General features: G+C 42.7%; 11 protein-coding genes across 32 annotated transcripts; 6 read left to right on the top strand and 5 right to left on the bottom strand.

Annotated features, from left to right (window-relative positions):
* Positions 1-9,856: 9,856 nt before the first annotated feature.
* hspa9 (heat shock protein 9) lies at positions 9,857-24,965 on the bottom strand. The gene is made up of 16 exons (XM_023277857.3): positions 24,663-24,965; positions 23,521-23,579; positions 22,390-22,477; positions 20,817-20,998; positions 20,611-20,735; positions 20,304-20,377; positions 17,319-17,425; positions 17,077-17,239; positions 16,906-16,998; positions 15,866-16,075; positions 15,107-15,334; positions 14,274-14,496; positions 13,154-13,248; positions 12,317-12,409; positions 11,255-11,395; positions 9,857-10,855 (listed from the first exon to the last, which is right to left on the bottom strand). The coding sequence occupies exons 1-16, from the start codon at positions 24,741-24,743 to the stop codon at positions 10,778-10,780; spliced, it is 2,040 nt and encodes a 679-aa protein (XP_023133625.1). The 5' UTR covers positions 24,744-24,965; the 3' UTR covers positions 9,857-10,777.
* A 4,271-nt stretch (positions 24,966-29,236) lies between these two features.
* Positions 29,237-34,812, top strand: rab33ba (RAB33B, member RAS oncogene family a). The gene is made up of 2 exons (XM_023277864.3): positions 29,237-29,679; positions 31,286-34,812. The coding sequence occupies exons 1-2, from the start codon at positions 29,440-29,442 to the stop codon at positions 31,778-31,780; spliced, it is 735 nt and encodes a 244-aa protein (XP_023133632.1). The 5' UTR covers positions 29,237-29,439; the 3' UTR covers positions 31,781-34,812.
* On the bottom strand, positions 34,344-40,889 carry zgc:113425 (uncharacterized protein LOC541425 homolog). Of its 3 annotated transcripts, XR_002746561.3 has the most exons (7): positions 40,725-40,889; positions 40,421-40,480; positions 38,981-39,112; positions 36,775-36,921; positions 36,149-36,206; positions 35,011-35,221; positions 34,344-34,715 (listed from the first exon to the last, which is right to left on the bottom strand). XR_002746561.3 is itself a non-coding variant. In XM_023277866.3 (6 exons), exons 1-6 carry the CDS (start codon positions 40,887-40,889, stop codon positions 35,112-35,114), a joined length of 669 nt encoding a protein of 222 aa, XP_023133634.1. In that variant the 3' UTR covers positions 34,814-35,111. The 3 variants fall into 3 exon arrangements, 2 of the variants coding, with proteins under 2 accessions (XP_023133634.1, XP_023133633.1); XM_023277866.3 differs by lacking the exon at positions 34,344-34,715 and having other exon boundaries at positions 34,814-35,218; XM_023277865.3 differs by lacking the exon at positions 34,344-34,715 and having other exon boundaries at positions 34,814-35,221.
* A 268-nt stretch (positions 40,890-41,157) lies between these two features.
* LOC118470828 (uncharacterized) lies at positions 41,158-46,920 on the top strand. The gene is made up of 2 exons (XM_055016722.1): positions 41,158-45,990; positions 46,068-46,920. Exon 1 carries the CDS (start codon positions 41,450-41,452, stop codon positions 42,413-42,415), a length of 966 nt encoding a protein of 321 aa, XP_054872697.1. The 5' UTR covers positions 41,158-41,449; the 3' UTR covers positions 42,416-45,990; positions 46,068-46,920.
* LOC111573616 (probable pancreatic secretory proteinase inhibitor) lies at positions 43,245-48,530 on the bottom strand. Its single transcript, XM_023277859.3, has 4 exons — positions 48,364-48,530; positions 45,462-45,493; positions 43,925-44,037; positions 43,245-43,555 (listed from the first exon to the last, which is right to left on the bottom strand). The coding sequence occupies exons 1-4, from the start codon at positions 48,413-48,415 to the stop codon at positions 43,507-43,509; spliced, it is 246 nt and encodes an 81-aa protein (XP_023133627.1). The 5' UTR covers positions 48,416-48,530; the 3' UTR covers positions 43,245-43,506.
* Positions 48,531-50,871: 2,341 nt separating this feature from the next.
* On the top strand, positions 50,872-62,998 carry polr2b (RNA polymerase II subunit B). Its single transcript, XM_023277858.2, has 25 exons — positions 50,872-50,997; positions 51,647-51,719; positions 52,307-52,457; positions 52,553-52,665; positions 52,743-52,962; positions 53,686-53,844; positions 53,983-54,147; positions 54,263-54,459; positions 54,551-54,670; positions 55,152-55,338; positions 55,921-56,064; positions 56,174-56,313; positions 56,413-56,524; positions 57,151-57,305; positions 57,497-57,695; positions 57,810-57,978; positions 58,103-58,199; positions 58,280-58,374; positions 58,482-58,732; positions 58,818-58,907; positions 59,835-59,942; positions 60,114-60,227; positions 61,998-62,158; positions 62,252-62,447; positions 62,785-62,998. Exons 1-25 carry the CDS (start codon positions 50,979-50,981, stop codon positions 62,872-62,874), a joined length of 3,525 nt encoding a protein of 1,174 aa, XP_023133626.1. The 5' UTR covers positions 50,872-50,978; the 3' UTR covers positions 62,875-62,998.
* A 274-nt stretch (positions 62,999-63,272) lies between these two features.
* On the bottom strand, positions 63,273-67,159 carry igfbp7 (insulin-like growth factor binding protein 7). Of its 2 annotated transcripts, none has more exons than XM_023277861.3 (5): positions 66,616-67,159; positions 66,218-66,327; positions 64,090-64,197; positions 63,874-64,000; positions 63,273-63,787 (listed from the first exon to the last, which is right to left on the bottom strand). In XM_023277861.3, exons 1-5 carry the CDS (start codon positions 67,142-67,144, stop codon positions 63,765-63,767), a joined length of 897 nt encoding a protein of 298 aa, XP_023133629.2. In that variant the 5' UTR covers positions 67,145-67,159; the 3' UTR covers positions 63,273-63,764. The 2 variants fall into 2 exon arrangements, with proteins under 2 accessions (XP_023133629.2, XP_054872698.1); XM_055016723.1 differs by having other exon boundaries at positions 63,874-64,021.
* Positions 67,160-69,232: 2,073 nt separating this feature from the next.
* Positions 69,233-76,972, bottom strand: LOC111573624 (cytochrome c oxidase assembly protein COX18, mitochondrial). 17 transcript variants are annotated; one of them, XM_055016710.1, is made up of 8 exons: positions 76,816-76,972; positions 73,763-74,234; positions 73,565-73,665; positions 73,217-73,371; positions 73,027-73,142; positions 72,842-72,949; positions 70,910-71,016; positions 69,233-69,753 (listed from the first exon to the last, which is right to left on the bottom strand). In XM_055016710.1, the coding sequence occupies exons 2-8, from the start codon at positions 74,207-74,209 to the stop codon at positions 69,693-69,695; spliced, it is 1,095 nt and encodes a 364-aa protein (XP_054872685.1). In that variant the 5' UTR covers positions 74,210-74,234; positions 76,816-76,972; the 3' UTR covers positions 69,233-69,692. The 17 variants fall into 17 exon arrangements, with proteins under 17 accessions (XP_054872685.1, XP_054872688.1, XP_054872689.1 ...); XM_055016713.1 differs by having other exon boundaries at positions 69,233-69,732; positions 76,816-76,971; XM_023277878.3 differs by having other exon boundaries at positions 69,592-69,732; positions 70,910-71,089; positions 76,816-76,971.
* Positions 76,973-77,009: 37 nt separating this feature from the next.
* selenot2 (selenoprotein T, 2) lies at positions 77,010-80,552 on the top strand. 2 transcript variants are annotated; one of them, XM_023277880.3, is made up of 6 exons: positions 77,011-77,246; positions 78,288-78,398; positions 78,758-78,884; positions 78,970-79,057; positions 79,330-79,459; positions 80,047-80,552. In XM_023277880.3, the coding sequence occupies exons 1-5, from the start codon at positions 77,032-77,034 to the stop codon at positions 79,449-79,451; spliced, it is 663 nt and encodes a 220-aa protein (XP_023133648.1). In that variant the 5' UTR covers positions 77,011-77,031; the 3' UTR covers positions 79,452-79,459; positions 80,047-80,552. The 2 variants fall into 2 exon arrangements, with proteins under 2 accessions (XP_035807598.1, XP_023133648.1); XM_035951705.2 differs by lacking the exon at positions 78,970-79,057 and having other exon boundaries at positions 77,010-77,246.
* A 14,399-nt stretch (positions 80,553-94,951) lies between these two features.
* Positions 94,952-103,117, top strand: rnf4 (ring finger protein 4). The gene is made up of 8 exons (XM_023294782.3): positions 94,952-95,104; positions 97,173-97,197; positions 97,660-97,849; positions 98,872-98,954; positions 99,065-99,077; positions 99,204-99,318; positions 99,614-99,665; positions 102,606-103,117. Exons 2-8 carry the CDS (start codon positions 97,186-97,188, stop codon positions 102,753-102,755), a joined length of 615 nt encoding a protein of 204 aa, XP_023150550.1. The 5' UTR covers positions 94,952-95,104; positions 97,173-97,185; the 3' UTR covers positions 102,756-103,117.
* A 1,801-nt stretch (positions 103,118-104,918) lies between these two features.
* Positions 104,919-110,220, top strand: sqstm1 (sequestosome 1). Of its 2 annotated transcripts, none has more exons than XM_023294783.3 (8): positions 104,919-105,247; positions 105,469-105,564; positions 106,221-106,504; positions 106,988-107,150; positions 107,232-107,300; positions 107,385-107,557; positions 108,955-109,123; positions 109,716-110,220. In XM_023294783.3, the coding sequence occupies exons 1-8, from the start codon at positions 105,079-105,081 to the stop codon at positions 109,874-109,876; spliced, it is 1,284 nt and encodes a 427-aa protein (XP_023150551.1). In that variant the 5' UTR covers positions 104,919-105,078; the 3' UTR covers positions 109,877-110,220. The 2 variants fall into 2 exon arrangements, with proteins under 2 accessions (XP_023150551.1, XP_023150552.1); XM_023294784.3 differs by having other exon boundaries at positions 104,920-105,247; positions 106,221-106,492.
* Positions 110,221-121,720: the final 11,500 nt, after the last annotated feature.

The following is a 121,720-nucleotide window of genomic DNA, read 5'->3' on the forward strand; positions in this document are numbered from 1 at the left end:
ATTCAGAATTCCACCATCAATAACTCATTATAAACGATGCCTCTTTTCCATCGCTGTAAGGTAGACAATGTGCTCCAAGCCTAGTTTTATCAACAGTAGCTGTCTTTCAAGCTGCACAAATAACATTGGTGTCAACAGGAGCCAGTTGAAGGCTGCAGTGATTCTGGTGACACTACAGTGTATCAGAGAGAAGCTATTGAATATTTGTGTCTCTCTTTGCTGTTGCAGCAGTTTTGCAATTTGCAGACGGTCCCTGTTCAGTCCATAGACATCGGCATCGGCATATGGGTTCTGTAAAGCGTCTCGAGACAATCTGACTGTAATTGGCGCTATATAAATAAAACTGAATTGAATTGAATTGAAATTGAATTGAAACCAACCTTTTAGGTCAACATTCAAAGATTTAAGGTGGAATATTCCTTTAAACCAACCTAAATTTCATGTTTTGATCATTATCAAGTGAGAAACCTCAATCCAGACTCCTTATAATGACGTTTGACATTTATGCTGCTGTTATTTGTTTAGTCCAGACTAAATGACAGAAATCCACAACTGTAATTTTATTTCAGGACTCGGTTATTAAATGTCAAAACAATCCATGTGACTCTAAAAACTCAACAGCTTTACAAACTCTAAGATTAAACTCTCCACAAGGATCCAAAATAAGTTGGACTTCTACATGAGAGCTTTAATTATTCTTCATCTACTTCCTGAAAAGTTTGGTCAATAAAAAAGACAAAAACTAATATTTTCAGTTGAACTAAAGACAGACTTTGTGCTTTTTCTGCTCACATGTTGTGTTGTTTTAAACTTCCTCTTTCAAATAAATATCCTCCTAACCCCCTGGAAACCAGCGTTTGTCCTGTTTTTGTGTTGCTCCTCTGCGACCCTAGACAGCCGGGTCCTAATGTTTTTAGAGCAACACACCATACTATGATGTTTTTACAATGATGGTTCTACTATGGAACCAGTTTGACATGTTCAGGTGTTCTTTGTGTGAAAACTCAGAGATTTCAGGGATCAGAAGGTGGTTTTCAACTTTCTTTGTTAACTTTCTGCTTCAACTTTAAACTAAATTTCCTTCACTAAGCCAGCCCTCTGGACTTCCAGGAAGCTGTGTTCCTATTGGCTGTCCAGGTAGCTGCTTGGTGTTATCAGGAACACCTGAGCAGCTTGGTGTTATCAGGAACACCTGAGCTGCTCAGTGTCTTCCTGCTTTGTTTAGCTGCAGACAAACATTTCCTCTGTTTCTCTTCACCACTGAACCGGGTTTGGTTCCGTTGCTTTAGTTTGTTCTTTAGGCGTTGGCTTGCAGCTTCCAGCAGTAAAATCGTCTTTAATGTGTTTCTTGGTGTGTTTTAGAGCTTTGTACTGGATAGTTGTCTTGGTAAATGTGGTTCTTTAGCCACAGTTAGCACATGGTGTTAATGTGTGCAGTGATTAGTGGATTTGATGCAGCTGAGTTGTGTCTTTATCTTGGCTGTAGTGAGTCTTCAGAGGTTTTTGGTCAGACACATTCTGTATTCTTGTTGGTGAACCAGTGTTGGTTGTCCAGAAGGTAAGAGTTCCTGTCCTGATTCTCTGTTCTCAGAGGTTCTCTGGTAGGCTGCAGGAGACTTTAGTGTTTGGGTTGTGCTAGTTTGGTTTTTGTATGGATTCATTTGGACGACTATCTTGAGGCCCCTCCATGTGGTTTAGTGAGGTTTTCTGGAACAGTTCTACAAAGCAACCTGCAGCAGAAGAGACTTTGAGAGTTTTTAGGAAGTTCTGGAGACCAGACTTTAGAGCAGCAGAAACATTTGTCAGCAGTTTGAGCAGGAGAAGGTGAGCTTCAGAGTAGAAATGAGATGGAAACCTTCTTGACCCGTGTGGTGAGGTCCTGTACCAAGAGTTTGAGCAGGTTGTGAAGAGTCTGTAGTTCTTTGGTCTGAAAGCACAAGAGTCGACTCATTAAAGGAGAAAACAGGAGATATTGTTGCTTCTTCTGTCACTCTGCAGTTTCTAGTTTCCATAGACTGAATATCAAGTTTCTATTTTAAATGATTTCCCATGTGAGCCCAAGAAGACTTCAATAAACTCCCTCCATCCCCTGGACACAACAGATTTTATTACCATGTTAAATCTTTTTTTTTAATGTTTTCGGGTTTTAATCATAGTTTTAGCAGTGTTTTTTCTCTTTGCTTGTTTAGTTTTGTCATCTGTGTGAAAGTTGCTAAACAAATAAAGTTGAATTGAAAAAGTGAATAATTGACTAACTCATGATTGTGACAACAGAATTATTTTCATTGTGATTTAAGGGTTTGTTTCTTTTTTAAGATTGGGGTTAAAATCTTGACAGAAAAAAAATTAAAGAAATAAACTACATTAACAAAAAGCAATTAAATCAAAGGAAAACATTTAATACAATAAAACTTTTAAAAAGAAAATTAAATATTAAATACAATTAGATAATTAAACCAAAGATACAAAACATGTAATTATGAAATTAAACAAAATTTTTTAAACAATATTAAACATTAAAGATGAAATATTTCAGATCATTAAACATGTAAAAAATACAATTAAAGAAGAAGAATATTAAACATTTTAAAAAATACAAAACATTTAATTAGATTATTAAACCTTTAAAAAGACAAAACATCTAATTAAAAAATTAAATGTTTAATTAGAAAATTAAATCTTAAAGACAATAAAACTTTAAATAGGAATTAAACAGGAAATACAATGAAGCATTTAAAAAGAAAATTAAACATTAAAAGGTGGTAAAACATTTAAAAAGAAAAACCTTAAAGATTTAATTGAAAAATGAACCACTGGGAATGAAAAGGAAATTTTTCAAACAAGCCGACTAACATTAAAAAGACAAAACATTTGGAAATCAAATCAGACATGAGAAAAGAATAAAAGGTGAGAAAAGAGCAAAAGTAAACATTTAAGAAGAATCAAACTAAAGACAAAACATTTGAAAAGACACCAGTTAGACTTTAGAAGATCAAATTAAACAGAAGAGACAATAAAACGATCAAAAAGAGCAAAAACAGATAAAGGTCTGAAAGCATTTTCTAGTCTGAAATGAAAACATCAAGGTGTTTCTTCAAACTTTTCCTCTCTCTATGTTCTTGGGTTGATTGTGGACAGATTTACTAAGAACTCATTTCAGAAAACTGCTTTCCAGATAAAGTCTACTAGTAGTTGAAGGCATTGATCAAACTAATGTTACCTTCTGATCTCCACAAACTTTACTGTTCAGTGAAGAGAATCAAAGTTTGTTGAGGATTTCTAAAAAACCCACAGGTGAAGGTCTGAGAAGAACTCAGATGGATGGTCTAAATGTGAAATCAAGACACGTGGTCACAAGTTTTAAGGCTTCTGTTGACCAGAAAGTTCAAACTAACAGAGAAGTACTGAGAAACTTTTAAAACTTCAGTCCTCAGACTGTCTAAAGGTTCAAACTAACAGAGAAGTACTGAGAAACTTTTAAAACTTCAGTCCTCAGACTGTCTAAAGGTTCAAACTAACAGAGAAGTACTGAGAAACTTTTAAAACTTCAGCCCTCAGACTGTCTGAAGGTTCAAACTAACAGAGAAGTACTGAGAAACTTTTAAAACTTCAGTCCTCAGACTGTCTGAAGGTTCAAACTAACAGAGAACTACTCAAGAACTTTTAGAATTTCAGTCCTCAGACTGTCTGAAGGTTCAAACTAACAGAGAACTACTGTGGGACTTAGAAAATTTCAGCCCTCAGACTATGTGAAAGCTCAGGTCCTGAGGACTCGGGAGGTGTGGAGGCTTTGGAAAGTCTTGGAACTGAGGGTTCCACCCTCCAGAACAAAGGCTGAAGCCCAACCTCCTGAGAAAAACGGTCGAATTGAGACTTGAGTTAAAAAAAAAACTTGAAAACGACAAAAAATAGATGATAAATGCACAAAGAAAAGAAGAATTAGTATCTGAGCAAATAGCTCAGGGGATAAGAAGATGGACTACCAAGTGGAAGGTCACAGGTTCAAGACCCGCCACTGGCACTTTTCTTTCTTTGTCTTTGTCAGGATTTTAATAATAGTTTAAGAAGGGTCTGGTTTTGAACCAGCAACCTGCAGCTCCACAGGCAAATCCTTAACTCACTGAGCTACAGATCAGATACAAAGAAATAAATTCGTCGTCCCTTTGGCATCGTAGTTCCTGAAGTGACCACATGGGTGGAGCCAAGGCGGAGTCTGGGTGGAGTCAGGGCGGAGAGTAGGCGGGGAGGTGGGTGGCGGCCTCCCCCCTCTACTCCCCCACCTCCCCCCACCACCCACCACACCTTCCCCCGCCCGACGAGTTCTTCGCGTCTCCACGAGTTCTTCGAGTCTCCACAGGTCTTCCCCAGTTTCTGGAGTTTCCAGGTCGGAGGCAGAACAAGTTGTCATGAAGAGGTGTTGAAGTCGGCCAGGATGGACTGACTTTTTACAGCGACAAGAAGGAAGACCACTAGAAGAGCAGGTCTTTAACCACCATCCATAAAATCCATGGAGTCGCTCAAGAGAAATGAAAGAAGGTCAACTTTTATCAACCTCCATCCAGATGTTCAACTTGATATTTTTACTTGGACATTTTTAGCACCACAAACCTTTAGTATCACGCTTTATTATCATTTATTAGGACTTTAATGGAATCCACCAGCAGATTTAGTTTTTGTTGACAAACTTTATTCTTGTCATCGTGGGACTGCAGTATTTAAAACTCTTCATTCTATTTGACCTCATGTTTATTAGTTTTAGTGGAGAAAGTTCTTTTAATTGTCCATTAGTCTCTTAAAAACCAAATAATAAATTGGATTAGTCAAGAGCTTTAAATTTCTTACTTTGTCATATTTTAAATATGACAAAAAAATATAAAAAATATAGCATCTTGAGACAATTTCACCTGTAACTGGCATTATATAAATAAAATAGAATTAAAATTGTATCATCTTGTAATGTTGGAGTAATTCAGCCATATATGTTGGAAAACACATTTTCTTTGTCCATTAATCTGTTGATTGTTTTCTCCACTAATTCATTTCTTGTTGTGGTTTATAAAATGTCAAACCCAAATATATTCAGTTTACTGTCATGAAAACCAAAAAGATTTACATTCGTGATGCAGGAATCAGACAGTTTTTCACTTTTTATCTTAGTTTAGTCAGAAAGATAGTTGATAATGTGTGAATTGTTGCAGCTTGTGAGCCATAAAAGGTTTTAATCTTTGGGGCCGAGTGTCAGAAAACATTTAGAAACCAACATCAACAAAACACTCAACAAAGATTTGAACATCATTAAAGGGAAATCCAACTTTTGCATGACAATGTCTAATTAAAGGACATTTATTTCCAATGTAAATGTGTGATATTCATCCTCTGGAACTTTCTCTTCACATCGTCTTCCACCTGGACTGGTTTGGTCGGGAGCATGTGCAACAAACATTTGAAAAACTGCACTTTAACATCAATGAATGACACTGAAGTTTAATCTCTACATAAATGAGACTGAGTCTGGATGTGCTGCTCTGTCATTAACTGCTAAGTTTAGGGAAAGTTCAAACAAAAGAGGACAGTTCAGATAAGACTTGAGAATGAGCTTATTCTGAACAAACATCTCAGACTTTCTGAGCTTCAGCACCTCTAGCAAGATATTTTAACAACAAGCAACTCAAGAGATCCAGAAGTTGGAGAGAGTTAGCTTTAGCTGAGCCAAAGAACATGTGGGACGCTAACCTAGCAAACATTTCAGAGTTTTCTCTGTGAATTCTGAGAAATAATTTCCTATTTAATGACAGAGCTACACATCTTAACTCAGTGTCATTAAAACAGACTCTAATTCAGTGTCATCCATCCATATTAAAGTGCAGTTACCCAAAATGTTTGTTGCATGAGCTCCAACAAAACCTGTCCAGGTACAAGGCCACTTTGACAAACAGGAAGTGGAAGATTCCAAGCAGATTTATAGAAGGGGGAACTGGACTGTACTAAGTGTGGTGCAGTATAGAGGGATGTTTTGTGGGTTTTTAAGGCTGGTAATGATTATTAGTGAGACATTTGGAGTAGATATTCATTTGCAGTAAATGAAAGTATTTAAAATCTTGAAGTTAAACTTAGAAGAACACAAACTCTAACAGAAAACTTTGTTGATACGTTTTTGTTTTGTTTACAGATGTTAAGTTAAAGGAGTTTTATTTGTGACGTATAACCAATCAAATCACTCCAGAAGACAGAGCGACCACTGGTAGATAAAGGTTCAGAGCCAAAGTAGCACCATTTTTAAATGTATTTATTACCGTAAATCAGTAAAAAATAAAATACTGCTAATTAGTAAATCAGTCAGCCCACAATTACTACAATTCTACAGTGGATGTGTCTTTTCTACAGTATATGATGTATACACTATGTTTATTTCTTCCTCTGTTGTTTTCTGGATTGTACTCAGCTGCATGCCTTCGTCCACCAGGCCTCCGTTGACTCGTCCCGCCTGCCGTCTCTGGAGCTGAAGCTGGATTGGAACAGACCAAAGTACAGTCCAATCACGATGCCAGCTGCCTCTCAAAAGGCTCCTTCATCTGGCAGGTGGCAGCACTTCTTCTGAGGGGAAGCTGAGCTGGTCAGGCAGAACTTTGGAGATGTGTTCCAGTGGTTGGTGGATGTGTGGGGAGATAGAGAGGGACCTTTGAATTATTCACAAAGGAAAACAGGGAACCCATTGGTAGTTTTAGTTTAGGCTGCTACTGTGGTGTGTTTTGGGGTTTTAAGAGGTGAACAGGAAGAGGTTTTTTCATATTATCTTTTACTTTGTTCCTGGTTGGAATGCCCATCAATGTCAACATGAAGTTCACTTTTAGTTCTGTTGATTTATTTTTATTTTACTAACACCCATTTGCTTTTAACCCCTCTCATGTTGTGTTGTTGTAAACTTAGTCTTTCAAATAAATACTCGTCTAACCCTCTGGAAACCAGCGTTTGGACTGTTTTTGTGTTGCTCTTCACTTACTTCAGACAGCCGGGACATAACAACGTTTTGTGGACTAAAGGCTTTTCTATGACGTTTTTAGAGCGACATGCTATACTATGACGTTTTTAGACCAAAGGCGACACTGTGACATTTTTTGAGTGACATGCTATACTATGACGTTTGTTGGACGACATGCTATACTATAATGTTTTAAGAGCAACATGCTAAACTATGACAATTTTAGAGCGACATGCAATACTATGACGTTTGTTGGGCCAAAGGCTATACTATGACGTTTGTTGGATGACATGCTATACTATGTTTTTAGAGCGACATGCTATACTATGACGTTTTTAGAGCAACATGCTATGATGTTTTTAGAGCGACATGCTATACTATGACGTTTTAAGAGCAACATGCTATAATATAGGCTTTTTTAATTGACATATTACTATGATGTGGGTTTTTTTGTTTGTTTTTTAGCAACATATAATTTGAACAGTTTTAAAAATTACCATACTTTTACTTGTGCAATGAAAAATTATTCTTTTTAGGCAAAGGCCATGTTTGATTACATATAGGCTATTAAATAAATGTTTATTAAAAACTAAAAAGTATTAAAAAATAATAACCAACTTAGGCATTTACTGAGTCACTAAAATAGTGTAGAGTCTACGGCCACATCAGCATTATTATAAGCATTCTCTGGTAAATTCACAGCCATATACTGTAGGAAATCTAGCTGATCTCATCATGATGTTCCTTACCATATGGACTTCAGGAGATGATTAGATGATGATAAACTATGACCTGCTGGTTGGGTTCTCTCTGTTCTCATATTTCCTCCATGTTTGTCTCCTGATGCTGCCTTACTTCAGCCAGTCCATGAGCAACATAAACACAGTCTGCCTTGTATCCACCGCCAGGGGTTCCACTCTTCCCACTCCAGTCTGTACATTTGCAAACGTTTTTGCTTCTTTAGACGTGGTGGAGTTTCAGGTGTAGACATTTTTAAACGTGCGGGTGCAGCAGCGTCTGTAACCTGGCAACCAGAGACAGGACCGGACAGGACGGGACACACAGAGACGTCTGAAGTCTGTCCACTGGACCTGGCATCGGGTCCTCGCTACAAAGGTCCTACGAAGATGAAATTGGCTGCCCTTAATATTTCCTGTGTTTTATTTTATTCATTATGCAGTTTTGATGAGTGTGTGACAGACGTGTACGGGGCATTTATGAAAATACGGAACAACTTGCGTCCCGTATTGATTCAATACGGGACGCAACAATTAATTGTCAAATTTTTCAATTCAATTTTATTTATATAGCGCCAATTACAGTCAAATTGTCTCGAGACGAATAAAGGACGTTTCCGTATTTTAAGGGACGGGTGGCAACCCTAGAGAGAACCCAACCAGTAGGTAACAGTTTATCCTCCCCCAGTCATCTCCTGAAGTCCATATGGTGAGAGACATCAGTATCTGGTTGTTAATTTACCAGAGGATGCTTATAATCATGCTGATGTGGTCCTAGACTACAGTATTTTAGTGACTCAATAAATGCTTAAGTTGTTTTTTTTAAAAATGCTTTTCAGTTTTTAATAAACATTTAATAGCCTATATGTAATCAATAAATGGCCTTTGCCTATCTTAAGAAAAATTCACTCAGAACTCTGATATGATAACAGCACTAAATAAATCAATAAATACATGCATACACACAAAAATAAGTTAATACGTTAACTGTGTTAAGATTTAGATTTTTAAAAAGTTGTTTGTTTTTGCAGAATCCAGTATTACTCACTGGTTGGTCATTACATTTTATTAGTTTGATTTCACTGTTTAAAATGATGCCACCTCTTTTCAGACAGAACCTGTGATAATAAAACAACACAAAATTTTTAGTTCCGTGTTAATAAAGCACTTAAAGCTTTAATTATGGCTAAATGCTTTTTTCAAAATTAAATATATCATTCCTTAGGTGGTAGTGGCCCCAAGTTCAGTAAAGTTGGAAAGATATTCACAGATTGGGACTTCCAGCATCAATAACTCATTAGATATAGGTTGTCAAAACATAAACGGTGCCTCTTTCCCATTGTTGCAAGGCAGACAATGTGCTACAAGCCCAGTTTTATCAAAAGTAGCTGTCTTTCAAGCTACAGGAATAACATTGGTGTCTATGGAGTGAACAGGGTCCGTCTGCAAATTGCAAAACCGCTGCAACAGTAAAGAGAGACAAATATTCAATAACTTCACTCTTATACATTGTAGTGTCACTAAAATCACTGCAGCCTTCAACTGGCTCCTGTTGACAAAGTGTTTTAACAGAAATGTAAATGCTGTAATTTGATTCTTTTAATGAACCATGTAACTTGAATGGATGTGATGCTGGTGTGACCACAGTGCACACGTCTGATGTTGCTCACAGTGGTCCAAGGGATGCTCAGGGAGTTTGTGTGTTTGCTCACACTCAGGAAAAATTACAGGGAACATTGATTAGGAGTCATTTCATTTTAAACCAGATACGACAAATCTATTTTCTAAATACTGTCAAAATGTCAAAAACTTGGATCTTAACATCAAAATATCAAAAAATTGGATATTAACTCATCAAAATATCAAGTTCAAAAATTTTTCAGCAAAATTTCAAAAACTTGGATACTAACACATCAAAATGTCAAAAATTTGAAAAGTTTTGCATCAAAATGTCAAAAATGTGAATTTTTTTGCATCAAAATCTCAAAAATTGGAAAATTTTTGCATCGAAATGGCAAAAGCTTTAATATTAATGCATCAAAAGGTCAAGAAGGTACAACTTTTTGACCCGAGATCCATCCTTGTCTCCTCCAGCCAGCAATCAAAGTTAAAACTGAAAAATGAACCAAAGCACACAGCCTGAAATTTCAGCTTTTTATTAGAAAAGACAGCAACAGTTATTGTGAATCTGTTTTCAGTAATAGAACCACCTGCTCTTTCCTCTGCACTCCGGATCACTATCTGGCAGGTGCGCCTCCACAATCACATCACACAGAGCAGTTTATGGCAGCAACATGAGCTCCTTCAGCAGGGAATGACTGGAAGTCCTGCAGCGGTTCTTTGGATCCTGATCTTCCTCCCCAGAGGGAACTAAGGCCACATCCTCCGTTGTGCAACTTTCAGCATCCAGAATGAGCCGAGTTCCAACTCAGCTCAACTACAAAGAGGATGCAAAGAACTGGAGACAGGCTTTCCACAGTCTAACAGGAAGAAACCTTAACTAAAAGCTTGATTCCATGCTCACACATACATATTATTAGATTTATTCTGTCCTCCACTTCTGGAGCTTTGCGTCTGAAAACAGGACCGAATACGATCACTGCTCCCTCCTGATCGCTGCAGCCGGATTTTCACAGATTCCAAGAATACAAACGATGAAATGAAACATTCAGAACTGTAGAACATATTCATATGTAGTCAGACTGCTCTCTGATCACAGCAACACCAGCTGCAGACGCCTTCACAAGAGGAAATGTGAGCAAAAAAACTAAACCTGCATGATGTCCTGGACAAAAAAAAAAACAGTTGAACCACTTCAAAAAGTAGATGAACAGCTTGGTAAAAATAATCATACATAACATGGTGTCTAGACATTAAATTACACACAGGTGGGGCATCTGATTGGGCATTTATCTTTTCTACAGAGGATTTTACTGCCAAAACACAGTAGAATAATAGATTACGGTAAGAATGACTCCAGACGCCACCCTCCCCGCCCAGTCTGCCAGCCCACAGTCCTCCGTTGTCATGGTAACCTCCTGACAACAAAGTGCAGAAACATCTACTGCTGGCCTTCCTTCTTCTCCCCCTCTGATGAGCTGCTGCTGCTGCTGCCGCCGCTGTCCCGCTCTGCTGCCATCTGCAGGAAGAAACACACCAGAGATCAGAAACTGAATGTCTTCACCCTCGGATTAAACTCCAACTTCTAGAGGGGGTCAGAAACAAGAAAAAGCCCTCAAACCATCAGCTGATTTATCATATAAGTTCAACTCAAAGCAGACTACTTTCTACCTCCTGGTGTTTTCCTGTGTTCTGATAGAAACCTGAATGTCTTTAAATCCTAAATATCAGCTTTAATCTTCAATACAAACTGTAAAGCTTTACAATGACTTTGTTGATTTTTATTGTGTTTATTTTTACCAGCAGCTCTTGGATGTTTTACTGTTGGTGGTTTTGCCCCTCGTCACTGTGGGCTGGACATTGGTAGGGCCAACATCCGGCCAACATCCAGCAGGAGACAGAGGAGCTCAGGTCTTACCTTCTTATAGGCCATTTCAAACAGTTTGAGAGACGCCTGCTGCAGGTTGGTGGCTGCCTGTTTGATGTTCTCTCCTGTCTCAGAGTCCTTGTTGGCCAGAAGGTCCCTGACCTTGGAGATCTCCTCCTTCAGCTTGGTGCACTGTGATTGGATGAATCAAAGAGGAAACAGTCAGGTATATTTTACAGCCCGTTATAAAGGAAGTAACTCCAGAACTGTAGGACTCTGTAGCCCCTCATCTGTCCTGACTACCTCCATCCTAGAACAGAACACCTCACTGATCCAAGGGAAGTTCTGTTCCAGCAGCGAGCAGAATGAGTCTAGACCACCACCAAAATACTAAGAAAACTAAAGGGAAAATGCAGTCAATGCAACAGATGCACCAATACCTGCAGAGAACCTTACAGTAACATGAGGAGATTAAATGTGGAGTCCATATCCAGAGTTACCCTGGCTAAACCTAGCATCCAGTCTGACAGTTTTTCACACAACCCACCAATAAAGGAGGAACTTCTTTTAATTATTTCTGACTTAATAAATGTTTTATGAAAACTGCACCTGTGTATTTACAGTTCCCTGTTGTCTTTTAGAACACTCATATCCATAATATCTAATAAGGCTTTAAGATCTGGACCTCAGTGGACAATAAAAGTGATAAAACATGAAAGATTCAGAAAACAGAGGAGAACAGATGGAACTGAAGACAAACTGATATCAGAGGATCTCACATAAACAGAAAGCGTCTTAATTTAATCATCCTGTTTCTGTTTTACACATTCAGTTAGTCTAATGACAGAAGAATGGCTGAATGAATGTCCTCTGCTCTCTCATGCTATAAAACCTTACATCTAACGTACATCAGTTCTAAATATCAGCCTTCTACAAAACCAATAATCAGAACCATTGATTCCTGGTACTAATCACTTTAGAGCCTTAAAAACTGGAGAATTTAAAGCAGGTGACACCAACCCACGTCTGGATGTAGATGTTTAATTTTGGTTGTTTTCAGTAAATTCATTCATTCACGGCTCTAAACCTTCACTGACTAGATCAGAACTTTACCTCATCGGCAGGAAGCTGATCCTTGAACTCCTCCATCTTGGACTCTGTGTCGTGGACGATGCCCTCGGCCATGTTGACGGCCTCCACACGGTCCTGCAGCCACAAAACAGGGGTCACTAGGGGTCCCTAGGGGACATTAGGGGTCCCTAGGGGACACTAGGGGTCACTAGGGGTCTCTAGGGGTCCCTAGGGGACACTAGGGGTCCCTAGGGGACACTAGGGGACACTAGGGGTCAATAGGGGACACTAGGGGACACTAGGGGTCAATAGGGGACACTAGGGGTCCCTAGGGGTCACTAGGGGTCCCTAGGGGACACTAGGGGTCCCTAGGGGACACTAGGGGTCACCAGGGATCACCAGGGGTCCCTAAGGGACACTAGGGATCACTAGGGGACACTAGGGGTCCCTAGGGGACACTAGGGGACACTAGGGGACACTAGGGGTCACTAGGGGACACTAGGGGTCACTAGGGGACACTAGGGGTCACCAGGGATCACCAGGGGTCCCTAGGGGACACTAGGGGACACTAGGGGTCACTAGGGGACACTAGGGAACACTAGGGGTCAATAGGGGTCAATTGGGGTCCCTAGGGGTCACTAGGGGTCCCTAGGGGGCACTAGGGGTCCCTAGGTGACACTAGGGGACACTAGGGGTCACTAGGGGACACTAGGGGCCAATAGGGGTCACTAGGGGACACTAGGGGTCACCAGGGATCACCAGGGGTCCCTAGGGGACACTAGGGGTCACTAGGGGACACTAGGGGTCAATAGGGGTCACTAGGGGACACAGGACTACTAAAGCAGAGCATTCACTGTTGACTTCACCATCCATCCTCACCTTCCTCCTCCTGTCCTCCTCGGCGTACCTCTCAGCGTTCTTGATCATGTTCTCGATGTCGTCTTTGCTGAGGCCTCCGGACGACTGGATCACAACTGGAGGAGGCAGAGAGACGCTCAGACACTCCACAGCAGCAGACTGGCATTAATATCAGCTCATTAAAGGAGGAGAACGGCCATCTGAGATGCCTCAAACTGCAGCTCTACACCTTTAACCAAAGCCAATATTCTGTCTATTCACTCATTTTGTTGCCAAGCTTTGGGCTTTTTTTAAAACCAGAAACCACTGAGCAGTTTAGTCCTCAGACATAAATACAGAAACTATTCTGCACTAAATCCGTCACTTTATCTCATGGTCATGTTTACATTTCACTCAGTTCTACTTTTCTTAGTTCTTAGTTGTTGCTCGGCTCTAGTTTTGCTTCCTTTGTTCTTTTAAAGATAAGATAAAGATAAAGATAAAGTTCTTTATTTCTCCCCACTCCAGGGGAAATTTACATTGTTACAGCAGCTTTATTTACAATATATACAAGGGTGGCAAAATTTTTTAACAGAAAAAATAAAAATATAAAATATATATATATATATATATATATTATATCTTATTTTCTAAGTGTTTATTTAATGTTTACTGTTGCATGAAGAGAGAGTAACGTAATTTCGATTCTTGGTATGTCATGTACATATTGAAGAATTGACAATAAAGCTGACTTTGAAATATCAGCATCTAGAATTTATTCCTTCAAAATCAAACATGAAGACCAAAGCAAATCATCTGACAAATCCTGAATACGGGCAGAAAAACCTCCCATCATGTGACTGAACATGCACAGAAAGATTTAATTAAAACCAGGAACCAGCAGAAAGATTTAATTAAAACCAGGAACCAGCAGTAAGACTTAATTAAAACCAGGAACCAGCAGAAAGATTTAATTAAAACCAGGAACCAGCAGAAAGATTTAATTAAAACCAGGAACCTGCGAACTTCAGACCAACTAACTGAACTCTCTTCTAGATTCTGCAGCAGTGATTTAGAGGTCAGATGATGGCAGATGTTTTACTGTAGTTTATCTGTGGCTTGCTCTGTAAAGGCTGTTATAAATAAAGTTTTAGAGACTCACTCTGCTGCTCCCGGCCGGTGCCCTTGTCCTTGGCGGACACATGGACAATGCCGTTGGCGTCGATGTCGAAGGTGACCTCGATCTGAGGGACTCCGCGGGGGGCGGGGGGGATTCCCACCAGGGTGAACTGACCCAGAACCTTGTTGTCGGCTGCCATCTCTCTCTCACCCTGACACACCTTGATCTCCACCTGAGTCTGTCCGTCAGCCGCCGTGGAAAACACCTGGAGGACAAACAGGTGGGTTTATTAAAGCTTCGTAGATCTACCAGTTAGATCAGGGCGTTAGCAGGTACGCTGAGTCTAACGTCAGAGTTTCACCTGACAGGTCTCCATGGTAACGGATGCTGTGGAGCTAACCTGGTCACAAGCAGGTTATGTTCAAAGTTTTTCAATTAAATCAGCTGTAATATTCCATCAGTAACACAAAGTTCACTTTGATTTGGCCACAAACTGAAGTGACAGACCTGAACACACTTCAACACAATAATATTAGTTTGAATACATGAAGCTTAAAGTTTAACAGCTCAGTTAGTCAGAAACAAGCAGCTCTTATGATCAGTAAAATAAATCAACACACCATCAACAGTTTTCTACCAGAACCTGCTGTACCATCTGCAGTACCAACGCTTTTTGCTTCCACAAATCATATTTTACTTGCAGCTCTGTGCAGAAAAAGATCAGATAATTTAAACACTCAAACAACGTGAAGAAAACCTGAGTTACAGAAAAAGTTGAAGCCGCTGTCATGTCATCTCTGACTGGACTTCTAGGTTGTGTAAAGCCAGAAACAAACTGAAGCTGCTTCCTGGTGCAGGTTTACTGCAGTCGGTACCTGGCCCTTCTTGGTGGGAATCGTGGTGTTTCTGTTGATGAGTTTGGTGAAGACGCCTCCCAGAGTCTCGATGCCCAGCGACAGCGGAGTCACGTCCAGCAGCAGCACGTCGGTCACATCTCCGGCCAGAACGCCGCCCTGGATAGCTGCTCCGATGGCCACCGCCTCGTCAGGGTTCACCGACTTACTGGGAGCACGACCAAACAGGTCCTGGACCGTCTGCTGGACCTGGAGACACACCAACAGGGTTCAAGTCTCCTGTAGGACTGACAGAAACACTCTGGCCTGTTTCTATTCTCTACACCAATCAGTCATCACCAGTAAAACAGAGAACAGCATTAGAAACCATCTTCCACTGAATAAAAAGCTGCCGGACTGCAGGATCAAACCCTCAGCTAAACTTTACATTCTGTGGCAGGTCACTGCTCAAAGGAAACCCATAACAGACAGCAGGAGGAAGGACGACTCCACCTGAAGTGATGGGTGGTTTTTAACCACATTTAACATCCAGTGAGTCGGTCCAGAGAGCCACAAACCAGAGCAGGAATCACTGATGAAGCTCTGCTGAAGATCATGGTCATGGTTAGCGCCTTGCATGGCAGCTTCCGCCACCAGTGTGAGAATGTGTGTGTGAATGGGTGAATGTGACGTATAATGTAAAGCACTTTGGGTATCGGTTCAGGTATAGTGAAGCACTATATAAATACAGACCATTTACTATTTAGACCTTTCCCTCCTCCAGGTGTGAATCCAGCGTACCTTGGGCATTCGGCTCATGCCTCCCACCAGCAGCACCTCTCCGATGTCCCCCTTGGACACCTCGGCATCCTGCATGGCCTTCTGACAGGGGGCCACGGTGCGGCGGATCAGGTCGGCCACGATGCTTTCAAACTGGGCCCGAGTCAGCTTCATGTTGAGATGTTTGGGGCCGGAGGCGTCCATGGTCAGGTAGGGCAGGTTGATGTCAGTCTGGGAGACAAAACACACCATGAGCAGTGTTTGAGGTGTGTGACCTGTACCTGGTCTGTCCTGCTGTCAGAGCCAGGACAAACCACACTCAGTCACTAATGTAAGGATACACAACTCAGGGCTGCTTCTACAGCATGATAAGACTGAGAATACACAACCTGACAGAGCTGCAGACACGTCAAACCAACACAACCTGACTGAAGAAAGGTTTCCAGACACTTTAGACTCCAGTAAAGCTGCTCTTCTCTCTGACTCGTCAGTTAGTTTCAGTTGTACACTGGAAAAAAAAATCCCCCCTCAAAACAAGAAAAAAATAATAATTTCAAGGAACTTTTACCTTGAAATTAGTGAAAAAAACTGCCAATAGAACAAGTGAAAAATGTCTTGGTAAGATTTCTTGAAATAAGATATGATATTTAGAATACTGAGATCTTAAAATTAGCTGGGAAAACTTATTTAAAGCTACATTTTACCAGGATTGTCAAGCTTAGGTGTCTTAAAATAAGCCAGACATGCTCAAAAATAGCAGTTTTTCACTCAAAAATAGATTTTTCATTTCAGGTAACCTCCTAATTTGAGATGTATTAAACTTATTTTGAGTTTTCGTGCAAAATACGACTCAAAACAAGATAATTTCAAGATTGTTTGACTTAAGATATTTAAGATGCATCATCTTAAAACAAGTCCCCCCATCTGCTGAAATGACACTTGTTAAGTGAATTTATCTTAAATCAAGTGGGATGAGACATTATGACTAAAAATAAGACAAACAGACTTGGTAAGATTTTGAGTTTTGCAGTGTAAAGCTGCATTTAGCTCCTCCTGGGTACCTGCAGTGAGGAGGACAGCTCACACTTGGCCTTCTCAGCAGCCTCCCGGACTCTCTGCAGAGCCATATTGTCCTTGGTCAGATCCACGCCAGACTGAAAGACAGACAAGCTCACATGAAACCCTGGAAGAAGAAAAGACTGGAGCAGAAATGAGTGGAAACGCTCATTCACCTCTCTCTTGAACTCCTTCACAATGTGTCTGAGGAGATGCTGGTCGAAGTCCTCTCCTCCCAGGAAAGTGTCCCCGTTGGTGGACTTCACCTCAAACACTCCCTTCTGGATCTCCAGGACTGAGATGTCGAACGTTCCTCCACCCAGATCGTAGACGGCAATGCTGGAAACAAACAGGTCAGATCATTAAGGCTCCACCAGAGGAAACATGGAGCAGTTCTAGGGTTCGATCTTCTGCTCACATCTTGTCCTGGGTTTTGTCCAGACCGTAAGCCAGAGCGGCGGCTGTCGGCTCGTTGATCACACGCAGAACGTTCAGTCCAGAGATCTGACCGGCATCTTTGGTTGCCTGGAAACCAAAGAACACAGATACATCATTGATCAGAGAGAGTTCAGTCCACTGTGAAACCAGCGATACTGAAGGAACATTAGATCATTTTATCATGAGGGTCACACAGAGGCAGGTCTTAGTGAGCGTTTGAAAGGACATTTAAGCTGCTAGTGTGAGAAGATAAGTAGCTGGATGTTTCTTTCTGGCTGATTTAACACAAACCATCACTGTAATGAAGATAAAACAGGACCAGAAATGTGCTGACAGTTGCTGAAGTCTCATTTCCACAAAACACAATTTATATTTAAGATTCCTTCCAAAAGCTCATTAGACAAAAACTACAGTTTTAGAAAGCTGCTGGTGTCAGAAGGTTGATTTTTCACACCGATACCGAACCTTTTCCATTAACTTCATGATGAGTGAACACCTGTAACCATGGTAACAATCATGCACGGAGGTAAAGTATTAAAATACCAAAAAACTACACTAAAAGGAACGTTTCTGGGGACTGAACCCGATAAAAAACAACCGACTTAGATGTGATAAAGTTAAATTACATTTTTGTTCCAAGACTAAAATAAATCTGAATAAACTTCACATGTCAAAATCAACATAGATGCCGTTCCAGAGCTCTGTGTAGCATTAGCTGTAGGCTAAGAGGCACAGCTAACCTCTGATAGCCGTAGCCTAGTGCTGGTCCAGGTGCACGGAAATTATTTAAGGCTTTTCTGTGTCACTAAACATGAAAACATTTATGTTTAATATTGTACATGGTTCCTTTTTAAATAAGCAGATAATAACAATAAACATGAAAACTGTGGAGTGTATTAAACCTCCAGAGCTGCTCTGCTAATAATCTCATCTGTCCCTCTGTGGAAACAGTTTCAGTCATTGGCTGTTGACCTGACATGGAACCAATCAGATGGAGGCATGGGCGGGACATTGCTGAGACCTAAGTGTGACTAAGGGTGCTTTCACACCTGTTAGTCCGCTAAAGTGGTTCGTTTGGACCCAAAAGTTGTTACAATGTTGCTATTTTCAACTGGTTCGGTTCGCATTCACACCAGTGTCTTCGCAGGTGAACCTACTCCAATTAATATCTCCCCCCAGTCGTTTGGCGGCGCTGTTTACAAAACAAGGCGTTTACGATGACGTAGGTGTACGCTGATTGGCGTAAAATTCCCTGTGCAGGTTGCTACGGAAGCTCCCGTAGACCAAAAAGTCTGCTGCGCCATCAAGTGGTCCGAATGGAGACAGGTTTGTGTTCTCACCAGGAGCGAACCGAACTGGAGTTCACATAGAAGCGGACCAAGACCACCTCCCGAAGGTGGTCTCGGTGCAGTTCATTAGTCCGAACCAAAAAAATCTGGTATGCTTTCACATCAGCCCAAACGAACCGTACTTGCAGGTGTTGCGGACTGCAGTCCGCTTTAAGCGGACTAAAAGACGTAGGTGTGAAAGCACCCTAAAGCAGTGGTTCTCATATTTTTTTCTGTCACCCCTGCTTCAGAGGACAGAAAACTTCCATGGCCCCACTAAACATGAATATGCACGGCTGTGTTATTTTATCTGATTACATTTCTTCACAGTAAAGGTCAGGGGAGTCAAAGTCATTCTAGTCCAGGTTCCACATTCAGTCCAGTCTATTCTCCAGTGGACCGGACCAGTAAAACCAGCAAAACCACAGCATAATAACCTATAAATAACCACATGGGCCGGCATGGCTCAGTGGGTAGAGTGGCCGTCTTGTAACCGGAGGGTTACCGGTTTGATCCTGGCCTGGAGAGCTCATGTCCAGGTCTCCCTGAGCAAGACACTAAACCCCTAACTGCTCCTGATGGGTCGTGGTTAGTGTCTTGCATGGCAGCTTCTACCATCAGTGTGTGAATGTGATGTATAATGTAAAGCGCTTTGGGTATTGTTGCAGGTATAGTAAAGCGCTATATAAATACAGACCATTTACCACAACTCCAACTTTTTCCACAAAACAAAGACATTCAGTCTCAGCTCTCTGGAGCTGAACAGTCTAGTATTTAAATTAACTTTATGATCAAAACAACTTGTCAAGGTCTAGAAATGATTAAGAAATTACAGTTTCACTAATTTACAGTTAATGTCTTCGCTGTAATTTTTACCCTTTGTAAAGTCGTCCCTGGGCTGAAATGGACCATCTGGCAGCCAGTTTTGGCCCGTGGTAAACATAATGGGAGTAGAGGAGCCCAGGTGGTGACGTCATCCAGTACACCAGGGTTCCAGGTATAACGATGTTTTCTCTCGTTATCAGGAGTCTTTTCTCGCCAACTACAGACTTCCACAGCAGCCAGTGCAGTTTGTGCGCCGCTAAGAAAATGCGGACATGACAACAATAGTTCAGCTAATTAGTTCCACGTAGACGGACCTTTCCCTCCCAGTAGCTCGCGTCCCCCTCGTCATGCCTCTGCGTCCCCCTGGGGAGCGCACCCCACACTTTGAGAAACACTGGACTACAGGGAGCGCATCAGAGCTAAAGCTGCACACTGAACATATCTGGTCAAAAACATGAATATCAGCTTCATTATTCTGGTTGACTCTTGAGCAGAACACTTCACCTCCATTCTCATCTGCTAGTGCTGGTGAGGATACCAGACAGGTGAGGATACCAGACAGGTGAGGATACCAGACAGGTGAGGATACCAGACAGGTGAGGATACCAGACAGGTGAGGATACCAGACAGGTGAGGATACCAGACAGGTGAGGATACCAGACAGGTGAGGATACCAGACAGGTGAGGATACCTGACAGGTGAGGATACCTGACAGGTGAGGATACCAGACAGGTGAGGATACCAGACAGGTGAGGATACCTGACAGGTGAGGATACCAGACAGGTGAGGATACCAGACAGGTGAGGACCTACCTGTCTCTGGGAGTCGTTGAAGTATGCTGGGACAGTGATCACAGCATTCTTCACTTTGGTTCCCAGATAGTTCTCTGCAACACAAACATCAAGTATCAGCCAGACTGACCTCTGATGAGGAAGATATTTAATAGATGTTTAATAGATATTTAACAGATAATCATGAATGTGGAAGATATTTAATAGATAGTTAATAGATGTTTAATAGATATTTAACAGATAATTATGAATGTGGAAGATATTTAATAGATATTTAATGAATGTGGATGATATTTAATAGATTATTTATTTTATGATGCTGTGATACCTGCGGTCTCCTTCATCTTCATCAGGACGAAGGCTCCAGCCTGGCTGGGGGAGTACATTTTCCCATGAGCCTCCACCCAGGCGTCCCCGTTGGATGCGCGTACGATCTTATAGGGGACATTCTTCCTGTTGGCAGACATGGAGCGCAAAAATTACTGATGAAACTACACCATGACGCCAGCTGTTCTCAGCTACAGATGAACTCACAGGTCTTTCTGGACCTCTGGGTCGTCGTAGCGACGTCCAATCAGCCTCTTGGTGGCGTACAGCGTGTTCTGAGGGTTGGTGACGGCCTGCCGTTTAGCCGGCATGCCCACCAGACGTTCTCCCTCTGCTGTGAAGGCGATGACTGAAGGAGTTGTTCTGGCTCCCTCTGCGTTCTCCAGCACCTGGAAGGAACGACGAAGCCTTTGGTTACCTTCAGACCGCTGCTATCTACCCGAACAGATGCTTCAGAGCCTGTTTCCTGTCAGACCTCTGCCCTTCATCTATCTATGAGGAGTTCTGTGGCTGAAGCAAGAACAGGCTCTTTAATCAATTTATATTTACAACAAGTTCCATAAAACTACACCAGTAAACTAAAAACACTGCGATAATGAAGATCACGTCTGCACACGTTTGGGCTAATGTTCTCTAAACACCACTGAGTAAATATGGAGAGTTCAGCAGATTACAGCACTGAATAATGAGAGAGCAAAGCAAACACACCGACAGAAACCAGCTCATCTTCTACCGACTCTTTACTGCCCAAGTCAGACTGAAAGCAAACTCTGCAGCTCATAGTAATCAGAACTAGGAACCATTTTAGAGGTCTGAGAAGTTCACCGTCATGTTTTAACACCACCACAGAGGAATAAATACACCTCCGTTAGCTCCACATGTAGCGTCTAATCGGGTCAGAACCACAGATCTGCTGCTAACTCTACTGTAGGTCGATTAAAAGCTCAGTTTTAGCTCAAACTGAGAGGTTTTCATGAATCCATTACTGAGGTTATATCGTGAACATCTGTTGAACAAAACTGTCTATCAGGACCTGATGTTTTCCTCAAAGGTTAGAACATTAAAAACATTTAAATATGAAGCAGTCCCACTCCTGTCCTCCTACAATGGGCTGCTGCTGACACTAAGATTTCTAAGTGAATCTGCATCTAGTAGGTAAGACTGGCCAAGGAAAATCATAGAAGATAAATGGACAGAACCATCAGCTGACAGACTAACTATGTAATACAGGCTCTCAGTAAATGCTTCAGGCTACAACAGTCAGCACCTGGAGGAACTAAAAGGAAACCAACAGTCTGCTGGTTTTACTAACTGGACATAAGTCAGTTTCATTCCTTTATTTATAAATGAGGCAAAACTTCACCAAGGCTTTGTCAAATATGAAAACTATGTTAAACCCGATTGTTAACAGGTTTTCTGTTCCTTGTAATAACTCCTGACCTACTTTAGCTTTATTTAGTTTATGAGCAACAACTCCAACCTCCTGAACCTCAGTGTTTCATTATGAAGCAGCAACAGCAGAAACTAGAGGATAAACTAAAGGATTTTAAATGAAAAACTCTAAGTAACTGAGTGTGTTTATCAGATGTTCATCTTCCAGCTGGAATTACAATCATTTAACTTTAATTAACTGAACTAAAGGTCCACGCTGACCAGCTGAGCTCTCAGTGCTACTTCTATTATTATATTATATTGTATTATATATTAGAGCCTGTACTACTGATGGAGGCTCTATTATTATATTATATATTAGAGGCTGTGCTACTGATGGAGGCCTCACCTTGGCCTGTTTCCCCTCCATCACTGCCACACAGGAGTTGGTGGTTCCCAGGTCAATGCCGATGACGGCTCCCTTGATGGCTTCAGACCTGCAACACATCATTCCTGTTAACAAGTTGGTTGTTTTTATGCTCCTATCAGTAACAGTACTGCTGTGGAAGAAGTCTTCAGCACTCACATATTTATCTGCTGACAAAGAAACTATTTATTCATTTATTTATTTCACCTTTATTTTACCAGGTAAGTTAGTTGAGAACTAGTTCTCATTTTCAATAACGACCTATTCTCCAGGTCAGGATGTGGATTTAAACTACATTTATCTACTATCGTATCACTACATTTCTACTAGAAGACTAGCCATTCTCCAACTCATGATTGTTTCATTGTGAACTACGTTGATGATTAGTTTATCGATTAATTGATTTGTTGTTTGGTTTATAAACTGTCAATCAGAGTAAGATGACGTTCTAAATGGTTCTGTTTGTCAACACCACAGAAATATTCAGAGTAGTGTCAGTGGAGGAAAGTTATCAGGAAACATTCACATACAGAAGCTGGAATAAGGGCAATAAAGTTAGTTTTACTAAAAACATTCAACAAACCAGTTAACCCTCATCAGTACACCTGGGGAACATGCAGGTATATAAGTTGTCATATTTTTTATTTATTAGTTGGATTTTTCAGTCCCTTTAGGTAGTCGTCTCCCACAGAGTTTCCATCACATAAACCAAAGCTGATCTGATTTCAACCAGGTTTATGGTGTTTATACAATAAAATCATTTGGGGCCCATGGGGCCCCCAGCAGGACTGTGCATCTTTTATTTATGTGTGTTTGTGTTGCTCTTGTGATCACTGCTGCAGTTGCGTTGTGTTTCATTCAGGAGTTCTTACACTAATATTGTCAGTAATAAATGTCAGTAATCATCAGTAGTAATTTCATTGTTTCTTTCATATTTGTATCTATAGACGACACACGTTTTAGGAAAATCTACACTGAGAGGATATGGACAGGTACAGAAATATGAAACTGATGAATTACTGCTGGAAGTGTACGGATTAATAGGTTGATCCACGTGAAGGTTAATCATTCATCCAAACAGTCTGTGATTAACTCATCCCTGCTGATACTCACGCATAGTCCCTTCTGGACAGAGCTCTGAGAGCCTCTGGTTGGAAACCACTCCAGCAAGCCTGAGAACACACCACAGAACAATTAGAACAATATACTGACACAGATATTAATAAAAACAAACACAATAAGAACAATATACTGACACAGATATTAATAAAAACAAACACAATTAGAACAATATACTGACACAAATACTCATGGAAAAACACACAATTAGAACAACATACTGACACAAATATTAATTTAAAAAAACAATTAGAACGATATACTGACAAAAATTTTATTAAAAAAACACAATTATAACAATATACTGACACAATATTAATTTAAAAAAAACCCACACAACTATAACAACGCACTGACACAGACATTAATAAAAACAAACACAATTACAACAATATACTGACACAAATGTTAACTAAGAAACCACATAATTAATAATCTGACTCTGAAGGAGATTAAAACCTGTAAGAACTAAATCGCAGAACCTTGAATAAGAACCTAAACTCTGGAGGATGCGAAAGAACAACTGACAGATAGTTTGAGAGTGATAGTAAATCCTCATTTTTTTAACTCTGAGAAGCAGACTAAGTGTGTGATAATTAATCCTGAGGTTCAGACTAAATGTAAACTAAAGCTTAGAGCCATGTGAAAGGAGCTGCAGCAGCTGGAGGTGAGGACGTCCCACTGAAGGTCACAGATCCAGAACCAGAACCCCACTACCTCCACACACAGAGTTCATATCAGACTAAACTCTGTTTTCTGGTTTATAGAACAGAGTTCAGATCAAACTAAACAGTGTTTTCTTCCACACTCAGCTAAATACCCGTCAGAGCGAGATCTCCGAGACGTCACATGGAAGCTAGCACATGTTAGCTTCACACCTGTAACTACGTCAGCGGAGCAAACTCCACACCTGGACGTCATGACGCCGATCACAGCATTGTTATTAACAGAATACCATAAACCGCTTCGTCATAGTCAGCTCTGGTGACGCAGGACATTTAAAAGACACGATTAGCCGAGCTGGCCTCAAGCTGCTGCTGTTAGCATGCTAGGCTAGCCGGTTAGCCGTCAAAACTCATAATAACGGTCAACACCGGAAGTGGTTATAGCAGCTAATAAGAGCTTTTAAAACTCACCTTCTTAACCAGAGAAGACACATTTCTTGCGCAGTTCCTTGTCGGAAGAGTCCTTGAAACGCTTCTGGCGACGCTCAACATTTCTGACAGTTCGGCTAACAACTAACAGGCTAACAGCTAACTTTAAATTAAAACGACGATTTAACGTCGGAGCACAAACACGGAACCGTATAAGAGAGAAAAACGGCTGAAAGACTTTAAATCTTCGAGAGTCTGCAGATCTCCGCACGGTGTGTCCAGGGCAGAAACACGGAGAGGTGGGCCCCAGCAGGTCTCCTGGTCTCCGGACGGTGAAGAGTGGAGCAGCTTCTGGAATTATCCAACACATGCTGCTCCAGCACCCGCCCCAGGATCCGGAATGGGCTGCCCATTTACTGCCTGACTGTTAATTACCGCTTTAAACCATCCACAGAGTTGTTCCCGAATTAAATATACACACAATATTGAAAATATGTTTTAAAATAATAATAAATGTGCTTAATATACAGAATAGAAAAGTTCCAGGTGGTTTTTTTTGCGCGTGGGTGATTCGGGCGGTGACAGGGCAGACACACGCAGTGGGCATGTGAAGGTCATGATGTAAGAGGGGAACGCGGAGGTTTCACGTGTTACATCAGGATGTTTGAAGAACATACCTGCTGTTACTGCTGTGAATGAATGAACTTTAGAAAGAGCTGCAGAATCATTTAAATTCAAGTCCTGGGAATCCAGAAACACACCGAGGAGCAGCTTCACCTCCACCTGAGCTGCTTTCTGTTTCACTGGAATACCTTATAATGGGAATAATGTCCTCATCAGTGTTCTGATGCTGCACTAATGCAGACATGACCAAGTTCACATATAATAACAGATGGTACAGAGGTTCACAACACGTTTTCTGTGTGTTTTCCCCGACATTTTCATTATTTTAAAAAGTATTTGTTCCAGATTTGTGTGAAATCTGGGCTACAGACATCCGCACTATGGTTCTAACAAACACTTATTCTCTTTATTAATGTATTATTTGGCAACACTGAGTTAAGACCCGACGGACTTCCTGTTATCTTTTCAGTCAGTTCAGTTTAATTAATAGCATCAATTCACAACATGATTCAAGTAATGTGAAGACTTGAAAATATTCAGATTAGAAAGAAACCCAACAGTTTAGGACAGGAGTGTCCAACATGAGGCCTGTGAGCCAAAACCAGCCCTCTACAATCCGTCGATCCATCCATCCATCCATCCATCCATCCATCCATCCATCCATCCATCATCACCCATCCATCCATCCATCATCACCCATCCATCATCATCCATCCATCATCACACATCCATCCATCCATCCATCCATCCATCCATCCATCCATCCATCCATACATTATCCATCCATCATCATCCATCCATCATCCATCCATCCACCCATCCATCCATCATCCATCCATCCATCCATCCATCCATCCATCCATCCATCCATCATCACCCATCATTCATCATCCATCCATCATCATCCATCCATCCATCCATTATCCATCCATCCATCATCATCCATCCATCCATCCATTATTCAACATCCATCCATCCATCATCCATCCATCATCCATCCATCCATCCATCATCACCCATCGATCCATCCATCATCACCCATCCATCATCATCCATCCATCCATCATCACCCATCCATCCATCCATCCATCCATCCATCCATCCATCCATTATCCATCCATCATCATCCATCCATCATCCATCCATCCATCCATCCATCCATCCATTATCCATCCATCATCATCCATCCATCATCCATCCATCCACCCATCCATCCATCATCCATCCATCCATCCATCCATCCATCCATCATCACCCATCATTCATCATCCATCCATCATCATCCATCCATCCATCCATCCATCCATCCATCCATCATCATCCATCCATTATCCATCCATCCATCATCATCCATCCATCCATCCATCCATTATCCAACATCCATCCATCCATCATCCATCCATCCATCCATCATCCATCCATCCATCCATCCATCCATCCATCCATCCATCCATCATCACCCATCCATCCATCCATCATCACCCATCCATCATCATCCATCCATCATCACACATCCATCCATCCATCCATCCATCCATCCATCCATCCATCCATCCATCCATACATTATCCATCCATCATCATCCATCCATCCATCCATCCATCCATCCATCCATCCATCCATCCATACATTATCCATCCATCATCATCCATCCATCATCCATCCATCCACCCATCCATCCATCATCCATCCATCCATCCATCCATCCATCCATCATCACCCATCATTCATCATCCATCCATCATCATCCATCCATCCATCCATTATCCATCCATCCATCATCATCCATCCATCCATCCATCATTCATCATCCATTCATCCATCCATCCATCCATCATCCATCCATCCATCCATCATTATCCATCCATCCATCATCATCATCCATCCATCCATCATCCATCCATCATCCATCCATCATCCATCCATCATCCATCCATCACTATCCATCCATCATCATCCATCCATCATCCATCCATCCATTATCCATCCATCCATAATCCATCCATCCTTTAACCCTCATTAGGTCATGAGGGACTGAGTCTATCACAGGTTCACCTGGACAGGTAGCAATCTATCTCAGGGCTACACATAGAGACAAACAATCACACTCACAGTGACACCTACGGACAATTTAGAATCACCAATGAACCTCAGCATGTTTCTGGACTGTGGGAGGAAGCTGGAGAACTTGAAGAACCTGGTGATGACACCACATTTGTTGCTTGTCTCTGAGTTATAAGAATCAGGATTAAAGGTGAGAGCTAGCTGACCTTCTTCATTCCAAACACAATCATGTCAGTCTTTTTTTAGTTGGAGAAGATTTTGCAGCTTCCAGTCACTGATTTGTTCAACAGTGACAGAGATTCAACGTGTCCACAACCACCTGGTAAACACGTTCTTCTGCATTTTATGTGAGGCTGGTTTATTATTTCCTATGAATCAGCCCAGTGGGATCCAGGGTGGAACTCTGTGGAACCCCACATGTCATCGAAACAAACAGCTTCCTGCCATGGTTTTATGGTTTTCTGATAGTCCTGACAGAACTGAGTGATCTACTGTGTCCATCAGAACCAAAACACACACGTTTCCTGGCTCAGTGTTCAAGCACATGTCATTTGTTCTCCATAGAAGTGTGTTAAAAGTCACTGAGTTGTTGGTGAACAACTTTTACAAAAAATGTACATAAAAGCAGAAGGTTTGATATGAAGTTGATCAGAGCTGTATGAAGAAGCAGTGGAATGCTAGCAGGGGGTGACCTGAGAACAGAGGATCTTTAAAACAGCAAATCTCAACCGGTTGCTAACTGAATGTAAATTGCTCAATTTTAATAACTGTAAAAGAAAATAAAAAATAAATTTCAACCTCATAATTTAAACTCGAATTGAAATTATATTCCAGTAAAGCTGAAACTGAGTGAAATATTTTAGAACTGAATTCAGTTGTCCTGAAACTGAAAATGTCTAAATTCAGTTTTTTCTGCAACCTTTAGATTAATGAACGGTCTTTCTTTAGGTTTTGTGGAAAGCCAGGTGAGTTTTTAACCTTAAAGAACACAAAATAATGTTTTCTGACCTAAGAGACCAAGAAAATACACACTAGAGAATGTTAAAGGTCTAAATTAGCTCCAGAAGAGTTGATGATTGATCTGCTCATTTACTAATCATTAACCAGTTTCAACTACAGTCAGGAATAAAGCTTTTTAGAAACTGAAGTCTGTGAGTCAGAGAACAAATTATAGCATTAGCATGATATTTTCCCACTAGGTGACAGCAGTGGGTCTTTATTGAGGCGCTTATGTGACATCTGCTTATATCAATACTGACAAAGTTAAAAATAATTAAAAACACTGAACAAAGTCACCGCCACAAATCCATCAAAATGACTGGAAAAACATCTCATCTTCCAGTTTTATTAGTTGTAGCTGAACGTTGGGGAAATCCAGATTTTACAGCTTTTTTTTCTACAATTGTTTCAGAGATTCTTTGAAAGAATTCCCAGCTGAAACACTAAAACTAAAATCATGTTCATCTAACGTCATTTTAGTGTTTTAAACCCAGCAGATTTTAAAATGATTCTGAAGAGTATCTGCTCCAAATAAAAGAGTCGTCATGATGAAACACAAACATTTATTCATCAGAACCTGCAGTATTGGTCACATTAGCTCTTTAAAAAAAATAAAAACTGTGTGTTTGTCTTTCACACTCCAACCAGAGGATAACTGATTGTACTGGAACTACAGAATTCTGATTTCCCGTTTTAAACCAGTACTCTAACATGACATTTACAAACCTTCTGAGAATGTTCTGCTAGTGTTTTCAGTGGTGTGTTTTCTGTAAATTGTAAATATCTTCAGAACAACATTATATTAAAGCTTTATATATTAATATTATTGGAACTTGAAGGTAATATTTGCTGGATCATAGAGGATTTTACAGAACTTACAGCGGGGCCCTGAACGTCTCACAGAGTGAAATCTCGCGAGAAGAGACCTGGTAGGACAACACTACGTGTGTTCCCAGCTGACGGGATGACTGGTCTGACAGAGCTACTGGTTTTATTGGGTTTAAATACTAAATAATATCCTCATCCTGGATGTGTTCGTTACCGGAGACTCTCCCGGTCCTCCTCCTCCAGCAGCAGCCCGGTGACTGACGCTCATCCCCCGCTACAGCCTCCTCCGGTCCGTCAGCTTGACATGGCGGAGAGCGGCTCGTCGGCTGGATTCTCCGGTTCCCAGACCGGCTCCCTGACCGGATCCGGCCTCCCGCCGCCCAGGACCCGCATCTTCAAGATCATCGTGATCGGAGACTCCGGCGTCGGGAAGACCTGCCTCACCTACCGCTTCTGCGCCGGCAAGTTTCCCGAGAAGACGGAGGCCACGATCGGAGTGGACTTCAGGGAGAGGCTGGTGGAGATAGACGGGGAGAAGATCAAGGTGAGACCCCGAGACCCGGTCCATCAGACCTGGTCCAATAGACCCGGTCCATCAGATCCGGTCTAGTTGAACCGGACAAACCGATTCGGTCCATCTGAACCGGTCCAATAGAACCGGTGTATCAGAACCGGTTCAATAGAACCGGTCCATCAGACCCTTGTCTAGTTGAACTGGACAAACCGATCCGGTCCATCACACCCGGTCCAGTAGAACCGGTCTAATCAAACCGGTGTATCAGACCCGGTCTAATAGAACCGGTCCAATAGAACCGGTCCATCAGACCCGGTCTAGTTGAACCGGACAAACAGATCTGGTCCATCAGAACCGGTCCATCAGACCCGGTCCAATAGAACCGGTCCATCATAGTCTGTAGAGGAGGATTCCAACATGGAGAAAAGCAGAAGCTGTTTATGAAAACATCAACATGAAGTAAAATCAACACAATTAAAGAGTTAACGAGAGGAAAACTCAGACAGGAAACAGTTAAAGTGCAGTTTGTTGTTTTATTTCAGCATTTATCTTTTATTTATCCTAAAACCTGACAGCAAACAGAAACTCTCCAGGCCTAAATAAAATAATTTAATCCTTTATTTCTCCCCACATCAGAGAAATCCACAGTTCCAGCAGCAAACATCTTTCAGAGCAGCACTAAGCATCTGTACAGTAATAATAATAATAATTGTAATGACAATAATATGTACAAGATATACAAGAATGAATAAATACAGTTTTACTACACTAGAAGTGACATCAGTGGAATGAATGGAAGTAAAAGTACAAAAAATGCCAGCAGAGCAAGAAAAAATCATTCAGTAGAGTATAACTGGCTTTAGTTGTTCATTGGCTCCTAAAAACAGGAGGATCATCCAATCACTGGTTAGTTTAATTACTGAGTGCTAGCTATGCACAGGTGTGTACTGGTGTGTACAGGTGTGTACAGGTGTATAAAAGTGTGTACAGGCGTGTGTTGTCTGTGTATTTAATAGAATAGAATAGAGTAGAACAGAATAACTTTGTTCCAAATAAAAACAGAAATTCAGATGTTTTCCACATTGTGCTCTTAACTATTGAACAGTAGAGGACCCAGAATGGAACCCTGAAGATCTCCTCGGGTTCCATTTATCATGACAGCAGCAGATCTGACTTTAAACTAAACTTAAATTAGATTTTTAATCGTTTATTTATCTCATACAGGCCACAGTCCTGTAAAGAGGTAAAACATAAAAGAAAATAAATGACAGAATGAGAAAAGAAACCCTTAAAGCAATGTTTATAAAACGTAGGATGAAGTTTAACTGATGAACTTCTAGCAGATCTGTTTATTTCAAACCTTATGATTCTAAACCTCTGAGGAAACCCCAGTAACACCTCCATTGCACACATTATTGGATTTTAATTTATTTTCTATCTTCCTTTTTAAATCGTGCTCTCTTCCATAAGTTTACCCCACAAACCAAACAAATGGCCTTTTAGAAATTATTTTCCTGTGTCAGTTTTGCTACTTCTGCTTCAGAAGAGACCTAAAAGATCATTTTACTGTTTGTTTAATGTTGACCTCAGCCTTCTGCTCCTTATCTAGCGTTAGTTTGATGTTTGTCCTCCTCAGATCCAGCTGTGGGACACTGCAGGCCAGGAGCGCTTCAGGAAGTCCATGGTGCAGCACTACTACCGGAACGTGCACGCCGTCGTCTTCGTGTACGACATCACCAATGCGGCCAGCTTCCGCAGCCTCCCCGCCTGGATCGAGGAGTGCCGGCAGCACGCCCTGGGCTCCGAGGTCCCCCGGATCCTGGTGGGGAACAAGTGCGACCTGCGGGACTCGGTTCAGGTGTGGACGGACGTGGCGCAGCAGTTCGCCGACGCCCACTCCATGCCGCTGTTCGAGACGTCCGCCAAGAACCCCAACGGCCCGGGAGACAGCAACCACGGAAACAGCGACCACGTGGAGGCCATCTTCATGACGGTGGCCCACAAGCTCAAGTCCCAGAAGCCCCTGGTGCTCAGCCAGCCGCCGGGGGCCTTAGGGGCCACCGTCAGCCTGAGCAGGGGCCGGGATGATGGGGCGGACGGGTCCCGGAGCTGGGCCTGCAGCAGCTGCTGAGAGAGGAAACGGTGAGACAGCCTGAAGGATTTTATGAGGCTGAGAAAAGAGAGAGCAGAAACATCTTCAATCAGAAGGTCTCAGAGGGGTTCTCCTTAACTGCTGGGGCTCAACTTTATGAACGACTTTCAGGGATTCTGGGTCGTATTTACCGCGTGATTCTCGTTTTTTTGTTGGATCCACTGATCCTGATAAAGTGGCCAAAAATCGTACTTGAAGGAGAGCCGAGGCGGAGCTGTGGACAGAACACCAGAGCAACACCATCCCAGCAGCTCGTTCGTGTGGAGACAGAGGAGGCTTCACTGATTGGTGGTTTCGACATATCTTGTCCACTCCCTTCTAGAAGTTTTGTTTGGGTTCTCGGTGACTGCAGGTTGGTTCCAGTCTAGCGGCCTCATTAAAGGATCTCTGTGGAGCGTTCTTCTCATTTATTGCTGTTTTTATGTTCAGTCTTTGAAGACGCCTCGCTTCCACACAGTTCTGCCTCAGGCCTGTCCAGCTGTAGAACAGACTGCCTCCTGGTGGTCATCGTGAGGAAGTTCATTACATTTACAGCTTCAGATAAGATAGATAAGATAGTCCTTTATTTCATCCACTTTATCCGGTAGTTTTATGGAATATGAAAACAGGACCAATGATACCTGGAGAGAAATACGTGAGGAGCTTATTCTGAAACATGTGGAGCCCGTTTAGTGAAATCATGTGATGGAGGACATATGAAGCTCTACAGGATGCGTGTTTTCTGTATGTTACACAGCTAGCATGTGCTAAACCAGCTGAGGGAGTCTCTTCTAACAGCTGACAGCCTGTTAGTCATCTTTCCAGCTTCCAGATGTGCAGTCTGGTCTAATCTAAAAGTAGAAATGATTCAACAGACTCAAGGTAAATTACGAACCAGAAGAAACAGAAGCAGGAGTTTCATCTGTTTGGAACTGAGGTGTAAAAATATTTCCTCCTCCAAAGAACATCTGCTAAGTTCATGTTTGGATCCACGTTTTCTATCTCGCGGTTGTCCCTGCCTCTGCTAACTCAGCGCTAAATGTCTGAGCTGACCGACTACGAACCACGAGTGTCGTTGTCTAGCAAAGCTTTCCATGGAGTTAAAACAAGTCTACTCCTAGAATGGTCTGCTGGTTGGAACAGCTCCACAGGGGTCTTTAGAGGGGCCCCTGGCTAAACTGGGGGCCTTTAGAGGGGCCCCTGGCTAAACTGGGGGCCTTTAGAGGGACGACTGGTTAGACTGGGGGTCTTTAGAGGGGCCCCTGGCTAAACTGGGGGCCTTTAGAGGGGCCCCTGGCTAAACTGGGGGTCTTTAGAGGGGCCCCTGGCTAAACTGGGGGCCTTTAGAGGGACCACTGGCTAAACTGGGGGCCTTTAGAGGGGCCCCTGTCTAAACTGGGGGCCTTTAGAGGGGCCCCTGGTTAAACTGGGGGCCTTTAGATGGGCCCCTGGCTAAACTGGGGGCCTTTAGAGGGGCCCCTGGTTAAACTGGGGGCCTTTAGAGGGACTACTGGTTAGACTGGGGGTCTTTAGAGGGGTTGCTGGTTTGACTGAAGGGAATCATTTCATTTTAAGGTTCTGTTTGAGACAGATTCAGAGCCACTTCACTAACTTCTTACAGTTGATTGGTGATTTTAAAAAGGGATTGTGTTTAAAATCTTCCATCTAGAGAAGCCCTGAGGTGATCACATCCACGTTTCCACGTCTAAAGCCTCAGACTGGAGGGATTATTCTGCTCCACTCAGTTTCAAACTGCTTTTTCCTCCTGTTCTCTATGAATCGTGTTGTCATGCTGATGGATTTAGATGACCTGAGGTTTCATAGCTGGGTGGTCAGCGGACCTTATTAACCAATCAGCAGACAATTGGGGCATTTTTCTGTCTGACTGAGGCAGGATGGTCTCAGAGTTTAGAGCTGATAGGAGCTAATTGGAGAAGAGAGTTTCACCAGATAGATGCGGTCTAAAGATCTGAATGCTGGTCTGCATTTAAACCAGGAGACTTAAATTCATCTTAGTCCAAGTTCCACATCCAGACCAGTATAACCACAGCAGAATAACCTATAACCTATAAATAACCACAACTCCTAATGGTTCCTTTGTTTTAGTGCAAAAATGTTCACATTTAAGGAATTATCTTTTCGCTAAACATCATGAACCAGAAATTTATGAAGAAAAATAAATTCAGTTTCATCAACATTCAGCCTCAGTTTATCATTTCCACATTACAACTTCCAGATCACAGAGTGTCGACAAAGGAACACAACATTTAGTCATCTGGAACTGAACCAGAGAGGATTTACTGGAGGATCAAAACCACAAAAGTCAGACAAAACAGACAAAAAACAACAAAAGCAAGACAAAAATATTACAAAAATGTGACACAAAATGACAAAAGCAAGAAACAAAACAAAGAAAGAGACAAAAAATTAGACAAAAAAAGTTACAAAGTGACAAAAGCATGAAACAAAATGACAAAAACATGAGACATGACAAGTCAGACAAAAAAGGACAAAAACAAGACATAATACTACAAAAATGAGACACAAAATGACAAAAGAACAATGAACAATCTCGTATTTTACTTTATGATCAAAACAACTTGTCATGGTCTAGAAATTATTTTAAATTTATAGTTTCTTCTCTGTAAATTTTACACTTTGTAAATAGGACCAGATTGGACCCTCTGGAGGCCCACGGGCCGTGGTTCTGCTGCTTTGGTCTTCTCAGAGGACAGATCAAACCTTCTCTCAGGACTGTTAGAGGCAATGCACTGAGACAAACCACCAGGTGATCTGTCAGCGACTACAGAGTTTTATTCTGGGTTTGGTTGCTGCTTCTTCTGTTTTCTCATCCATCTGTCTTCATGCAGCTGTCGTTTCTTTTGCCTTATTTTGTTCACAAAGCAGCTGTATCTGTCATCGCCCGCCAGAGTTCCTGATTCAGTGACAGATGAATGAAACAGGGTGGTAAGGAGGCGCTTGCAGTGGTTTAATTACGTGTAACATTGCAATAAACTACCCTGAACATTTCACTGAATAGTCCAGCTTTCTTTATTAAACACATAGAAAACATCTGCTTTCACATTAAACATTTCAGTCCTGACGTGGGAATAAGCATTCAGGTTAAAGTTTCAGTGAATCTGGTCACAGAAATGTTTGGTCACAGAGGAAATGAGCACACGGTCCAAAGTGCTTCCAATCAGTTTAAATAAGTCACATCTCTACCAGACCTCCAGACGTCCTGAGGCTCCTCCTGAGGCTCCTCCTCTGTCCATGAGATGTAAAGTAATGTCCATCATCTCTTCAGGGCTGAAGGACCAGAGGTTTGGTCTCAGGTCAGTCTGCTGTATGAAGCCAGGCTGGAAGGACCCTCCTCTTCCTCTGTGGTGTTTCTGCTGCTGGACGCAGCAGAAGAGTTGAAGAGTCTGTCGTCGCCTCCTGCTGGACACAGAGAAGATGTTTGGTGTCTTTTATCAGGAGCTCAGATGGATTCTCGACCTGATGTACGTTAAATAGTGTATATTCTCCATCAGTAAGGATGACTGTAACTGAATATAAACAGAGACAGGACTGGAGGAGCTGTTTACTGTCATATCCACTAATATCCATCAGTTTGTCTCCTGCAGGTACATCTGCTGTTATTTCCCACTGAGGTAAATATCCTAAATAAGGATAGCTCAAACATCGGGGCCGATATTTGGCATTTTTCTGATTATCTGTATTTTATTGGTCGATAATTGATAAATGAAACGTGTTACTTCAGGTCTGATTCCGTCTCTTCTCTCTGATCTCAGAAACATCTGAAAACCAGAAGCACCAACAAGTAAGTTAGCTTCTCTCACGGTGGCTAAAGCTATGCTAACAGCTAGCTGCTACGTTAGAAGTCACAGATTAACCTGGAAAACAATAATTAATAAAACGTTAACATCTGGACCTTAGTGGGCGATAACAGTGACAGAACAGTGAAAGATTAATAAAACAGAAGAACAGCAACAGACAGACTGATCAATCTGAGTCTATTCAGTGATAGTTGTCCTGAATAATGGAGAGGTCTGGTTGGATGACGGGTTCCTGCTGTCTCATGCTGTTAGAACATTACATTTAATTTAAATCAGTTCTAAATATCAATAATCTGCATCAGAATCAGCCCTAAAAAACAAAAACACAGCGGTCCACCCCTGATCTTACAGCATTTATCAGCCCCTGAACTGTAACATCCAGGCTGAACCCAACAAACTTCAAATCCAGGTTATTCTACTGTGTTTCAGAGGTTTTCTATTATGGGACGGACATGTCCTCTACCAGGTACTAAAGAGCTGCAGAACAGAGGAACAGACTCTTAGAGGAGCATTTAACCTGAGATCCTACCTCGCCAGGTGCACACCATCTCCGTGTCTCCAGGATCACACTGAGGAACCAGAGTCTCCTGCAACACGCACAGCATCACTTGTATGTTCTAAACATCACACATATGTTCTAAACAGCACACATATCATCACATGTATGTTCTAAACATCACATATATCACATGTGTGTTGACAACTGGAACAACTGGAACTGAAATGTTCTGTCCGTAACGTTAAAATAAACTGTGTCAGTGCAGCAGCTAAAAGTCCAGCCTGGCTGACAGCATGTCCAGCTCTGGGATTTAAACAGGAAACTAGAGCTATTCATTTAATAATTAGATTTATAGCAGCCTTTATGTTCCATCCTCTGGTTTATTTAACACTGTCCAGATGTTTCCTGATGTTTCTTTCTTAGTAGATGGATTTTTAACTTCATGTTGTGTTTTCAGTTCCATTCCTGGTCCTGATGTTTTAGGTTCTTTTATCCATTAATCTAGCTAGCTGTCGCATCAAACACACAGTTCTGATTTCAGACATTCATCATCTTTGTCAGTTCAAGAGGAAGGAAGGTTTCAGAGCTCGAGGATGAACCACCGTGAGGGAAACTAGTTTAGTTTGTTTAGTGATTCTAGACGTGGTGGTCCCTACCAGTCCAGTCCTGGCATCGTAGCAGCCACAGCGGGGCAGACTCCGGCAGCCCACCCAGCCAATCAGAGCAGACAGAACCAGGCTGATGGAGCAGCTCAGCAGGATGGTGGCATTAGCTCCCTTCACCATCCGATGGAGGACAAACGTCTGAGCAGGAAACAGAAGCTAACTGCAGCACACTGGGCACAACATGCATTAAATAAGACAGAAACTCTTCAGCTGACGAGTGGAAAACGTCACGACTCCATAAATACCATCATTAGGATTTAAATCCCAACGTCTGAACACTAATCACTGCTAATAATACAACATATATAATAATACTATAATATCTGCACATTTATGGAGGATGTTTACTGGTGTTCTGCATGAATAAGAGATCTGGTCAGAGAGCAGGAAAACATCTGGACATGAGCAGATTTTAACCCTCGTGTCGTCCTGCGGGTCAAATTGACCCATTTTAAAGTTGAAAATGTGGAAAAAAATATATTTTCACAGTAAAACTTCTGATGTCCACTTTTTCAATATTTTGGGGAATTTTTTGAACATTTTTTGGTGGGAAAAAAGAAATGTTAAAAATGTTTCTTAAGAACATTCACATAAAAATCAACCAAAATCCAGTTAATTTCGGTGGATTTTGGTTGATTTTTATGTGAATGTTCTTAAAGAAAATATAAGAAGTTTTATTGATATATATGGAATCACTTCAGATATTTTTAGGATTTTTTTGGAAGATTTTTACTCATTTTTTAAAAATATTTACAAGAATTTTCTTGCCAAATTTGGGGGATTTGTTTTTAATATTTTTTAAATAAAACTTTTAAGGAATTATTGGAATTTTCTTCCTGAAGGTTTTGCAAATTTTCGGAAATTTGGGGATTTTTTTGCTGAATTTTTGGATTTTTTTCAGACAAGGAAACAATATTTTTTGGTGCCTGTAAATGAGGACAACAGGAGGGTTAATACAGCTGCTAAATCTTTACTAAGTCATTCCCTGGCAGGTATCTGAGAGAGGATGAGAGTACGCCGACCAGAACTTTTCATACAGAAATCCAGGATGTATTACAGTTTTTCTCAGATCAGAACTGAAATTCTCTAAACTACTTGTTCAATCTTCACATCACTGTGTCACTTGTGCACATCAGAAAGCAGTTTCTCATTTCTCTGAACCAGCTGTAAATGCTTTGGTTCATCCATGCAAATGATTCTGTCCAGTTCTCTGCTGTTTCCTCCATTATCAGCTGCTTCTGTCCTGTTGATCTAAATGTATTCTAATGGGTCTCTGTTGAATATTCTCACCTCCAACAACATTTAGGCATCAGTTCATCACATCAGTCTTTAAAAAAGTTGTCAGAATATGTCAGGATGTTTCTATACATTTCCATTAGACTTTTTTCCTAAATCTGTCCTGAGTTGGTAAATTGCTCTCAGGTGAAGCTTGAATTTCTCTATGAAGGGAAATGTGTGAAGGGTTTGGGTTTTCTGAAATTACTCAAAGACACAAGAGAAGATATTCATGATGTGGATGAGAGTTTGTGTCCAACAGACAGGAACGTCAGGAGGTGTAGGAAGACTGCACTGGAATTCCTACAGCTGCATGGACAGTTTTCCCTCAGGAGATTGTCCTATGTTCACATTTCTACTTTAGTTTTTTGTTTTTTCTTTGTGCTATGCAGCACTGTTTTCCTTTCTGTATCACAATGAAGTGATCTGTCAACTAATCACACCACAAACAGTAAAAGTATAAATGTGAATCTTGTCCAGTCTCTTGGAATCAATCTCCCACATACACTAAGGAGGAACTTACAATTTACAATAACTGGCATCAGAACTTTAGCCATAGTTTAATCAGAACATCCCTCCAGAGAACACTGTTAGAATGACACCATGACTCAGCAATCTGACCGTCTGATCCACACAATGACACCAGGACTGGTCATTCTGATCCACTGACATGTTCACTGACACATATTTACTCTGAGAGATGAACTCAGGATATGGAGCAGAGACTGGCTTTTACATGTAATCCATGGTGTTTCACTATTTGTACAAAAATTGTTTTGAGAAATGCTCTTCCTGTTTTGCAATTGTCGAGGATGATTGGAGAAATGTACCAAAGCGACTGAGAAAAACTGTAATGAGGAGACAGTGTGAGGTGTCTGAGGAGAAAGCAGTTAATGAAAGATCCGGAGTGTTTGGCTGTTACCACTTCAGGACTGTCGTGGTGATGGAAGACCTCTTCATCCTCCTCCCCGTAGGTCAGAGTCAGACAGGAGTAGCCCGATAAGAAGAGAACCGCCACACAGGAGAGTCCTGCAGCCGCCACCATCACACTCACCTGGAGACAGAAACACAAGCTCAGAGATGAATGCTGGCTGAGAAACTGAAAGAGAGAGTTTGTTTGTGTCTGTGTGTGTGTGCATGTGTGTGTGTATATATATATATATATATATATATATATATATATATATATATATATATATATATATATATATATATATATATATATATATACACACACACATATATTTATATATATTTTTTTTTTAATTTAATCAATTTATTTCTTTTTTTTGCTCATTTTCTTTTCCTATATTTGGGTCTTGGAGGGTTAAGCTGCTTTTGATTAGATTTTGATTATTTTTCTTATAGTTCAGGAAAATCAGAAATCCAGTATGTCAAAATATTAGAACATTTCATTCCATTTTTGAGTAAATTCAATTCAGTTCAGTTCAGTTTTATTTAAATAGCACCAATTATGTATCCAGAAGCTTTCCAGAACCCATCTGAAGCCCAGAGCAGGAAAGAAAGCACTCCTCTGACTGTTTAACCAGAATAAATGTCTGTATGAAGAAAATGATGCAGCTAGAAGTGGAATAAAAACAGAAGAGTGGAGTCAGTCATGCATCTCTGTAGGAACGGAAAGCAAAGACCACATTTCTAAAAGGAAAACACTACAGAGTTCAGTCTGGAGACATTCTGGCGTTTATTTCCTTTCATTCACTGCAGGGTGGAGTTTACAACAGCAGATCTGTGTTTTAAAGTCTGGTCTGAGTTTCTAACAGCAGATGTGCTTTAAAGTGTGACCTGGACTCTAGTCTGGCTCAGACCTGCAGCAGTAATGATTAAACTATCAGCTGTACGTAATGTGTGACTGCTTTTAGACATCTGATCATTTATAAATGTGCAGCACAACCAGTGCAGAGTCCATTTATTGTTCATTACGTTTGATTTAATCATTTTAATCGTCCTGACGAGGAACTCGGCTCTAAATAAAGTTGTGTTTAATCAAATAACTACAAACTCCAGACCTCCTCCAGTGGAAATCTGTTTCTTTATTCTTCTCCGTGGTGTTTTTACATACTGGGATACATTAGCAGTAAAATAAGGGCTCTCAAAACACAGATTTAGATCTCCAGGGTTTTATATGGGACAAACCTGGAAACTCCGAAGGTGTGAACTTATTGTCTTCAGAATCAGGATTCCTCCAAACTGTGCAGTGTTTCATAGTTTACTGTCTTGAACAGGTGAGTTTAATCAACTAGAGACTCAGACTAAGGTAGTACCGGTAGCAGATAAAACCAAGTGTTTGACGGAAGTACAAACCCAGTGTCAGCGGAAGAGTGTTTAGAATAATCACACATACCAGGACGGAGTGTTTACGCTGGGAGGCGAACAGAGCCAGCACACCTGGACAGGCCATGACCTGAAACAAAGACAGCAGGTGAGGACAAAGGTCCACTTTACCTGAATGGAGATTAAAAAACAACAACACGTTAAATCAGCTCAGTTCACATCAGACTCCATTCAGAATCCATATAAATCTAGGATTCCACTCTAATGACGAGCTTTATGTTACAGCTAAGCAAACTACCTGCATAATAAAGGTTAAATCCGGACTGAATAAAGTTTGAATCCTGGCTGACTAAAGAGTTTCTGGAGGCTCTCACCAGTCCTCCCCACACCGGCGTCCTGGTGCTGCTCAGCGGGGTGTCTTTGCGGAAAACGGCGTCCATGAACCCGCAGACGACGCAGAGTCCCGCACAGGCCACCTGGAGGATCCCCAGGACCAGGACGCTCCTCTGGTTGAAGATAAAGTACCTGTATCGGTCCATTTTCAGGTGGAGGTAAGCGTGAAGTTAGCTTGAAGCTCGGATTCCGGATTTCTGTGTGTCAAACATGAGTTCTAAAAGTTCAAACAGCAGTTTTTACTCCGGAAAGCCTCAGTTCCAGCATTTCTAACCAGCGTCCTGCTTGTTCCGGGCTGTGGGCTGGTTTCGGTGCTGACAGGTAGCCGTTGATCATTAACCTGCCCAGCAACAGCAGCAGGTGTTCCCGGACACCTGGACTCTGTGACCTGCAGCTCTGACTGACAGGCTGCCGAAGCCCCGCCCCCTTCTCAGGTTTCAATCAACTGAGACCCAAAAAACTGCTTCATTTCTGATTTTTGAGTCAGAGTTGAATACTTCACCATATTTAAGGTGCTTTTAAAAAATATTTTAATGTACAGTAGTATCTCATAGGATAGTATGTAGAGTCATAGGGAACTGTGGAGTTTTTTGTTTGTTTTGTGTGTTTTATTTTCTTTTTTTTACCTTTATGATACTGTAAAAATATAGTAATTCATAGTATAGTGTCTGGCGTCATAGTACAGTATGGTATAATGTAGTATGTGATGTCACTGTCCAGAATGAGGTGTCATAGAATAGTTACCTCTACCCCTCTACCTCTACCTCTCTACCTCTACCTCTATCCCTCTACCCCCCTACCCCTCTCCGCTACCCCTCTATCCCTCTATCTCTACCCCTCTACCCCTGTACCCCTTTGTCCCTCTACCTCTACCCCTCTATCCCTCTACCCCTCTATCCCTCTACCTCTACCCCTCTACCTCTACCTCTCTACCTCTACCCCTCTACCTCCACCTCTACCCTTCTACCGCTACCTCTCTCTCTGTCCCTCTACCTCTATCCCTCTACCTTTCTACCTCTATCCCTCTACCTCTACCTCTACCCCTCTATCCCTCTACCCCTCTATCCCTCTACCTCTACCCCTCTACCTCTCTACCTCTACCCCTCTACCTCCACCTCTACCCTTCTACCTCTACCTCTCTACCTCTACCTCTGTCCCTCTACCTCTATCCCTCTACCTCTCTACCTCTACCCCTCTATCCATCTACCTCTACTCCTCTACCTCTACCTCTCTACCTCTACCCCTCTACCTCTATCCCTCTACCCCTCTACCTCTACACCTCTACCTCTATCCCTCTACTTCTACCTCTATCCATCTACCTCTACTCCTCTACCTCTACCGCTCTACCTCTACCCCTCTACCTCTGTCCCTCTACCCCTCTACCTCTATCCCTCTACCCCTCTACCTCTATCTCTCTACCTCTATCCCTCTACCTCTACCCCTCTATCCCTCTATCCCTCTACCCCTCTACCTCTACCCCCTACCTCTACTTCTATCCCTCTACCTCTATGCCTCTACCTCTACCCCTCTATGCCTCTACCTCTACCCCTCTACCCCTACCTCTCTACCTCTACCCCTCTACCCCTCTACCTCTGTCCCTCTATCTCTACCTCTCTACCTCTTCTGTCCCTCTCAACCCGTCCGGCCAGCAGTAGATGGGTCCCCCACATAAAGAGCTGGGTTCTGCTCAAGGTTTTTTTCCCTGTTAAAAGGGTGTTTTCCTTGCTCCTGTCGCCTTTTGGCTTGCCCTGGGGGTCAGGCATATGGTTTCTGTAAAGCGTCTTGAGACAATTTGACTGTAATTGGCACTATATAAATAAAATTGAATTGAATTGAATTGAATTGAATTGAATTGAATTGAATTGAATTGAATTGAATTGAATTGAATTGAATTGAATTGAATTGAATTGAATTGAATTGAGGGCTGCACAGTGGTGTAGTGGTTAGCACTTTCGCCTTGCAGCAAGAAGATCCCTGGTTCGCGTCCCGGCTTTCCCAGGATCTTTCTGCATGGAGTTTGCATGTTCTCCCTGTGCATGCGTGGGTTTTCTCCAGGTACTCCGGCTTCCTCCCACAGTCTAAAAATATGTTGAGGTTAATTGTTCAGTCTAAATTGCCCGTAGTTGTGAATGTGAGAGTGATTGTTTGTCTATATATGTAGCCCTGCGACAGACTGGCGACCTGTCTAGGGTGTCCCCTGCCTTCGCCTGAGTCAGCTGGGATAGGTTCCAGCCCCCCCCCCCGCGACCCTAGTGAGGATTAAGCGGTGTATAGATAATGGATGGATGAATTGAATTGAATTGAATTGAACAGAATTGAATTGAATAGAAGCGTGACTGAAATGTGCCTTCAGACAGCAGATGAACAGAACGGAGGGCTTTAAAAACATCAGACCAGCTCTGATCAGCTGCTTCCTGCTTTCAGCGAGGGTCTTCATGCCCTCAGATTCTCTCCTTAATCCAACCCGAACCACCTGAACGTGTTAATGACTGACACTAAGCCCAAGAGGAAATACAATCTTTATTCATGGTAGATTTGAATGAAAAATGGTCATGCGGACATATGAAAATATTTGACTCACCATCGATCAATAGATGTTTAAACTATGAGCACATACAGCTACAGTCATGTTTATTCATGTTAGCTAAATGCTAACAGCTAATTAGCTATAATTCAACTGTAGTCCAAGATGCTGGTGATGACATCACTGCTTAAGAAGAACTAGGATGATGTCATCAGTGAGTGAAGGGTGTGATGATGTCATTATGAGCAGGGTCCGTCATTCACAATCAAAATGTCAACGTTTTTCTCCCTAAAAAGAAAAATCAGTAATTAGCAGTCAGTTAAAGAAGGTTTTGAATCAAAGTAACTGCTTCTACCTGTGCACAGGTGTGAAGAGCAGATTCACAGTTTCCAAACAAACCATGTTTAAGCATGAATTAGTTCTCAATAAGAACAATCAAATGAAGACTCTTCAGAGGCATATTTTAACAAAAGCACCCCAAAGCTTCCCTGAATGACCTGTAGCCAGACGTGCTGCAGGTCAGTCTGATGGACCTGACCATCAGGAGTTTAATAGCAACCAGGATCATTTCAGTTTCATCCTTTGACATTTTACCAGGTGCAGCTAACAGAGTGAGTTGTTCTCTGGTGGTGTGAAGGGTTGGGTTCCTGCACTCACAGTCTGGCCACACACAGAGAACATTCGTTGGGGTAGGTGATGCCGTTGCTGCCGCAGACTGGAGAGTAGCTCAGAGGACAGGCCTGAGTCACGGTCATCCCCACACAGGAGGGCTGCACACAACACAAGACTAGTTAACAAACACAAGACAAGCTGCCATCAAAGCCAGCGTAAGCTCTGGTCAGGACTGGAGATACTGGGACCGAGGCCAGAGCCCACAATCTGAAGGTTTACAACTCAGTATTCAAACCAGATTATTCAGAATTATGGCTTTAAGGTTCCTAGGAGGAAATCTTTGAAACACATCACTAAAAAACAGTCAAACATTTGATTTTTTCATAGATTTATTACAGGTCTTCTGGAAATATGACAAAATCTGTTGGGTCAGATACATACATACTCTATCAGCTCTGGTGATGCAGAAAATTGTGTTACCACATTTATTTGTGGCCTCTTAGATTCTCATGGGTGATTACAATTAACTACAGCTGCTGACTCCTTAGACTCAGTCACAGGAGCTCAGCAAAGATCTGAAAAAGTAACTTTTTGACTTGAACAGCTCAAAAAATGTCACTTGGAGCCATTTCAAAGCAGCTGCACATCCCAAATCTGTGCAAACATCTGTTTGTCGGTACAAAGTTCACGGTCCAGTTGTGTTACTGCCACAGCCAGGAAGAAAACACAAACTATGACCTGCTGCTGACTGACAGCTGGTCAGGATGGTCCAGAATCAACCAGAAACCATTAGTGAGAAGCTACTGGAACTCAGCTGTCAGGGTTTACATCAACATGAGCTGAGAGGCTGCTGTGAAGACGAAAACCTTTCCTCTAAAAGCAGAACCTTAAAGCTCCTCTGGACTTTGCTGATCACATAGACAAAGAAAATGCTCTCTGTAGGAATGTTCTGTGGTCAGTTGGAACAAAAACTGAGCTATAGAGCCATAATGAACCAAAATATGTTTGGAGGAGAGAAGGTGAGGCCTTACCTTCCAACACCAAACCTTCTGTCAAGCATGGTGGTGGCAGTATTATGCTCTGGGTTTTGGTACCAGTTGAACTGGGCCTTTACTCAAGTAAATTAGATGATGAAGGAGGAGGATTACCTCCACATTCTTCAGGAAAACCTAAAATCTGCAGCCAGAAGGTTGGGTCCTGGATGCGGGTTTGATGTTCCAACAAGACAATGACTCCAAACATATCAAAGGTGGTTTAGAAATGGTTAAATTAGGCCGGAACTGAGGTTTAAGACTGGTCCTTAAAGTTCTGACTTAAACCCAATGAGGAATCTGTGGACTGTGATGAAGAAACCAGATTGTGTCCTTGTTTCCATAATCTCTACATCACATTTTCAGATTGGGGAAAACTTTAAAGAAACCTTAAGAGACATTAAAAAGTAATGTCATTGTTCAATACATTTACTTTTAATTTAACTGAGATTTAATTTTTAAAAAGATTCACCTGAGCTGCTTTAGGATCATGGAGTGTATTCAAATAACAGAGAAAAAACTATACTGACAATAAGAGGTTTGTCTCTTACCCTCCTGTAGAGCCTGGACTTATCCTCAGCATCTGAAACAGAAACAATCACATTAGTTCCCATGGAGATCCACTTTTATCTGGACTGGTTGAGCAGCTTCTCAGAAACTGTCGTCTAGACTGAATAAGATCTAAGAAACGACTGACTAACGAGTTATTTAATACATGAAGATGCACAAATACAACTAGAGAAATGACTGAGCAGATGTTTCTACACCTGATACTGTTTCTACACCTGATACTGTTTCTACACCTGATACTGTTTCTACACCTGATACTGTTTCTACACCTGATACTGTTTCTACACCTGTGTCAGGCCTACTGCTACAGGCTCCAGGTAGTGCTCTCCCCTTCCCCGATCCTTTCTATTTTGATCAGGTGTGCTGGGCACAGAAGCTGCGGCGGCAGGTGTGGGAGATCAGCAATCAGCAGAAGCACGAGCAGGTGGAGCTTGGCCACTCAGACTCCCCTCAGCTGCAATATAGACTGACTCCACTCACCACTTGTCGCTGGACTGTGAACATCTCTCAGTCAGTTCTGTGCACTGTTCTCTCCAGCCTCCTGACTCTTGTGAAACTCTTAGTAATTCTCGTTTGCTCTTCCCTAGTCTGGATTCCTGCCTGCTCGTGCACCACTTGTCCCTCGTCTTCATGGATCCTCTGGTTACTGACTGTTCTCCGCTACTCTGAATTCCACCAGCCGACCTCCACCTCACTCCCTCCAGCTCTTCTGAAATCTCTTACCTGATCTGCCACCCTAACCTCCTTCCCTCTGACACCAGCCCCAGCCTGTCACTGCAGTTTCCAGCCACCACGTTCATCTCCAGCTGCCCACCAGTCCTCTCTGCTGCCCCCAGCTCGTACCACCTCAGCGTGAAGGCTCCCCCCGGTTCTCCTGGTTCCATTCCCTCCTATCAGCGAAGTCCCACACCTGGTATTCCAGACTAGTATTGCGTTCTTTGATGTCTGTATTAATATTTGGTATCACTGTAGTCTCGAGTTACTATTTCCTGGAAGTCTTGTTTTCTTGTCCAGTGAGTGTAGTCACTCTTCAGTACTATTATCTTGTTTAATCTTAGTTCTGAGTATTTCCTAAGGTCTGTTTCTCCTAGTTGGTTCCTAGTGAGTGAAATTGCTCTTCCGCATTAGTTGCCCCTGTTGTTCAGAGTAATTCTTAGAATCTGAATTCTTGCCTTTGTGTTACCACGCTTCTGAATTTGTCCTGTTGTTCTCGCTCATTAGAGGTCTATATAGTTTGACTTTCCTACCTAGGTTGTACCTTCAGTGGGTTAGTTGTTCCTGCATTCAATTTTCCCCTCCAGTCCATTAAGGGCTCTCTGGAGTTATTTAAGTTTAGGAACCTGTTTTGTAAACCCCTTCTGGTTGTGGTTTTCTGGTTACATTGTAATCCTGAGTTCTTGTATTCTGTTCTGTAAAAATAAAAGTCTTTATTTTACTGTACTGGTCTCCATCTCTTTTCCTGCACTTGAGCCTCTTAAACCGTAATGACCTGGGGCCTCATTTATAAAACATTGCGTAGGATCCACACTAAAAGTTTGACTACGCCGAAAACCTGAAATAGGCGTACGCCAAAAAATATCCTGATTTATAAAACCGTGCGTACGCACAACTGCACGCAATTTCCCATTTATAAATCACACTCCAGCTGGAAGATTGTGCAGGTGGATCCACCTCACATCCCGCCCACGACACACCCACATTTTACCATGAATGGTCAATGCAAAGTAACTCATGATGTATTTGCATATAAATAAGCTGCTGATCCACGGCATTTTACGCTCAGTCATGGCAGAAAAAAGAAAAGGAAAATTTTCGGAGACCGAGATAGAGGTGCTTGTGGATGAGGTGGAGGCCAGGAAGAGTATTTTGTTTGGTGGTCATAGTAGTGGCATCACTAACAAAAGAAAAGGCACCGAGTGGCAGCAAGTTGTCACCTCTGTCAACAGTGTGAGTTCCACAGAGAGAACTGTGGCAGAGGTGAAAAAGAAGTGGTCTGATTTGAAGGTGGAGACCATGAAGAGAGTGACATGCCATCACCAAAGCGTGTCTGCTACAGGTGGGGATAGAGGCAAACCTGAGCCCACACCTCTGGACAGCAGGATAGCATCCATCCTCGGGACGGCCAGCGGTGTGGAATCGTGTCAGAGAAGGAAGGAGACACCGATTTGGCAGAGCCCACAGAGGAGACCGGTAAAATACAGTTTTATCCGTTTATTAAATGTATTAAATATTTAAATGGACTTGTAAAAAGGCAGTGGACTTATGCTTTTTGTCCTCAGTCACTCTAGAGTTGGAAACGCTGGCTGACGAGGAGGTTCCGACCACAGCGTGTCCTGTCAGCGTGGATGAAGCCAGTACATCCTGAGACCATGGCACACCCAGAAGTGGTCAGATCCTGACAGACAGAGTCCTACAATCACAAAGGGACACCATCGGTGCCATAAATGAAATATGGGATGAGCTCCAGCAAATACGCACCGTAATGAACAACATGTGTGAGGTCCTGTCTGACATTGCCGCCTCTATTAAAGATCTTGTTAAAAAAAAAAATGAAACGTACTTTCGGTCTTTTTGCAAACGCTGCATAACACCCCGGCTCTACAAGTGTAATATGTGATGACAATAAAGGTTCGGGATAAATCTGGCTTCAATTCACCACCTCACCGTCTGGCACTGCCGTTCCCTCTGTCTGCAAAATGTCCGTAAGCACGCATCAATTTTGGCGCAGCGGTGCGCAAATTCTCACGCCAAGTTTATTTTTATAAATCACAACCTTTGCGTTGGAAGTGGGGTACGTAACTTCTAGCCCTGTTTTGTGCGTACGCAAGCTTTATAAATGAGGCCCCTGATGCTGTTTCTACGCCTGAACTGGGTCAGTCTTACCTGCACAAACAATAATGGTCACACAGATGAGCAGAAGACGTTGAGCAAACATCTTGATCGTCTGATGAGAAGCGCTGGGATGGTGTGCTGATGTGTCTCTCTGCAGGTCCTCCCTGGTTCTGACTCGGCCGTTGGCATCCTGTTGTCATATAGACGACCAGCGCAACAATGTGACCTTGTGTTGTTGTCATGGCGGCTGCTGACTTTTGTTCACGCTTTAATCTCGGGATCAACATTCTGTCTGTGGCTAAATAGTGCTGACAGAGTGAAAATAGTCCGGGAGGGTGACACTGTGACTCCAGGACAAACACAAGAGCAGAACAACAAGCCGGAATAAACAGACCTGTCACAAGTCTGACAGCAACACATCAAACAAATCAACAGTTTACAGACAAAATCATGTGTATCTCTGCACAGAAAAACAGAACAACAGGAACCGGTTGGAAACTCCTGACCCTGGGTCACAATTATTAAGATGTGGTTGGATTAATAATGAACTGGAAATCACTTCTGTTTTAGGTTTCTAAGGATGTTTCACAACATCGGGACCACTGCAGGAGAACATTGGGACCATGTTCAATATTCAGATCACACTTAATGTTAGTTTCTTCTGGTGGTCCTACAGCTTCTCCTTCTCTTCTAGTTGTGAGTTCATGTTGTTGACTTCATCTTCCTGAAACCGCAGCTTCCTGCTGCAGTAATGTTGTTTACCTGTAGGTGTCACCATTTGATTTAAAGTCACATTTAATTGCTAATGTTCCTTTTGATTGAACACCCCTCGGTAAACTCAGGGTGACCAGGACAGCAGAGTTAGGTGGTAACCACTGGACAGTCAGCTTCCTGATCCCAGGCATCATCAGGACCACTGCAGGAGAACATCAGGACCACTGCTGGAGAGCATCAGAACAGTTTCAGGAGAACATCAGGACCACTGACGCTACACTGAGATGCATCAACACTAACCCTGGATAACTCTGAGGCCTGTAAGAACCTATGTGTGCACAGGACATACACTACTGGCTAAAAATTTTAGAAGGCCCCAATTTTTCCAGTTTATTACTGAAATTTAAGTTGTTCAGATCAAATGAAGAGCTTCAAATGGTCCAAAGGTAAGAGGTGACGCACCAGAGGTTAAAAACAGGTAAAGTTACCCAAAACTAAAAAATAATGAACATTTCAGAATTCTACTAAAAGGTCTTTATCAGGAACAGAAATGGGTTAACAACTGAAAGCTGTTCTGCACCAATGGAGGTTGATGAAGCCTTGAAAGTTGGAGCTACCAAATCCTAAAGGTGTCCCAACTTTTCTAGATTCCTTCCAACCCCCTCTGTCTGCAGAAAGCAGTGTTGGAGCCCTCCAGAGCATTATTAGAACAGGAAGTACTGCAGAAAGTAGTGTTGCTGTAACAATGGTGAAGAAAATGCAATTAACAATAGAAGAAAGACAGACCATCAGAACACTTGAACATGTAGGTCTTCATGCAGAGAGGAAGAAGGTCCAGGTGTCATACAGGACAGTGGTGCCCATTCTTCTAATAACTCCAGATCTGGTGCAGGCCAAAGGACTTAGACACTGTTGGACTTTTAGACCAGCACTGATTAACACTGTTCTAATTGAAATGAGGAAAGAATATCTAAGCTCAGGAAGCTTGTTCTGAGCTACTGATCTTAGCTGCCAGGTTACAAGTCCCGAACACCTGCTGATCATTTGTTGGGAAAGCACTGGGAATGTCAGGGAAGGAGAGGAAAAGTAAGGTGGGGAGCCAAGTACAGTCCATGAAGACAGACAGTGGGAATATAAAGGTCTGTGGATGGGCCTGGAAGGGTTCTGGTTACTTGTTCCACTAAAATGCAGAATTCAAACATATTTACACTGATGGATCCAAGAATCTACATAAAGGGAAAGCTGCAACAGGAATAAATGTCTGCGTTGGTAAATCATGCTCCTATGTTGGGTGGAACACTGTGATGCTCTCATGAAAAAGCTGATAAGACCTCAGGTGATAGAAACTCTCACACAGAGAGGAGCCAGAAATTCTTCACAGATCTGTCACTGAAATCAATGAATCAATCTATAACTGAGTGAGTTCTGAAATATGTATTTGCATACATTTTTATTAAAAGTAAAATGACTAATGTTTTTTATGTTCATTGTGATCATGTATTTACAAATTCCATAGTTATGTATTATGGAAACAATCAGTTATTAATAAAAAATGACTGGGTATCACTAAAATGTCAACTAAATAACTGTCTGAATTTAATAACAACCACCTTCTAATTAGCTAAATAATAATAAAATGAGCTGATTCAGAAATAGTTTTGATTGTGTTCTTTTTATTAAGTTGAGATAATCGTGACAGATATTTCTTTTTTGGCAATATATCAAGTTTTATATGGAAAATAACACATTAAATCACTGTTTAGATGTTCAGAACTGTGTCAGTTCTGCCTCTGGCCTCTGGGTGGCAGCAACGCACCGCTGCTGCGTCATCAGTCTGACTCTGATGCACATTTCTGAAGAAGAAGAAGACGCAGGAAGTGACATTCATTTTCCGCGGCGCGACGTCGCTGGAATTTATTTAGTCTAATATATATATATTGGGGAGATTAAACATGTACGACCAGGACGAAGGTGAGCTGCTGCGTCTCCTTTATATATTCTGTCAGTCTGTTAGTGAGTGGAGCACCGAGCTAACAGCGGTAGCCTGAAAACAGCGACTAGCCCTGAATTAGCTTCATCTGAAATACAAGCTCAAGTTAGCGTCATCTAAAATACAAGCTAACGTTAGCTTCATCTGAAATACAAGTTAACGTTAGCTTCATCTACCACTAAACCTGAAAGTAGCTTCAGCTCACAGACAAGCTAGAGGTGGATATATTTAAAAACATTACCTAAAACTAACTTAATCTGAAACACAACCTGCCGTTAGTTTCCTCTAACCCACATGCTAGTGGGGCTAATGTTAACAACAGCTAATGCTAACGTCGCGGAGCATGGTTCCAGCAACAGGCTAATCAGAGTATTACTCTGTATGTATTACTGTATTGTAGTAATATCAGCAACGTGTACTACAAACATAAGTGCTTTTATATTAGTAGGGAAACAGGCGGAAATTGTTGATTTTCCAGCTCAGAGTTCAAAACTAAAATACGGTGTAAACTAAGAATCTCAGCAGATATAGTTCAGATCTGTTGTGTAGGACTAGATGTTGACATTACAGCAGTAATGTTATCTAGCTATAACCTGTAGTGTATTGATCACTGCTGTCTCTGTCTGTCAGATAATCAGTATGATGAGGACGAGGATGAAATCACTCCAGATCTGTGGCAGGAAGCCTGCTGGATCGTCATCAGGTAAACTCAACTGGCTGTCACCTGAGTGAGGTCGATGTATTATATATTGATCTATTGGTCATCATCAATACCGAGACATCAGTGTGTCACTTTTTGAACTGTTTTAACAGAGTATCACACAAACTGATCGAACATCCTTCAGATCTTTTATGTTGGTGTCACAGCTTCATATAAAAGTAACCCAACCCTGAGACTGTTGAACCTCTCTCTCTCAGCTCTTATTTTGACGAGCCTCTCTCTCAGCCCTTATTTTGACGAGCCTTTCTCAGCTCTTATTTTGATGAGCCTCTCTCTCTCAGCTCTTATTTTGATGAGCCTCTCTCTCAGCTCTAATTTTGACGAGCCTCTCTCTCTCAGCTCTTATTTTGACGAGCCTCTTTCTCTCTCTCGGCTCTTATTTTGACGAGCCTCTCTCTCTCAGCTCTTATTTTGACGAGCCTCTCTCTCAGCTCTTATTTTGACGAACCTCTCTCTCTCAGCTCTTATTTTGACGAATCTCTCTCTCAGCTCTTATTTTGACGTGCCTCTCTCTCTCTCTCTCTCTCTCTCTCAGCTCTTATTTTGACGTGCCTCTCTCTCTCTCTCAGCTCTTATTTTGACGAGAAGGGTCTGGTGCGGCAGCAGCTGGATTCGTTCGATGAGTTCATCCAGATGTCGGTCCAGAGGATTGTGGAGGACGCTCCGCCCATCGACCTGCAGGCTGAAGCTCAGCACACATCTGGGGAGGTGGAGGAACCGGTGAGCTTCAGATCAGAGACCGGGACACAGTCTGGGTGTTTAGAGGGTCGATTCTGGTTTTCTGAGTCGACTGATTTCACTGTTTCCTGTTTCAGCCTCGATACCTGCTGAAGTTTGAGCAGATCTACCTCTCCAAGCCCACTCACTGGGAGAGAGACGGAGCTCCGTCTCCAATGATGCCCAATGAAGCTCGACTACGAAACCTCACGTAGGTCCCACCTGGTCCCATCTGCTCTCACCTGCTGTCACCCGGTCTCTCCTGATCTCACCTGTGTCCTCCTCCAGGTATTCGGCCCCCCTGTACGTTGACATCACTAAGACCATCATAAAGGAGGGGGAGGACCAGCTGCAGACTCAACACCAGAAGACCTTCATCGGTAAAATTCCCATCATGCTTCGCTCCACCTACTGCCTGCTGAGCGGCCTAACGGACAGAGACCTGTGTGAGCTGAACGAGTGTCCACTGGATCCTGGAGGTTATTTCATCATCAACGGCTCCGAGAAGGTACGCTGTGACATCATCATGCCCCATGCCATGTCATGACGCCCCGTGCGACATCGAGAAGGGTTTGTCTACAGAGGCTGCACTTTAAGGGCCACATTCACACAAAGTACTACTTCATGTACTACCTAAGATTTTAAAGGCTTAATTCACCCAAATAGCAAATATTCCAATATCATGACTGGGCTGCCGAGACTTATGATAGCACAATGAAATTTATTTGCCTTTACTCGTTGTGTTTTGAGCCATGCTTTTATTCTGAAGGAGGTGTGCACCGACACACGGAAGTGAAATATTCTGTGAGTGCCGGGAAATTGTTGGTTATCGTTAGATCTCAAATATCACAATCTGAAAGGTTGGAAGAGGCGAAACACACAGATAACTCTGGAGGCAGATATATATTTATATTTTATACAATAACATGAAATAAAAATAAAAGTTAAATACACAAACACACAAAGGTAAATTAGCTCTATGACTCTGACCTGCATAAATATAAATGTTTGTAAGTTAAATGAAACGTTAGAAAACAAACAGCTCTCTCTGTGCATCCTCCGACTCTGCAGACACAAACTACTGGTGACATCAGCCAGCATCTTCACACACTAATGTCTCCTCATGTCCAAGTTTTCCTCTAAGCTAAGCAAAGCTAAGGATGCGGCTTTATGTTCAGAGTGTTAGAGGCAGGATGAGCAGCTCCATCAGCCGGTGTGTTGGTGGTTTCAGGTGCTGATTGCTCAGGAGAAGATGGCCACCAACACCGTGTACGTCTTTGCCAAGAAGGACTCAAAGTACGCCTACACAGCCGAGTGCCGGTCCTGTCTGGAGAACTCATCTCGTCCCACCAGCACCATCTGGGTCAGCATGATGGCCAGAGGAGGACAGGTGAGTCCTGGTTTCACCTGAATACAGCACCGTACGCTCACATCCTCCCCGTCATGGTTCCACAGAGAGAAGTTGTGATTGAGCTCATTAACGTTCTGATCAGAGCGACAGATTGATTATCGATCGGTTGTCTCTCAGGGAGTGAAGAAGAGCGCCATCGGTCAAAGGATCGTCTCTACGCTGCCCTACATCAGACAGGAGGTTCCCATCATCATCGTGTTCCGAGCTCTGGGCTTCGTGTCCGACAGAGACATTCTGGAGCACATCATCTACGACTTTGACGACCCTGAGATGATGGAGATGGTCAGTGTGATCGGCAGTTATTGATCGGTTCATCGTGAGCAGGTCTGACACTGATGGAAGACCCACGGGCAGCCTTAGCGCCACCCACTGAGCTGTGATGTCACTGTGTTCCCAGGTGAAGCCGTCTCTGGATGAAGCGTTTGTGATCCAGGAGCAGAACGTGGCGCTGAACTTCATCGGTTCCAGAGGAGCCAAACCTGGAGTGACGAAGGAGCGACGAATCAAATACGCCAAAGAAGTTCTGCAGAAAGAGATGCTGCCCCATGTGGGAGTCAGCGACTTCTGTGAGACCAAGAAGGCTTACTTCTTAGGGTGAGACACACCTGAGACACACCTGACCAGGATGTGTCAGGTTTCATGGACTTGTGTGCTGTGAAACCACCGTGTGTTGCTGTGCTTTCAGGTACATGGTCCACAGGTTGCTGCTCGCTGCTCTGGGACGCCGAGAGCTGGACGACAGAGATCACTACGGCAACAAGAGGCTGGACCTCGCTGGGCCGCTATTGGCCTTCCTGTTCAGGGGGTGGGGCTTTTCAACTCATGTCACCTCTGACCTTTGACCTCAGCCACAGCTTCAGAATAGAGACACTCAGATATACACACTCAGATATACACACACATTCACACACACAAATATATAAACACACACGTAAACACATTTACCTTTCTATCCACACACACTGAATGGATTGTGCTGTTTAACCCTCCTGTTGTCTTCATTTACGGGCACCAAAAAATATTGTTTACTTGTCTGAAAAAATACCAAAATTCAGGAAGAAAATTCCAATAAATCCTTAAAAGTTTTATTTTAAAACATCCCCCAAATTTGGCAAGAAAATTCTTGTAAATATTTTCAAAAAATTGGTAAAAATCTTCCCAAAAAAATCCTAAAAATTTCTAAAATGATTACATATATATCAGTAAAACAAAAAAAGAAGTCTTGTCATGTTCAAATGTTCTCACTGGATCTAGATAATAAAGCTGCTTCTGTTCTGTGTGTTCAGCATGTTTAAGAACCTGCTGAAGGAGATCAGGATTTATGCTCAGAAGTTCATTGACAGAGGAAAAGACTTCAACCTGGAGCTCGCTATCAAAACTCGAATCATCTCAGACGGACTTAAATACTCACTGGCTACTGGAAACTGGGGCGACGTCAAGAAAGCTCACCAGGCCCGAGCCGGAGTGTCTCAGGTGAGAACGCCTGTAGGAGGTGGTCTGTTGAGGTATGACTGGATGGTAGCAGATCAGCTTCCCTCTATCTGAGTTATAAATGCAGAGAAGAGGAGGTAATAAAGTGGGTTTCTGCTGCTGTACTTTATCAGGCACTGTGATGCCCTTTATCCTGTTTTTACTTGACTTTATTCTGTCTTGCTGCTGACTAAGCGGCTGTTGGCACTGAGCTCTAACTGACTACAGGAATGACCAGGATTGCTGCTAATGTCCCTCTCTATCTTATGTTTCATGTGATATTTATTGTTTTCATTTAATTTTATTATTTTATGGTTTTTATTGTGTTTTTACTGTTGTATTTGGTGTTTACCTTTTAAAAACAAAACAAAAAACCTTTCTTTGAATTATTTTTTTGTGGTTTGCTTAATGTGAACGCTTGTGTAGCTGCTGCAGAACAAATCACCCTTCAAGGGACAAATACTAAAGCAGAGCTGAGAACGTGTCCAGACAGATCTCATCACACATGATCCCAGTGTGTTTCTGATACACTGATCTGGATTTCCTCAGATCATCTAAACTTCGTCCTGGTTTTAATGCCTGCAGGTGTTGAATCGTCTGACCTTTGCATCCACTCTGTCTCATCTTCGCCGAGTCAACTCTCCCATCGGCAGAGACGGAAAACTGGCCAAACCCCGACAGCTGCACAACACGCTGTGGGGAATGGTGTGTCCTGCTGAGACACCTGAGGTACCAAATACAGCATCTGAAATATGGATGGTTTAATCGATGGACTACACTGAGCCTGTTCGTTGACGCTGTCAGCCACGTTGAAGATGTTTGATTTCCACTGTTGCAGGGTCATGCTGTGGGTCTGGTGAAGAACCTGGCCCTCATGGCCTACATCTCTGTGGGTTCACAGCCGTCTCCCATCCTGGAGTTTCTGGAGGAGTGGAGTATGGAGAACCTGGAGGAGATTTCACCAGCTGCCATCGCTGAGTCAGTTTGATTCCATAGTTTGCAGGTGTGAGTCTGATCAGGTGTTCATACGTCAGAGGGCAAAAGTGCAATGTGTGTGTTGTGTTTTGAATGTTTCAGTGCCACTAAAATCTTTGTGAACGGCTGCTGGGTCGGAATCCACAAAGATCCAGAGCAGCTGATGAACACACTGAGGAAACTCCGCAGACAGATGGACATCATCGTGTCTGAGGTAACCGCCCCCCTCACCACCACCACACCTACACCAACAGGAAATCTTTAAAGACACAAGAAGCTCAGACAGGAAACAATGAGCTGACAGGAAGCAGCGTCACACCACTAGTTTCTATCTCTACATGCCTTTGGTGACAGGTTCCTGTCCTCCCTCTCCATGTCTCTGTGGAGATGTCCTGTCATGGTCTGTCTCCACAGCTGAGTCAGAGCTGTAGAATGGTCTGCTGCTCCTCGGTGTTCCTGCTCTAGGGACTAAGCAGTAGAGCTGGGTAAAACTAAGCCCATCAGCAGAGAAACAGGAGAACTGTTTAAGTGAAACATTTGTAGGCAGGAAGCACAAGAACCGTCAGTAATATTCATAATTCACTGAAAAAACTGTCTGACTTCCCTTCATCAGAACTTTGTGTTTTCAGCATGTAGCTCACTGCTTAGAGGCTGTTGATGGTTCAGGTAGAGAAGGAGATTTTAAAAAACTGTAACACAGACAGAAATGTCATGTTTGTACCTGAAGTCTACACCTGCTGATTCAGACCAGCTGGCAGGAAGAAACACAGACGGTCTCCAGCTGTCCCTGGAACAGAATCACACCTTCATTTAAATCTCTTCTTCTTCTGGTTCATTCAGGTGTCCATGATCAGAGACATTCGAGAACGTGAGATCAGAATTTACACTGACGCTGGACGAATCTGTCGACCGCTGCTGATCGTAGAGAAACAGAAACTGCTGCTGAAGAGACGCCACATCGACCAGCTGAAGGAGAGAGAGTACAACAACTACAGGTAGGAAGTCCGACAGGTACAGGTGAGGTAGTCCAGCAGGTACAGGTGAGGTAGTCCAGCAGGTACAGGTGAGGTAGTCCAGCAGGTACAGGTGAGACCGAGTCGTACAGTTCAGGGAAGGTTCAGGTGTTTTCAGTCCTGCTCCCTTCAGACTTTGCGGTTCTCCTGAAGTTGCTTCATGTGCTGGTCAGCTGGCAGGACCTGGTGGCCAGCGGCGTGGTGGAGTACATCGACACCTTGGAGGAGGAGACCGTCATGCTCGCCATGACCCCCGATGACCTCCAGGAAAAGGGCGTGGCTTACTGCTCCACCTACACCCACTGTGAGATCCATCCATCCATGATCCTAGGAGTCTGTGCTTCCATCATTCCTTTTCCTGACCACAACCAGGTACAGACGTTCCTCCTCCAGTCTCAGCAGCTCAGTGTTTGAATCCTTAGATAATGAAATGTAATGAAAGCATCCTCACCTGTGTCCTCACCTGTACGTGTTTTTATCGTTCAGTCTCCTAGGAACACCTATCAGTCGGCTATGGGCAAACAGGCCATGGGCGTCTACATCACCAACTTCCATGTACGGATGGACACGCTAGCTCATGTGTTGTACTACCCTCAGAAACCGCTGGTCACCACCCGATCCATGGAGTACCTGCGCTTCAGAGAGCTACCTGCAGGTAACACACACCTGTACAGTTGAACTCACCTGTCCAGGTGAAGTGAGAGGTGGTTGCCTCTTTGCCCTGCTCGCTGGCTGTCAGGTAGCACTCTGTGTTCTGAAGCTTTAGTCTTTTTCTGCAGGCATTAACTCCATCGTGGCGATTGCCTCGTACACGGGCTACAACCAGGAGGACTCTGTGATCATGAACAGGTCGGCTGTGGACCGAGGCTTCTTCAGGTGAGCTAATTACACCTGTAGCAGTGATTGGTTTACCTGCATGTGTGAATCTCTGTTTAAAGGTGTGTTTTTCCCTGCAGGTCTGTTTTCTATCGATCCTACAAAGAGCAGGAGTCTAAGAAAGGCTTTGATCAGGAGGAGATCTTTGAGAAGCCGACTCGTGAAACCTGTCAGGGTGAGAACTTCTACTTCAGAAATGCTTTGAACGAGGAAGTCTCAGCTGACTTCTCTCCAGGCAGGTGCAGCTACCACGTGTTTAAAGGACGTTCAAACTGTCTCCAGGTATGAGACACGCCATTTATGACAAGCTGGACGATGACGGGCTCATCGCGCCCGGCGTTCGTGTGTCTGGGGAGGACGTGATCATCGGGAAGACGGTCACGCTGCCGGAGAATGACGACGAGCTGGACAGCACCAACCGACGCTACACCAAGAGAGACTGCAGCACCTTCCTGAGAACCAGCGAGACCGGCATCGTGGACCAGGTCATGGTGACCCTCAACCAGGAGGGATACAAGTTCTGCAAGATCAGGGTGAGGAGACAACACCTGAGACACCAGACCAGGTGATCCCGGGGACATGGAGTCTGTTCTCATTCCTGCTTCTGTGTTTCTGCAGGTTCGATCAGTCCGGATTCCTCAGATCGGAGACAAGTTCGCCAGCAGACACGGACAGAAAGGAACCTGTGGGATCCAGTACCGGCAAGAGGTAGACAGGAAGTCAGCAGGTAGACAGGAAGTAAACGGGTAGACAGTAAGTCAGCAGGTATACAGAAGGTAAACAGGTAGGAAGTCAGCAGGTAGGCAGGAAGTAGACAAGAAGTCAGCAGATAGACAGGAAGTAGACAGGAAGTAAACAGGTAGACAGGAAGTCAGCAGATAGACAGGTGGGCAGGGAAACAGGAAGTCAACAGGTGGTCAGTGTAAATCTGTAGCCATGGCGACAGGTGAAGCTCTCTGCCTGCAGCTCAGACGCATCAGATGAACTCTGTTTGCTGTGAAATGTTCTGTAGTCCATCAACGTTCTGAAGGAACATTAGCATGATGACATGCTAACTGTTAACATGCTAACTGATAGCATGCTAACTGTTAACGTGCTAACTGTTAACGTGCTGACTGATAACATGCTGACTGATAACATGCTGAGTGATAACATGATGATTAACATGCTAACTGATAGCGTGCTAGCTGATAGCATGCTAACTGTTAACGTGCTAACTGATACATGCTGACTGTTAACATGCTAACTGTTAACATGCTGACTGATAGCATGCTGACTGATAACATGCTGAGTGATAACATGATGATTAACATGCTAACTGATAGCGTGCTAGCTGATAGCATGCTAACTGTTAACGTGCTAACTGATACATGCTGACTGTTAACATGCTGACTGATAGCATGCTGACTGATAACATGGTAACTGTTAACATGCTGAGTGATAACATGATGATTAACATGCTAACTGATAGCGTGCTAGCTGATAGCATGCTAACAGTTAACATGCTCACTGATTACATGCTGACTGATAACATACTAACTGATTGCATGCTAGCTGATTGTAAGGATGATCAGACTCTTTCAAACTGAAGTTTAACTGTGACGTGTTCGTGATTTGTGTGCTTTTATTTTGAAGGACATGCCTTTCACCTGTGAAGGAATCACACCTGACATCATCATCAACCCTCATGCCATCCCCTCCAGGATGACAGTCGGCCATCTGATCGAGTGTCTGCAGGGGAAGGTGAGCAACCACCAGCATCTTCTGGACATCATCTAGGAATGTCGCCTGTTCAGTCCTGATGGTGGACGATGGATCGTCTTCCTGTTGTCTGTCCTGCTGTCTGTCCTGCCGTTTGTCCTGCTGTCTTCCTGTCCACTCACTGGTTTTTACTCGTTCGTTTGTCTTCTTCAGGTTTCTGCAAACAAAGGTGAGATCGGCGACGCCACGCCGTTTAACGATGCCGTCAACGTGCAGAAAGTGTCCAACCTGCTGTCGGAGTACGGATATCACCTGAGAGGAAATGAGGTCAGAGTGAGGTCACACTGTCGCCTGATGATGTCATAGACATTCAACAGTTAGCCCAGATTTCAGACTCTTAGTTGTCTCCGCTTCTCTACCTGTTAATGTGTCCTGTTGCATTGTGGGAACGTTTCGGGGCGTCTTGGAGCAGAATTCTTAAAGTTTAGATGCTGAAATATCCGGACTAGGGTTGTCACGATTTCAATTTTTTGAGCCACGATTATTGTGGAAGGAAATATTGCGATTTTACGATTATTCACGATTATCGACATTATGAAAGAAAAAAACCCAGTGTTTGTATTTAAATAAACTCTTTAATAATACTTAAACTTTTAAACATTTACTGTTCTTATAAAATAAAATAAATTGTTCCAACATGTCTTTGTAGTAAATAAAAGTGCAAATTGCATTACAAAACAGTCACTAACTTGAGGAACTTAAAGGCTTCTTTAGCTGCCATCATTAAAACAAAATAAAATTATAAGATTGGCATTAAAAACTGTGCTGTTTTCTCTATAATATTAATAATAATTAGGGATGTGCCGATCAGGTTTTTTGCTGCTGATCACCGATACCGATCATCCTTGAATGCCAATTACCGATACTGATCACATGGATTGGATTTAAATGCTCTATTTATATATGAGTGCTGCTGCTTACATGATGTAGGAAAAAAATGAGCAAATACTGCCTTAATTTAGACAAAAATATGCTTACAAAAACTGGCAGGCACATTACAGCAACTATTCAGTCTTGTAAATGATGTCTAATTACTACTTATTTATGTTCAATATGTATTTATTGGTTCTAGTGAAGTGCCTCTTTGAGACTTTTATATATTATGGAATGTTGCAATTTAATGTATGGTTGATAACGTAGTGTTTACTTTGTAAATCAAACAAAACAAAAAGACATAAAAAGAATACATTTAAAGATTCTAAAAACACTTCATTTTAAGCTTTAAATAATCCTCCACAATTTTAGACAATATAACTACAGGAAAAAGGATAAATGGGAGTCTTATTTATTTTTACTAAAACGTTTATATAAACAATTCACCACTAATTTTACAACAATTAATCAAAACACCCGGATCATTTCCCAGGGAAAACTCTGGAGTCTGACAGGAGGTCCAGGCAGACAGACAGCCTCCCTGTCCTGGAGGTTACTGTCTCCTCCACTACCACTGTCAGCGGGCAGCGGGGCTTCCCGGACCACACTCCCTGCTGAGGGGACCGGGCCGACAGCATCTTCGGAGGAGGGCACGGGCTTCCGGAGCCAAAACAACCGGCGGGTCGGGAGCTCCGGTTCCCTCCTGCGCTCCCATTCCCCACCCGCCGCGGCCCGCCGCCTTCCCCTCGCCTGCGGACGCAGGAAAGCAGCTTGGCTGCGACGGGCGGGGAACGGGAGCGCAGGAGGGAACCGGAGCTCCCGACCCGCCGGTTGTTTTGGCTCCGGGAGGAAACTCGGGGCGCGGGGGGTCCTCGGGGCGGCCCGGCCGCCGGACCGCTGACTTCGGAACCGACAGTTACCGCGCGTGCGGCGGACAGTCCCATCTTGGCAACCTCATTGCGCACAGCGGCCACAATATTAGGGACACTTCGAGTAAAGAATCTGTCATAACTGATCATATAATTCTCTCTGTGTGTGTGTGCATGTGTGCGTGCGTGCGTGCGTGCGTGCGTGCGTGCGTGCGTGCGTGCGTCCGTCCGTCCGTCCATCAGGGTCCTGATGGTTCTGTTGTCACATGACTGCTGCTTATTGATCTGTGATCAGGTTCTGTATAACGGCTTCACTGGGAGGAAGCTCACGTCTCAGATCTTCGTTGGTCCCACCTACTACCAGCGTCTCAAGCACATGGTGGACGACAAGATCCACTCCAGGGCCCGGGGCCCCGTCCAGATCCTCAACAGGCAGCCCATGGAGGGGCGATCACGGTGACTCACCTTTTCCCCTGTCTGACTCACCTGTCCCCCTGTCTGACTCACCTGTCCCCCTGTCTGACTCACCTGTCCCCCGTGTGTCCTCAGTGATGGCGGTCTGCGTTTTGGGGAGATGGAGCGTGACTGTCAGATTGCTCACGGAGCGGCTCAGTTCCTCAGAGAGCGTCTGTTTGAGGCGTCTGACCCGTACCAGGTTCATGTATGTAACCTGTGTGGACTGATGGCCATCGCCAACACACGGACGCACACGTATGAGTGTCGAGGCTGCCGCAACAAGACGCAGGTAAACGTGAGCGCTAGCTAGTCACAACAAGACTGGTAAATATTAGTAAACAGTTTGTCTGTCTTGTTTTGTTTTTATGTTGTTGTTCATCTCTTTTTGTTATTTTTATTTGTTTATCTTTTTGTTTCTTTACCAGGTTTGTCCCTTTTTAACTTACTTATGTTTACTCTTTTTGTTTATCTCTTGCTGCCTCATTTATTGAACCTGTTTACCTTTTTTATATTGTGTTTATCTTGTTTTTTTGTTGTTATTTATCCCTTTTGTTTATCTTCTTTTAGTATTTTTTCTTTTTTGTTATCGTGTTTTTGATGTTTGTTTGTTGTTTATCCTCCCTCAGATCTCTCTGGTCCGCATGCCGTATGCCTGTAAGCTGCTTTTCCAGGAGCTGATGTCGATGAGCATCGCCCCTCGTATGATGACATCATAGAGCGGCTCCACCAATCGGGTGCCTTCCTGTGGATGTCAGCAGAAGTTTACTTTGATGTTTTTAGTTTCCAGTCATCTCGCAGTGTTTTTGTAAAACTAGAATAAATGTTTTGCTGATGGTATAAGTTTCTGACACCTCATTGGTTCACAAACATCACATGACAAGTGAATGTTTTTAATTAACTCTGTAACAAACAGAAAACACTTGGAAAAACTAATTACAACCAATCATGTGACTCGATGAAATGTAGAAACCCAGTCAGAGAAAATGTTCCAGAGTTATACGAGTAAACTCATAAAATATTACACCCTGTTAAAGTAAGAAACTCTGCTTCAGAATAAAAGACGAACAAGAAAACATCAATAAATTCAACAGAGAAATCACAGCTGGACACAAGCTTCCAGTGTTACAACAGTTTTATTCAGGTAAAAAATAATATTAGTTCATAAACTATAGATGCAAACCGATCAGTGAAGTTCGTTTTCATTTAGTTATGTTTTTAGGTCACAACTGAGACATTTTTAAAAAATGAAATGGATTAATTTGCAGAATAAACATCAATGAATAAACATTTACTGTTAGTCAGCGTTCAGATCTGAGACCTGAAGAGCATCCACCACCCTCACCGCTGTCACCATGACGACCAGCCTAACTGCTGTTCACCCACAGCTTAACGCCAGCAGAACACCCATAGTTTTTTATCTAATGCTCAGAAAAAAGATAATAAATGACAAAAAGGTAAAATATGAGAAGTTTAAAATGCAGAAAGAAATGCTGAAGCAAAAGCAGTTAAAATCCAGACATTTCACAAAATCTAACGTTCATCAAACTTTAGATTCTGACAAACTTCTCCGTCTGTGATGTCTGTCCTCTGATCCCTGATCAGCTGATCAAAGCTCATCATCCTTCGTCACTGAAAGGAAATGACATCATGAGGCAGTGTTTTTAAATAAAGTTTTGTCATCCAACAGTTCATAAAGTTTAATCTCCAGAGGTTACCTTTCTTGATGATGATGTCATCGATGGACTCCACCAGGTGAATGGCTCCGACGGCCGAAGCTTCACCTTTAGCGTTGGAGGCGTGACACTCATAGGATCCTTCCTCTTCTTTGGTCAGAGGGGAGATCTGAAATAAAACACATTCTGACTGGTCCAACAGTTGTGACATCACTTCCTATGTTCAGCAGTAAAGAACATTTTCCAGGTGAGACTCACCAGCACCCAGCCGGTCACCTCATGTTTCTCTGGTCCTCCTCTGGTCTGGATCGCCAGATTATCTCTGTCTCCTGGCAGCAGCTCCATCCTCCTCCTTCCTCCGAGGACCTGAAGGAAGACACCCAGGACCATCTTCATCATCATCATGACCAGCACCATCATCACCATCATCATTACCATCTTCATCATCATCTTCATCATCACCATCATCATTACTATCTTCATCATCATCATTACCATCATCGTCATCTTCATCATCACCATCATCATCACCATCATCTTCATCACCATCATCATCATTTTCATGATCAGCTCTGAAATTTATTCCATCATCATAGGCTGAATTCTTTGTTACTGGCTGCGTGATGTCTCCTCTGTAGCGCCACCTTCAGGTGAACCTCCAGATGATCCTCCAGATGATCCTCCAGGTGCCATCAGAGACTCAGCGACTTCGCAAGGACACATGAACTTGTAGAAACTAATCGTGCCGAATGCAGCAACATTTTTCTGCCTGTTTCTCCAACAGGCTGCAGCTTGTTGTTGTCTCTGGAAAAATCACTGTGGCCTTCAGCAAGCACAGTCTGAACCTGAAGAGAAAATCCTCCTGACAGACACACCTGAACACACCTGAGGCTACAGGTACCACACTGTATGAGCTCACTGCTCCTTTTGTGTTTCACTCTTTTAAGGCCCAGAAGCCAGAAAAATAAATCAGTCAGCAGCCGTCATTCACATCTGCCAAAACTATTTCCATGTGAAGAACAAATCAGAGTTCAGAGTAATAAACCCAGATTTAATGGATGAGTCGTTAGTCTACCAGCACACAGTGACTCAGCGCTCACACGGCTGTAGTAGATAAGATGTTTAGGGTGTGGGAGCTGCAGAGGTTGATCAAGATGATGGGATTTATTCACTTCTGTCTGCTAGTTATCAGGTTGGAAAGTTACAGCTTCAGGAGTCCAATGATTCGCGAACACACGAGGAACTGTAAATATCTGGAAACACTGATCTCTTCTCATCTGACGCTACGTTTGATCCGTACGCCTCAGAACCTTCCAGACATGGACCCACTGACCCTGTGACCGACCAGACGAACATTCACCCTTCAACATCTCTGGCGACATCCCTGAAGTTCTGCTGCAGAACTCTCCAATATCTTCATTTCCACTTTCACCACCATCATCCCAGTCACCAAGAACCCCAAACTCTGAGTGGACCGCAGACCTTCTCATTCACTGACCCAAGTCCATCAGGGCTGGAAACATCATCTATCAGAAAGTTGTAATCACATGTAGGATCCGCCAGCTGTTATTACACAGTGTAACATCCTACGGGAACCATCAGAGTTTAGTACAGGAACCATCAGAGTTTAGTACAGGAACCATCAGAGTTTAGTACAGAACCATCAGAGTTTAGTACAGGAACCATCAGAGTTTAGTACAGGAACCATCAGAGTTTAGTACAGGAACCATCAGAGTTTAGTACAGAACCATCAGAGTTTAGTACAGGAACCATCAGAGTTTAGTACAGAACCATCAGAGTTTAGTACAGGAACCATCAGAGTTTAGTACAGGAACCATCAGAGTTTAGTACAGGAACCATCAGAGTTTAGTACAGAACCATCAGAGTTTAGTACAGGAACCATCAGAGTTTAGTACAGAACCATCAGAGTTTAGTACAGGAACCATCAGAGTTTAGTACAGGAACCATCAGAGTTTAGTACAGGAACCATCAGAGTTTAGTACAGAACCATCAGAGTTTAGTACAGGAACCATCAGAGTTTAGTACAGAACCATCAGAGTTTAGTACAGGAACCATCAGAGTTTAGTACAGGAACCATCAGAGTTTAGTACAGGAACCATCAGAGTTTATTATGGAGCCATCAGAGTTTAGTACAGAACCATCAGAGTTTAGTACAGGAACCATCAGAGTTTAGTACAGAACCATCAGAGTTTAGTACAGGAACCATCAGAGTTTAGTACAGGAACCATCAGAGTTTATTATGGAACCATCAGAGTTTATTATGGAACCATCAGGGCTCATAGAATAGAAACGTTTCATCTCCACTTTTTAATCCCTCCCTGAGCTTTACCAAAAAAAATAAACGTTTTCAAACAGACGGACTCACTTTTTTCCAGGTGAGGACAGGTGTGGGTACTCCCACCGCCTCACAGCTCAGGTACACCTGAGAGCCGCTCACGTTGTACACCTCACCTGGAGGAGTGACGATGATAGGAGCTGCAGGCAAACAGAGAGACAGGTGAGACAGACAGACAGACAGACAGACAAGTGAGACAGACAGGTGAGACCAACAGACAGACAGACAGGGGAGAGTTAGAGGCTGCAGGTGGACTGGGTGGAACCAGGACTGGATCTTGTGCCCTCTTAGGAGTTTTGTCTGGGCTCAGTGAGTCCTGGTTCTGGAGGACCACCAGAGTCGACGGTCTGTCCATCAGCCAGGACTGATTCCTCTCTGGTTCTTCAACAGGTAAATGTGACCTTTAACCTCAGGTGTGTCAGTCTCACCTGTGGCGCAGCGGCCCTTGTTCTGGACGTTGATTGGTTCTTTTCCGTCTCTCTCGGCCTTCAGACTGGCGCTCTTCAGTGCGCAGCCGCTCTTGTAGGAGTTCCCGTCGGTCCCGCAGACCTCGTATCCACTCTTGCAGAGACAGATTCCCATCTTGTTCTTCTTGTCGTCTTTGCTTCGGACGCATTCTAGTCCGGAGCCGCAGCGGCGCGCTGCCGCGCGGCGGCCACCACACTGCTCTCCCTCCGCGGCGGCGCAGACGGAGCAGCAGCCGCAGGGGTCCGGTATGGAACCGGTGGCGCAGCCCTCCGCCGGGAGAGGAGCACACTGAGCCGGGTCACACGGTCCGCAGTCCGACCCGGCAGACAGCACCGGGAGGAGCAGCGGCAGCAGAGCCAGAAGGAAGCGGGAAGACTTCATGTTGGTCTGAAGGAAGTCTGGAACGGTCTGAGGTCTGAGGGACTGATGGGAGCAGTTTAAACCTGCTGACTCCGCCTCAGAGGAGATCTGATCCCAGAGCTGCTGCATGAATCACTGCAAATACTCCAAATCTAAAAACGTAAAGCTGCAGACACGGAGGAGAATCATTTCTGTTGGTTCTCAATTTGTTTAGGATTTAAGGTGTGAACTTTCTGAGCTCAGACTTTTAATCAAACTGCTGCAGCTTCCTTAATTAAACACCAACAAACTAAACATGATGGAAATGAACCAGCTGACTGCTGTTTTAGTGAGGAGGAGGATTTATTTCTGTTCAGCTGGTTAACATGAGCTCAGTTTTCTAACTTACTTTGTGTTTCTGTGGGGAAAGTCATCAACAGGAAGAATTCCAGTCTGAGGTCACGTGGATTTTTCCTGTTATTGTTGAAATTACGTTTAGCCCAGAGTGCCGGATGGAGGAACAGTGAATAAATGCTGCAGTCTGAAGAGAACGACTGAGTTTTAGCATTTAATGATCACTACTGGCCAAAAAGTTAACAAGAATTAAAAAGACGGAATTCAATTGAAGTAATTTCTTCAGAAAAAAAACATCTTGTTTATTTCTGAACTCACAAACAAATGAAATGTGTCTTATGTGAACATGACTTATGTCCAGCAGCGACACATGATGGATGTGAAACTCTGCTTCAGTGTTTCCATCGTCACAGATTCTCCTGCAGGAAATATTTAAATCAGTCCACACACACATGCTGCTGTTCTCCGCTCAGTGAGGTCTTCAGACGGGCCCCAGAAACCTGCCAAGGTAGGGTCAGGGTCTACCTGAGAGTCAGAAACCAAACCATCCTGGGCTGGCTGGTAGGGTTGCCACCCGTCCCTTAAAATACGGAAACGTCCTTTATTTGACAATTAATTGTTGCGTCCCGTATTGAATCAATACGGGACGCAAGTTGTTCCGTATTTTCATAAATGCCCCGTACACGTCTGTCACACACTCATCAAAACTGCATAATGAATAAAATAAAACACAGGAAATATTAAGGGCAGCCAATTTCATCTTCGTAGGACCTTTGTAGCGAGGACCCGATGCCAGGTCCAGTGGACAGACTTCAGACGTCTCTGTGTGTCCCGTCCTGTCCGGTCCTGTCTCTGGTTGCCAGGTTACAGACGCTGCTGCACCCACACGTTTAAAAATGTCTACACCTGAAACTCCACCACGTCTAAAGAAGCAAAAACGTTTGCAAATGTACAGACTGGAGTGGGAAGAGTGGAACCCCTGGCGGTGGATACAAGGCAGACTGTGTTTATGTTGCTCATGGACTGGCTGAAGTAAGGCAGCATCAGGAGACAAACATGGAGGAAATATGAGAACAGAGAGAACCCAACCAGCAGGTCACAGTTTATCATCATCTAATCATCTCCTGAAGTCCATATGGTAAGGAACATCATGATGAGATCAGCGAGATTTCCTACAGTATATGGCTGTGAATTTACCAGAGGATGCTTATAATAATGCTGATGTGGCCGTAGACTCTACACTATTTTAGTGACTCAGTAAATGCCTAAGTTGGTTATTATTTTTTAATACTTTTTAGTTTTTAATAAACATTTATTTAATAGCCTATATGTAATCAAACATGGCCTTTGCCTGAAAAGAATAATATTTCATTGCACAAGTAAAAGTATAGTAATTTTTAAAACTGTTCAAATTATTATATGTTGCTAAAAAACAACAAAAAAAGCACATCATAGTAATATGTCAATTTAAAAAGCCTATAGTATAGCATGTTGCTCTTAAAACGTCATAGTATAGCCTTTGGCCCAACAAACGTCATAGTATTGCATGTCGTTCTATAAATTGTCATAGTTTAGCATGTTGCTCTAAAAACGTCATAGTATAGCATGTCGTCCAACAAATGTCATGGTATAGCCTTTGGTCTAAAAACATCATAGTATAGCATGTCACTCAAAAACTGTCACAGTGTAGCCTTTGGTCTAAAAATGTCATACTATAGCATGTCGCTCAGAAAACATCATTGTATAGCATGTCATTCTAAAAATGTCTTAGTATAGCATGTCGCTCTAAAAACGTCATAGTTTAGCCTTTAGTCCACAAAACGTTGTTATGTCCCGGCTGTCTGAAGTAGGTGAGGAGCAACACAAAAACAGTCCAAACGCTGGTTTCCAGAGGGTTAGACGAGTATTTATTTGAAAGAGTAAGTTTACAACAACACAACATGTGAGGGGGTTAAAAGCAAATGGGTGTTAGTAAAATAAAAATAAATCAACAGAACTAAAAGTGAACTTCATGTTGACATTGATGGGCATTCCAACCAGGAACAAAGTAAAAGATAATATGAAAAAACCTCTTCCTGTTCACCTCTTAAAACCCCAAAACACACCACAGTAGCAGCCTAAACTAAAACTACCAATGGGTTCCCTGTTTTCCTTTGTGAATAATTCAAAGGTCCCTCTCTATCTCCCCACACATCCACCAACCACTGGAACACATCTCCAAAGTTCTGCTGGACCAGCTCAGCTTCCCCTCAGAAGAAGTGCTGCCACCTGCCAGATGAAGGAGCCTTTTGAGAGGCAGCTGGCATCGTGATTGGACTGTACTTTGGTCTGTTCCAATCCAGCTTCAGCTCCAGAGACGGCAGGCGGGACGAGTCAACGGAGGCCTGGTGGACGAAGGCATGAAGCTGAGTACAATCCAGAAAACAACAGAGGAAGAAACAAACATAGTGTATACATCATATACTGTAGAAAAGACACATCCACTGTAGAATTGTAGTAATTGTGGGCTGACTGATTTACTGATTAGCAGTATTTTATTTTTTACTGATTTACGGTAATAAATAAATTTAAAAATGGTGCTACTTTGGCTCTGAACCTTTATCTACCTGTGGTCGCTCTGTCTTCTGGAGTGATTTGATTGGTTATACGTCACAAATAAAACTCCTTTAACTTAACATCTGTAAACAAAACAAAAACGTATCAACAAAGTTTTCTGTTAAAGTTTGTGTTCTTCTAAGTTTAACTCCAAGATTTTAAATACTTTCATTTACTGCAAATGAATATCTACTCCAAATGTCTCACTAATAATCATTATCAGCCTTAAAAACCCACAAAACACCCCTCTAAACTGCACCACACTTAGTACAGTCCGGTTCCCCCTTCTATAAATCTGCTTGGAATCTTCCACTTCCTGTTTGTCAAAGTGGCCTTCTACCTGGACAGGTTTTGTTGGAGCTCATGCAGCAAACATTTTGGGTAACTGCACTTTAATATGGATGGATGACACTGAATTAGAGTCTGTTTTAATGAGACTGAGTTAAGATGTGTAGCTCTGTCATTAAATAGGAAATTATTTCTCAGAATTCACAGAGAAAAGTCTGAAATGTTTGCTAGGTTAGCGTCCCACATGTTCTTTGGCTCAGCTAAAGCTAACTCTCTCCAACTTCTGGATCTCTTGAGTTGCTTGCAAAACTGTTGCAACAGCAAAGAGAGACACAAATATTCAATAGCTTCTCTCTGATACACTGTAGTGTCACCAAAATCACTGCAGCCTTCAACTGGCTCCTGTTGACACCAATGTTATTTGTGCAGCTTGAAAGACAGCTACTGTTGATAAAACTAGGCTTGGAGCACATTGTCTACCTTACAACGATGGAAAAGAGGCATCGTTTATAATGAGTTATTGATGGTGGAAGTCTGAATCTGTGAATATCTTTCCGATTTTACTGAACTGTGGCCCCAAGAAGCCGTGGTGGGCGTCCTTTATTTTCATTTCTGAAAGGTGGCAACCCTACTGGCTGGACTCTGAGGAAGGAGATCAAGAAGTGCAGCTGATCAAACCTCCGGTCGTCTTTTGGTTCATGGGCGGTATCTGGAGATGAAAGTAGACAGCAGGTCTCTGTAAGGAGAGTCTGATCGCTGAGTCCGAAGTCGCAGGATTCTGTGGACTGCAGGAGAACGAAGGAGGAGGTTGTGACTGAATCCCACCAGACTGGAGGTGAACCAGTAGAGAGCCATGGACTGGAAGGAGTGGGAGAAGAAGACATGGAGAGAACCCTAACCCTCACTGATAGAATACACTGGAAATATGGATTATAGAGAAACAACCACATCCATCCATCCATCCATCCATCAATCATCCATACTTTAATCCTCATTAGGTCATGGGGAACTGGAGTCTATCCCATCTGACACCTGGACAGGTAACAGTGGCACACATAGAGACAAACATTCATACATGAACCGGGATCTATTAGCGGTGAGGCGACAGTGCTAACCACTGACCACTGTGCAGCCCCTGAGACTACAGATGCCCACCCAGGATAAATGTGAGGCGCTTCCAGGTGAGCACAGGTGAGTTCCATTAGACAGGTGAAAAATAGAGCTAAAGCCCTGTTTTTGTCTTGCTTTATGACTGTAATACAGACTGAAGTTTAGGGTTAAATCTAAGGGGAACCAGGTCTTTGTCAGGACCTCGGCTCTGGAACGACCTGCCTGAGGAGATAAGGCTCGCCCAATCAGAAACCTCTTCTAAATCACGTCTTAAAACCTACTTTAATAGACTGGCCTTCCAGGAAAGTTCTCTTTTATCACTCTCTGCCTTTCTATCCCTTTTAAAATGTTCACTGCTTGTAGTTTCTCTCTCTATCCTCCTGATCTTCATCTATTTCTATCTTTTATTTTCCCTTCAGCTTCTCTCTTAACCCCTGATGTGATGTCGTCCTTTAACCAGCGTTTAATCAGCGATCCATTCTGTTCAGTTTGTCATTTTTTTATGTTCTACCTGTCAAAGCACTTTGTGAATGTTCTTCTTAAGGATGCTGTACAGATAAAGTTATTATTATTATTATTATTATTATGATGCATTCAAAGTGAAGCCGACCAGTGTTCATGCATGTTCAGTTTCTACCACAGAGCTGACTGTCTGAACCTCACAGTGAACTACGATTTAACAATAATAAAAGGATCAGAAGATTCAGTAAACAGAGCTCAGCCTTGGCTGCTGGGTCTCTTTAGTTCCCTATCTCTGACAGGTGGAACTCTGCAGGACAGAATGAGGTACATGAGGTAGATTCAGGACTAGAAAGGATAAAGGATGAGTTTCACAAACACATCGGAGATCATTGAGATTCTCAGAGGAATAAATGGAGCTTTGGTTGATTCCTGAACAAACACAGAGCAATGAGGAACAGAGTTCAATCTAAACAGAGTTTCTGACACGGAATTCTGGTGTAAACCTGTTGAACCATCAAAACAAGCCGGGGGGAAGAGTTTGATGTTGACTCTCCTCTGTGAGATGATGGACAGATTCTGGAAAACCTTTTAATGTACCAATAACCAGAAAAGTGTTTCTATGTTTTAGAGAATCTTCAGAACTGAATGTGTCCACAGGTGAGAGCCCTGATCCAAAGCAGTCAGTCTGAATCTACATTTATTCTGTGTTTGACATTAGAACTGTCTACCAGACATAATCTGCTTTAACCAGTAATGAAGATGATCTTTAAACGCTGCTTGCACCAGAATCAACCTGAGGATGAAGGTGAGATGTGCAGACGGAGCTGATAGAATCTGGCTACGTCCTGATCTCAGAGAGCTACATCTTAATCTGATGATCCAGCTGGAATGTGAGGCGCGACTCGACACGCTGACAAACATTCATCCACTCGACAGATCTGAACATGAAACCTGCATTCCTGAACCTGGACTCCCTCTGCACCTTCCACCTGAACCAATCAGCTGCTCAGAACACCTGACCGACCGACTTCAACCCACCGACGGAACCGCAGCAGCGACGGGGATCATCAGCACCGAGAACCCTCTGATGGAGTTCAGGACCAGCCGCTGGAACCTGGACGTGGCGACTCTCTGCAGAGAAAACACCTGAAGGAGAGCATCACAGGAAGTTCAGACCGATGACATCACTGGTCAGGTGATCACACACCTGCAGACGGACTGACCTCCACAACCAGCAGGTTGGTGAGTCCCAGACAGACCGGGAGGATCCAGGTGGAGTCCGGTGCCGTGAGGTCCAGGAACCACAGAGCGCCTCCTGCTGCCAGCTCAGCTTGCCAGGCTGCACACAGTCCACAGGTCCTGGATCAGTTTACTGGACCCACCTGGGCTCCGGGCCACAGTCTGTGTTCTTACCTGACTGATCCAGGCTCAGGTTCCGGAGGGCCAGAGACAGACTGATCCAGAGCGGCAGCTGGACCCAGATCAGCAGGCTGGCCTTGAAGGGGTGACAGTTGTCCCTGATGTAGAGCTGAGAGACGATCCGACGCAGGTTCTTCTGGAACTGGAACCTGAACAGAGAACAGACCCTCAGGACAGAGTCTAGAACCTTCAGGTCTTTAGGTCTGACAGTCAGAACTCAGTCTTCATCATCGACTCTCTTCCTCTGACTGATGGAACCACAGCTCAGTTCTCTGCTGTTTGTTTGTGCTATTTGTTGTTGTTGTTTGTTTGTGCTGTTTGTTGTTGTTGTTTGTTTCTTACCGGCTCTGTTTCTCTGTCCAGCCTCTCTCTCTTGCTCGCACTGACACTTCGTACCGCAGCCTCTTGGCCAGCTCAGCAATCTCCACCTGCAGCGCCTCCACCTGCACACCACTGGGAGGTTACTATGGTTACCGGCATGGGGGCGGGGCTAGCGTGGTTGCTATGGTTTCAGACTCAGGCCCTCCCCCCGACACTGACCTTGGAGATGATGACCAGCTGGTACGCAGCGAGCGGCAGAGTGACCAGTGTCCGGACCGACAGTGTCGCCACGACGACGCTCAGCCACCACGGAAACCCACTGGCCTGCTGCACGCTCACCAGGAAGTGTTCACACAGGTGGACCGGAACCGAGTCTGACAGGCTGCTGTACCACCCGCCTGCACCTGCAACATCTGGAGCACCTGCAACATCTGCAACATCCTCACTACTACTGCTGCTGACACCTGACAGAGTCCTGACACCTGACAGAGTCCTGACACCTGACAGGTGTCTGCATCCTCCAGACCTGTGGAGGCCGTCTAAAGATGGCGCTGCAGAGCAGGTGTGCCCAGGTGCAGGTGGCCTCCTGTGGATCACACCTGAGCAGGCTGGTCGTACAGGAAGCTGCAGGACCCTGAACCTGGTGGAGCTCCACACACTCAGCATGGTGACCGTCCTCCTGTCCACCTTCCTGAAAATAAAACCAGACATTGCTGTGGTGGAATAAAGACGAGTCCAGAAACACTCAGATATGATGAAGTTTGATGTGGAGGAACAGAAGCAGCTGTAAAAGGATTTAAAAGGAGGTAAAAAATTAAAAAACGTGTTCTCTAGTTTACCAGCAGTGTTCTCTACTGTTTCTGTACTACTGTTAGCGTGTCTTCAGTCTGCTGGTTGTCTTCATGTATTTTGTGAGTCCACATTATTGTGTAAACCTGCACAGTTGCTGCTTGACTATCAGGCAAACAGCACAAACTGTGAATGTCTCATAACAATCACCTCATTTTAACAGATGACTGGACTCTGCTGTGGTTTCAGTAAAGAAGAAGAAAAAAAAGACCACCGTCACTGCTGTTACTTTATCTGTTTATGGGTGGTGGGCAGCGTTTCACAGTAAAGAATGCAGAACATCAATAACATGAAAGGAACACAGGCTCTTTCATTTAACAGCAGACTGTGATGTCACAGCCTTCTACTGATGGCAGCATTAGCTAAAGAAGATGTTCAGTCAGGCTGTGGAACCTCACTGTAAAAAGAGAAGAGCAGGAGAACAACCCAGATCCTTTATTTCAGTAAAAGTACTAAAACCACACTGCTAAAACGTCCCTGAAGCTAAAAGCAGTTGATCAGAGAAATGCGTCCTGTGGTCGTTACACTATAATACTGTATATTATATAATCAGACTATTATTACTCATGCATTAATGTTGAGGATTTTACTGTTCTAACAACTCAGATCACTGACCACATTCAGAATCAAAACCTGCTGTCGATGATAAGATGGACTCTAAAAAATAAACCTTTTGTGGGTTCTTTAAAGTGAACTGTAAATTAATGACATAGTACATTAAAGACATTCACAACAGCTAACTTCTATCAGAAGGTCTCTGTCTCAGTGAATAAAGGTCACCCGCTGCTCTGCAGAGGACAGGAAGGACCACCAACGGGTGGTGAAAGCAGCAGACGCTGACTGGGACCACACTACCTCCCCTCATAGGGGCTTTCGACCGGGGTGGAGCCCGTTCGGAGTCGGAGCCAGTGCCCGACTTGGCGCCGGTTTTTTGTCTTTCCACCACCGGAGCTGCGGCTCCGGGCTCCAAAAACTGGGGCTGTTTCGGGCACCAACTCGTTGCTGGGCCAGACTTGGCCAGAGTTGAGAGCCGAGCACGTCACGGGCAGGGGGCGGGGTGACATCTAAAAACATCTAAAAAGATAAACATAGATATGACCATCAACTTATTGCGCTTGTTTAACCGCTAAGTAATCAATGCAAGCGTAGTCGAAGCTAAGTAGCTAAGCTAACGCTAGCACGTTTACTGTTAAGTATCCAAACGTCTTTGATAATTACCTTTCTTCTCAAACGTGATCGCCGGGCATTGGAACAGCGACGCCGATGAGTAACCCCTAACAGAAGGTTTTGCTGTTCAGCGATGGCGAGACACACTAGCAAAGCCATGAACACCACTCCAATGAAGTCCTCCATTGTTGTTGTGTGGGTTTCCGTAGGGCGCGAACGCTGTTGAACGGCTACGTACGCAGTGACGTACACACATTTTGTGGTGGCGCAATGACGGAGCTCCAATTTTGCTCCTTCTGAATGGAAACACAAACCGGTTCTGGGGCGGCACGAGATTTGAACCAAAAAAAGCACTGGCTCTCAACTTTGAACCAACCTAGCACCTGGTGCTCTTTGGTCGAAAGCCCCTATTAGAGACGTTTACACCAGCAGACCTCAGAGGAAAGCCAGAAGAACCACCAGAGACCCCCCCACTTGCTCCTCCCCCTGAATGATGACATCACACCTGCTCCTCCCCCTGAATGACGACATCACACAGCTACAGGTGGAATGTTTATGTCAGTGAATTCATATTATGGCCAATAATCCTGTAGAGCAGGTTTCTAACCACAAACCGTTTCCACACTGGATATTTTGCTCTTATATTTCTATATTTTGGTTGCATATATTTTTAGGGTGTGTTAATATTGCCTTAATGGTTTATTTTTAATGCTGCTATACGGAAAGTACTAGACTGATTTACATTGTTTTCTGTAACACTGACAATAAAGACCTACTCTATTCTATTCTTATTATAGAAGAGGAGTTGTTCTTTTTTAATTCAGAGAAAAATAACCATGAATTCCTGTATGTGATCAGAGGATCCATTTAACAGAAGACTCAGAAAAACACTCCGGCTGTTAAACCCATCAGAGTCCTGGAATGACGGGCTGATGAGAGAATTTATACATTTTATTAAACATTAGCCCAACTTTACTGGTCGTGTTCACAAAAAGATGAATTAGAATTATTAATTATTAACTGAATGAAGAGTTTTCCAAACTGGAAACCAGTTAGTCTGTCAAATAATAACACCAAGGTACTGGGTTTTACTACATTCCAGAAAAACCAGTTCAGTAATATCTTTACATTTCCACCTGGAGCAGCTCCGTAGAAAGATTCGACATTTCATCTGTTTTCAACATGTTCAGAATGATTCACTTAGAGCTGATTCTGTTTTTAATTCTGTTCGTGTAGCTGAGGTTCCGTGAACCTACCTGTGTGACGTCAGCCAGATGAACCGTTACCGGGTTTAACAGCAGAATCAATCATTCAAGATGATTTTAAGTGAAGTTTCGTTAAATCTAATTTTAAATCTGATTCTATCACCTTCGACACACACGCACAGGACCGTCCCCCACATATGGCGTCCCTCCGTGTCCCGCACATGTGACGTCTCTCCGTGTCCCTCACATGTGACGTCAGAGGCAGACATGGCGGAGTACAGCCAGGCGGGCCTCCTGGCGGCTCTGCTCCTCTTCACCGCCCTCACGGTCCGAGACGTTTACCTCGGCAGATCCAGCCCACACCGAGGACAGCAGCCGGCCGACAGACCCGGACACTCCCCGGACAGCCTGCCGGACACAGAGCCCGGAAGAGCCGCCAAAGCGTCGCTGTACAGCGGCCCGGTGCTCCGGTTCCGGTACTGGTGAGTTAGCAGGAGGCTAACGGCTAATGCCTCAGAAAAACTAAAATCTAGTCCTTAGAATGAAACTAAAATCTAAAAACTAGTCCATAAAATAAAACTACAAACTATAAACTCGTCCATTAAATTCTCCGGCAGTCTGGGTTTTCAAACACAGTAACTGCAGCTCCGACCTGTATTTACTCCTGTTGAACTGACTAAACTGGTTTTAACTTGATGAAGAAGCTAACTGACTATATTTGTCCAACATGGAGTTTGTAGTTTTGGGAGATAAACAGATGTTAAAGTAAAAAACCTGAATGTGTGCTACTGTGTTGACCGGTTGTCTGATTGCCTTTAAAAGTCTAAATAAAGCAGATTTGTCTCTGTCTGTCTCCATGTGCTGCATTAATGTCCACGCCAACCCTTTAACAGAATAGAATATATACTTTATTGATCCTTCATAGGAAATTAGTCTACCAGCAGCATGTTGACATAGAGAGGAGGAGGAGTGAGGGGAGGTGGGACTGAGCTGGTAGGGGATGGAGGTAGAAGTTTGGGTTGGAGGAGATGGTGGACCTGATGGTGGACCTGATGGTGGACCTGACGGTGGACCGGGTCTGTCCAGTCTGAGCGTGTGCAATAGGAGGAATGTAAACAACAATGATCAGAGTGAACTCCCGTGGCAGATAGAAAGATCTCAGACTAACAGTTCATGTCCTGCTACAGATCTGTTCTCTGATGGTAACGTGTTCAGGGTTCCACCATCTGTCCTCCACCTGTCCTACTGCTACCTGTGGTCCTGGTCTGCTCCTCGAGTCATAATGATCATAAATATTACTGATTAATATTAATATAATCAAACAAAATATTCAGTAATAAACAGAATCCATCTCAGCTGTCCTCTGTCCCAGCAGCTGTCCAAGACATGTCCTCCAGGAGACGTCCTCCATTCACCGTTCGAGAAACTTCCTGTCCCAGTTTGGTCTCAGAAACAGGAAGCTAATGTTTAAATGCGGAGGACTTGTTGAGCTCACCTGACAGGTGTGTTCTCTTCATTTCCAGCATCTCCTGAGGTTACAGCAAAGTGTTCCAGGACTACTCTCAGGCCATCAGCCAGGTGTATCCGGACATCCGCATCACGGGGGAAAACTACCCCCCCATCCCCTTCAACAGGTGAGCTGTGACCTCATTCAACTGGCCCCGCCCAGTTGAGTGAGGTCACATGTTTGAACTGCATTTCCCATGATTCCTTGAAGGATGTAAACAGGAAGTGGCTGAGTGGCATGTTGTTTGTTTACATTTAATCAAAGTGCAGTGCTACAGGTAAGTGTTACCTGTCTGTCCTCTTACCTGTGGGAAGGTTTTCTTCTTGTATGTGTATCTGAACACGCTTCATGTGTGTTTCCAGTAGAAGCTCGGCTGATAGAACAGTTACTGACTGATGTCATTTTAGAACTGAGACCTGGTGAAAGCTGCTCACCTGTGGTTAACCCCGCCCCCTGTGGCTAACCCCGCCCCCTCCTGCTCCTCAGGGTTCTGGGGAACTTGATCTCCTACCTGAAGCTGCTCTCCATCCTGCTGATTGTCAGCGGCCAGAATCCCTTTGTCCTCCTCGGCCTCGACACTCCCCGAGCCTGGACCTGGAGTCAGGACAACAAGGTAAGGTTACCACAGCAACAAGCGCTGCACGCTGCGACCATGACAACAGACCGACGCAATCGCTGTCTGTCTCCCTGTTGGTCAGATCTTCTCCTGTCTGATGGCGTTCTTCCTGTGTAACATGATGGAGACTCACTTCCTGTCTACAGGAGCCTTCGAGGTCACTCTGAACGGTGAGTTCTGATTGGTCCACAGCATTATGACGTCACTGAGGATCTGAGCTCGGGAGGAAAGACGACGTGTTTGTAGTCTCTAGAAATAAGGTGTGAGTCGGGGACATTTGTGGTCTTTGTCCTTAGCTTAAAGAACATTTACAGAGTCACTTCCTGGTGTAACGCTGTTTTCCTTCCCCCAGACGTTCCTGTCACTTCCTGGTGTAATGCTGTTTTCCTTCCCCCAGATGTCCCTGTCACTTCCTGATGTAACGCTGTTTTCCTTCCCTCAGACGTCCCTGTGTGGTCGAAGCTGCAGTCCGGTTACATCCCCAACATCCAGGAGATGTTCCAGATCCTCGACAACCACCTGAAGATGAACCAGGTGGATCACATGACCTTCTCCTCCACTTAAAGCTGCAGGTAGGTGAGCAGCTGCTTGAATCTGCTGTGGTTGATCATGCAGCCGTTTGAGAGGAACTAAGTTATCAGAGGGAGTTCTGTTTCTCTCTGAGCTTGGGCTAATTTTTTTTACTGCACTTTAAAGTCCTGCAACTTTCTGTAAACAGCAACCATGACTGGAAGCACTCAGAATGACAGAAAAACAAACATTTCTTTTCATGTGTTTTACAAAAATGTAAAAAACAGGAATCAAAATGTCCAACATTTTCCATCATCCACTGGTGTTCCCAACACCAGAGAAAATGAGACTCCCCTTACCACAGATACTGAACTATCTCCATGTTTCCTCTACAAACATTTTCTCTCCACTCTGTCGGTCAGCTGTAGGAAGATGTCTCACCATGCTGGATGTATCTCTAACAGCTTGATCCTCTGGTCACTGTTTCAGAGCCATGCTGCTTTTATTTATTCATCCGTATGTTTGATTTCCTCTCAGTCCGTCTCCTCTCTGCTCTGTCGAAACACTACAGCTGAGGCAGTCATGGAGTTTTACTGGGACCTGCTGTCTGTCTCTCACCTGTCTGTCTCTCATCTGTCTGTCTCTCCAGGTGTGCTGCGTTCAGATGTCCCGGCTCAGTGGGAAGTTCAGCCGCTGGCGTTCATGAAGGTCCGGCCCTAAAGCGGACTCTGCGGGGCCCGACCGGACGTCCTCCGCCACAAACCGAACACTCCCTCTGCACCCGGTCACAACTCAGAACCACAACCCCCAGAATGCACCTGTGCAGTGGAGACGGCTGCTGCTAGTGGGTTAGCTTCATGCTAATTAGTCTCTGTGTGATGAATAATTAGAGCTGAAACTGTTAGTCTGTTGTCTTTATTTAATGTGAAACAAGAACATCTGCAAATCAGTTTGAACTGAAACTGAAACACTGTGTGGCTGTGGATGTTTTCTCTGATTCCGTTCAGTGATTGGTCAGGTGTGTAACTCACCTGTTTCATCAAACTGAGTCATAGTTTAGTGTTTTAGGTCCTGTATCTGTTTACGTGGCTGAACGCCTGGTTCAGATCAGTAATCACGCTGGGTTTCATGAAATAAAAGATGGTTGAAATCTGATGAAGGAACGTTCATTTATTTGTTTCCAGCAGCAGTTAGAGTTAATTCAGTTTAATGAGGAAGAAACACATTAAACTGAAAACACTACAGACACGGTAAACTGAAGAAAGACTGAATAAAGTCTTACTCATTGTTTTTATCAGTTTCTATTCACACATTTATCTACAGATCAGTCATTCCTATTAAAGTCACATCAGGGTTTTCCTGCTCTGGAAGTCACTAACGGTTAAACATTTGGTTAGAAGATGTTTATTCAGTCTGAGAGGATCCTGCTGGTTGTCTTCAACTCAGCCGATGAATCTCAGAAAGAGACGAAGCCAGACAGACAGCAGCAGCAGAATCCCTGAAAGACAGGACAGGTAACCTCACCTGAGCTTCAGGTTTCACACTGTTCTCACCCACTGACAGAACACCTGGTCAGAGGTCACTAGAGGTCACCAGAATTATTCTAAAGCACGGTTTGAGGGTGTGGAAGAACCTTCAGGTCTAACTCTGGGTTTTCTGGTCCACTTCTTACATCATGATGGCGACGGAGGCTGAACACCCGAGCCGCCGATCTTCCAGGTAACTGAGCGATGCATGTTAAACACTTACTGACCGATCAGCTTTCAGGGAACATTTGATTCCTGTAGTTCCAGCAGAGCTTGATGAGCATACTGAGCAGGACAGATACCTTCATGGTTCTGCTTTTATAAATCAATCTAAAAATAAAACAAACTGATGAACAGACTAAAGCCTTTACTGGTGGACTGTCTGAGACTTTAGTGGGTCTACTTCAGGGATGTTTTTAGATTTGCTCCTCTACCAAGCAGCTGAAAGAACAAACTGTCTAAACACTCTTAGAACATCACAGTGAACAAGAGAATCAATGAATCCTTCACTGCAAACAGCTTTATTTGTATCACCTGATTATTTATTCTGTGCATAACCTGGACAACACCTGTGTTGTTTTTTCAACCTTGTGATGAAAATGAACTGAATCTTGAATAAGAAACCTATGTTAAAGCAGCTTAAACACAAAGACACTGACACTAATAAGCACATTTATCTCACAGTCTGCAGGGTTCCTTCCTTTGACTGCAGCTATTTATATCTGAATCTGCTCAGATTGGTTTAGATTATAGTTTGCTTTGTGTAAAATACAGCGCCATTAAAAAAGTATTTGCTGATGGCTTCTGTATTTGCAAATTTCTCACATTAAAATGTTCCAGATCTTCAAACTAATGTTATTTATTGAATATTAGACTGAGATAACCCAAAAACAAAAAATGTAGTTTCTAAATGATGTTTTTTATGTATTAAAGATTCATTTAAAACCTGTATCACCTCCGTTGAATGGTTTTAATTTGGTCACATTAGATGGTTTTAGATCATGAACTGTCCTTTAAGGTCTTGCTACAGAGTCCAGACTTTGACTCAGCCATTCCACAACCTTCATTTTGTCTTTCTGAGCCACTCGGAGGTGGACTTTCTTCTGGTCTTTGGGTCTTTGTCTGCTGCAGAACCCATTAGTGTTGATCTTTAGGTCCTGAACTGATGGTGGATGTTCTCCAGGAGGGTTTCTGACAGAGCAGAATTCATGGCTCCATCAGTTCTGACGAGTCGTCCAGGTCCTCCAACCATCACACCACCACCATGTTCCACTGCTGGTATCATGTTCTTCTTGTGGAATGCAGTATTAGCTTTACACCAGATATAACGGACCCATGTCTTCCAGAAAGTTCCACCTTTGACTCATCAGTCCACAGGATGTTCTCCTAAAGTCTTGGAGGTCATCTAGGTATATATATTTTGTAAAGACCAGATGAACCTTTATGATCTTTTAGGTCAGTAGAGGTTTGATCTTTAACTCTCCATGGATCCATTTCCTCCAGAGTCTTCCTCATTGTGGAACCATGTAGACGGACCTTAACTGAGGACAGTGAGGTCTGCAGATCTTTAGATGTTCATCTGGGTTTTTCTGTGACCTCCTGGATTAGGTGTTGATGCTCTTGTTGAAATGTTGGTCATTGGTCCACTCCTGAAGGTTCTCCACTGTTCCATGTTTCTCCATTTGTGGATAATGTCTCTCACTGAAGTTCTTTGGAGTCCCAGAACCTTAGCAGTGTCTTTGGAACCCTCCAGACTGATGAATGTCAACAACTTCATCTGTTCTTGGATCTCTGTAGAACGTGGCAGCATGTTCTACTTTCTCAGACCCTTTAGCTGCTTCACAATGAAGACGGGTTCTATCTAGTGATGTTTAGATCCAACCAAGCCTGGTCATCATATGTGGGTGTGGACGGAGAAACTGACCCCAACTGTGAAATGAATCTGGTCATTTGGTAGATTGGTAGCTAACCATGATTTAAAACCTGAATTTTGTGTTTTCTTGCGTTATCTTTGTCTTATATTAAAATTAGGTTGCAAGAATGTTTTCATGGTACTATTAATTTGAACACACTTCACATAGCCTTTTACAAGATGATTTTATTTTATTTTTTATTTGCTCTCAGACCGTTTGTTACTGCAGCTGAAAGAACAACCCTGATACACGCCAGAAGAAAACACCATGAACACGTTAATTTAATATAACATGCAATTATAGTCACTTCTACTCATGCCCTCATAATCTGGTATCGATTCTGAAACAAGTTTTTTGCAGTTTTCCTCCTGCTTTAGCTGCTGCAGCTGTGATGCTTTTATTCTGTTTAATTCTTTGTATTTCTCTAATACTTCAGTCTGTAAAGCATCTGATGACCGTAGACTCCATGTCTGAATGTTCATCTGTTCGTCTCCAGACTGATTAACCCGAGCTGATTCACCAAATAATAATGAGGAAGAGTTTTAATGTGTGAACATCACCTGCTCAGATCAGTTACCATGGTGATGTAAGAAGTGAACCGCCGTCGCAGTCCAGAGTTAAACCTGGAGTCACTTCACACCTCAGATCAGGTCAGAGTTTACCTGGTCACAGTTTACCTGGTCACAGTTTACCTGGTCACAGCTTTTGCAGAGATGTTTTATGAAGCTGAATCTGAACTGAAGCTGCAGAATCAACAGGAGCTGCAATGACAGAACATCAGGTAACGGAAAGGTTCAGCTCACCTGGATACCTGGAGTCAATAAATGTTACACTCACCTGACTGCTTCCTGCATGTGGTGGAGTCCAACACCTTCTTCAGGATGGAGCTCAGATCAGCAGAACGTCGAGTCCTCGCCTCACCTGGTGCACTTGGACAGGTCAGGACAGGTGCAGCAGGTGAGGACAGAGTAAATGATGGGATATTTGAGTTCACACTTCCACCTGAGATCACTTGGAACCGCTGCAAGTGATTATTGGTGATGTTGCCATGGGAACAGAGCTGGTGGTCATCTACTTCCTGTTTTCTGTTCAGTTCCGTCTGAGAATGAAATTCATTAACTCCTCTGAAGCAGTCAGTAACTAACATCTGCACTGGATGATCAGTCAGGAACACCTGAACTTCAGATTAAAGGCTATGAAGCTGATTGGCTGCTTCTGGTCACATGTTTGAGTTGATGACGCGTCATCTCACCTGAGCATCACCTGAGATCCTCCACTGACTCAGACTGGGGTAAAGTCTGGAGGCTTGACCCAGCTGAGGAGCTCTGTCTGTCCTCTGGCCATCTGTCCTCTGAGTCCACTCCTGGTTGTGTCTCTGGTCTGTTTGAAGGTCTGGAGCAGAAAAGACTTCAGCTTCATATGGAGGAGCGCTGGGACACCTGCAGAGGACGGAGGTGAGTTATTATATCTTTCTGTCAGTCTAAGGACAGATTCAGATCACCGGGATGAGGACACTCACCGGGAACAGACACAGGGCGTCAGCAGACAGTACCTGTCCTGGTACCTATCCTGTACCTGACAGGTGAAGTCCAGACACTCCTCCCCCTCCTCCCCTTCCCTCACCTGTGGCGGTTGTCGTCCGTCTTTGCTTCTCTGCAGAGCAGCTTCCACCCAGACTCGGGACAGAGGAGAGGGAGGACAGGGGGACGAGGGGAAAACCAGGGAGGACCGCCAGCGTCTTCCTCCCAGCAGGGGGGAGCAGGGCAGTGAGCGTGGCAGCCTCCTCCTTCCCCCGGGGTGAGGAGACGAGGGGAGGGACAAATCGTCTCTGGTCTTTAGGAAAGGTGGGACAGGACGTCCACCGACGAGGCTGATGATGTCACAGCTGCCTGTGTCTGAGACTCTGCCCCCCACGGCATGGATGATGTCACAGGTGTCAAGTGTGACCAGGTGTGGATCAGGCCTTGGCGTGTGGACTGCCTCTGAGACATTCAGATGAATCAGGTGAGTCTGTATCACCTGTGCAGCCAGAGCAGGACCGACCTGTATGGTTCTGAGATGTTCCTCACCGTCGGGCTGATGTTCCTCATCCTGGAAGATGTCTCCCTGCAGAAGCTCCCTGACAACAAATAAACAATCAGCTGTTTGTGAACACAGGAACAGCAGATGGACAGGTTTACAGGTAGACAGGTGCACCAATATACAGGTGCTGCACCCATCAGGTTCATGAAGGAGCTGCAGCACCACCTCTGTTCTACACAAACTGTCCTGGTCCTGGATCAGCACTGACTGGACCCCCTGCAGGGTTTGGGTGTACCAGAGCATACCTGTCTGCCTCACCTGAGCATGCTCAGTCCGGTGGTTTGGATCAGGTCTGGATCTAACGTCTTCATCCTGGTCTGATGGATCAAAGCGTCCAGCTCTCTGTAGCAGAAACAGGACAGAGGGTCTGATGTCAGCTGGCCCTAAACAACAACAAATAAAGTTTCTGATAATGCTGACAGTTTCATGACATCACCACCTGGCATCCAATAGCAGAGTGCCCAGTGGCTGGGGGGCGGGTTCCATTGTCTCCATGACGACCATTAAATCAAACAAACAGACAAACATTAAATCATCACAGATCTGATCCAACGTCAGCTTTCCTAAATCCTGCCTCAACAAGACAGTACTGATAGTACTACTGATAGTACTACTGTTAGTACTACTGATAGTACTACTGATAGTACTACTGTTAGTACTACTGGTAGTACTACTGTTAGTACTACTGGTAATACTACTGATAGTACTGCTGTTAGTACTACTGATAGTACTACTGTTAGTACTACTGATAGTACTACTGATAGTACTACTGTTAGTACTACTGGTAGTACTACTGTTAGTACTACTGGTAGTACTGCTGATAGTACTGCTGTTAGTACTACTGATAGTACTACTGTTAGTACTACTGATAGTACTACTGTTAGTACTGCTGTTAGTACTACTGTGAGTACTACTGATAGTACTACTGATAGTACTACTGTTAGTACTACTGGTAGTACTACTGATAGTACTGCTGTTAGTACTACTGATAGTACTGCTGTTAGTACTACTGATAGTACTGCTGTTAATATGACTGATAGTACTACTGATAGTACTACTGTTAGTACTACTGATAGTACTGCTGTTAGTACTACTGATAGTACTACTGTTAGCACTACTGTTAGTACTACTGATAGTACTGCTGTTAGTACTACTGATAGTACTACTGATAGTACTGCTGTTAGTACTACTGATAGTACTACTGTTAGTACTACTGATAGTACTGCTGATAGCACTGCTGTTAGTACTACTGATAGTACTACTGATAGTACTACTGTTAGTACTACTGATAGTACTGCTGATAGTACTGCTGTTAATACTACTGTTAGTACTACTGATAGTACTGCTGTTAGTACTACTGATAGTACTGCTGTTAATACTACTGATAGTACTACTGTTAGTACTACTGATAGTACTACTGTTAGTACTACTGATAGTACTACTGTTAGTACTACTGTTAGTACTACTGATAGTACTACTGTTAGTACTACTGATAGTACTGATGTTAGTACTACTGATAGTACTGCTGTTAATACTACTGATAGTACTATTGTTAGTACTACTGAGAGTACTACTGCTAGTACTACTGATAGTACTACTGTTAGTACTACTGTTAGTACTATTGTTAGTACTACTGAGAGTACTACTGTTAGTTCTACTGTTAGTACTACTGATAGTACTACTGTTAGTACTACTGTTAGTACTACTGTTAGTACTACTGATAGTACTATTGTTAGCACTCCTGGCACAGTACTGTCAAACATCTGACATAAACAAACATTGAAAGTAAACAAACATTGGAGGTAAACAAACACCTGAGATGAACATGAACGTGTGAATTAAACAAAACTTGGTAGTAAACATGTGACATAAACAAACTCTCCCCAGCTGGTGGAGGCAGACGCCTGCCCTCCCTGAGCATGGTCCTGCTGGAGGTTTTTTGTGCTTCCTGGTTAATTTAAGTTTGTTTTTCCTTGTCAGCTGTGGCTCAAAGGAAGCTCTGGTTGCATGGGTTTCTCTGTCTAATCTGTGGTCTGCCGAAAGGCATGTTGTGATGAACTGAAACCCACTGGCAGATCCTAGACTGTTCTCTGGTGATGATCATGTGTTTCCGTGTTTCATTGTTCTGTTTTGTTGTTTTGTTGTGTCTCGTGTTTCTGGACACGTGGACTGTTCAGCTGTGAAGGACAAACTGTCTGAGGTTCTCTCTTCAGCTGGTGGTAAAACACCTGAGAACACAAACTGAGACGGAAACAGGAGCCTGGGACAAAGACCATCAGCTGTCACACTGTCTTTATCAGACTCCCAGTGTTCCCAGTTAACATAATACTGGAGCCCAGTTTAAGAACGTGCACGACTCTGACAAGAACAACAAAAGCCAAACTTAAAGACAAAGACGCGTTGGCCTATCCACGTGTTCCTGCTGCAGTGTTGTTTACTGTTGTGTTGTTGACGTTCCAGGTTGTTGTTTTGTGCAGACATGAACCAAATGACAGCAGCTTTCACCTCAAAAACACATTTTTACTCTGAATAACCGGAAACTGACAGAACTCAGGTTATTATTTTACACAACAGATGCATCCAGCAGGACTTAAAGTGGTCCCTTTGATCAGTGCTGCTGGTGTCTTTCTGAAGCTCTCATTTAGACTTCACTTGATTATTATTATAACTCCGCCAAGGAAAGGCGGAGTTATGTGACGATCGGCATACGTTAGTCTGTGAATCTGTCTGTCTGTGTGAAACATTACTGGAAAAACGGAGCAACAGATTTGGATGAAATTTTCAGAGAAGGTCAGAAATGACACAAGGACCAAGTGATTAGATTTTGGCAGTGATGCGGCTTATAGTCTGGATCTACAGCTTTGTTATAGATTTCCCATTGGGAGATATAGCAGCGGGCACGGGGTCGCTGTAACCACGATGTGAACACTGTGTCAGTTACCTGCTGTGATCACATGATTGCATCCTACTACAAACTGACTGTGATTTATCAGTTGGAAATCATCCAAGGAACAAACGATTAAACTGTGGGCTGTTTCTGAGTCCCATCAATTCCTGTCGTCCGCTACATATTTAGGTCATGTATGCAGCAAACCCCAGCCAGACACGTTAAGTTCAGCCGTCAGCCTTATTTTGAACACAAATCCACCTTCCTGTCCTTCACTCATTCCTTCACAGTAAGAGCTTGTCTCCATTCCAGCTGCTTCTAAGTTTAGACACATCCTTTGCTAGACAGCAACAGCTGGAACCGTTGTCTTTCATCTTTATTTGAATTTTCTGACTTTTCCACAGCGTCTTCGTCATGCCAAGAAAGCACTTCTTAGAGAATCACTTCCTGTGCTGCTGGAATGGTGACAAAATAAAAGCCTGCAACATTAAAAATACGTCTTCAAAATAAAAGCATGGAAAGAATGGTTATTTAACAGCAGCAAAACAAAGGTTTGCCAAAAGTTATGAACTGATCAACAGACCTTTATAAGAGTAATTTACACGCAATTTGGTATCCATACATAACATACGCATGCATAACACATGCTTGTGCTCAGAGCAAGGTCATTTTTTATTAAAGATTTCTGTAGTGACTTTACCTGTAGTCACTGAGGTGGCAGTTAGTGTCCTTTAGTCTGACACATGCGGCTTCAAATTAAAACAGTGTCTCTGCTCGTTTGTACTGGATGTTTCATTTATTGACGGCATTGCAGGTAAGTTATCATTCAGTAAATATTAAGTCTCCAATATACCAATATTATACAACCTGACAACATTCACCTGCTTGACACGGCGTTTGAGCACGGTCGAAAACTGTTCGGCTTCCTTCTCCAAACTGTACACCTGCATTCATTCATTCATTAGCCATTATATATGCAGTCCACTCCCGACAGTGGGCAACCCCGTGGCTCCTAAAGCCACACCCACACAGTCATACCAACATTCGTAATAATAACACAAAGAGATCATATTTTGGCTCCAACAATTTCATCCGTCGGAAGTGATACGTCAACTGAACAGCCTTGGAGGAGTACTGCGCTCTCTGAGTACTTTTCTTGTTTGACTCTTGCTGGTCCAGCAGCTGCAGGTCGGATCATTTTAACTCTTTATAAAGTTCAGCTGGAGGCAGATCAGTTGTGTGGAGCCCGTCTGGCCAGATTGCATCTTTTCTGGTGAGGAACCAGAGTTCTTCCTCAGACCTCAACCTCCTGATAACATCAGCGGGTGCTGGGAGACTGTACTGTTTACCTTTATCATGCTTGGAAATCATCTTCATATTTGTTCTTCTTGATTGCAGAGTATGAATTTAATGTTTTCCAGGAGGAAAACAGCATTGAACAATCTAAATATCCACATCAGGAAGAACTAGTACTTATGGATATTTTTGGTTTCATACATTTTACTCTGATATTTCTTAAATGTTTGCATCGCCCCCTTTGCTGCTGTAACGCTGCAAATCCCCACTATGGGATTAATAATTGTTGATACACTGACGGGACTAACCAGCACACATCTGGAAACACATTAACAAACACTGAAAATGTTAAAAAATAAAGCTTTTACCTTCTTTGGTTTGTTAAGCCATCTCCTGACTTTATTCATCACTGCTGCTGTTTCCAGTCTGTCTCCTCTCTGAGCTCCGAATCTTTAGCTGGAAGGGTGGACAGGGTGTGGACGGGCCTTCACAGTCCTGCTGTTTTCTTTGTGTTTGTAATTTCACACCTGTTCACAGAGTTACCCTTACAGCAAAAGGAATCACACGTGATCACATGATTTATCTGTCAGGGTACAGTTTCACGTTGATCCTGTCGAAGAACATATTCAATTCAATTCAATTTTATTTATATAGTGCCAATTACAGTCAAATTGTCTCGAGACGCTTTACAGAACCCATATGCCTGACCCCCAGAGCAAGCCAAAAGGCGACAGTGGCAAGGAAAACACCCTTTTAACAGGGAAAAAAAACCTTGAGCAGAACCCGGCTCTAATGTGGGGGGACCCATCTGCCTGCTGGCCGGGTGGGTTGAGAGGGACAGAAGAGGTAGAAAGGTAGAGATAGAGGGGTAGAGGTAGAGATAGAGGGATACAGATAGAGGGGTAGAGATAGAGAGGTGGGGAGGTGGGACACAAGGACCATAAAACACAGCCACACATCTGAAGCATCCAGCATCCAGCTCTGGGACCAGGGACACTCGGAGAAAGGACACAGAAAGAAACAGAGTGAATGTAATGCAATAATAGTATATATAGTAAATACATAGGTAGTTAGAGAAGGGCTCAGTGCATCAAGAGAGGTTCCCCAGCAGTCTAGGCCTATAGCAGCATAACTAGGGGCAAACTAAAGGGACGTCAAGAGGGGAAGTCAGTTGTGCAAATGAAAACACCAGCTCACCCCGTCAGGGTCCCCCAGTCAGCCCTAACTATAAGCTTTGTCGAAAAGGAAGGTTTTAAGCCTGGTCTTAAAAATAGAGAGGGTGTCCGCCTCCCGAACCCAAACTGGGAGCTGGTTCCACAGGAGAGGTGCCTGATAACTGAAGGCTCTGCCTCCCATTCTACTTTTAGAGATTCTAGGAACAACAAGTAAGCCTGCAGTCTGAGAGCGAAGAGTTCTGCTAGGATAATATGGTACTATCAGGTCTTTAAGATATGATGGAGATTGGTTGTTAAGAGCTTTATATGTCAGAAGAAGGATTTTGAATTCTATTCTAGATTTAACAGGAAGCCAATGAAGAGAAACCAATATAGGAGAAATATGATCTCTCTTGCTAACTCCCGTCAGTACTCTGGCTGCAGCGTTTTGGATCAGCTGTAGATATTTCAGAGAGCTATTGGGACAACCTGATAATAAGGAATTACAGTAGTCAAGCCTAGAAGTAACAAATGCATGGACTAGTTTTTCTGCATCACTCTGAGACAGGATGTTCCTGATTTTCACAATATTTCTCAGGTGGAAAAAGGAAGTCCTACAGATTTGTTTTATGTGCGAGTTAAAGGACATGTCCTGGTCAAAGATAACACCGAGGTTCCTCACAGTAGTACTGGAGGCCAATGTAATGCCATCCAGAGTAACTATATGCTTTGAAAGCAATTCTCTAAGATGTTTGGGGCCAAATACAATGACTTCAGTCTTGTCTGAATTTAGTAGTAAGAAATTATAGGTCATCCAGGTCTTTATGTCCTTAAGACAATCTTGCAGTCTAGCTAGCTGATTAGTTTCATTTGGCTTCATAGATAAATACAATTGAGTGTCGTCAGCATAACAATGGAAATTAATACAGTGCTTCCTAATAATGTTGCCTAAGGGAAGCATGTATAATGTGAACAGTATTGGTCCTAAGACAGAACCCTGAGGAACTCCATGATTAACCCTAGTATGCTCAGAAGAGTCATTGTTGACATGCACAAACTGGAACCTGTCTGATAAGTAGGATTTAAACCAGTCCAGTGCTGTCCCTTTAATGCCAATAGAATGTTCTAGTCGCTGTAATAAAAGTTTGTGGTCGATTGTATCGAATGCTGCACTAAGGTCCAATAAAATAAGTATAGAGACCAGTCCATTATCTGACGCTATGAGAAGGTCATTAGTAACTTTCACCAGAGCTGTTTCTGTGCTATGATGCACTCTGAAGCCTGACTGAAACTCTTCAAACAAGCCATTCCTTTGTAAATGTTCACATAATTGATTTGCAACTGTTCTTTCCAGAATTTTGGAGAGAAATGGGAGGTTGGAAATTGGTCTATAGTTGGTTAAAACATCTGGATCTAGAGTGGGCTTTTTAAGTAAAGGTTTGATTACAGCAACCTTAAAAGCCTGTGGTACATAACCTGTTACTAGAGAGAGATTAATCAGATCTAACATTGAGGAATTAATTAAAGGTAAAGCCTCCTTGAACAGTCTAGTTGGGATAGGATCTAAAAGACATGTTGATGGTTTGGATGTAGAAACTATTGAAATGAGTTCAGAGAGATGTATGGGGGTGAAAAATTCTAAATATCCATCTGGTCTTACAGCCAATTCTAAAGTATCTGTACTTGATGATACATCTGTGACATTTGCAGGAAGGGCCAGAGTAATTTTTTCTCTAATCGTAATAAGAAATCGTATAGAAGAATATATGTATATATATATACATACACAGTACTAGTTATCAGTTTGGACACACCTTCTCATCTATTAGAATTATTTTCTACACTGCAGATTAATACTAAAGACGTCAACACTATTAAAGAACACGTGGATTTATGTTAAACAAACCACAATATGTGTTATATTTCCGATTCTTTAAAGTAGCTTACTTTTGCTTTGATGACAGCTTTGCACACTGTTGGTTCTCTCTCAATCAGCTGCATGAGGTAGTCTCCTGGAATGGATTTGAATTAACAGCTGTGCCTTGTCAAGAGTCAGTTTGTGGAGTTACTTGACTTCCTAATGTGTTTCAGACCATCAGGTAAGGTTTGTACACAGTGGATAGGCCTGTTTGACTACTGCTGCAATCCATATTATGGCAAGAACCAATCAGCTAAGTGAAAATAAACAACAGTCCATCATTACATTAAGAATTGAAGTACTTTGGACTTAAATGTATACATTTAAGTCCAAAGTACTTCAAGACTGAACTTGGAGATATATCTCCAAGTTCAGTCTCTAAAACCATCCAGCACTACGACCAAACTGGCTCCATGAGGACCTCCCCAGGAAAGGACGACCAAGAGTCTCCTCTGCTGCTGAGGAGAAGTTCATCTGAGTCTCCACCCTCAGAAATGTCCAGTTAACAGCAGCTCAGATTAGAGCCCAGATAAATGCCTCAGAGTTCTAGTAGCAGACACATCTCTACATCAGCTGTTCAGAGGAGACTGACCAATCAGGCCTTTATGGTCCAATAGCTGCTCAGAAACCACTACTAAGGAAAAGCAACCAGCAGCAGAGATTAGTTTGGACCCAGAAACACCAGGAATGGACATTAGACCAGTGGAGATCTGGGCTCTGGTCTGATGAGTCCAAATGTGAGATCTTTGGTTCCACCCGCCGTGTCTTTGTTAGACCAGAAACGGTGATGGATGGTCTCTACATGCATGGTTCCCACCATGAAGCATGGAGGAGGAGGTGTGATGGTCACTGTTGGGGATTTATTCCAAACTGAAGGAACCCTGAACCAGCATGACTACCACAGCATCCTGCAGCGACATGACATGACATCCCATCCGATTTGGGTTACAAACAGCAACTCAGCCATGAAATGGTCGCCATGTAAGATCACAGAGCATCAGGGGATGCTGAGGCACACATTGTGCAGAAATCACCAACTTTCTGCAAAAGCAGTAGCTACAGACCTCCAGACTTCATGTGGCCTCATTCAGATTAGCTCAAGAACAGCGTAGAGATCTTCATGGATTGGGTTTCCATGGCCAAGCAGCTGCATCACCAAGGGCAATGCAAAGCGTTGGATGCAGTGGAGTAAAGCAGCCGCCACCGGACTCCAGAGCAGTGGAGACGTGTTCTCTGTAGTGACTGATCACACTGACCATCCGATGGATGGGTCACGGTTTGGTGGTTGCCAGGAGAACGGTACTGGCCTGACTGCATTGTTCCAAGTGTAAAGTTTGGTGGAGGGGGATTATGGGGTTGGTCTCAAGCAAGCATAAGTTATGGCAACTGGACTAACCTCATGTGAGTCGAAAACGTTTCACCTCTCATCCAAGAGGCTTCTTCAGTTCTGAAAGCCTGGTGGGGAGTACCAGATATTTATCCACCAGGAGGGTGGTGGCAAAAACAAGTGGACAAAGACCCGAAACCAATAGACTCGTTGGTGTTAATGTGAGTCGTTAGCCTTTGATGGGCGGTCGTTACCCCTCCCAGCCCTCTGGGAGGGTGGTTGGGGGTCACCTGACTGCAGGTGGGACAGCTGGCAGAGGAGGGGGCCTCAGACACCACTTGTCTCCCACTTCCGTTCTTAGAGCCCTCCCAAGGAGGTGCAGCCATCTGTCCCACCTGCAGTCAGGTGACCCCCAACCACCCTGGGACAGATGGCTGCACCTCCTTGGGAGGGCTCTAAGAACGGAAGTGGGAGACAAGTGGTGTCTGAGGCCCCCTCCTCTGCCAGCTGTCCCACCTGCAGTCAGGTGACCCCCAACCACCCTCCCAGAGGGCTGGGAGGGGTAACGACCGCCCATCAAAGGCTAACGACTCACATTAACACCAACGAGTCTATTGGTTTCGGGTCTTTGTCCACTTGTTTTTGCCACCACCCTCCTGGTGGATAAATATCTGGTACTCCTCACCAGGCTTTCAGAACTGAAGAAGCCTCTTGGATGAGAGGTGAAACGTTTTCAACTCACACGAGGTTAGTCCAGTTGCCATAACTTATGCTTGCTTGAGACTTATCATGACCTGGATGACTGAGAACATCCACAGATTTATTATGGGGTTGTTTTTCTGGGGTTGCTCCTGAGCTCCAGCGAAAGGAACCCTTCGTGCTCCAGCATACCAAGACATTTTTGACAAGTTCATGCTCCCAACTTTATGGGAACAGTTTGTAGATGGCCCCTTCCTGGTCCAACATGACTGACACCAGAGCACAAAGCAGGTCAATAAAGACATGACGAGTGAGGTTGGTGAGGAGGAACCTGACTGATCTGTACAGAGTCCGGACCTCAACCCCATAGAAGACCTCTGGGATGGATTAGAGCAGAGACTGAGAACCAGACCTTGTCATCCAACATCAGTGCCTGACCTCACAAATGTGCTTCTGGAAGAATGGTGAAAAATTCCCACAAACACTCCTAAACTTTACGGAAAACCTTCCCAGAAGAGCTGAGGCCGTTCCAAGTCCATATTAAACCCTACGGATTGAGAATGGGATGCCATTAAAGTTCATGTGCATGTAAAGGCAGACGTCATAATACCTCTGATAATATAGTATATAATAAACAGACACTGTGGTGCTCTTCGGGTGTTTTCACGGTCGTACTCTGGGGTACTTCACTGTAGTTCTCTTTGACGCAGCAGGGGGCGCCATGGATCCTGAACCTGTCAACAACCTTCAACACCAAAGAAGAAGAAAAAGGAGGAGGAAGCCCTTTTAGCATCATCGGTCCGGCGGGAACTGTCAGTCAGCTGTTAGATGTCGGAACGTTAAAATGTTAGAATACAACCGTTGATCTGCAGTCTGCTAACAGCGAACAACAGAACACACTGAAGGTGAGTGAGGAAGCTAACCGCTAACTACAGGGCACTGGTAGTGAATGAGGAAGCTAACAGCTAACTACAGGACACTGGTAGTGACTGAGGACGGTAACAGCTAACTACAGGACACTGGTAGTGAATGAGGAAGCTAACAGTTAAATACAGGACACTGGTAGTGACTGAGGACGGTAGCAGCGAACTACAGGACACTGGTAGTGAATGAGGAAGCTAACAGCTAACTACAGGACACTGGTAGTGAATGAGGATGCTAACAGCTAACTACAGGACACTGGTAGTGAATGAGGAAGCTAACAGCTAACTACAGGACACTGGTAGTGAATGAGGAAGCTAACAGCTAACTACAGGACACTGGTAGTGACTGAGGACGGTAGCAGCTAACTACAGGACACTGGTAGTGAATGAGGAAGCTAACAGCTAACTACAGGACACTGGTAGTGAATGAGGAAGCTAACAGCTAACTACAGGACACTGGTAGTGAATGAGGAAGCTAACAGCTAACTACAGGACACTGGTAGTGAATGAGGAAGCTAACAGCTAACTACAGGACACTGGTAGTGAATGAGGACGGTAACAGCTAACTACAGGACACTGGTAGTGATTGAGGAAGCTAACAGTTAAATACAGGACACTGGTAGTGACTGAGGACGGTAGCAGCTAACTACAGGACACTGGTAGTGAATGAGGAAGCTAACAGCTAACTACAGGACACTGGTAGTGAACGAGGAAGCTAACAGCTAACTACAGGACACTGGTAGTGAACGAGGAAGCTAACAGCTAACTACAGGACACTGGTAGTGACTGAGGATGGTAACAGCTAACTACAGGACACTGGTAGTGAATGAGGAAGCTAACAGCTAACTACAGGACACTGGTAGTGAATGAGGAAGCTAACAGCTAACTACAGGACACTGGTAGTGAATGAGGAAGCTAACAGCTAACTACAGGACACTGGTAGTGAATGAGGAAGCTAACAGCTAACTACAGGACACTGGTAGTGAATGAGGATGCTAACAGCTAACTACAGGACACTGGTAGTGAATGAGGAAGCTAACAGCTAACTACAGGACACTGGTAGTGAATGAGGAAGCTAACAGCTAACTACATAACACACTGGTAGTTAACGAGGAAGCTAACAGCTAACTACAGGACACTGGTAGTGAATGAGGAAGCTAACAGCTAACTACAGGACACTGGTAGTGAATGAGGAAGCTAACAGCTAACTACAGGGCACTGGTAGTGAATGAGGATGCTAACAGCTAACTACAGGACACTGGTAGTGAATGAGGAAGCTAACAGCTAACTACAGGACACTGGTAGTGAATGAGGACTACAGGACATGTCAGATAGACAGATAAGGGCTTAAAGTTGAGATTGTAGAGATAGTGTTATCTCAGAAACTGCTTCTATTTGAATCATTGAAACTTAATTTGCTCTCATGTACCTGTCAGCTGTAACACCTGTTTAACACCTGCTAAGCTACGTAGCCGCTAACTGGAGCTAGCTGTGGGTTGTGTAATGCTGACAGGTGTGTTTGTAGAGCAAAGTTTCACTTCATGTCAGTGGGCCTCCAGCAGAAGAATGAACTTCCTGCTCACGTCTCTGGCCTCCAACCCACTGAACTATCACTGTGAACCTACAGTCGTATTAACAGTCGGATCTGGGAAGTGGTTTGAAGACGTCTTCCACATTTCAGAACCAGTTTTGGTCCAGAAACACCACAGAGACTAAACACAGTTTAAAAAGCACAAAACACTTTAGTCCTTCACTTTGACCTACAGGTAGACACCTATCAGACAGACCTAACAGCAGCTGTGTTCTTTGTTCACCTCAGCCAGGTGAGCATTCAGAGTTAATCAGCAGCAGGTTAATCATTAGAGACTGACTGAAGCACGAGGAGCATTAAAGTGTCTAAATGCGTAAATGCTCCAGAAAACCGTTCTGATGGGGATACAAACAGCTGCTGTTCTGACCAGTTCAGCCTCATCAGTAACCCTGTGTACCTGGTGTACCTGTACTGCCTGGCATACCTGTCATTAACCTTGTGTCTCTGTTTTTTCCCCAGCCTCCTGGGGGACATGAGCAGCTCTGTAAGTTCCTCCTACTTTGACAGATTGTAGTATAATGTTTATTGAATTTCCCTTCTGGGATTAATAAAGTTATTGTATTGTAGTTTAATGTGCAGCAGCAGTCTGAACCTTTTTTTAAATTCTTTGTTTTACCAGGTAAGCTCAGTTGAGAATAATTTGTCATATACCTGCAATAACCTGTTCCTTTTTCAGTTTACCAGCCGGCCCCTGACCTCAGAGCCTCTGTCTGCTGGTTTAATGAGCTCTTGGTGATCACATCAGAGTCTTAAATGAGTGATTCATGACCAGGTGAACTATCCTGTTAGTGATTGGCTGACTGGATCTTTGAACATCAGATATTCTGACTTGTGGAGACTGAGAAGCTCAGTCCCAAACAGAAGCTTTGAGATCGTTACTGTTCAGGTCACCTGTTCAGACTGATGAAGCCCCGCCCACAGCAGTGATGTATGTGTGTGTGTTCAGGCTCAGAGGAAGAGGAGGACCTCAGGAAGTCCTCTGGTTTCTAGACCCAGTACCAAGAGCAGCAGAGCAGCTAACAGCAGGAGGACGGATAGCGCTAGCCGAGCAGTTGGCCAGACGGCTAGCAGGGTGTCTGATGGTGACCCCCCCGCAGCGACAGAGACCATTAATGTGATGGATGGCACTGAGGACGGTCAGTACTGGTCTATATTCTGTCTGATAATGATTAGTGTTGTCACCGTGACAATGATTAATAATTAATATCACATTACAGATACATTAGCAGTATCGCAGCAGCAGAGGACCCTACCTGGCAAAAAATGTAGATTAGTTGTCGTACCTGATTGCACTCGTATTGTTTAATGAGGTGTTGTTATAGGTGTGTTTGCTGACGGCCTCACAGGGACCTGCCAGCTGTAGCATCAACATACGATCTGAACTGGAGCAGGAGGCGTTCAGGTTTTCTGCAGCTAATGCTCAGAACAAATTACAATCTAAACTTCAAGCAAGCTCTGGTGAAATCATTACAGTCTACCTGGTCTGTGAGCAAGTTTTAATCTTGTTAATTACTTTAAGGAACATGGTGGACTTATGTGACTATCGGTGTACGTAAATCCTTCCTTCCTTCCTTCTGTCTCAGCAACATTTCTCTAAAACAGCCCAACAGATTTGGATGAAATTTCCAGGGTAAGTCAGAAATGACACAAAGACCAAGTGCTTAGATTTTGGCAGTGATGCGGCTTATAGTCTAGATCCACGGCTCTGTTAAAGATTGTTGGTTGTTTCTCTTCACAACCTCTAGTTTTCTTTCTTCTAAAATTCATATTTTTACTCTGAGTCCCATCAGTTACCGCTACATATTTAGGTCATGTGATCCGGTATCCATACATAACGTACACATGCAGATCTCTGATCTCAATGGAACTAACCTGGTTAAAGAAATGTTAATGCAGCATGATGCCATAAAAACAGTGTCTGTCCATCTTAGCCACCTACCTAAGCCTCATGCTAATGATGCTAAGGCTAGAAGCCTCTGATTACTTTAACTAATGAACTGATCCAGGAGCAGCTTTATACTCTAATATACAATCAGAAATGAACCAGAGCAATGTAAATGGTTTGTAAGTGAGAGATTCCTGGCTTTTTTAAAAAACTAAACTTACAGAAAGAGGTTTTCTGGGTTATGGAGAGGTGACTATTACCTGCTGTGTTCAGGTGTGGAGGAGGTGGTGGATCTGACCTGTGAAGGATCAGAAGCTACTGTGGTTGACCTGACGACCAACAACGACTCAGTGCTGGTAAGAACACCCTGACCACTCTGTTCACCTCTGTCCTCTTTACTGAGTTATTCGGTCATGTCTAACATACCTGTTGTTCTTCTCTTGTTTCTGCTGCTGCGGTGCTTCAGCTAGTGGATGAAGGTAAACCTTTGTGTTTCACAGATTAATCATGAACTAGGAACCTGTAATGAAACCTCACAAGGACAATCTCAGACGCAGTTTATCCATGTGAGGTTTCAGTAAAAGATCATTTCTGGCCTTCATCAGGTCCTGAGAACAGGAGAGTCCCTGCAGGCGAGAGTTATGTTGTCAGCAGCGATGAAGATGAAGACACGCCTCCTGTCCTCAATGCTGCCCGTGTGTCTTCTGCACATACCGCCAGGTATACTCTGCTCCCTGCTAATATGCCAACAGAGCCAGATAATAGACTGGTCCCTGCCAACATGATAACAGAGCCAGGTAATAGACTGATCCTTGCTAACCTAACAGAGCCAGGTAATAGACTGATCCTTGCTAACATAACAGAGCCAGGTCATAGACTGCTTCCTGCCAACATGTTAACAGAGCCAGGTAATAGACAGCTCCCTGCCAACATAATAACAGAGCCAGGTAATAGATGGATCCCAGTCAGGTGTGAGAACAGTGTGAACCCTCAGCACGTCCTCGATGTGTTTCAGGTCGACTCCAGGGACGATCAGCTGCCCCGTCTGTCTGGACGTCTACTCTGAGGTGAGACTGAGTGTTCTAAGTAGAACAGCAGAGCATTTCTTCTGATGAACATTAAAAAAATAACCTTTTAGAAAGACTATTTTGAAAATTCAGGACCCAAAGTAGAAAGTAATCACAACTAAATCTGTTTGAGTCCACGTGTGATTTCCAGCCTAGCTGCAGGAACATGGTTTTACAGTGAGCTGAGAACATCAGTTCTGGACGTATGGGCTGTCTGTATCTGCATGTCTGCATCATGGATCATGAGACTTTACAAAGATGGAAAACGGTAAACAGTAGTCAGGAAGTCTAGAAGGAGTCATAGTACCACTAATCAGGAGGTCTACAAGGAGTCATAGAACCACTAATCAGGAGGTCTAGAAGGAGTCATAGAACCACTAATCAGGAGGTCTAGAAGGAGCCATAGTACCACTAATCAGGAGGTACAGAAGGAGTCATAGAACAACTAATCAGGAGGTCTAGAAGGAGTCATAGTACCACTAATGAGGAGGTTGCAGCTGCTTCAGACTTGACTCTTCTCAATGAAAACCAGAGTTAGTGTGAAGCTCAGTGTGAAGAACATCAACCATGAAAAACAACAACAACCCTGTTGCTTCCAGATGAGAGTTTACTAAAGAATACGAAAGAAGCCTGATGGATGCTGGAGAACATTCTTTGGTCAGATGAAGATCAATGAGTTGGGCTCAGATGGAGTCCAGATGTTTGGTGAGAACCCGACCAGGACTACCACAGTGGATGCAGAGTCCTGACAGTGAAGCACGGAGGTGGGAGTATGATGATCTGGGGCTGCATGAATGTAAAATATGTTGGGTAGATGATATCTATAGATGCACCATGAATGTCTAGACACAGCAACATACTGGCTGACAGGATGACTCCCAGTCTGCAGAAGCTTCAAGGAGAATAATATTCCAGCATGAGAACAAAATCACATCAGATTTTCTGAAAAAGAACAAAGTGAAAACTACAACCTGGACAGTCTGTTCTGACTTGAATCCAACAGAACATCTTTGGAGTGTTTTGAAGAGATAGGTAGAGCAGCTGAAAGCAATAATATGCGAAGAATGTGAAACCGTGTGCAGAAGTGAGTGGCGTGTGGTATTCTTCATGCTGAGGAGGAGTCTGTCATCAAAATAAAGGTAGACATAAGAAGTATTCACATTCACTCAGGTCCATAAATATCTGGACAATTATCAGCATTTCTTATCTGTACACCACAATGGATCTGAAATAAAACAATCCAGGTGTGCTTTAAATTCAGACTTTCAGCTTTAATTTTAGTATCTACATCCAAATCAGGTGAACAGTGGAGGAATTCCAACACATTTTAGATGTTCTCCACCTTTATCAGGGACCAAAAGTACTTAGACAAACTAAGTCATAAATCTAGTTGTCACATTTAATATTTAGTTGTAAATCCTTTGCAGTCAATGACAGCCTGAAGTCTGGAACTCATAGATGTCTCCAGATGCTGGGTTTGGTCCCTGGTGATGTTCTACCAGACCTCTGCTGCTGCTGTCTGCACTTTCTGCTGCTTCTTGGAACATTTTCCTTCAGTTCTGTCTTCAGCAAGTGATATGCAGCTCAGTTGGATTCGGGTCAGGTGATTGATTTGGTCGTTGCAGAACATTCCACTTCTTTACCTTAAAAACTCTTTGGTTGCTTTCACAGTTTGCTTCAGGTCATCGTCCATCTGCACCGTGAAGAACCGTCCAGTGAGCTCTGAAGAACCGTCCAGTGAGCTCTGAAGAACCATCCAATGAGCTCTGAAGCCTCTGGCTGAAGATGAGCAGATAATATTTTATGAAACACTTCAGAATTCATCCTGCTGCTTTTATCAGCATCAACATCATCAGTAAATATCAGAGAACCAGTTCCACTGGCAGCCATACATGACCACACCATGATACTACCTCCACCATGCTTCACTGATGAGGTCATGATACTACCACCACCATGCTTCACTGACGAGCCGGTATCTTTGAATCTTGAGCAGTTCCTTCCCTCCTCCAGACTCTTCTCTTCCCATCATTCTGGTCCATGTAGATCTTTGTCTCATGTGTCCACAGGATGTTGTTCCAGACCTGTTCAGGCTCTTTCAGATGTTTGTTTTTTGGTGAACTCTAATTTGGCCTTCTTGTTTTCAAGCTCACCAATGGTTTACAGCTTGTGGTGAACCCTCTAGATTCACTCTGGTGAAGTCTTCTCTTAGTTGTTGACTTTTACCTCCTGGAGAGTCTTCTGGATCTGACCAGATGTTGTGAAGGGTTCTTCTTGACCAGGAAAGGATTCTTCTATCTTCCACCACACTGGTTTTCTTGGTCTTCTGGGTCTTTTGGTGTTGCTGAGCTCACCAGGTCCTTCTTTCTTTTTCAGTAAATTTGTCCTCACCTGATGTTTCTGCTCTGATGGTTTGTTATGGTGTTTCATCCTAATGACGGCTTCCTCCACTGATAGAGATGCTCTTTGGACTTCATCTGGAGAGTTGACCTCACCAGATTCCAAACTTTAAATGAACTCTAGACCTTTAATCTGCTCCTTGTAGATGAAATGAAGGAATAACTCACACCTGGCCCTGGATCAGCTGGGCAGACAGCTGTCCAATGACTTTGGTCCTTTTAAAGGTGGAGGATTAATGGATGTCACTCATGAAAGGTGGCTGACTTTTGATGCATTGAGTTTTTACTGTGCGGTCTTTATTTTTATTATATTAAATCTAAACTGGTGGTTTTTAATGTGACATCAGAGTAAATACTCGACTGTTCTACTTAGAAGTAATCAGATTACTGTGAGGGGATACATGTTGAAGTCATGTGATGTTTAGGTGATACTATACATTTGGATGTCTGAGGTTCCACTGCAGGTTCCACATTACTGGTTTGACTTGTTAGAGCAGCTTTTAGAGTCCTTCGCTCTGATTGGCTGTCGTCTCCTCCACAGATTGTCGAGAGTGGCCGATTGGTTGTTGCCACGAGGTGTGGTCACGTATTCTGCAGTCAGTGCCTGAGAGATGCTCTGACATCCTCACACACCTGTCCGACATGCAGGAAAAGACTCACCTGCCGCCAGTACCACCCCCTCTACGTCTGACATCACCACTCTGCTGCGCTCCCATTGGACGCTGGTAGAGTTTGATGGCAGTGACATCATCAGACATTGTTTGCTGCTGAAACATTTTGGATTCTTTCATGAGGAACTTGAGCCGGAGCTGCGTTTTGGTTGAAGATGAATGTTGATTGATCGGTTTATTGATTATATTTCTGAGTTTATCTTCAGTTTTCAGCTCAGATTTGTGTTTGTTTTATATTCATGTGTAAAACTATAAATAAATTCTATTGACTTCATTGATCAATTATTTTTCTTTGATCCAGTTCAGTAGACTTTATTGATCCTAATCAGAACAAACCTGTTAGTTGTACTGGAGGAAATGAATTAAACGGACGGAGATCCTGTGTTGTTTCATTTTATTTCCCAGCTGCAGAGTGTTGCACTCTGGGATGTCAGGTCAGTTTGTTTTTGCTGAGCTTCATCTTGTGACTGTGAATCATTTGGTCACAAGGTGGATGACTCACTGTCACCTGACCCAAACTCGGCTGCTGATTGGCTATGGGAACATCTCCCAGCGTGATGACATGCCTTGAAACATCTGGAAAGAAGAAGAAAAAAACAACCCTGAAGTAAGAGTTTAGAGAGAAACAGACCAGAGAAAGTTCCTGCTCTGACCACACTCAATAGTTTGTTTTGGTTCTTTCAAGTTATTCTAGGTACTACAGATTTTTGTGGATATTTTAGACTTTGTTTTTTTCTGATTAGAGATGATGTGATTCTGTTGACTTCATCAGACTACAACCTTCAGCAGCACCAGGGCAGGAAAAGAGTCTCGTCTCCCAGTCTGAGCTCATGGTCGTCTGTCAGAAACAGAGTGTCTCTGTTCTACAGTCTGTGGTCAGACCTGGTGACTGATCCCTCCAGAGATGGAAGGAGCATTACATGGAGAAAAAACTAAATCCTGTTTGTTGTACCGGCTTCCTAAAATAAATAAATAAAAAAAATCAGAGTTCAATGTTTAGAGCAGGAAATACACTTCGTTGTTCAGATTTTGAAAATCTAAAACATTACTGAACAGATTCTGAAATTTAATACAGCTAATGATCAATAATCAATGATGAAAGAAATCCAGAGTAAATAAATGAAGCTGTAGTCGGTATGTATTCAGGAAAAATGATTTATATTTACATTTAATTTTATTAAACTTTATTAAACCTCTGTGTTTACATTAAACTTTATTCAACCTATTTGTGTTTACATTAAACTTTATTGAACCTGTCTGTGTTTACATTAAACTTTATTGAACCTGTCTGTGTTTACATTAAACTTTATTAAACCTGTCTGTGTTTACATTAAACTGTATTAAACCTGTTTTTGTTTACATTAAACGTTATTAAACCTTTCTGTGTTTACAATAAACTTTATTAAACCTATTTGTGTTTACATTAAACTTTATTGAACCTGTCTGTGTTTACATTAAACTGTATTAAACCTGTCTGTGTTTACATTAAACTGTATTAAACCTGTCTGTGTTTACAATAAACTTTATTAAACCTATTTGTGTTTACATTAAACTTTATTGAACCTGTCTGTGTTTACATTAAACTGTATTAAACCTGTCTGTGTTTACATTAAACTGTATTAAACCTGTCTGTGTTAACATTAAACTTTATTAAACCTGTCTGTTTACATTAAACTTTATTGAACCTGTTTGTGTTTACATTAAACTTTATTGAACCTGTTTGTGTTTACATTAAACTTTATTAAACCTGTCTGTTTACATTAAACTTTATTGAACCTGTTTGTGTTTACATTAAGCTTTATTAAACCTATTTGTGTTTACATTAAACTGCATTAAACCTGTGTGTTTACATGTTAACTGTATTAAATTCTTGTGTAACTTTAATAAACCATTGTGTTTACACTAAGCTTTATTAAATCTGTGTTTATATTTAAATGCTGATGTTAAAACTACTGGACCGTCGTCCATTTTGTTTCATAAGGATGACTTAGCATGATTTTAATATGAACTTTAAACAGTTTGAGCCTCATTAGTCAGGTGACTGAATGTTTCGGTGACTCGGGGGAAATTCCCTCTTAGAAAAGCCCTTAGTCATTCCTCTGCCTCCCATTGGCTGATCGGGTGAGACTCTCTGAGCTGACCAATGGGAGGGCGCGTCAATATTTACTTCTGTGACGACGGCGCCGTTTATCGCGGAAGTAAACATAAAGAAGCCGAGAGATTTAAGGCTGCGTCACAAAGTTCTGGCTCAAAGTGTCTGAAATCTGCCTGGAGTCTGGTTCACTGAGAGCGGCCAGCAGCGTTTTATCCTTCCCTGTGTTGCGGAGTTCGGTGCAGTTCGGGATGTCGGTGACGGTGAAGGCCTACCTGCTGGGGAAGGACGAGTCGGTGAAGGAGATCCGGAGGTTTGCGGTGGATCAGGACGTTTCCTGCAGTTTCGAGTATCTGAGCAAGAAGACAGCCAGTGTGTTCAGCAACCTGAAGAGCTCCAGCTTCAGCCTGTTCTACAGAGGTGAGACACACCTGTTCCACTCAGGTCAGATAGTTCAGTGGGGAGCTGCTCAGGTGTGAGGCCTGGATCAGCCTTCTTTATTTCATGAAACGTCATTTCTTGTTGAAAGTGTGGGTAGGTGAGAGGCCGATATGAGGTTTTCACATTAAACGGGTAGAGGTTTGTTTTACTGTCAACATCATGGTGATTACAGGTGTGATGTCATCCTGCTGCTGTTTCAGATGAAGATGGAGACCTGGTGGCGTTTTCCTCTGACGATGAGCTGATGATGGGGCTGGGCTGTATGAAGGACGCCACGTTCCGCCTCTTCATCAAAGGTCTGAGCGTGCACGCTGTCCACACGTCTAACACACCTGTAACACACCCGTATAACATACCCATAACACATCTGTAACACGCCTGTTAACATGCCTATAACACACCTGTAACAAATCTGTAACACACCTGTAACACACGTGTATTGCACACCTGTAACAAATCTGTAACACACCTGTAACACATCTGTAATACACCTGTATAGCACACCTGTAACACATCTGTGTAACATGCCTTTAACACACATGTATAACACACCTGTGACACATCTGTAACACGTCTGTGTAACACGCCTGTATAACATGCCTTTAACACACATGTATAACACACCTGTAACACATCTGTAACACGTCTGTGTAACACACCTGTATAACACATCTGTAACACGTCTGTGTAACACGTCTGTATAACACGTCTGTATAACACACCTGTAACACACCTGTGTAACACACCTGTATAACACGCCTGTATAACACGCCTGTATAACACACCTGTAACACGCCTGTGTAACACGCCTGTGTAACACGCCTGTATAACACACATGTAACACGCCTGTGTAACACGCCTGTATAACACACCTGTAACACAGCTGAATCCTTCAGGCAGCAGCAGCCCGTCTATCAACACCTGTCGATAACATTTTGTTGAACTCTTTCAGAGAAAAAGGAGCACCGCCGAGACTTCCCTCTTCATGCCTTCCCACCTTTCGCCTTTGGCCCTCCTGCACCTGGAGCTCCTCATCCCCCACCCCCTCACCTGGCCCCTCCCCCCATCCTTCACCCTAACGTCACCTGTGACGGCTGTGACGGCGCTGTGGTCGGGACGCGCTTCAAGTGTTCGGTGTGCCCGAACTACGACCTGTGCTCCACCTGCCAGGCCCGCGGAACGCACACTGAGCACGCTCTGCTGCCCATCTGGCACCCGCTGCAGGTACCACACCTGGTGAGCTCTGACCACACCCACTGATGATGTCACAGCGAGCACAGTGTGACGTTACTGCAATGGGCTGATGTCAGACAGGTGTTTAATGACACACTGGTCATGTGACCAACATCAGAGTTACTGACAGAAATACTGATTATATTCTGGATATTAATATTGATTCTAGGGCTAATAAAACTAATGTATTGATAATTCTGATAATAATATGGATCATTTAGAAAACTGTATTAATAATATCTGTATATTGATAAAACATTGATAAACTTGATTATAATATTGATTTTAATCTTTTCTCTGATAATATTGATCACATTCAGTTTTTCAGTCTTTTATTGGTTCAAATAAACTGATGAGATCAAATATTAAAGTAAATAAATTTCAGACTGAATACAGAGAAGATTAGAAACATAAACGTACTTCCTGTTTAATGACTCAGCCCTGCGCTGTGACTGTCAGGACACTGAGGTTTTCCTGTTTCTGCAGTGGTTTCCTCGAGGGAAGTGGATGAAGAGGATGAGACACTGCATGTGGAACCAGAACCTGAACCAGAACCAGGCTCAGGACCAGGACCAGGACCCAGAACCGAACCAAGACCAGGACCAAGCGGGACCCTTCAGACCTGCAGCTGACTGCAGCGCCTCCTCTGGTCAGTGTGATTCTGTATAAAGTGATAACTGTAACCCCGCCCCCTAATGACATCATCAGTGACTCTGATGTCTGACTGCAGCCTCCCAGGCCAACATGACGTTTCTGAAGAACATCGGCGAGGGCGTGGCGGCCATGTTGAGCCCGCTAGGTGAGTGATGTCACTGCTCAGATCAGTGAAGTTCTGAGCAGCTGTTAGTAGAGCCGTCTGAACAGGAAGTGATGTCATGTGCAGGTATCGATGTGGACATCGACGTGGAGCACGAAGGTCAGAGGACGAAGGTAGCCCCGCCCACTTCAGGTGGGGGTGTGGAGGGTGACGTGGAGATGGATAGGGCCAGCAGTGAGGGCGGGGCCAGCCGTGAGGGCGGGGCCAGCCATGAGGGCGGGGCCAACCAGGGGCCAAAGGTCAGTTTGTCTTTATCATCAGAATGAACTGTTTCGAGATGTTCACGGATGAACCTGTTTAGAAACATCCAGACTCATCAGAGTTACCTTTAGGAGCTGAATAAACAGAGCTACTGATAGATAGATTAATAAAGTATTTATCTATCTATGTATAGTCTATCTATAGTCTATCTATCTATCTATAGTCTATCTATCTATCTATCTATCTATCTATCTATCTATCTATCTATCTATCTATCTATCTATCTATCTATCCATATCTATATATATATATATATATTCTATCTATCTATCTATAGATCTATCTATAGTCCATCTATAGTCCATCTATAGTCTATCTATAGTCTATCTATCTATAGTCTATCTATCTATCTATCTATCTATCTATCTATCTATCTATAGATCTATCTATAGTCTATATCTATAGTCTATCTATCTATCTATCTATCTATCTATCTATCTATCTATCTATCTATCTATCTATAGATCTATGTATAGTCCATCTATAGTCTATCTATAGTCTATCTATAGTCTATCTATCTATCTATCGATCTATCTATAGATCTATCTATAGTCTATCTATCTATAGTCTATCTATCTATCTATCTGTCTATCTAGCTATCTATCTATAGATCAATCGATAGTCTATCTATAGTCTATCTATCTATCTATCTATAGATCTATGTAGTCTATCTATCTATCTATAGTCTATCTATCTATAGATCTATCTATAGTCTATCTATCTGTCTATCTATAGATCTATCTATAGTCCATCTATCTATAGTCTATCTATCTATAGTCTATCTATCTATCTATCTATCTATCTATCTATCTATCTATCTATCTATCTATCTATCTATCTATCTATCTATCTATCTATCCATCTATAGTCTATCTATAGTCTATCTATAGTCTATCTATCTATATATCTATCTATCTATCTATAGATCTATCTATAGTCTATCTATCTATAGATCTATCTATAGTCTATCTATCTGTAGTCTATCTATAGTCTATCTATCTATCTATAGATCTATCTATAGTCTATCTATCTATAGTCTATCTATCTATCTATAGATCTATCTATAGTCTATCTATCTATAGTCTATCTATAGTCCATCTATCTATAGTCCATCTATCTATAGTCTATCTATCTATCTATCTATCTATCTATCTATCTATCTATCTATCTATCTATCTATCTAATAAAACTGGTTAGAGTATCTGAAAGAGACTATCCAGCAGGAACCAGTCTAACCAGTAGAAACCAGACTAACCAGTAGGAACCAGTCTAACCAGTAGAAACCAGACTAACCAGTAGGAACTGGTCTAACCAGTAGAAACCAGTCTAACCAGTAGGAACCAGTCTAACCAGTACACCTGCCTCTGGTCTCCAGGTGAACAGGGACTCAGATGAGGAGTGGACTCACCTGAGCTCCAGAGAGGTGGACCCTTCCACAGGGGAGCTGCAGTCTCTGCAGCCCGGCTACCAGGAGCCCCTGTCTGGGGGCCAGCAGGGGCCCACAGGTCTGAGGGAGGCGGCCCTGTACCCCCACCTGCCTCAAGGTAAGCCTTAAGCTTGTTTTATGCGTGCCGCATCCGCGAGGTCCGTGCGGTTCTGTGCGGACAAATGACGTCATTTTAGTCACGCCCCCCCATAGGGCCCTTCTCAAGCGGAAAATTTCCGTGTCGTGCACCTCCAAATTTTTCTAACTACGCGGACGGAGACACGCGGAAAACTGGCGGCAGAACAGGAGCTCCTCATAGCTGAAGTCCAGAAATCCAGACATTTATATGATTCATCACACAGAGATCACCGTGGTAACCATACTCTTAACAATTCATGGTGTGAAATTAAAACTAACTGCTGAAATGCAGCTATTTGGTAAAATGCCATGTTGTAAGTACTGTAAACGATAGATAGCTTCTTCTACTCTAGTACTGGAGTAGACTAGGTAGACGTGTGTTTGTGATACACTGCCCCCTGCAGGTTGGGAGCAGACGCAGGATAAAGCCACACACGGCCTCTCGAGCAGATTTCCAAGCGTCTCATTTCCACGCGGCTCGTTCATGCGGAAAGCATAACCCAGCCTTTAGCCTTGCCTCCGACGTCAGACCTTTTGGGCCCGCCCCTGCTAACCTGTGACTCCTCCCCCAGAGGCGGACCCCGGCCTGGTGGAGTCTCTGTCCCAGATGCTGTCAATGGGCTTCACCGACGAGGGCGGCTGGCTGACCCGCCTCCTCCAGGCAAAGAACTTCGACATCGGAGCTGCTCTAGACGCCATCCAGTACGCCAAGCAGCCCCGCCCACAGCCCTGATGACATCATCACCACCTCACCGCTGACATCATAGTATACGTTCAACAAGATGAATCTGTTTCCTTTATTTCTGAGCTCATGTTCTGTCAGTGGCGCGTCAATACTTATTGATCACTGTTAGTCAATACTTACTGATCACTGTTAGTCAATACTTTTACTCGTTGATCACTGCTAATCAATACTTTTACTTATTAATTACTGTTAACCTTTACTTATTGATCACTGTTAATCAATACTTTTACTTATTAATTACTGTTCATCAATACTTTTACTTATTGATCACTGTTTCTGCTCTGATCTTTGTCTGACAGTTTGTTAGTCAATAAAACTGAGTTTAAACTGAATCAGAGTGACGTGTTTTAAATCAGACATGGAAACAAACAAGGTAGATAAACACACGTAAATAAAATAGACGCGCAAACAACACGTGAATAAACAACATGTATAAACAAAGAAACGCATGTTAATAAACATAAACAAACCATGTGTTTATAGAAACGAGGAGGATGAGCAGAAAGAGTTCTAGTCTGATTTAGTTGGTCAGCATCGCTCAGCACAACATCTGGAAACAGCTGGTTTGTTTTTGTTGTCATGGCAACGACAAGTAAATCCTCAATGTTAGCACGTTGTGTGGCTAATGTGGCTAATGTTAATGATGATGGTCTGGCCTCAGGTCAGAGCTCTAAGGAAGCTAATGCTGCTTTCAGAGATGGTGAACCTTCAGTTAAAGCATTACTGGAGGGTTAAAGTGTTCTCATTTTGCCTGTTCTACGCTACAACATCTGTTAGCTTCCTCTTTGCTAAAGCTGCATTTTAATACAGCAGCTCTCATTTAAAGAACTGTTCTATGATCAGTCCAATCAAACGGCCTTCAGCTGGTTATGGAGGTCCAGCTGCTCTGACCAACAGGCTAAATACAGATAAAACCCCAGACCCAGCAGTCCACCGGGGTTACTTACGTTTCACTCTGTGGCCGTTTGTTTGTTTTGTTTTTACTGGTTTTCAGGTTAAATGTGATGAAGTAGCAAACTGTAAACATGTTTTCCTCTTAAATATGATCAGGTGTTGAACTGTAAATTGCTTGATCCTCTTGTCTAAATGCCATCGGGGGAGATCCTACTACGCTTAGCTTCACTCCTATGAGAACGTCAGGACATCAGACAGCTCGAACCTCCAAAGATTCTTCATTTTCCATCAGTGTTCAACACGTGTCAATAAAATAACTGTCCAGAGACAACTTTCTGTCCCATTATTTGAAATCTCCCCTAAGAATGTTAGACGTGGTACCAAAATATGTCTGGTACTTGAAGTGTTTTGTATAAGTATAGAACTTAAGTATAAAGTCATTTATTACTATTGTTGTTATTTTGTTGGGCCAGTTAACTATAGAATAGAAATACTTTATTTATTCTCTCTTGCTTCTTGCATGCTGATTAGCAAATAACTAGCTGACCGTGAACATATTACTTCACCAATAAATGCTCAAGTTAGTTTCTAACGTGTCCAATGTGTAAATTTTATGAACTTTAAGTATTTTTATAATGAAGAATCTTAAGTAGCCTATATAAAAAGTGCTCTATAAATATCTTAAAATAGGCAAGTATCCTCCAACACGAAAATTACAACTGTAAGCTGTTTGTTTGGTGAAGAAACTCAATAAAATGTTGGAATTTTAGGCTTTAGTTATTCTGTGTTTGATTATTCTTTATTTCTTTCTTCTATATGTTTTAGCAGCACCACCAGCATCAGAAACGTGTATGAAAAGTACCATCTTACCATTGAGTTCTTCCATTTCTATGTACTATTGTTGCAAAAGAGAGAGATGCATGGGTGGGAAAGAGCCCTTCTGTGCTCCTGTCAAAAACAGCAACATGTAAGATCTTCTATTCCAATACTGAAATAAGGAACTAGAAAGTCTTTATCTATTGATATTTGACTGTGAAATGATCTATACCTGTCTGATCAGGTGAATAATGCACAGAATGTACCTTCTGCAGTCATGTTTTGTGTTGAAAGAATTTTCAGAATACCTATTAATTAATGACTCTTAGAGTCGTTGTGCAGGACTTCAATCAGCAGTCAAGGAGAAGACCAGAGTCATCTTTGACAACTGGAAATAAAACCGTTCAAAGCTGAAGGTTGAATCCAATCCAATGCACAGACTGACTGTTGAAGACAACCATTGGTAGGTTTTGTTTTGTTTTTTTTTATCTCAAGCTAACACAAATGCTTTCTTCTGTTTTCATGTTTTAGTTGAATCCAGACTAGTGCAAGTTTGTTCTTGAAATCATAAATGAAAATCACCATTGTTTGCTGATGGTGAGTTTATGATATTACTACATTTATAATACTGTGTTTATTTATAATAATGTGTAAATAATTCCTACAGTGTGTAGTTTTACTATTTATAATAATGCACACTGTTTTATACCTTGTCTTTTTGATTTATTATTGCTTTAAGATTTATTCTATTCTAATATTTATATATTACATGTACATCTGCTGAAAACTGCTGTGGTTGAATATATTTATCTTTCTCTGTGCATGAATAAAATATCTGAATCTGAGCTGTGATGTCATACAGGTAAAGGGGCAGTAAGGGCTGCTTGATTAAATTTCTGTCGTATATCAGCTGGGACATGAACCCGTTAATTTAGATTAATTACGGCGGGGAAATAACGGGTTAAAAATGAGAACGCAATTAATTGCACCCCCCTCAGTTCCCTCATTTCTGGCACACCAGTAACTGTGATGAACACTCCAGCCCAGTAGGTGGCGGTAATGAACCTAAAGTCTGTTTTTAGCCATGAAGAAGAAGCACAGGAAGTACTGAGTGAAGTCAGGCACTGGTGAACAGTGAAGGAAGATGAGATTGAGCTTGTTGGACAGAAGGTTTCCTTTTAAAAATCTTCCTGATGGCAGCTTGGATAAAAGTCTGGTTGTGTGCAAATTGTACAACAAAGAGTTTTCTGATCACTGCGTCACTTCAAGCCGATGGTATCACCTCAATGTAAAACATGTTGCTGTTAGCACCAGAGCTAACGTTAGCTACGAGTCATGCTAACGGCTAACGGTGTAGCCATCCCATAATAGACCACTTTTCTAGACAGTGCTCAGGCATGGCAATTTTCCGCCGTTCCGTGGAAATCCGCCGTTTTAATTTTCAAATTGATCATTTCTGTGAATCGTCCAAATCCATTGAGAACATTTTAGGGGGGGTGAGGTATGTTTTTGTTACTCTTGCTCCCGGTTTTTGAGAAGCGCTCGGCATTTCTCCCGCAGCGTAACAGACGAAGAGAACCAGACTAGCTCCTGCTGCATTGTAAAAGGCCTTGCGATTGGTCGAAATTGGTTAGCTGCCAACGATTGGACCAATCAAATTGCTCAATACATTCTTTTCTTACAATTCATGGCGGCATGTTCGTGTTGGAATTTTGAGCTATTGGGATCGTTTTCGGTGGAATCATGAGGTTTTTATCGAAAGATCAAGAGTCATCGGTGCTAGAAATAGATAAAAGTGTCAAAAACAAGTTCCGATGGAATTGGCTTGAGAGAAAAGTCATTAGAGTCATTTAACAAAACACTGGGTATTTGACTCATGACTCAGGGCAAAATGAATCCCTGATAGTGTTTAAAGAGTGTTCTGGAAATGTAAAGAAAATTGACACAGCTGACTCCATAGAGCAGGGGTCACTAACTGGTGGACCGCGGTCCGGATCCGGACCCAGACGCCGTCTTACACGGACCAGACCTGTAATCAGTAAATTGTAACGGGATTTTAAATTTGACCAGTCGCTTCTGTTTTACCGGCAAAGCTTTCCTAGTGTTTACGGCATTAGTTAGCAGCTCAGGAAACACACAGACCAATTACATACGAGTTCAGCCATCCTATGACGCTACTCAGCCAATGAAGTCTCTGCATTCAGCTGCTAAACATCACAGCTCTGCATTCAGAAAACAGTTGAGAGGTGAGAGACAGACAAAACGGAAAATGAATAAAGCGACACCGAGAGGGAAATAGTCCTACACATGCTGACCATGTTTGGCTCAACATACAGCTGGAGGCACCTTCTCAACTATGAACATAACAAACATGACAAAACTGAATATGGTTCCAGACTGACCAATGAGCTCCAAATGTGTTTGCGAATGACCCTGACACCATTCAGACCACAATACACAATTCAGAAAGTAGTGGCAGGGCAAACTGCAGCTCAGTTCTCCCATTAAGCAGCATGGATATAAGGGGAGTAACAAGACAGGGAAAAAAATGTAAAAGTGTTCAATTGTTTACATTTTTTGAGATTTAGGTATTGTTAAAGATGTATATAAGCTGGTTTGGGTTGTTCAGTCATTATTTTTTCAAGTTCTGCACTTAATTTTAAGATGTACAGTTATATCAAAAGTCATTTGTTAGTAAATGTCAAAATGTTTTTGAACCGTACTGAATTTATTTGATTTGATGGTCAGCTATTGATTACATGCACAGGCTAATAAAACTTCTAGGTTACATCAAGATTTATCGCACTAAGGCAGACTTTATGATGTTTCAGACCTTTGCTTTAATACATTTTCTCTGACTGGACCACTTTGAATTTTAGTTGAATACCCCTGCCATAGAGGAAACTGTGACATTAGAAGTGACTTTGTGACCAGTGTAGAACTCCAGTGTAAATAGTGTTAAAAGACCTATAGAACTGTAAAAATTGTAGGACTAAATGCAGTGAGACATTGAAGAAAAAGTAAGTTAACTTTTCATTAAATTAATTTATTCATTACAATCTAGTCTTCTGTAATTCTACGCATGTTTTTCATTCTAAATCACCTCTATTTTACTGAAAACCTCTCGGCTTCAGGGGGGCTGTGCCCCCCTGGACCCCCCTGAAGATTGTATACCGAACATTTTCAGCTGGAATCAAAATTTGCTGTTGCCATGCCTGAGTGCTTGAGTTCACAGAAAGTCTTAAAATGTTGAATAAAATCGTTATAATTGCTCTTAGATTTGCAGTAATCTGTGAATGTAGCAGACAGATGAAAAATGCAGATAAATAGAAATGAAACATTTTTGTGGTTTAAGTTTTTACTCCGTTGAGGCTCTGCCTCCTTGGAGGAGGAAGAACCTAAACAACAAAAATATCTCTTTTAATAACTTCATTATAAAATTTTTGTTTATAAAAAATTACATAAATAAAAATTGATATTCCTGTAAAAAGAACCATCAAAATGACACCATTTATCAGACCCAGAAAAGACGAAAACAGAATGAATCTCTGGATTTTCAACTTTCTGAAGCTCCTTGAACTACTTATGCTGATTTTATGTGTCATACAGTGGAAAAAACAACTAAATTCAGGCTTTAAGTCATCAAAATCACTTTTTTCTATATGTCCCATTTTCCTTTTTAAAATAAATTTTAAATTATAAACACGTATATGTCTATTCATTGATTCAACTGTCAACCACAATTTTATTTGAATTGAAAAACTTCACTTATTGTGTCAAATATTGCTATTTGACAAAACTGCAATTAAAATTACGATTAATTAATTACAAAGCCTGTAATTAATTAGATTACATTTTTTAATCGCGTCCCACCACTAATATAACTATATAATTATATATATTTTATATCAGAATTACTTCATTGATCTGAGGGAAAATTGCTCGTATTAGAGCTGCTGCTATTCAAAAGTGTGAAAATATATTCAGAAGTACAAAATATAAGAAAGAGTAAATGGCAAATATAAATATATATATATATATATATATATATATTTTTTTATATATATATATATATATATATATATATATATATATATATATATATATATATATATATATATATATATATATATATATATATATAAAAATAAAAATTATATATTCGGGGAACCTAAACGCAGACACAGAATACTGGCAGACAAGTGGGAAATTGAAAAAAGACTTTAAGAAGACAGGAACTAAACCCAGTACACAACATGGAAAACGGACAAAAGGGGAAAACTAAACCAAACTCGACTCGAAACCAAGCAGCTCTACAAAAACCTACAGATATTGCCAGCCAAACCCAAAACTAAAAACTACAAAAACCAAAGCAGAAGAAACTAGTAGCGCTGACTGAACATAAACTAAAAATATAGCAAACTGATTACAAAGAGGGGAGGCAGGCCGGGGGAAGTCAGAGTAGAGACGAGGCAGACGAGGCAGACAGGAAACTGAAGACTGGAAACAGAGCAGGGACCGGAGGGATACAGGGAGGGAGCTGGGTCAGAGGGAGAACTGAGTCCAGGAGAGGATCTGCAGTCTGAAGACAAAGTAGGGACAGGAGGGACTCTGGGGGAAGAGCTGGGTACATGAAGCTGCTGCAGTCCGAGGAGGTGAGTGAATGAAAGAGCTGAGTTTCTACTGCAGGTGATTTCTGACAGGTGCAGGGAGACAGGAGGGACAGACAGATGCAGAGGGACAAGGAGGGAGGAAGACAGGGCTGCAGGTGAAACTAAATATAAACCAGGAATATAACAGATGTATAGAGAACAAAGAACATCAGTTATGTTCTGGTCAAAGCGAGGGCTTTTCATTTTAAACACAGATTGATCATTTCAGCAGCTTTATGATCCTGAAGGTGTTTCAAAAACCTAAAAGAAATAAAGACATACAACCACCTGAGGACAACAAACAGAACATTGCACCAGTATTTCTGGGTACCTTGCTGTAGATACCTGGACAACATCTAGCGTATTAAATAGTTAGGCTCTGATATGTGAAGGTTGGTTTTAATGCTGGAGCTGAATGTGCTTCTCTGTAGACTAAAGACATGCAAACTCAGGTATTTATGCTCTCTGCAGTTTCATTGTGGACTCCTGTATGTTCTAAAAGGTGGAGAAGAAATTCATCTGCATTGTATATCTTAAAACATACAGAAATAGTTTGTATTTCCATGGAGGTCATCTTCCCCTCTGAGAAGAAAGCTCTTCACCCAAATGAGAAAATGCCAGGCGGTAACAAGCTAATTAATGCTAAGCCCTAACCCTAACCATGTTAAATATTCTTTACATTTGGAGCATTCCTGTTAGAGAAGTGGTGCAACATATCCAGAGTAGGATTGTACATCATGTGGGGTCTTCACCCTCAGGGTAGAGTTCCATTAGTCCTTGGATGAAGCTCTTAAATCATTCAGGAATATCATGTGCTTTTTGAGAAAGTATTCTTTAGAAAAAAATGACCAAAATATGAGATAAAACGGCCCAAAAATATATAAAATGACCAAAATATGAGATAAAAATACCAGAAATTGATATAAAATGACCAAAATATGAGATAAACTACCAGAAATTTAGATAAAATGACCAAAATATGAGATAAAACTACCAGAAATATATTTTCAAAAAGACCAAAATATGAGATGAAACTACCAGAAATATGAAAAAAAGATCAAAATATGAGATAAAACTGCCACAAATATATAAAAAAATGAACAAAATATGAGACAAAACTACCAGAAATGTATAAAAAATTACCAAAATATGAGATAAAACTACCAGAAACATGTACAAAATGACCAAAATATGATTGGTTGATAATGTATCAGTGTTGTTATTGATTATTGATCGGTTGCTGGGACAGATTTGTGTCTGAGTCTCTGCTGTCATCTAATCTCTCATGTAAGATCATGTCACAGGAGGGGCCGCTACTGACCTCTTGTGGACACAGGCGGTAACGACACGACATTATTATTATAAACTGTATAGCTAGCGACATTACAGATGAACAGCACTTCCTGTTAATCTTCAACGTAAAAGCATCTTTCTTTATTGTACATTTTATGTCAAAAGTATTACTAAGCGATTTTGGTCGATTCAGAATGATCTCTGGTGTAAACCAAGTCGTATTTGACGACAGCTAGCTTCTCCACTTGCTCCAATTACTTTTGTTGTAGTCCGAGTCACGTCCAAACAGGAAATGAATCCACAATGTAGCTAATGACAATCTATAGCTGCGTCTGTGATGGCAGCGTTAGCGAGCTAGCAGCTAATCAGAAGCTAGCGACAAGCTAACTCCAGCGCTACCAGCAGCGTCTCTTTAAAAGGTGCTGATCACGATATCAGGCTGAAACATTAGACCTGGGACAGGAAACGGAGCTAGAGCTCTGTGTCTTGGAGAGAATTGATTTTAGAACTACGTGTGTTAAGGTATTAGTCCGTGTCATAGCAAACCCTCGTTAGCACTTCCGCTAGCTCGGCTAACACTTCCGGTCACGAATGCATTTGTACATTACCTATAACGTGTTCATTTTTGAACGTATAGTGACAACAAACACAATCTGAGGGAGTCGACAAGCTAGTGGTCTTTAAAGACATTTTGGTTCATACTGCAGATTCTTCTGAGTCTCACAAAACCACGTTTTAGCCTAAGAGCATTACGATAGTTTTACGTTGAGACAGGAAGTGCTGCTCATCTGTAATGTCGCCAGCTTTGCCTCAAATAATAATAATAATAATAATAATAATAATAATAATAATAATAATAATAATAATAATAATAATAATAATAATAATAATAATAATAATAATAATAGTGTCGTTACCGCCTGTGTCCGCCAGAGAGCAGTAATGTGTACAGTAAAGATAATTTCACAAGACTTGAAGCCTAAATATGCTTAATTTTCTCTGATGGAAAGAAAACTAATGAATTCTTTCTGTTTTTAACGTTTCTGGCTCATAATTGAGTCCTTCTGGTGATAATTCTGGTCGTTATAAGTGTGTATGTGTGTGAAATGAGGGCTTTTTATCACTTCTTTAAAATTATTTCTATTTTATATTTCCCACTTTTCTGTGTTTCCTTTATAAATGGACAATATCCGACCTAAACGTGAGATTTATGTTTAAAATACTATGATTTTAGTTTCTGAGCTCAGATATGAAAATGTGTTTTGTTTTTTACTTATTTAAAAAAAAAAATTCTACTGGGGGCTGCACAGTGGCGTAGTGGTTAGCACTTTCGCCTTGCAGCGAGAAGATCCCTGGTTCGCGTCCCGGCTTTCCCGGGATCTTTCTGCATGGAGTTTGCATGTTCTCCCTGTGCATGCGTGGGTTTTCTCCGGGTACTCCGGCTTCCTCCCACAGTCCAAAAATATGCTGAGGTTAATTGATTATTCTAAATTGCCCGTAGGTGTGAATGTGTGAGTGCTTGTTTGTCTTTGTATGTAGCCCTGCGACAGACTGGCGACCTGTCTAGGGTGTCCCCTGCCTTCGCCCGAGTCAGCTGGGATAGGCTCCAGCACCCCCCGCGACCCTAGTGAGGATTAAGCGGTGTATAGATAATGGATGGATGGATGGAAATTCTACTGTATGTTTTCCTTTTTTTGATATTTTTCAAATTTATCAGTAAAAATGTATAAATTTATAAAGAATAATTGGAGATTGGAGGTTTTTGCATGGATGATTTATATGAAATGTTCTTATCAGTGTTTGGAGTATTTGTGAAATGTTTTAGTAAAATATTGGACTGAAACAGATTTTTATTTTCTATTTTCATTTTGATTCTAAACAGCACAGAATCTGAAAGAAACTGAAATGTAAGAGTTTTTTTGTGTGTGTTTTTGTCTTTGTTAGGCCATAAAACAAGTTTACTCGTGTTGTCGTGGTGTTTTGGGCACTAAAAATGTTTGTTTTTCCACTGACAATAAAGAATCTAATCTAATGGAACCTGTTCTCTCTGACTGGAGTTCAGGTTTTGTTGAGTCAGTTTACACTCAGAAAGTCCGATTTTGTCAAACCTTGTTCCCACAACAACAACAGGAAGCTGCAGAATTTATGCAACAAAAGCCTTTTTTAAAAAAAAAATCCTCTTCCAGCTTCTGTTGGTTTTAATAAAATGATCTTTTAGTGTTTCTCTGTGTTTTCCAGCGTTTTGATTTATAAACCAGGAGCTGCTTCACTGAGGAGAGTCTTTTAGTTTTCAGGTAATATGATGGTGAAGAAAATGTGTTACTGCAGTAAAGATTCCACTGAATTATTATTTGATCCATGAACTTGTCATCAGAATCCCTCAGTTCTTCTCCAGTTTGTTGCTGCTGTCGGGTGAACAGGTGAGCTCCAGGTGAACAGGTGATGTCAGCAGCAGGTCAGTCTGTGATTGGAGCAGTAAAACTCATCTACATGAAATTAAATGTTATGCTAATGTAGATGCACTCATGTGACATAAACTGTGAAGTCCACTCTAAACTGTATTAAGGCTTAGAGCCAGGATTTTTAACTTTTGTATCTCTGTGTTCCCCCCGCTGACCTGAGCAGGTGGTACGTTCCACTCAGACACACCTGACGGGATCAAACCACCAACACACAGGCCACACAGCTCCACTTTATTTAACCCTCACCTAGTTTTATTGATCTTTTCATGGTTTCTTCATCTTTGAATGAATATTTTTGGCACTAAATGTGAACTTTTTGAACGGACTCTGCTCGTCAGATGGAGGAACGTCAGGGAGTTTGTTGGAAGATTCAGGTGAGAGGAAACAGAAGTAGGATGTTAGACAGGACTGATCTGCTGTCCTATCTTCATCAGACACTGATGCTGTGGCTGAACGTCAGGTCAGATCAGATCAGCAGCACCTGATGTGCATCAAGAAACATCATGTTTCTTGATGCACATCAGGCTCCAGGTGGTTAGAATATACTTGACTTGTTCATTTAAAGTGTTTTCCTCAAAACTCGACCAGCTTCATTAGAGTAAATCGTCATCATGTCGTGGTCAGATAATACCAAAGAGGAGGTTTATGCTTTCTCTGCTTGAGGCTTAGAGCAGTTAAAAATAACAAATTTGAAGTTCTTACAAATGAATAATTAAGAACAATCTCATCTGTTGTCAATCATGTTGGCACCGTCTGCAAAGATGAAGGCAGATAGAAGCACAAATGGGTGGTAATCAAGAAACATATTACCAAAAAAGATCACTAGAATAAGCACAGGTTATTTTTTGATGATGTTGAAATCACACTGTGGAAAAAAAACTTAATTAAATTTTGATGATGCTATGAAAACATGGTAATTTAAGAAAAATAGGAGAAGTACATCTAATGAATCACTGTAACCAAGAACAGAGTTGAGGAGCTTGTATTTTGAGAATTTGTAAGTTTGTGTGTCAGTAATTCATGTATGTTAGTATATTGTCCAAAAAGGAATTAAAACGTCACTGTTTGGTATGTCGCCTTAACCCATTCATGCATGAATTATGATAACCTCAGTCAGGATTTTGTTTTCCCCCAATTGTTTTTATTCATCTTTAGGCATGAAAAACAAGGTTTGAACTTTATTTTATTTCAACCCATTTTTCTAAAAAATATATTTACATGTCCACTGAGATGGCCACCATGCATTTTGCTCTAGAAATATGGATTTAACAAACAAATGGATAAAATGATATACAGTGTATTGAACTGTGAAATGTGATGTGAACTATAAAATAAAATAATTGATGCATAAATAATTCAAACAGCATTGAGGGATTCACTCTCCTGTATAGATTCCCAAGTCTCTCAGATGACATATTTTCAAGAACAGCAGCAGTAATAGCCTAATTGTGGTCAATGAATTGTAGCTGAAATATAGCTGGTGATGCATGATGTGCACTTTAGTGGACATGAGATTAATCATAATTGCCTCCCAATATAACATCAATACTCGGAAAATTTTGCAATTGCATGACTCCTTAGATGTTCCTCGATGTCACCATATTTTTCTTTCCTGCAAAGGTCTCTTTTTTATAGAAGGCTTGAACAAAAGAAAATGAGCTACTTGGTGTTTCTGGCTGCCTGCCGGCCATCTTGGTTTGACTCTTTTTTTAAAG

Source organism: Amphiprion ocellaris, chromosome 13 (genome assembly GCF_022539595.1).
Source record: "Amphiprion ocellaris isolate individual 3 ecotype Okinawa chromosome 13, ASM2253959v1, whole genome shotgun sequence".
NCBI classification, from domain to species: Eukaryota; Metazoa; Chordata; class Actinopteri; family Pomacentridae; genus Amphiprion; species Amphiprion ocellaris.

Coding starts and splice junctions, on each gene's coding strand:
- hspa9 (XM_023277857.3), bottom strand. CDS start 24,743: ATGTTGAGCGTCGCCAGAAGCGTTTCAAGGACTCTTCCGACAAGGAAC. Junction 14,497..15,106: donor TTCCCACCAAGAAGGGCCAG/GTACCGACTGCA, acceptor TTTGTCCTCCAG/GTGTTTTCCACGGCGGCTGA. Junction 11,396..12,316: donor ATCAGCTTCCTGCCGATGAG/GTAAAGTTCTGA, acceptor ATCCAATCACAG/TGCACCAAGCTGAAGGAGGA.
- rab33ba (XM_023277864.3), top strand. CDS start 29,440: ATGGCGGAGAGCGGCTCGTCGGCTGGATTCTCCGGTTCCCAGACCGGC. Junction 29,680..31,285: donor TAGACGGGGAGAAGATCAAG/GTGAGACCCCGA, acceptor TGTCCTCCTCAG/ATCCAGCTGTGGGACACTGC.
- zgc:113425 (XM_023277865.3), bottom strand. CDS start 40,889: ATGGACCGATACAGGTACTTTATCTTCAACCAGAGGAGCGTCCTGGTC. Junction 36,922..38,980: donor ACCACGACAGTCCTGAAGTG/GTAACAGCCAAA, acceptor TTTCCTGCTCAG/ACGTTTGTCCTCCATCGGAT. Junction 35,222..36,148: donor GATGGTGTGCACCTGGCGAG/GTAGGATCTCAG, acceptor CTCTGTGTCCAG/CAGGAGGCGACGACAGACTC.
- LOC118470828 (XM_055016722.1), top strand. CDS start 41,450: ATGTCACTGTCCAGAATGAGGTGTCATAGAATAGTTACCTCTACCCCT.
- LOC111573616 (XM_023277859.3), bottom strand. CDS start 48,415: ATGTTTGCTCAACGTCTTCTGCTCATCTGTGTGACCATTATTGTTTGT. Junction 45,494..48,363: donor GACCATTATTGTTTGTGCAG/GTAAGACTGACC, acceptor TTTCTGTTTCAG/ATGCTGAGGATAAGTCCAGG. Junction 43,556..43,924: donor TCTCTGTGTGTGGCCAGACT/GTGAGTGCAGGA, acceptor TTTTCTTTTTAG/GGAGAAAAACGTTGACATTT.
- polr2b (XM_023277858.2), top strand. Junction 54,460..54,550: donor AAGAAGGCTTACTTCTTAGG/GTGAGACACACC, acceptor CTGTGCTTTCAG/GTACATGGTCCACAGGTTGC. Junction 54,671..55,151: donor TTGGCCTTCCTGTTCAGGGG/GTGGGGCTTTTC, acceptor CTGTGTGTTCAG/CATGTTTAAGAACCTGCTGA.
- igfbp7 (XM_055016723.1), bottom strand. CDS start 67,144: ATGCAGCAGCTCTGGGATCAGATCTCCTCTGAGGCGGAGTCAGCAGGT. Junction 66,328..66,615: donor CAAGGGCCGCTGCGCCACAG/GTGAGACTGACA, acceptor GTTTGCCTGCAG/CTCCTATCATCGTCACTCCT. Junction 64,022..64,089: donor AGGTGACCGGCTGGGTGCTG/GTGAGTCTCACC, acceptor CTGTTGGACCAG/TCAGAATGTGTTTTATTTCA.
- LOC111573624 (XM_055016709.1), bottom strand. CDS start 74,209: ATGCTGAGTGTGTGGAGCTCCACCAGGTTCAGGGTCCTGCAGCTTCCT. Junction 73,666..73,762: donor AGCTGGTCATCATCTCCAAG/GTCAGTGTCGGG, acceptor AGTGGTGTGCAG/GTGGAGGCGCTGCAGGTGGA. Junction 71,017..72,841: donor TCGCTGCTGCGGTTCCGTCG/GTGGGTTGAAGT, acceptor GTTCTCCTGCAG/TCCACAGAATCCTGCGACTT.
- rnf4 (XM_023294782.3), top strand. Junction 97,850..98,871: donor GATGGATGGCACTGAGGACG/GTCAGTACTGGT, acceptor TGCTGTGTTCAG/GTGTGGAGGAGGTGGTGGAT. Junction 99,319..99,613: donor TCTTCTGCACATACCGCCAG/GTATACTCTGCT, acceptor GATGTGTTTCAG/GTCGACTCCAGGGACGATCA.
- sqstm1 (XM_023294783.3), top strand. CDS start 105,079: ATGTCGGTGACGGTGAAGGCCTACCTGCTGGGGAAGGACGAGTCGGTG. Junction 107,151..107,231: donor TGACTGCAGCGCCTCCTCTG/GTCAGTGTGATT, acceptor GTCTGACTGCAG/CCTCCCAGGCCAACATGACG. Junction 107,301..107,384: donor GGCCATGTTGAGCCCGCTAG/GTGAGTGATGTC, acceptor TGTCATGTGCAG/GTATCGATGTGGACATCGAC.